This window comes from Budorcas taxicolor, chromosome 7 (assembly GCF_023091745.1).
Source record: "Budorcas taxicolor isolate Tak-1 chromosome 7, Takin1.1, whole genome shotgun sequence".
NCBI classification, from domain to species: Eukaryota; Metazoa; Chordata; class Mammalia; order Artiodactyla; family Bovidae; genus Budorcas; species Budorcas taxicolor.
Genome location: NC_068916.1, coordinates 18,147,106 through 18,281,888, shown reverse-complemented (window position 1 = coordinate 18,281,888; position 134,783 = coordinate 18,147,106). Strand labels below are relative to the sequence as shown.

General features: G+C 49.5%; 2 protein-coding genes across 3 annotated transcripts; both read right to left on the bottom strand.

Annotated features, from left to right (window-relative positions):
• Positions 1-19,286: 19,286 nt before the first annotated feature.
• Positions 19,287-87,296, bottom strand: MLLT1 (MLLT1 super elongation complex subunit). Of its 2 annotated transcripts, XM_052643298.1 has the most exons (12): positions 87,246-87,294; positions 77,655-77,835; positions 71,933-72,015; positions 38,005-38,148; positions 34,857-34,982; positions 30,717-31,271; positions 26,481-26,568; positions 24,935-25,043; positions 22,783-22,882; positions 22,481-22,552; positions 22,052-22,123; positions 19,287-21,878 (listed from the first exon to the last, which is right to left on the bottom strand). In XM_052643298.1, exons 1-12 carry the CDS (start codon positions 87,255-87,257, stop codon positions 21,750-21,752), a joined length of 1,671 nt encoding a protein of 556 aa, XP_052499258.1. In that variant the 5' UTR covers positions 87,258-87,294; the 3' UTR covers positions 19,287-21,749. The 2 variants fall into 2 exon arrangements, with proteins under 2 accessions (XP_052499258.1, XP_052499259.1); XM_052643299.1 differs by lacking the exon at positions 34,857-34,982 and having other exon boundaries at positions 87,246-87,296.
• Positions 87,297-99,961: 12,665 nt separating this feature from the next.
• Positions 99,962-122,416, bottom strand: ACER1 (alkaline ceramidase 1). The gene is made up of 6 exons (XM_052644284.1): positions 122,324-122,416; positions 104,933-105,047; positions 104,708-104,849; positions 103,633-103,770; positions 100,586-100,723; positions 99,962-100,130 (listed from the first exon to the last, which is right to left on the bottom strand). Exons 1-6 carry the CDS (start codon positions 122,414-122,416, stop codon positions 99,962-99,964), a joined length of 795 nt encoding a protein of 264 aa, XP_052500244.1.
• Positions 122,417-134,783: the final 12,367 nt, after the last annotated feature.

Below are 134,783 nucleotides of genomic sequence, written 5' to 3'. Positions count from 1 at the left end.
TCCCAGCAGTGCACGCAGGCCCAATTTTTGGGCTGCGCTGGGTGTTTGCTGGTGCCACGGCCCATCACAGCAGTCCACGCAGGCCCAATTTCTGGGCTGCGCTGGGTCTTTGCTGGTGCCGAGGGTTTTCCTAGTCGCAGTGCTCGGGCTTCTCTTGTTGCAGAGCGTGGGTTCTAGAGTGCGGGCTCAGCAGAGCGGGGGGACGGGCTTACTTGCTTGGCGGCATGTGGGATCTTCGGGGACAAGGGGTTGAACCTGTGTCCCTGGCATTGCAAGGTGGATTCGTAACCAGTGGACCACCAGGGAAGTGAGGGACAGAGATTTGAGCTTTTCCCACTACCCCCTGCACCATCCCTTTCCCCAAAGTCCTTCTCACAAGGAGCCTCCACGATGCCAGGAGTCACAGGTAGGGTTTTAGAAACCCAGCATGATGCACGGCGTGGGCAGAGAGGTGGACACATCTTCCGTTGTCCCAAGACCTACCTATAATTCTCTCGTGGTCAAACCCTTCTGCTCGGATGCCCTGTGCTGGTTTCCCAGGACTGCCACAGAAGACAGTTCTGCAGGCCCAGGGCTTAAACAAGAATCTTTCCTCAGGGTCCTGAATGCTGGAAGTCTCCCCACAGTCAAGGCTGGTTGGCTCGGTTGGTTCCTTCTGAAGCCCTTCTCCTTGGTTTGTGTGTGTGTGCTAAGTCGCTTCAGTGCAGGTCTAGAAATCAGCATACTATTGGAGGGCAGCCTAGACAGGTGAGGTAACTGTGACTCCCAGTGAGGGAAAGGACTCTGACAGCAGTGACTCAAGAAAAACAGCTATTATTCTTATGTTTTGACTTGTTCTGTAGAGTCTTTTGGAATTTTTTTTGTTTTGTTTTGTTTTTTTCCTACCCCCAGCCCGTTGCAGATGTTGACTTTATTGGCACTATGAAATCTAATTAAGCTTTTTTTTTTCAGTCACACTTTTTATTGTTGTTATGAACCTCTGCCTCTATGTTGGGCTTTTGCAGTTCTGTGGAGTTTTCTTTCTTCTTTTCTTTTTTCTTTAATTTTAATTTTTTATTTTAAAAAATCTATTATTATTTATTCCTTTGTTTGCTTTTCCTACTGTTCTTTCCCCCTTGCAGTTAATCTTTAATATATACAAATCTTTATCTACCTCTATTTAACCTTGCATATCTATTCTTTCTTTCCTTTCCTCTCGACATATTTGTTAGTTATGTTTTCATTGCTTCATTCCCCACTTGGCACCTTGCTTTAGTTTTGTTTTCCAGTTTGTGCTTTAGTTAGTTTTGTTCTTAACTGGTAAATGTAATTTTTGGTTTCTTTGTTTGCTGGATCAATCTATTGTACTTTATTTTTGTTGGGCTGTTTTGATTTTGCTAATGGGTATATAGGTATATGCATATATTCCACTATTTTAATTATTATTTGCCTGGTTTTGTAACTGCCATTTGTCTGGGTTTCATCTTTGGTTTCTCGTTTTGGGGTATTTGTTTTAATCTCACTTAATGCCATAACAAACCACTTGTGAAATCTTCATTCCTGACCAAAGATCAAGCTCTGAGCCTTTGGAGTGGGAGCAGTGACTCCAAGACCCTAGACTACCAGAGAACAAACCCTAGGGATTATCAAATAGTGAGAACTCACACAAAGGAAACCACTTGAATACAGACCTGGCATCACTCAACCACCAGTAGCATCCTGTGCAGGACACCTCATCTAAACAACAAACAAAACAAAAATACAAACCCAGTCATCAGCAGACAGGATCACCACCTCACTCAGCCTTGCCCATCAGAGGGAATACAAACAAACAAAAACTCAGCACAAATCTCACCCTATACTAAGCTTACACAAACCACTGGACCACCTTGGGAGGGCAGAAACCAAAAGGAAGAGAGAATTTAACCTTGAAGCCTGGGGAAAGGACACCTCAAACACAGTAAGTTAAAAAAAAAAAAGAAAAGACAGAGAAATACTACACAAATGAAGGAACAAACTAGAAACACAAATGTCCAAATAAATGAAGAGGAAATAGGCAAACTACCTGAAAAAGAATTCAGAATAATGATAGTAAAGATGATCAAAAACCTTGAAAACAGAACGGAGAAAATGCAAGAATCAATTAACAAAGACCTAGAAGAATTAACGAATAAACATACAGAGACAAACAGCACAATTACTGAAATTAAAAATACTCTGGAAGGAATAGCAGACTATCTGAAGCAGAAGAATGAATCGGTGAGCTGGAAGATAAAATGGTGGAAATAGCTTCTGAAGAGCAGAATAAAGTAAAAAGAATGAAAATAACTAAGGGTAGTCTCTGAAACCTCTGGAACAATATCAAACGCAACAACAATAGAATTATAGGGGTCCCAGAAGAAGAGAAAAAGAAAGGATATGAGAAAATATTTGAAGGGATTATAGCTGAAAATTTCCCCAACGTGGAAAAGGAAATAAAATCCAAGAGGCACAAAGAGTCCCATATAGGATAAACCCAAGGAGAACCATACCAAGACACATACCAATCAAACTAACAAAGACTAAAAGAAAGAATATTAAAAGCCACAAGGGAAAAGCAACAAGTAACATACAAGAGAAAGCCCATACGCTTAACAGCTGATCTTTCAGCAGAAACTCTGCAAGCCAGAAGGGACGGCAGGATATATTTAAAGTACTGAAAGGGAAAAATCTACAACCGGATTATTGTACCCGGAAAGGATCTCATTCAAAATTGATGGAGAAATCAAAAGCTTTTCAGACAAGCAAAAGTCAGGAGAATTCAGTACCATCAAACCAGTTTTACAACAAATGTTAAAGGGACTTACATAGTCAAGAAATACAAGAGAAAAAAAAGATCTACAAAATTAACCCCAAACAATTAAGAAAATGGCAATAGGAACATATATATCAATAATTACTCTAAATGTAAATGGATTTAATGCTCCAACCAAAAGGCAAAGACTAGCTGAATGGATTCAAAAACAAGACCCATATATATGCTGTGTACAAGAAACCCACTTCAGACCTGAAGACACATACAGACTGAAAGTGAGAGGATGGAAAAATACATTCCATGCAAATGGGAAGCAAAAGAAAGCTTGAGTAACAGTCCTCATATCAGACAAAACAGACCTTAAAATAAAGAAGATATAAGATATAAGGAAGAACACTACATAATGATCAAGGGATCAATCCAACTGGAAGACATAGCAATTGTAAATATCTATGCACCCAACATAGGATCACCTCAATACATAAGACAAACACCAACAGACACAAAAGGAGAAACTGACAGTAACACAATAATAGTAGGAGACTTTAACACCCCATTCACACCAATGGACTGATCATCAAAACAGAAAACTAATAAGGAAACACAAGTCTTAAATGATACATTAGAGGAGTTGGATCTCATTGATATCTTCAGGAGATTCCATCCAAATACAGAAGAATACACCTTCTTCTCAAGTGCACATGGAACATTCTCCAGGATAGAACACATCTTGAGTCACAAATCAAACCTCAGGAAATTTAAGAAAATTGAAATCATATCAAGCATCTTCTCTGACCACAACACTATGAGGTTAGATATCAATTATAAGAAATAAAAACTGTAAAAAACACAAACACATGGAGATTAAACAATACATTTCTAAATAACCAACAGGTTACTGAAGAAATAAAAAAATTTCTAGAAACAAATGACAATGAAAACATGACAACTCAAAAACCTATGGGATGCAGCAAAAGCAGTTCTAAGAGGGAAGCTTATAGCAATTCAATCCTACCTTAAGAAACAAGAAAAACGTAGAACAGACAACCTAGCTTTACACCTAAAACAACTGGAAAAAGAAGAACAAAAAAAGCCCAAAATTAGAAGGAAAGAAATAATAAAGATCAGAGCAAAAACAAATGAAAAAGAAATGAAAGAAACAATAGTAAAGATGAATAAAACTAAAAGCTGGTTCGTTGAGAAGATAAAATGGACACACCTTTAGCCAGACTCATCAAGAAAAAAAGAGAGAAGAATCAAATCAATAAAATTAGAAGTGAGAAAGGAGAGGTTACAACAGACAATGCAGAAATACACAGGATCATAAGAGACTATTATGGGAACAACTCTATGGCAATCAAATGGATAACCTGGAGGAATTGGACAGATTCTTAGAAAAGTTCAATCTTCCAAGACTGACCAGGAAGAAATAGAAATTATGAACAACCCAATTACAGCACTGAAATTGAAACTGTGGTCAAAAATCTCCCAAAAAACAAAAGCCCATGACCAGATGGCTTCATGGGAGAACTGTATCAAACATTTAGAGAAAAGCTAATGTCTATCCTTCTAAAACTTTTTCAAATAATTGCAGAAGAAGGAACACTTCCCAACTCATTCTACAAGGCCACCATCACCCTGATACCAAAACCAGACAAAGACAACACACACAAAAAAGAAAATTATAGGCCAATATCACTGATGAACATAGGTACAGAAATCCTCAACAAAATTTTAGCAAACAATTCAGCAACACATCAAAAAGCTCACACACCATGATCAAACTGGGTTTATTCCAGGGATGCAAGGATTCTTCAATATATGCAAATCAATCAATGTGATACATCATATTAACAAACTGAAAGATAAAAACCACATGATCATTTCAATAGATGCAGAAAAAGCCTTCGACAAAATTCAGCACCCATTTATGACTAAAATTCTTCAAAAACTGGGCATAGAAGGAACCTACCTTAACATAGTAAAGGCCATACATAATAAGCCCACAGAAAAAATTATTCTCAATGGTGAAAAACTGAAAGCATTCTCCCTAAGATCAGGAACAAGACAACCGTGTCCACGTTCACCACTGTTATTCAACATAGTTTTGGAAATCCTAGCTACATCAATCAGAGAAGAAAAAGAAATGAAAGGAATCCAGATCGGAAAAGAAGTAAAGGTCTCACTGTTTGCAGAGGAGATGATACTATACATAGAAAACCCTAAAGATAGTACCAGAAAATTATTAGAGCTAATCAGTGAATTTAGCAAAGTTGCAGGATACAAAGTCAACACACAGAAATCACTTGCATTTCTATATACTAACAGTGAAAAATCAGAAAGAGAAATTAAGGAATCAATCCCATTCACCATTGCAACAAAAGGAATAAAACACCTAGGAATAAACTTACCTAAGGAGACAAAAGAACTGTACACAGAAAATTATAAGACACTGATGAAAGAAATCAAAGATGACAAAAAGATGGAGAGATATTCCATGTTCCTGGGTAGGAAGAATCAATATTGTGAAAATGACTATACTACCAAACTCAATCTACAAATTCAGTGTGATCCCTATCAAATTACCAATGGCATTTTTCACAGAACTAGAACAAAAAATTTCACAATTCGTATGGAAACACAAAAGACCCTGAATAACCAAAGCAGTCTTGAGAAAGAATGGAGCTAGAGGAATCAACCTTCCTGACTTCAGGTTATACTGCAAAGCTACAGTCATCAAGACAGTATGGTTCTGGCACAAAAATAGAAATATAAACCAATGGAACAAGATAGAAAGCCCAGAAATAAACCCACGCCCCAGGTACCTTATTTTTGACAAAGGAGGCAAGAATATACAATAAGGCAAAGACAGCCTCTTCAATAAATGGTGCTGGGAAAACTGGACAGCTACATGTAAAAGAAAGAAATTAGAACACTTTATAACACCATACACAAAGATAAACTCAAAATGGATTAAAGACCTAAATTTAAGACCAGAAACTATAAAACTCTTTAGAGGAAAACAAAGGCAGAACATTCGATGACATAAATCAAAGCAGGATACTCTATGACCCACCTCCTAGAGTAAAGGAAATAAAAACAAAAGTAACAAGTGAGACCTGATTAAACTTAAAAGGTTTTGCACAGCAAAGGAAACTATCAGCAAGGTGAAAAGCCAACCCTCAGAATGGGAGAAAATAACAGCAAATGAAACAACCGACAAAGGATTAATTTCCAAAATATACAAGCAGCTCATGCAACTCAATACCAGAAAAACAAACAACCCAATCAAAAAGTGGGGGGAAAGACCTAAACAGACATTTCTCCAAAGAAGACATACAGATGGCTAACAAACACATGAAAGATGCTCAACGTCTCTCATTATTAGAGATGCAAATCAAAACTCAATGAGGTATAAGCTCACACTGGTCAGAATGGCCATCATCAAAAAGTCTACAAACAATAAATGCTTGAGAGGGTGTGGAGAAAAGGGAACACGCTTACACTGTTAGTGGGAATGTAAATTGATACAGCCACTATGGAAGACAGTATGGAGATTCCTGAAAGAACTAGGAATAAAACCACCACATGATCCAGCAATCCCACTCCAAGGCATATACCCTAAGGAAACCAAAATTGAAAGACACACGCATCCCATTGTTCATTGCAGCACTATTTACAATAGCTAGAACATGGAAGCAACCAAAATGTCCATCGACAGATGAATGGATAAAGAAGTTGTGGTACATATACACAGTGGAATATTACCCAGCCATACTGAGTTAGTTCTAATGAGGTGGATGAACCTAGAGTCTATCATACAGAGTGAAGTAAGTCAGAAAAAGAAAGATCAATATCATATTCTAACACATATATATGGTATCTAGGAAAATGGTACTGAAGAATTTATTTACAGGGCAGCAATGGAGAAACAGACATAGAGAATAGATTTATGGACTCGGGGAGAGGAGAGGAGAGGGTGAGATGTATGGAGAGAATAACATGAAAACTTATATTACCATATGTAAAACAGATAGCCAACGGGAATTTGCTGTATGTTTCAAGAAACTCAAACAGGGGCTCTGTATAAACCTAGAGGGGTGGGATGGGGAGGAAGATAGGAGGGAGTCTCAAAAGGGAGGGGATATATGTATACCTATGGCTGATTCATAGTGAGGTTTGACAGAAAACAAGAAAATTCTGTAAAGCAATTATCCTTCAATTAAAAAAATAAGTATTTTTTTTTAAAAAAGGTAAATATCAAGTTCAAGTCCACTGGAGAGGAATTCAGTTTTTTTCTTAATTTCTAAGCGGATGTGTTTACTCTGGAACAGCTCTATCTTACAGTCCCCGGGTGGAGGGGTGTCAGGGAATGAACACACATATACCAAGGGTCCCCATGTGAGAACTTATCTTTCTCCTCTCTCCAGCCTGCAAGAGGAAGACCCCATTACAGGGACTGGAGTCTCTTGTGTTATTAAGAAGCCACATTCCCTGGGCGTCAGTCTCTTTGTCATCTGCCTGTGGAAGAGGTAAACACTCTTGGGCTGGCCATACCTCTTGAAGCGACAAGGTCAGCATAGACCTTGGAATTCCTACAAGCCTTTGGGACGTGAGCCTGGGGAAACTGATGAGGGTGGCCCTGAAGAATTGCCTGTTCAGAAGAAAGATCTGACCTGGTAGGTTTCAACTGGTTTTTTTTTTTCCCCTCCCCAGAGGACTGGCAGAGACACCAGAGAAGAAAAGCCCGGTTTGAAGAAGAAACCGGGCCCCTAAACCCACTCATCTTCCTGGAAGCAACTTAGAAACCTGTCCGATGAGTTCTGACAATAAAGCTCTCTGGCGCCCCATGTCCTGATTTTTGGCCAGATGTGGACAGCTTGTCCTTTGTCACGGAGCTCAGATTCTGGGTTCAGATTCTGACTGGCTGTGTGAACTCACATGTCTGAGTCTTGGGAGAGGGTGAGTGCAGGCTAAGTCGCTTCAGTCGTGTCCGACTCTTTCCAACCCTATAGACTGTAGCCTCCCAGGCTCCTCTGTCCACAGGATTTTTCCAGGCCAGAAGACTGGATAATTTCCTCCTCCAGGGGATCTTCCCAACCTAGGGATCAAACCCGCACCTCTTGCACTGGCAGGCGAGTTCTTTACTGCTGAGCTACTAGGGAAGTCCCAATAACTGTGATTTTTTATGAATTCCATCTTCTGGGAAAGATGAGTCTGCTGTTGTCATAAGATGTGAGATAGCAGCAGCTTGAAAGAAAATAGAACCTTCTTCCTCCCTCATCCAACAGTCCATGTATGGACAAACCAAAACTGATAAGGCACACACACAGTATCAGTTCCTGAAAGGATATCAGTACAGGTGAGAGTGGGGAGGGGACATCTCCCAGCATATAGAGGGACCGAGCAAGAGGACAGGAAGAAAGAAACTTCCAGTGTCCCCTTCAGGTCCTAGATACCCAGAGGCACTCCTTTTCTTTCATTTGTTTCCTCTTTAAAATACCAAATGATAAATCGATCAGAAATGTATAGACATTCTCCTCACAAAAGAGCATCTGACAGAGATAAGGCTAAAGCCTTCCTCAGCAATTTGTATGTTTTTCTGCTTTTACTATGTAAGTATGGTCAATCCTCTTTATTTGCATGTTCCATATTTACAAGTTTGCCTGCTCACTGAGGACTTCCCATGTGGCTCAGACTGTAAAGATAAAAATATGCCTGCAATGCAGGAGACATGGGTTCGATCCCTGGGTTGGGAAGATTCCCTGGAAAAGGGAATGGCAATCCACTCCAGTATTCTTGCCCAGGAAATCCCATGGACAGAGGAGCCTGGTGGCCTATAGTCCATAGGGCTGCAAAGAGTCGGACACGACTGAGTGACTAACCCCCAAAATTAATGTATCTGGCATGTCTATAGCCATCTCTGGAAATGGGTGGAACAGTGGAAAAGTTTAACAACCCAATGTGCATCTTTGCAGCTTGCTGAAGGTCCAACAAGGTGCCTCCTGGCTTCAGCTGTGAACCTGTGTCTTTTGGGGGTCTATTTAGTACTATGTTTTCTGCATTTTTTTTTTGGTGGTTTCACTGTTGAAAACAGCCCCCAAGTGTAGTGCTTATGTGCTGACTAGCGGTCTTGAGTTCAAGAAAGCTATGAAGAGCCTTGTGGAAAAACATACACACGCAAAATAAGCTCCATTCAGGCATGGCTTACAGCGCCGCTGGCCATGAGCTCAATGCTAGCGAATCATCTGTGTCTATTAAGCTGTTGTCAAACATAAATACATATGATACAAGCATGTTCAGATCAGTTGATAAAAATATTGTGACCAGGGTGGTCCAGTGGTTAACAATCCACCTTGCAATGCAAGGGACATGGGTTTGATCCCTGGTCACGGAACTAAGATCCCACAGGCTGCTGAGCAACTAAAAGCCCGCATGCCGCAACCACTGAGCCCACACCCACTGAAACCTGCATGCCACAATTAGGGAGCGCATGTGCCTCCTCCAAAGATCCTTCATGACACGACAAAGATCTCGCACACCATGACTGAAACCCAATGCAGCTAAATAAACAAATACATTTTCATTTAACTTGTATTTTTTTAAACAATATTTTTATTTAGCTGCACTGGGTCTTACTTAGTTGAGGCATGTAGGATCTTAGTTCCCCAACCAGAGGCTTGAGCCTGGGCCCCCTGCATTTCGAACGAGTCTTAGCCACTGGACCACCAGGGAAGTCCCTGTTTTTTATTAAAAACTGTTGTGACCGGGGAAGGGGGATCAAGACAGTGGAGTAGGGGGATGGAGAGCTCACCTTCCCCACAGACACATGAAAAACACACCTACACATGGGAACAATTCTCACAAGAATCAGACAGGAAGAAGAAAACAGATACCCAGATACAAAAAGCCCAGAGGGTCCCAATGGTTTCACACTGCATGAATTTATTACAAGTTTGTGTACTGTTATGAGGAGTAAATTTTATGGTTTGTAAGTCATAGCTCAAAAAATCGGGTTGGGGGCAGGGTAGGAATCACTAGTGGGGCTGGAAGAGTATGTTCTAAGAACAGCTTCTAGCTCACCAGTCCAGGAGGCTCCATCACCTCTCCAGGAGCTGATGGTGGTGGTGGTTTAGTCACTAAGTCATGTCTGACTCTTTGAGACCTCATGAACTGCAGCACACCAGGCTTCTCTGTCCTTCCCTATCTCCTGGAGCTTGCTCAAACTCGTGCCCACTGAATCAGTGATGCCATGCAGCCATCTCATCCTCTGTAACCTGCTTCTCCTCCTGCCCTCAATCTTTCCCAGCATGAAAGTCTTTTCCTATGAGTTGGCTCTTCACATCAGATAGACAAGGTACTGGAGCTTCAGCTTCACCATCAGCCCTTCCAATGAATATTCAGGGTTGATTTCCTTTAGGACTGACTGAGCTGACAGTGGAACCACACCATCTCTGCTGTGGACCAGGAAAACTACTACTGCCCAAGAAGCTGCTGGGTCAGGAGACTTCTGGCCCAGGCAAGAAGGTGATGCCCCTGCTGCTGGCCCCAGAAGCACCCAGTTTCCGCTGGGAACATGACATGGGTCATGTCCAAATCAGTCCTAATTAGTGGAACACAAGTTATGTCCAGAACCCACCCGACATGAGATTCTGGGGGATACAGTTTTTAGCTTCCTGGCTTCTGCTTGTTGGAATGGGGTTGGGATTCATCACCTTCCAGGCCAGTAGTGGCTGTTCGAGTGGCTTTTCCCACGTAGCGTGAGTTCATTTCTGTGTATCAGTCATTTGTTTTTATGGCTGAGCCATATTCCATCATCTGGATGTATCACAAATATCCCTACCTGTATCTTCTTTGGACAACCGTCCAAATTCTTTGCCCATTTTTAAACTGAATTCTTTTGTCTTTTTATTGTTGGCTTACGAGAGTTCTTTGTATGTTCTGGTCACAAGTCCTTCGTGTTGCTTTCATGATGATAGTTTTACGTTTCGATTTTGGCAAGACAAAGCTTCCTTTGTTATTTCACTCTTGCACTTTACTATCTAGGAAGACCTTTTGTTGTACTTTATTTTTGGTGGTGCTGGGTCTTCGGTGCTGCGTGGGCGTTTCGCTAGTTGCAGTGCGTTGGCCTCTCACTGCAGCGGCCTCTCCCACTGCAGAGCAAGGGCCCTGGAGCACACAGGCTTCAGCAGTTGCAGCCCCCAGGCTCGGCTCTAGAGGACAGGCTTAATGGTTGTGGCGCACAGGCTCAGGTGCTCCGTGGCACATGGGATCTTCCTGGCCCAGGGATCAAACCTGTGTCTCCTGCATTGGCAGGTGGACTCTTCACCACTGAGCCACCAGGGAAGCCCTTTACGTAAACTTTAAAACAACCTAAGTTTCGTAAAAATTTCTGTGGGGATTTTGACTGAAATTGCTTTTATGCTGACTAATCTGCAGAAGAGTTAAACTTCTACAATGTTGATCCAGCCTTCTCATTCATTATATGATGTCTTTTTCAATTTACACATATTTTTTCTTTAGAAAACCTTAATAAATTCTGCGGGGCCATGTTCCAAGGCTTGTGGAATCTTAGGTCCCTGACCAGGCATTGAACTTGTGCCCCCTGAAGTGAAAGCACAGAGTCCTAATCATTGGACCAGCAGGGAGTTCCCTAAACCTTAATAATTTCATCAATTAACTACTTCATATAATGTCTGATCAACTTAATTCTAGTTTATAGCCTGTGTTTCCTTTGTGGATGTGGCCTCTCCCTTTTTCTAGATGGCTGATGTTAATATATCGGAAAGCTGGGGGAGGTGATCTGTGTTAATATTATATCTAGATACTTCACTGCCAATGTATTTCTCAAAACAATATAGGCCATTTTTTTATGCTGAACATATCTTTGTCAATATTTTTTTTTACTTTCTTTTCAATACTTACCCCTCATCAAAGAAATATAGCTGGCTATATTGTCAAGAAAATGTTCAAACTCAGTAAAGAAATATACGTATTTTCTCAACAGTTCTCAGTCTGGCCTCGCTGCTCTCTTAATAACTGTTCTCTGAGAAATGAAAAAGCTACTAAGTTTAAAAAGGCATTTTTAAAACTTATTTTTAAATTTGTGGCAAATACAAAATATACTATTTTATGTTAATTTATCATTTTAACCATTTAAAAATATAGAGTCCAATGGGGTTAAGTGCATTGAGTTGTACGTATTGCAAAACTGAAAATCTGGACACTTTAAACAACTCCCCACGCCCCCTCTCTCCTGGCAACCACCATTCTACTTCCTGTCTCTATGAAGCCCACTCATTTCAGTACCTAATATGAGTGGAATATTTATCTTTTTGTAATTGGATGATATCGCTGGAGAAGGCAATGGCAACCCACTCCAGTATTCTTGCCTGGAGAATCCCATGGACGGAGGAGCCTGGTAGGCTGCAGTCCATGGGGTCGCAAAGAGTCGGACACGACTGAGCGCCTTCACTTTCACTTTTCACTTTCATGCACTGGAGAAGGAAATGGCAACCCACTCCAGTGTTCTTGCCTGGAGAATCCCAGGGATGGGGGAGCCTGGTGGGCTGCCATCTATGGGGTCGCACAGAGTCGGACACGACTGAAACAGCTTAGCAGCAGCAGCAACAGCAGCACTAAGCATAAGATCCGCAAAGCATTCATCCATATTGTAGCCCATGTCAGAATTTCTCTCCTTTTGAAGGCTGCATAACATTCCATTGGGCCACATTTTGTTTTTCCATTCATCTGTCAGAGAGTGGGTCATTTTGGGCTACCGTGAATAATGCTGCTGGATGTGAATGTGGGTGTGCAAATCTCTCTTCTAATCCCTGCTTTCAATTCTCTAGGTTCCATACCCAGAAATAAGATCACTGGGTCATATGGTAATTCTATGTTTAATTTTTTGAGGAACTAGAGAGGCTTTTAAATGATTTCTCAGTTCATCAATCTCAACAGCATCCAACAATATTTGACAAGGTAGCTGCACACACACGGGAGACTCCAGGTCATGCCTGGTTGGTAAATGAACTCACAAGCTCCCTGGGCATAGCGACTCCAAGTCCTTGACGTTTTGGGGGCCCTGGGTCCTGCTATCGCTGCCCTGCTTTCTGAAACCTTCTGCCTCCATGGCCCCCATGACATCACCCCTTCTGCATCTGCCTCCTCCATCATCTCCCTCCTCCATCTCACTTCTCTTTTTCAGGCTCCCTTGTGAACGCTTTCTCTGAAAGCCAACCATGAATGCTGAGCTCTGACTCTGGAATCCTTTCCAGCTGTCAGACTTGAACCTAAGACCAGGTTTTCCCTGGTCAGCTCCTCCCTGGGATAGGGATGGGGGGCTTCCCAGGTGGTGCTAGTGAAAAGAACCTGCCTGCCAAAGCAGGAGACATAAAGAGACAGAGGTTCACCCCTGGGTCGGGAAGATCCCCTGGAGGAGGAGGTGACAACCCACCAAGTATTCTTGCCTGGGAAATCCCATGTTGTGACTTAGCGGCAGCAGCCTCCCTGGGGACTGTCACCTTGGGAACCATGTGCTGCAGAGGCACAGGGTAAGGGGCTCCTTGGGTGGACCTCTGCCCCCTCTGCCTCCCCAGGCGCAGGAGGCTGTGCTTCCAGGATGGATTCAGGCTGTGGAATCCACAGTGACGTTACAGGAGCTGGCCACAGGCAGGAATGTTCTGGACATTCATGCTGGAGACTGCTGCTCCCCCCCGCCGGTGGCTACAGCAGGGCACAGGAGGTGGGGAGGTGACCAAAAGAGATGAAAAGAAACTGGAAACAAGAGTAGGCACCGCCCTCCTGATGACAAGACAAGGTAAAAATGCCCGGTGAGTGGAAGGCAGAGATTTCAGCCTCTACCAGGGATGAAACGCTGCATGTGGGTGGGGGATGGGCACAGAAATACCAGAAAACAATTCTTTACTAACACGGCCAATAGGACCCTATGTGATCTGGCCCTTTTGTCTCATTTCCTTCCCCACCACCCACTTCTCCCCCAGTCCCAAGAGCCTACATCACATTGCTCTTTTCTCAGATGCTTCTCCTTCCCTTCTCTGCCTGGTCCACTCCTACCCACTGTTCAGAGAGGCCTTTCATGACCACCTTGTGCCTCCCCACTGCTGGTCACTCCCCACCTTCCACTTGGTTGCAACTGTGTCTCTGAGAATATCTGTCTGCCCAGTCCCTGGAGACCACAGGGTGAGAACAGACTTGTCAAAGTACCCTGGAAGCCATGTCATTGCCCAAGACAGTTCAATGAAGGAGAGACCTCACCCACCAGAAATGAAAGCCAGAGCCCAAACTGTGGTTGGCAGGGCTCCCAGACAGGCTAGTTTGAGGGTGGTGGTGGGGTCCCTTGGGGAGTCCAGTGAGAACTTTATTTTTGGAGAGGAGGTCACTGTCCCTCTGTCTGGATGCTGGGCTAGGAGTGTGTGTGTGTGCGTGTGCGTGTGCGTCTGTGTGTGTAGGGGGTTGGTAACCTGTTGTCAGCAGCACCTGGCCCTGGGAGGGAGGAGTCCAGAGGAGGAACAATAGGGCTGCATTGCCTACTTGCTGTGGGTCTGCTCTGCTCTCTCGTGCATCTGTCTGTCCACCCGGCCATCCTCTCTCCACCAGCAAGCCCTGGTCTTCTCACTCTCTCTTGAGGCTCTCTCCCAACCCCCATCCCATCCTCCCTCCACTTTCTCTGCCTGCATTGAGACATGCTGGGACTCGGGACATTGCTGCTGCGCCCGCACGTGGACCAACATCTCCTCCAGCGAGAAAACACAAAGAAACTATAAGAGACTAAAAACAGCTGTGTGCATAAGCAACGGGGGCAAATTATGAATAAGACACAAAAAGACAAAAACCCCAAACAGCACCACCCAAGCCACCTCTCCCGCCCAACCCCTGGACCCATCCCGTATATGGAACCAGTTCAGCTCCCCGCTCCCAGAGCGAGCAAGGATATGTCACTTGCTTTCTCTCTCCCCTGCTGCAGCAGGGACCCCAGTGAAGCCTTGCCTCAATTTCCCTCTGGCCTCATCAATTCTACTGATTAAGGAGGCCAAGAACCCTGGTTAGCCACACCATCGGTGCCACACCCCGTCTCTCTGCCCGCGTCCCTCTTTCTCGCCTACCTGAGGTCTCCGACGTGCCCACAGGCTACCGCTACTGGACCACGAAGCGGCATGGCGAGGTGTGCCTGCGGCACGAGCCCTCCTGCGTCAGAGAGGCGTCCATCACCGAGCACGACATGGTCCTGGGCAAGGCCATCAAGCAGGCCAACTATATTGGCTCAGCTCCAAGCACTGACCGCCCCCGGCTCAGCTACGTCGAGTACCACGAGGAGTGCCGCCTGGCTTTCCGCGGGACCCAGCGTGCCCCGCGCGGCGCCCGCTTCCCGCTCCTGCGCCTGCGCACCACTCCCCTGGGCGCCGCGCCTTCCCTCTTGCGCCTGCGCGCCATTTCTTCCCTCGGGCGGCTTTGCGGGTACCGTCGCTCCGTGTCTCTGGTTGGTTTGTCTGAAGCTGCCCAAGTTCACAGGTTCGAGTCTCAGCTCCCCCCATCACCCAGGGTGTTGTTGCTCAAATTACTTAACCTCACTCATCAACGTGTATACCTTAAATGCGTGCGACTTTTTTTTGTGTTAAAAAAAGTAAGCTACCCAGGTTCACTGTGCCTTAGTTTCCCCATCCGTAAGACGAGGGATATTGGCATTTTTACATAAATATAGAAAGTAAAATATAATAGCACCTAGCACAAAGATTTTCTACAAGGATTTCGTGCATTTACGCGTATCAAATAGCTCCTGGCACACTAAGCATTGCATCCACATTAGTCTTACGGTTGCTGTTACTGTGACTCTTCTCCAGTGAGCCCCATTTCCGTAGCCAGATCATTCTTGACCGCCCTCCCCACCTCCCCACCCCCGCCACTCCCACATCCTTTTAAAATTTTCCACTCTGCCCTACCGGCCACCTGTTACCATGGTTGTATCGTTTGCTTAGTTGGTCAGTTCTATGAGGGTGAGGAGCTGGACTGCCTTATTCCCTATGGGACCCCAGGATCTAGGAGAGCACTGTCTGCTCAGGTATGTGTTCAATGAATAAGTGCCCGATTTTCAGATTGAGACAGACGGTAAGAGACTTCAAGGGGCTTGTCCAGTCAACATAATAAAGTCTGCATTGAGTACACAGTGATCTAGAGAAAACTGAAGCATGAAGGGGGTGGACTAGCCAGGCTGGGGGCTTGGAATCTTAACATGGTGACCAAGGAGATGAGGCAGAAATTTCAACAGAGATTTAAAAGTGGTCGGGAGGGAGCTATGTGACTTTCTGGGGGAAGGTGTTGTAGGCAGAGGTTAAGGAGCAGTGCTAAGGCCCTAGGGTAGGACGTGGCTGGCCAGTTGGAGGAAAGGAGGCTGGAGCAAAATGAGAGGGTGGAGAGTGGGAGGTGAGGGCAGGAAGCGAGGACGCCGTCTTCTGGGCTGCGGGGTGGGGAGGACCTGGGGCTTTTAGCAGGAGGGAGCCCAGGCGGAGGGCAGGCGACACGGAACCAGATCTGACTCCGGAGCTCACAGGCGCCCTCTGGTGGCTGCAGAGAGAACAGTTGGTTAGAGAAAGGTAGATAATCCTGTAGGTTCCAACCTATGTTATAGGCCGCGCAGAAGCAGAAAACGTGAGAAGCAACATATAAAGACATTTGGCTGAGAGTTTTCCGGGACCCCCACCAAATGCTACCCAGTATCTTTTTTTAAAAATCAGAATTCAAAACAGAATGTTAATGTGAAACTTCAGAACAAGATAAATATTCGAAAACATAAGCTGATTAGTTTATGTGCGAAAACAAGCATGCAAGGACATTGGAGTGATTTCTTGAATACTGATGGGGCGGGGGGAAGGATGTATGGCTTGCCCTACCAGATATTAAAGAAATGACAAAGCAGAAGTAACTGAAAGCTCAGTGATGGGACATAAAAAGATATGCAGAAGAGAGAAGTCAGGGACTGAGAAATACATGCAGGAATTGAGTAATGTATCAGTGGGCTCTAACTCATGGCAAACTGGATTGGAAGATGACAAAGAAGAAAGGAGGGAGGGAAGAAACCAGGAGAGAACTTAAAAAAAAAAATCATCCTCAATAAAATGTTAACAACCCAAAAACCATTGAAAGAAAGGAATTCAGCATGGTGGAAATGTCATAAACAAAACCTACAGACAAGCTGGGGAAATAGAATACATTCCAAAGCCCCACATTACGTATTCCATAAGGAGCTCCTAAAAATACACAGACACATAAGCACACAGACACAAATACTAAGAAACCTGGTAGGAAATAGGCAGATCCACCAGAAAAGCTGTTGAGCATAGACGCTGTCACACACCTGAATGTGTGCAGTTACGTGTGGTCGTGGAAGTAAATGAAGAAGCTAAATGCCCACCAGCAGGGTGAGTTATGTAAATTATGGTGCCTTTACACAGCATGCTAATTTGGAATGAACTCTAAGATATAGGAAGAGAAAAGGATGCATGTATGGTACCACTGGTACAGTTTTGTCTTGTTCATGCACAGATGGCTTTTAAGACCTGTGTAAGAAAGTGGAGAAGGAAAAGAAGTAAGAATGAGGATCACCACTCACAGCACCTGTGTCCCTGGAAACTTTGGACTTGTGCCTGCATCACCAAAATACAAACTTAAAATCTGAAGGATTCCTTAGTGGTCCAATGGTTAAGACTCCATGCTTCCAATGCATGGGATGTGGGTTCCATCCCTGGTTGGGGAACTAAGACCCTACAGGCTGTGTGGCTTGGCCAAAAACGGGAAAAAAGATTGGAAAAAAATATTTGGAACAGTTCGAGGCAAAAGCATTTAAAAGGGATGGAGATGTCATATCAATAGAAGAAACAAATCATTAAAATATATGAAACTGTTTCCAACTAAAAGACAAAATCTTAAAGGCACCAGAGATCAAAGTCACATGATCCTCAAAAGGGCAACAAATGACACTGAAGGGCTGACTTTTCCACAGAAACAATGGAAGCCAAAAGATGACGGAGCAGCAAGCAGGAGGTGGGGACAGACCATACCTGCCAATTTAGAATTCTATACCTAATGAAAATATCTTCACAGAATAAAGATACAATGAAATAAAGATACAAAAGCTGAGGGAATTCATCACTGCAATAAATGAAATGCTAGTGAGACTTTTTTTAGGCTTAAGAAGATGATTCCAGATGGAAATTCAGAAAGCACACCCCAGGAGGTGATTATATGGGTAAATACAAAGAAATACTTACTGTAAGCAATGAAGTTAACACATACCTGACCTTGAGTGTCAGGAATGTGCTTCCTAGCTGCATGGATGCAGGAAGGTCAACTCTTGCAGAATGTTTCTTCACCAGTTGTGGGAATTCTGACAGCAGTGCCTACCCTAACCAAGTGTTTGTAGAATCTACGCAACAACTCTCAGCCCAACACCTGGTTTGTAGCAAACCCTACTATATTTTTATACATAGTCATCCTTTACTCTGTGTATGTGTGTGTCGGTGGGGGGAGGGGGGAGGCGGGGGCCGGGGGGCAGTGTCTGGGAATGGTGGGAACCATTCTAGACCCTCTTTTACTCTGTGTCCCTAATTCAGGAGCTCAGATGAGAAACTGTCCCAAAAAGGCCTGCAGAATCCCTGGTAGGAAAGAAGGCAGGAAGGCCACAGCCTGGATGCTGAAAATGGAAATTCTGGCTACTGATTAGAAAACAGACAAAATTATCTTGAGTACCCTGGTGTGGCCAGCTGTCTCCCCAAGTGTCTGCCAACTGACAGAAGTGATTTTAATTACCCGCTGTGGGCAGAGTGGCTGGATGGTACTGGCCAATACTGACCATTCTGGAATGAATCTTCCATCCCTCTGGTAGGACTGGAGCCCACAGGGTGGACAAGACTGCTTAGAGAGAGCCTGGGAGAGTTGTCTCCTTGGGATTCACTCAGCCTTTCCCCATAAGTCCAAAGCAAACCCCACCATGGACAAACTGGCTGACAACCACCCTGGGACCTCACAAAGGATGTTTTTGCCCACCTTTTCTGTCTGGTTTTCATCCATCCATCCATCAACTCACCCATTCCCATGATCTATCCACTCACTCATCCACTCACCCACCCATTCATCCATATTGTGAGGTCAGGCTTGCTCTTCAACCCAAAATTTGCTCCCTGCTTTCAAGGAAAGAACACACCATCAACATCCGGATGGTGGAGTTCATTCTCTGCCGTCTCGCACCTCGCCGGTTTCTGGTAGTGCCATCTGTATCCGCTGGGATGCCAGCCTTGCTCACACTCCCTGCACCCGCTCCTGGTGCCCACCTAGCTTGGCTCCAACTCCCTCTCCTCTTCCTGGTCATCCATCTGGAAACACTGAGACGGGGAGAGGAGAAAAGGGGCCCCATGGTACTTTGTGCCTCTACTCACCAACTCCACGACAGAGGGAACCAAGCAGACGCACAAAGCCCTACACGTGACTCTGCTTTCCCATCTGACTTTATTTCACTTTTTTTTTCTATAAAACTCCTCCATAATTTCACAATTTAACAAAAAGAAAGTTTAAAATCCAGGACAGAAACAATCCTGTGACTTATTACAAACACAATTCTCCTTTATTCCTTTTATCCAGGAGTTGGTCTCAGGTTGATGAGTGTCCTAGTTTCTAGTGAGACACATTCTTCGTAAAAAAAAAAAAAAAACAAAACAAACAAAAACAAAAAACCCTTGTGGGTAGGAAAGGTATTCGATACCTTTTGCTTTCAGGCGTCGGTTTACATTTTGTTCAGGAGAGAGCAAAACACGGGGATTTGCACTGGGGGCAAGGGGGTTAACACTAAACACGCGGCCATCACGAAGTGCCGGCCCTTCCTATGGAAGTGTTCCCCAGAGCCCTGGTGGACCCAGCTGCCAGGCAGCTGGGGCTGGGGTGGGGGAGCAGCTGGGAATGCCGTGGCCAGGGCCCTGGCTGCCTGGCACGTCCATCAGGTGGTTGCAGGGCCAGCACTGAGCCCAGAGTAGGTCCAGAGGACAGCACAGGGGCCTTCTGGCCAGAGGAGGTAACAGAAATGGGTTGGTGCTTCTGAAGGCCCTGGAAATCAGAGGCAGGGCCAGCTTCTGCTGCTGCTGCTGCTGCTGCTAAGGGTAGACCCACGAGCCCAGCCTTCCTCTAGCTGCCTCCGGCGCAGAGCCCGGCTCCTGAGCAGAGAGCTGCCCGAGTCACTGAGTCAGGAGCTCCTCGAGAAGGAAAAAGACTAGTGCCCTTGGACTGAGGCTCCCACCCGTGACCCCAGCAGCCTCTGTGCAGAGGGCCCGGCAGCTGCTGCCCTCAGGCCAGTCCCTTCTGGCCAATGTCTTAGTTTCCAGAGGAGAGGTGCCCCACTTCGGAGTACTGTTGGCCTGCCTGGGGAAACGGGTGGCGGCACGGAGCCTGCCACACAGGCCTGCCCTTTTCCTGATACCTCGAGGCAGTGGGGCTGGGAGAGATTCAGAGCAGATGGCGAGGAGTCACGGCGTTTTCCTTGGAAAGTTCTTGGGCCTCCCCAGGTCCTGGGGTCTCACCAGCAAGGCTGGCTTTTGGGGAAGCCTTGGAGGCGGGGCTCCTGAGGGAGTGTTGGGGGTCTGCCTGACAGACCAAACTGGAGCACTGACAATGCTTGGGGGCCACAGGGAAGGGGGGGCTTGGTGCACCCGACGTGAGTACTCACAAACTGGGAAGAGAAGGGGCCATCCAACGGTGGTGGGAGAGGAGGTGAGCCCAGCTCTGGTCCAGGCCTCCTCTCCTGGAGCCAGTGGGGGCCAGAGGAGCCTGGAGTCAAGGTCTGGGAGAGCAGAGGCTGCATAAACAGGCCCCCAGGCCCAGGAGTTTCCCCACAAGGACGTTCCGGCCGAGGGTGGGGAGGAGGAGCTGGCTTGGCCCTTGGAGAGTTTCAGGCGTGCGAGGCGTTGGGTCTCTGGCCCTGGACTGGCATGACTCACAGGGGTGGGAGGGCCTGCTGCCCACCAGGGCCCAGGCATGAGGGGTTGGCTCTGAGTCCTGACGCTCCGCAAAATACTCCACAAACTATCCCGTCTTATTTGGCAAAAGCTCTTTTTTTTTTTTTTTTTTTTCCAAAGTTTGAAGACTCGGTCAACAGAAGGAAGAGGATCCTATGGAAGGAGGAAGAGGACGAGCCCCGGGCCGGGGGCTGCTTCCGGAGATGGCGGCGCGTAGTGTTCACCAGCCGGGGAAGGGAGAGGCGTCCTCCCTACCCCTGGAGGGGCCGGCTGGCATCCGGCTCGGCCTCCAGCCCGACGACAACACGACCAGTGGAGACATCTTAACCTACAAGTCCCGCCTTACACACCCCCCACCCCCCCAACGTGCACTGCTGCCACGGAAACACACATCTGGAACCCGCTCTGGTACCTACAGTGCAGACATATATATATAATAGGGAGAGAACTATACAGCACGAGTCCCAGCACAGTGAGAGCCGACACGGAGCCGTGCCAGCTCACGGCGGGTGAGTGGGGCCCGTCCAGGCGCAGCGGGGCCCTCTGAGGTCCTGGAGCACGGCGTGCGTTCTGAACCGTTTGGAGAGGCTGGAGGCAGGGCCCCCGCTGCTCAGAGGGCCCGGGCAGTGAAGCTGTGCCACATGCCCCACCGTGGAGCCAGGCCCCCAACACAGGGCACGCTTCCTCCCCTTCAGGAGTGAGGCCTGGTGCCGCCTCCAATACAAGCCGCTTTCCCAGGGAGGCCCAGGTGACAGCCCTGGGTGTCGGGGAGCAGCAGCGCCAGCCTGGCCCCCCTCTGCCCCAGGGCTCCCAATGAGGAAAGTGCAGCTGGCCATGTGGGCCAAGGACAGGGCGGTCACTAAGGCAGTGCTGCGGGCGGGTGAGTCGAGAGAAGGGGGAAGGCGGGGCCCGGACGTGGCCTCCCAGGACCCCAGGGTCGCGGCCCGGCACCCGGCCCAGGGTCATGTGGCCACAGCCTCCAGGTAGCTCTGCAGCTTGCGCACGGTGGTCTCATCCAGGGAGAAGAGGTCAAAGTCGAAGGTGGTGTTGGTGACGTTGAAGTGACCGGTCTCCTCGATCAGGTTCACGATCTGAAAGGAGGGGGCAGGGAGGCTTCATGGGCAGGATGCTGGGCTGGGGTGGCCTCCGCCCCCAACCAGGCCCTCAAAGAAAAGCAGGCGGCTCCTGAGGGCTGCCTAAGGGGGTCCGCAGCCCGTGGGCCTGAAGGGCATCCCACCCAGGACTCCTGAGACCCATGCCTTACCTGCTGCAGCACGTTGCGCTCCCGCAGGGCCATCAGCCGCCGGTGCAGCTCCACCAGCTCATCAGTGTAGGCCTGGGGGCAGAGGGGCACTCAGGGGTGACCTGCCCCTCCCACCCTGAGCCACACCCAGGCAGCGCCAGGCTGATGCCCTCCACCACAACAGCCCCATCTTGTCGTAACCCCATCCCACCCCGGGTGCTGTGTCATAGGTGCCCAACGACCCCAGCCCCACCTGGTCACAGGCCCCCCACCGCCCCAGGCCCACCTGGTTGTAGGCCCCCCACCGCCCCAGCCCCACCTGGTCACAGGCTCCCCACCGCCCCAGCCCCACCTGGTTGTAGGCCCCTCACCGCCCCAGCCCCATCTGGTCACAGGCCCACCACCGCCCCAGCCCCAACTGGTCATAAGACCCCACCGCCCCAGCCCCACCTTGTCGTAGGTGCCCCTCTTGAGAATCTTCTCTGGCTTGCCGCAGGGCTCCGGGCTCCGGCGGCCTGAGGCCTGTGGGGTGAACCCCAGTCGGTGTGAGTGCCAGCCTGTGCCCCCTTCCCCAGCCCCCACTGGGCCCACCTGTTGTCCCTCCTCTGGCCCTGGACCCGGCTGTAAGAGCAGCCCATCCCACTGGGACCTAAGAGGTGAGCTGACCTTCTACTGTGCCCCCACCCTCACCCTCAGCCTCAGAGACTTGGCAAATGCCAGGCCCAACCCTCAGCTGGCCTCCAGGAGGTTACCTTGCTGTTGGGTGGAGGTGGCTTTTTGGGTGGAGGGGGCTCCCGGCTAGGCAGGCAGGAATCTCCACTATTGTCACTTTCGCTGTCACTGAAGCTCAACCTGAACGTGGAAATGACCCCATTAGGCCTCGGCCACCCAGAGCTCCGGGGAGGCAGTCCTGCCCAGCAGACCCCCAGTGAAGCTCTGGGACTGACTCAGCCCCTCCCTGGGGCCAGGCCAGCACCCAGCGTTCCCCCTACAGGTCTGAAGACCCCCTCACCCAGCTCTAGGCAGCCACTGCCAACTTAACAGTAAAAAAAAAAAAAAAAAGTCTCTGAGCTGCCGTCAAAGAGCAAGGAACCCAGAGATGAGCATTTGCCCAGAATTGGCCCTGTGAGGCTCTGAGGTCCCCTGGGTCTCCGGAGTCCCTGTGTGTCTCTGAGGTCAGAACCCCAAGTGGATGGGTTCCATGCTCACTGCTGTGTGGGTAGAGGAGCCTGCAGGAGAGACATGGCCAGCAGCGGATGGTTCCACCTCAGCCTGACACCCCAGGAGAAAAGCACACAGTGCCCTTTGTGCCCAAGTGGTGACCTCAGGTGCCCATCCCCTTCTGGGGGGCTCCAGTCTGCACCTCCTGGGGGGGGCACCCCCTCACGGAGGGAAGGGTGTGGCTGCCTGATGCCCCCAGCCAGCCCGCACCTGACAGCCGCTTCTCTCTGCTCACACCGCCCTCAGTCTGGACAGAAAGGCCTCGCCCATTACTCCAGCTTTCCCAGAAGCCCCTCCCCCTCAGCTCAGCAAGGGGTGCAGATGGAGCCCCTCTCCAGCCCCTCTCCTCCCACTGCTCCTGGGTGGCCACGCACAACACCCTTGGGCAGAATCCACTGGGTACACGGTCACTCCTGCCTGCCGCCTCTCTCCTGCTAAGCCGGGCTTTGGCATAAAGGCAGGGCCAGAACGCTGGCCACAGCCACAACGCTTAGGGGGTCCTGCCTCGTGCACCTCTAGGCCAGGCCTGCCTGTTCGCCTGGCTCTGGTCCTCCACTCTCCGCACCACCTCCCCGGAGGCAGAGCACCAGGGTGGAGCAGACAGTCCATCTCCGCGTTGCCTGAGAGCAACTGCTGGTGAGCGTGCCCAGGAGTGGCCTGACCGCCTTGTCTCTACCAGGCAGCGGCTGGGCACTGGTGTTAGGGCCCATGGGGCCCCTCTCCTGATGGATGCAGCGCCCCGAGCAGCCCCATCCCGGTTTCCACCTGCACCCCTTCAACCCAGCAGTGAGAGGTCTTCTGACGCTCGCTCAGCCCTGGCACTGCCACCTGAGCAGGCACACGTTCACCAGCCCCTGAGCCCCCTACACCCAGTTCCAGCAGGATCCACACTTGGGATCCATACTCAGGATCCACATTTGGAATCCACACTCAGAGTCACCAGCACCACACAGGCGGGGACCACTGCCACCAGTGCCATCTTGGGCGGGTCCCCATCCCCACTCCTCTGCCCAGCTGAGCGCCATCCCCTACCGCCCTGCCCAGTGAGCCCGGGCTCCTATAGCAGCCACTCCCACAGCCCCAGCCCCCAGGAGGGCAGCTCTCGTGAGCAACACCAGCACAGAAGAACAAGCACCTGCTGCTCACTGCCCTGCCTGCTGGGTGAGACCCGGTGACCAGCCCACCCCAGTAAGAGCCCCAGAGGCTAGAAGGGCTCGGCCTCATTGGAAGAAAGGGCTGGACCCAGGCTGAGCTGCTGACCCTGAGTCTGCACACCCCAAGGCCTGGGGCCAAGGCTGGCACGGACTGCAATCCTTGAGGTGGGCACCCTCCCAGGCCGAGGGGTGTCCACAGGAGGTGTCTCAGCTCACTCCACTTGGGTGGAAGGCCACATGGCCCTTCCTTAGGTTGGCAGGTGGCCACAGCTGCTCCCACCCAGGGTGTCTTTGGGTCCAAGAACAGTCCTCACTGTGTCCCAGCCCAGTGCCACACACCTGGGGAAGGACCCCTGCCTGGCCCAAGAGCAGAGAAACCAGGCCCCGCTGGCATACGCCTGGACCCAGGTCAGGCTGCTAGGCACCATCTTGGCCCCCTTCTCAGATGATGACGGGACTCCTCCCAGAGTGTCTGGCCCCACCTCCACTCTGCAGCCCCCACGCCCACTCCTCCCCACTGGCCGGGCACCTGGAGTCCCTCCCTGCGTTCGTCTTGCCGGCGGCTTCCTCGCCTGATGAAGAGTCATCCTCATCAGATTCCTCAGACTGCAGATCCTCCACCATGGAGCGCAGGGGTCCTGGGGAGAGCCACGAGGGGAAAAGGGAAAAAGAGGGGAAGGGAGGGAAGGTGAGAGAAGGGGGTTTGGGGCCCCACCTGTGCCCAAGAGCCGCCTCCACCCCCAGGCCCACACAGTTTCTTGATGCCATGACCCCTAGATGCACCCACACAAACCCACCTCGGAGGTTCCTCTGGCCAGGTGGGGACTGCCGTCCATCTCCAAGCACTGCCCCTATGGCCACCTCCTCCTTAAGGGACCCCTGCCTCCCCCTACCCCTACCTTCCTGGCCTTGCTCGCAGGCCTCCGGCCCCTGGCCTGAGACAGGTGTGTGGGGCCCCTCCATTGCCAAGGGAAGGACAGACCCCTCTGCTCCGGACGCTGGGATCAGAGCTCTGCCTGGAGGCAGCACAAACCAGCCCCGGCCAAGGAGGGCAAGATGGCCCGAGGTGTGGACCACACAACACCACCCCTGCCCACCTACCGTGCCCCTACTCGAGCCTGCCCAGCCCCCTGGCAGCCCCCTCAGCGGCTGGCAGCCCCCTCAAAGGCTCCCAGCCCACCGTCCTCCCCTTTCTCCACAGACACTCAGTTTCAGTCCCCTACAGACGGCATCTTGGTTTATATTCCTGTTACCAAGGCGACAGAGGGACACAAAGCCCTCAATTACCTTGGTCACATGACCCCGCGTGGCAGGTTCCCCCTCCCTTCCTCATAGATAAGAACCCTTGGAGAGAGTGTGGGCTTGGAGCACCCCATCCCCCAGCCCCCTCGGGACTGTGTCTTTATGTCAGCCCCCCACCCCAATACGCTCACCTCCCCCAGCACTCCCCCACCCTCAGAAAGGGCTCTAGGCCGTGGAGGAAATCCTCAGTGTGATCCATCAGAAGTGCTTCCGGTGTGAGGGTGGGCAGGGGTTGGCTGGGCCACCTCCCCACAAGCACCCCAGGAGGCCTGCAGGGACCAGGCTGCCAAGGGGGCCTGGGCTGGAGCCCTTGGCTGGCTGGGGCAACAGAGGCAAGGACCCTGAATCTGGTAGGACTGGAGAGGAGAGGCCTGGTAAGGGCAGGGCTCAGGTCAGAACAGAGCCCTTCACCACAGACCCAAAGCCCAGTTCAAAGCCCTGCTGTGCAGATGGACAAAGCTGAGGGCCCCGGAGAGGGACAGTCAGCAGGCGGGTGACCCAGGCCAGTTTGGGAGGCCCCGTGTGACACACTGCATCCTAAAAGGAAGCCCTGGGGGCAAGTTGAGCGCAGGCTGGAGCCACCCTACCCGAAGGTTCCTCCAGTTCCAGAGGCAGCTTTCAGACTGGGTGTGCATGAGCAAGCCCCCAGCAAGTCAACAGCTTTGGGAAATTCCTCGTGAACCTCTTGCCTCCATAACAGGTCCAGTGCTCTGCTGGCCCCTGGGGAGGTCAGGGAGCCTGTCACCCCCACTGACTCCTTGCCCAGCACGCACCTTGGCTGTGGTTCTGAGACGGCTCAAAATCCGAATCTGAACTGGAGTCAGAGCTGGAGCTGGAATTGGATGGACTCGACTGGGCGGACTTCACCACATGGCAGGGCAGGGTGGGGCAGACAGGAAGAGAGAGAGGACAATAGTCAGCTTTCAGACTGAGGAGAAGAGAAGGAATGGAATGTCTCTGGTGGCAGAGACAGCCAGGCAGAATGCCCTGATGTGCACTCAACAGGTTGCCAAGGTGCCAGCACCCTCCAGACGCGGCCCCACCTGCCTCCTCTTCAGCTGCAGGACACAGCTGTCTCCATTCAAAACATAACCAAAGGCTTTTCTTATCTCCCTGAAGGACATTAAGTCTCCAGCCCTTGCCTGGTCCTCCTGTCTGCCTGGGCAGGAGGTCAGGGCCAAGGCAGGGGCTGGGCAGCTTGTGTGGCTGCTCACTTGTGGGCCCTACCAACGCCGGTGGGAGCACAGCTGGAAGGCTGAACAGGAAAGGGGGGTAACTCCTCACCTCACAGCCCTGAGGCTGAGTAGTGACAAAAAGCTGTCTCCTTGCCAACTGAGTGCCCTTGAGGTGACAATGACCTACCATGTGAGTAGTGACATGGTGGACACGGTGAACTCGGGCGGCCCCACTGCACCCAGAGCCAGTCACAGCCTCTCCTCCACCTCCTGCAGCGGGCCACTCAGACTCAGCCACCAGGGGGCAGTAAAAGCCCACACGGGGACTCCAGGCCCTGGAGACCAGGCAGTGAGACACCTGGGGCTGCGGCATCTCCCACTGCAGAGGCCCGCATGGGGAAGGGACCTCTGAGCATGAGCCAGGACGGGGCGGGGTCTGCTCTGGGCCCTCAGGAGAGAGAAACCGACAGGCTATAGGGCAGCAGAATACAAGTTGGGCCTGGGGTGGGGCCAGTCTGGGCTCTGCTGGGCAGAAGGGCAGAGTCCACTGCTCAGAAAGTCCGCCGGCATGGAGTGCCCACATGCCATTGGGAGCTGTCTGGGGGAGCTGAGCAGCCTGGCACCTGGGAGGGGCCGGGAGGCAGGCGGAGGCGCCAGCAGTGTCTCCTTAATCCTGGCTGAACCCTGGGAGATAAGACCCCCAGAGGGGAGTCCCAGCTCCAGGAGACCCAGGAAGGCACAGGTTTCTCCTCTCAGCAGACCCAGAGAAGGAGCCGCTGCCCAGGGACGGACACTTACCGGCTTAAGAGTGAAGGGTCCCCTCCCCTGGGGTCTGCCCCAGCTAGCCTCCCAGAGCCATTGCCAACATTCCCCCCGGGAGCCTTCACGCTAGTTCCTGGTGACCCTCTCCGGGAAACCAGCCCGGATGGCCAGTGTCTGCTGCAGGGAGGCACCACAGGCCAGCGTGAGCCCCAGGCCCAACCACGGACCTCAAGCCACACAGGCCTCCTGTACACAGACTCCTGAGTTCTTATTCTGGCTCAGGATCCCCGTATTTGAGCCTGGCTTTTCACCAACTGATCAAGGCCCCACCTTTAAGCCTCAGCTTCCCCATCTACCGAAGAGCTGCCCCGCTGGCCCTGCTAAGCATATGGAAGTTGAGGCAGGCTGGGGAGGGTGCAGGCTGGGGCAGGCCAGGCAGGCCCTTCAGCCACACACAGCCCTTTTCCTTCCACATGAATACAAGGGGTAGGATGTGGAAAGGGGGCCCTGGAAATGGCTTCCGGCCCAAGAGCCTAATGGTTCCCAAGGGTCAGAGAGCCCTCAAGAGGCTGCTGTGAGCACTGCCAAGGCTCCGGGGCTCAGGACACACGGGGTGTCCAGAAGGAGAGCAGAGGGCCTACTGTGCTCCCCATACTCCGGGGCCTGTGACTGAAGGGACCCCATGGCCAAGGAGACCACAGAGGAGCAGCCAGAGGAGCTGGGGTCCTGGCCCAACATATAGATGAGGAGCTGTGGCCCCTCTGTAGGCCAAGGGGGAGACTTGCGTTCCATGCAGGGTCAGAGTTTTTCGGCAGTGACGCCATCAACCTCCAGAGTGGGATGGCCTGAGATAGGCAAAGGAGGCTGGGGGGTGGGCTGGATCTGAAGATCATCTTGCCTCCTTCACCGTGGACATTTGTGTCTCCCCAGGTCCCAGGTTAGGACGTGAGTCACCATCTAGCAGCCTCTGAGACCCCTGGGATCCTGCTGGAGGCCCAGGCCTCAGCTGCAGGATCTCAAACAGCCTGGACTTGTGGTTCACAAGTCTCTCAGTGCAGCAGACCTCTCTTCAGCCAGGAGAAAACCTCAGGCTTCCCAAGCAATGCCAGCCTCAGGGCCCAGGCAGCCAAGGCTAGAGACGCAGGTCTTCCACCCAGCCCACCTGAGCAGGTGGAGGGAACAGTCCACGGTGGCACAGGTGCTCAGGGCCACCACAGCAGGATGTCAGGGTGGACACCCGGGGCCAGGGAGCCAACCTTCAGCTTGGGGACAAGGAGAAGGAAGGCCTTCAGCTCTTCCCAGCATAGGTGCACCAGCCCTGGGAACAGAAGGCCTCGGTGGAAGCATTCGAGGTGGACAGGAGGGAATGATACCCTGCCCAGAGCTCCAGTCTGTGCAGACGGAGGAGAAAGATGCCAGATGGGGCAACTGAAGAACCTCCAGCAGATGGGGCAACTGAAGAACCTCCAGCAGCCAGTGGGTGAACAGCCATAGGCATCAGAGAGACATTCTGGGGTCTTGTGCCCTGGAGTTCACTGGCGGACAGTCTCCTGGGTGCAAGAAGGACTGGGTGTACATCATCATCAGCCCCGTGTGTGTCCTCATCAAGCAGGACGCACTGTTACCCCCGGGCCAAACTGCTACCCTCAGACACTTCCAACAAGGTGCCCCTGGAAGCCACACATGCATAACATCAGTGCTACTGACACAAACCACCTCTGCCTTCACCTCTGGGAACCACTTTCGAAGTCTCAGTGGGGCTCCGAGCAGCAATGCTGGAGGCAACGCTTCTGCCTTTGAGAGTGAATGAGATGCCGCGAACCGTAAAAGGTCACTAAGGGCTGGGGTTGGTGATATAACTGAGGGGCTCAATCACTCATTCATCCACCCATCCATCCATCCATCCAACCAACCAGCCATCCAACCATTATCCATCCAATTATACATTCATTCAACCATGCAACCAACCATGCATCCAACCAACCATGCATCCAACCAACCAACCATACATCCATGCAACTAACCCTCCATCCATCCATCCATCCAACCAACCAACCAACCAACCAACCAACCATCCAACCATCATCCATCCATCCATTCATTCACCCAACTATACATCCAACTATCATCCATCCAGCCAAGTTCTTCTCTAACTACCAGAAGCCAAATAGCACGCAGAGATGACATGGCCCGCCAAGGCCAAAGAGGTCCGCCTAACCAATCAACCAGAGAAGGCAATGGCACCCCACTCCAGTACTCTTGCCTGGAAAATCCCATGGACAGAGGAGCCTGGTGGGCTGCAGTACATGGGGTCGCTAAGAGTCGGGACGACTGAGCGACTTCACTTTTGCTTTTCACTTTCATGCACTGGAGAAGGAAATGGCAACCCACTCCAGTATTCTCGCCTGGAGAATCCCAGAGACAGAGGAGCCTAGTGGGCTGCCGTCTATGGGGTCGCACAGAGTCGGACACGACTGAAGCGACTTAGCAGCAGCAGCAGCAACCAATCAACACCTGTCTCCCGTCTCCTTTGTGGCTCAAACTGTGTCTGATGGTGACCTTCAGAGCTGTATGAAAATGCTGCCACAGGAGGAACCCAGGACTTCTGGTTCCCAGATCAGAAAGTGGGATGAAAACACACACGGATACCATACCATTAGTGACGGAAGGGGGTGCCCTGACCAACTGAGCCTGTGGCACCCTGGGAAGGAGTCGATGGTGGGACACAGTCACTCACTGGTCAGTCAGCCCCGCTCATGCAGGGGGCTGCCCAAAGGAGAGCCGTGAACCCAGGCACCAGGTGCCATGCTCCACCCGGACCCTGCGTCCCCAGAGAGTCCTCACGAGCCGGTTGCATCGCCCCCAATAGAAAAGGAAACTGAGGCTTGGCGCAACACGAAAGCTTGCCCAAAGCTCCATGGAGCAGGTGGGAGCCCAGGGCCCTGCATCCCAACCCCCTTGTCCCCTTCGAGCGGCTCAGAGCCAGCAGAGAGGACAAGAACGGGCTGGGTGACAGCAGAGGACAAGAGCAGGGCGGGTGAGGGGAGAAGGGCAGGGAAGGAGCTGCCTCACCTCAGTCTTGAAGGAGGCCTCGTCCTCCGAGTTGGACTCCTCCACTTCCGGGGGCTTTTTGATTTCCCTGGACTCGTTCTCGGCCTTGACCTTCTCCCCTTTGGCGCTGCCCTTGTCCTTGGCTGGCTTTTTGTCCGAGAAGGAGGAAGACGAGGTGCGGGGCGAGGTGCTGGGGGCGCTCCTCGACCCCTTGGAGCTGCTCTTCTTCTGCTTTTTGGCGCTGGGCTTGGGTGAGTCGGCAGTGGCCGGCCTCTTGCTGGAAGACTTGGGCGGGGGTGGTGGTGGGGGCCCACCCTTGGGGGACATGCCCTCCAGTTTGGTCTCCTTCAGGGCCATCTTGGGCTCCTTGAATGCAGCCTTGGGCGGCGGGGCCTTCTCCTCCTTGGGTGGCCGGCCCTCACCCAGCTTCCGCGCTGCGTCCTTGGCACCCCGGGCCTGCTCGCGCTCCGGCTCCTTGGAGGTGCCGCGGCTCTCTGAGTCCTTGCGCGGCCGCTCCCGGTGCTCCTTGGTTGCCTTGTGGGCCTTGCAGGCTTTGCTGCTCTCCTTGCTGGCGTCCTGCAAGGCCGGGCAGGAGGGGGACACGGTCACGCAGCATCTCAGGGCTGCCCTGCTCCGCCTCCCCCGACCGCTACAAAGTATAATCCACCTGATTCAGGCTCAGCTAGAGAAAATCTTCCACAAAGCTTTGAAAAAGTAAGGCAGCAGGTGAGAGTTCTAAATGGAGCTGTCCCTTAAAGCTACTAGGAAGCGTCAGCAGGTCATGGGCGGCTACAGGCTAAGACTCCCCTGAGGGATTCAAGAAGCGTGCAGGTGGGTCAGATTCACACAGGCCAGCCACACTGACCACGCCCTTCAGGCGCCTCGGGGAGTCAGAGGCTGCCAGGCACGGGGCTGGGGGCACCAGCAGGTGGGCCCCTTTCCTGTCCCCACCAGAGCCAGGTGCCTCCCCAGGTGGCCCCCACCCCGCCTGGACGGCCTGGTCCCAACGCACACCAAGGGGCTCTCTGGTCTCCCCTTGATCTCTACAGTCACATTTACTGAGTGCCTGCTGGGTTCCTGGGCGCTGTGCATGGAAACTGGCTTCTAGAACCCAAGCTGCCTGGGCAGCTCTTCGAAACCACGTGTAATTCCAGGATCCCCACCTCAGAAATCCAAGAGGGTTGAGGGTGGAGCCTGAACTCTGGCGTCGATAAGCCAGGTCGGGGGGCTCCCACTGGAAACAGAGGCGGCGAGCAGCCCTGAGTTGGGCCTCCAGGAAGGTCAGGCTGGGGGGCTCCAAGCATGTGCACCTGTGCTTCCTCTGAACAGGAGCGTGACCACCGACCTCACCAGGCGACGGTGCAGGACAGGCAGGGCAGTCAGGAAGCGTCCAGTCCCCCCACCCCCAGGCAGCCGGGAGCCACATCTGACACCAGCTGTGCCCACGCCCTGTCCACACCGCATCAGCACCTGCCGCAAGGCCAGGGTTGCAGGACAGGCACCTGGACTCGGCCCCGACCCCACGAACAAGCGCACGGCTGGACCAACGTTCTCAGGACCCAAACTCACCAGAAACCAAGAGCTACCAGAGCGGAGAAGCAGCCTCACTCTAGGAGCTCACCCCACGTGCTGAGGGATTTAGGTGAGCCAGGGGAAGGCCCAGCAGCTGGGCCTCTGCTTCCTGTGCTAACAGCCCCAGGAGCAGCCACAGAACCCTTTCCACAGAGAGCCCAGAGATGGCACAGCCTGGCCACCTACAATCTACTTGAGTCCCACACCAGCACTAGCGGCTCAGGGGCAGGCCCACGGGGCTATGGGGCCCCCGTGCCTCCTAGAGAGAAGTTGGTCCCTGTGCCCCTCACGTCACCATGGTAGTAGGAAGAGGTACTCATATCACAAGCCTCCCTTTAGAAGCCTGTCTGAAGGGGTACCCCTAGGGGGCTGGCTGTGGAATGGGGCCTGTCTCAGGGTTCCACTCCCAGCAAGCGGCTCCCCCAAGGAGGGAGGCGAGAAATAGAGAGCTCTGCACAACTCTGGCCTATTCCTGCAGCGTCCACATGCCTGCCTGGGCCCCCAGACCCCAGCCCTGAGACATGGAGTGGAGTCCCTCAAAGGGTAGGTCCACCAAAGGCCCCCCAGCCCCAGCCAGCAGAGCCTCCCCACCATCCAGGGTCTGCCCACCTAGCAAGGGCCTCAGAGCGTCGCCTCCTCGGCTGGAGCTCCATACAGACTCCTGAGAGGACAAGCTCTCTGAAGTCACACACTAAGTCTGGAGAGTGACGCAGAAGTTCCTGGGGTAAAACCCACCACAGTCGTCTCCTTAAAGCCAGCAAGGACCCCAAATGGCTAAAAGACTAGTGCTAGAGAAACAAAGGCCCACTGGACTGACTGGCCGACATTGGGCAAGGAGAAGCGGGGTGCCTGAAGCTACAGGTACCCTGTGGTGGGCTCTGTTCCTCTCCCAGGAGGCTCTAGGCTCCCCTTTGGGGGCTATACGCAGGAACAGGACCACCAGGGACCAATCTACCTGGGGCCACAACAGCTAGACTCCCCACCAGCCCCAGGGCACTACAAGGGCCCACGCCATGCCTCCCCACCCCAGCCTTTCGGCCAGTCAGCCCACAGGTCCGGACAGCAGACAGCCTGTCTGAGGGAAGTGCCAGGGCCTCCTTAGCTGCAGGAAGAGGATGATGACTCTGAGGGTAGGACTGAGGGTGTCTGTTGGGGAGCTATATGCAGCAACCTTCGCAGGGACCCCCTGAGCTGCAGCACCTGGTGCTGCAGGAAGACGCTGGACCAGGAGGGGTGCAGACACAGACCCCAGCCTGCAGGCCCCCTGAGCACGGCAGGTGCGACTACCGGTATAAGGGCCCCAGGGGTCTCAAAGACCTCGGCAAGAGATGCTGCCAGCAGCCCCTGCTTGGTAGGCCACTGTGGTGTCCTCAGTACCCAGAGGGCACTTCCTAGGGGACCTGCAAGTGACATGCCAGAAAGAGATGGCGATTCCTGCACTTCCCACTCTGCGCGGATCTCTGGACAACTGCGGGTGACTGAAACAGAAGCTGCCAAGATCATGAGTAAGAATTTTTTTTCCATATAAGTCCCACGAGGTTCAGGGGAGGACCACAGATGCCAGTATGGGGAAGACCCCAGACCCACACTCCACACTTGGAGATTCTGGCCTGACGTGTTCAGGGGGCTTAAGTCAGACAGATCTGAAGATTCAGAGACCTAGTGGCCTTGTGGAAAGTGCCAAGAAGACCTCGCCCAGCTGACAGGCCCTCCTCCAAGGCTGCTGATGAGCATCAGGCTGTAAGCTGGCCTGAGAGCTCGACCTGTCCTGCCTCGGGTGACCCAGGCCCCCGACACCCAAGCGTGAGTGGAGCAAGAAACCTGCCAAGATGAGAAGCGGATAAACTTTTGGGGTGGGTGGTAGTGAATGATCGGCAGCTGCCGTAAGAGCCAGGCGGAGCTCAGGCTTGGGAACACAGCTGTGCTAGGCGGCTGTGGGACAAGACGCACACTTGGGAACTTCTGCGTCCACTGCAATACCAGCCCGAGGGCTCAAGGCCATGCTGTTAGTTCAGAGAGGGAGGTGCTAGGAGGACACAGCACCCCCTGCCTGACTGGCTGAAAGAAGACGATGAAACATTTCTTCTTGGGCAAATAGCGTGCTTGCCCACGTGGTTCCACCTGGCCCTTCCCCCAAGTAAGCTCTCTGCAGAGAGCTGCTGCCAAAGCAGAAAGCGGAGCCTAGAGCAGCCGAGGGAGAGGCGCCCAGCCCCACGGACAGGGTGTCCGAGCTGCACTAGGGAGCAGCAATGGACGCACTTGGTCCACGGCCCCCAGCACACAAGCCTCACAGGGTCTGTTCCAGCGGTCCTAGGCCCTCTGACTCAGTGGCAGGAAGAATAGGGCAGGCTCTTTGGCCTCAAGAGGAACAGAGAGAAGCCTGCGATCACTTGGCTGTCCATGAGGTCAAGAGGGCCAGCCTCCTGACCAAGGGGCAGAGCAGCCAGGCGGGCACAGATGAGCTCCGAGAGGAGGCCAAGGGAGCGAGTCCGGGGATGGAAGGTCCAGCTCTGACACGGGGTGCCCTGAGCCGGGACTCGCCGCCGGGCCCCAGCACGCCCCCAGGACTGGGCCTGCCGCCTCACTAACCTTGGAGCCGTGGGACGGTTTGGTCTTCTTGGGGTCAGAGAAGGCAGAGAGTGGAATTGTGGGTAACATGGGGTAGTCGGGGCTGGGCCTGGACACCGTTTCTGCTCCTTCAGGAATTACCATCACCTAGTGATAAAGAAGAGACAGATGTTATCAATGGGCAAGGAGGCAGACTGGAAATCCCATCGGCAAGAGGAAGCCTGCTGTGGGAGCTTCCCTCTGGGAGGGGCTGGGTGCTGAGCACTGGAGCCAAGCGGGCTGGGCGGAGAGCGAAGAAGCCGGGTCCCAGGAAGGCTGAGTGTGGCAGGCCTGAGGGCCGGCTGGAAGACGCGGAGCGTGCAAAGGAGCACGAGGAGGAATCGAAGCCAAGCTGCCCCGCACAAGGCAGGGAAGACAAACGAGAAGCACGGCCCGGACAGGTGGAAAGCCAGCCAGACGCCCAGAGCAGGCAGCGTGGTGGAGGCAGCACCCAGATCCTGGGTGCCAACTCCCTCTCCAGTCTCAGGCGGGTGAGCTGGACAGACAGGGGGTGCACGGCCAGGCTGGAGGAGGGAGGGCCGGAGTGCTGCCAGGAGGGGCTCCAGCCACGCTCCTGTGGCCCCAGCTGCGGGCCAGTTCTCAAAATACTGACAAGAGCGAGCTCATACTACCAGCGGCCAGCACTCAGAGGGAGCCTTCCAGAGAGTGATGAGCCAGAACAGAAGAATAAAGTGCACAAGATGATGAAAAAGAAAGCATTCAGCTTGGTAGAACAGGCACCATGAACGACTCTGAGAACCTGGGGTTCCCCAACGAACCCCAGCTTTCATCTGAGGAGGCTGAGGTCACACCAGCCACAGCTGTAGGGACGCCGGGTTGAAAGGAGGGCGGTGGGGCCCGAGGTGGCGCTGCTCGTCGGAGCCTGTCTGACCACCGCACTCTGAAGCAGGCTCCCAGAACACGTCGGCCCCGCCAGGCGCCCAGGGATCATGCCCTCAGGGGCCCGCACACACGAAGGCCACTTAGACATGACTGAGTGGGCAGCCCAGGAGGATGGCAGGGCCATGGGGGCCCTCAGTTTGTCCGCTCACAGCCCTTCTCCTCCTTTCGTTACAACATCTCCTATCCCTTCAGAGGAAGGTCCTAGGCTGACCCGGTCCCAGGACACGCGTGACTGCCTCCCGTGTCCTTGCCTTGCAGTGAAAACCTGGGAGCACGTGGCTCCAAAGGAACCCATCTCACCACCTGCCGCTGAAGGAGCCTCTACTTCTGTGCAGCTCAACTGCTGACGGGGCCAAGGATGAGACACACCGCTGGAGGCCAGGCGACCACCCGGCCCGGCAGGAAGTGGCTCAGGTCACTGACGAGGCCGACTGAGCGTCAGGCGAGGAGTGACAGGGCTCACGGGACCCCGGGGAAAGGGCTGCACAGAGAGCAGTGCTCGTGGCTCACAGACAACTCACTCCTCCAATTCTTCCAGCGCCGATGTGGACATCCACACAGGCAGCCTCCGGGGCTACCTGCCACCAGAGAGGAAAGGTGGCCCACCTGGGACCCGGTGCCCCAACACAGCGAACAGGGACTGGGACTCAGGATTCGGGAGCCACGGTCCCCTGGAGGTCTCAGGTAGCTCCTAAGAACAGACAGCAGTGCTCTGCCATCAGCCTGGAGCCTGAAGCCCACAGCCCCAAAGGGCGAGAAATTCCTGGGCAGCCGGCTAGCTCTCCGGGCAGCACCCCCAGGGTGAGGACAGCACTGGGCGGTGCAGCGCGGCAGCCGCGGCCTCCCTCCCTGCTGGCACCTCCTCCCCCGCCTCCCGCCCTCTGGTTTTATGTGTTTGGATGCTGCTCACTGAGCCTTCATCTCCTCAGAGCAAACGCCCCCCCATGGGCAGCCAGGGGCTCAGTGCTGCGTCCTGGGCCCTGAGAGACCTGTGGACACTCTGTGCGGCTGCTTCCCAGAGAGCGGTGACCACGCAACCTTGGGGGGAGCACCCAGGAGCCGCTGGGGAAATACTCTGAAAGCATCTGGCAGCGACGCCAAAGTAGAGAGGCAGAGCTGGGGGAGGACTGCTGCGCCTGCCAGCTTCAGAGCCGACATCTGTGTAAGGCAACCCCCCATCCCTGCTCCGTGACTGGACTCCGTCAGCCGTCACGTGCAAGATTAGGGTCACACACTCATCTTTTATTAAGGACAGAGCAGACCTTAATCACACATCCTGGAATGAAAAAGTGATTCTTTCATATTGTTTAAAAAGTTTATAAAAAGACCCAACTGAATTAAGTGAACGGGAAAGAAGGACTGTTCCCAAGAGCCAAAGAAAGCCAAGCTAAAGGCACACACTGGGGAGGTGGACCTGCCCTCACCACACACACACACACACACACACACACACACACACACACACACACACACACACAGACACACACACACACACACACACAGACACACACACACACACAGACACACACAGACACACACACAGGCTGTCACACCCCCAGCCCAGCTCCTCCATCCCAGGCACAGCATGTCTGGTGTGCTCAGCCCACATCCCCCACCTGGCACAGTCCAGCCCCCAACCCCCACAAGTGGGCACCCCACGCTGCTCTCCAAGAGCCCTGACACGTGCTCCAGCCCCACCAGCATACCGGGACTGCTTGCACACAACTCCCTACAGAGAACTCCCCCTGCCACCACACTGGGATCGCTGGCACACAACTCCCTACAGAGACCTAAGTTCTGAGAGCCGACACTCTGACCAGGCCCGAGTCACAAGGACAAACCCCCAGAAGCCTGCATCAGCAGGGAACCCCCTAGATGACGCAGCCTCTGAGTGGCCTTGCCAATCCGGTTAAAAACTGGCTCCAGCTCCACGCCAGGCTGGGAGGCTGGCCTCACACCCACTCCTGCCTCCACCCACCTCTGTGGAGGAAGATGCTAATTACCCACAGAAACAAAAAGCTTCGGGATAACTAAAGACTAGTCAGTCATTTACAACAGACGACGCCCTGGTACAGGCTAGGGGTGCCTGGGTCCTCTCCAAAGCTGCCGGGTGCCGCCTGTACCACCTGCCCCTCAGGGTCTCGGGCCCGACTACACGGTGGGAAACCCCAGGTGCCCCCAGCACTATCAGGGGCCATGCCAGGACCACAGGGAGTGGCGCACTCACCCCGCCGGCCATCAGGAGCTTGTACCGGAACTCCACGGTGGGGTTGTTGAAGGTGAGCTTCTCGCAGCGCAGGTGGTTGACGGGCGGGTTGCCCTCCAGGTTCAGGAATAGATCGTAGGTGAAGCAAACCTTCCTCGGCTCCTCCTTGAACAGAGAAAACAAGGAAGTCCGTTTGGTGGGCCAGGAGGTGGGGACAGCCTGGGGCAGGTGGACACGCTCCCTGCCTTCTCTCCCCTCAGACCCTTGTCCGCTCGTCTGTATGTGTCTGCCCATCAACCTGCTTACCCAAAATAAATTAACAGACTGTTTGCAGAAAACCCGGCAAAGCAGGCTCCATGACAGAAGTAAAGATCTGGGTGATGGTCTCAGCTGGTTAGTGAAGCAGTCGATCCTGCCGACGGTGGCCACAGCCCCACACACACCGCCCTCAACCCTCACAGTGCTCGGCCCACCGACAGGGAAGGCACTCCGAGACGCACAGGCAGTAAGCAATGATGCCCAGCCTGGCCAGGATCCTATAGCCTCACCCGCAACCCCCTTTCCTGGAAGGGAAATTTCTCCAAAGACATAAAAGTGCCCAACAAGCACATGGGAGGCCACTTTACACCATTAGCCACCAGGGAAATACAGATCAAAACCACAGAATTCTGCTTCACCCCTACTAGGATGGCAATCATTTTAAAAAAGGAAAATAGGGACTTCCCTGGCGGTCCAGTGGTTGAGACTGTGTGCTTCCAATGCAGGGGATGCAGGTCTGATCCCTGAGTGGGGAAGTAAGATCCCACAGGCCACACCAAGATTTAAAAAACAATAATTTTTTTTAATTAAGGAAAATAACAAGTGTTGGCAAGGAAGTGGAGAAGCCAGCATCCTAGGGCACCGCCAGCAGGAATGTAACACAGTGGTTCTTTTGGAAAAGTGGACGAGAGTCCCTCAAAATGTTAAATAGAGAGTAACTACATGACCCACTGGTCTCCTCTGGATGTTTACCCCACAGAAATGAAAACACACATTCACATAAAACCTCGTAAGCTGATGTCCACGGCAGCATCACTTGCTATTGTCACGATGTGGACACAACCCCAGCGTCCACCAGCAGGTGGCTGGATGGACATACTGGGGTCCAGCCGCACAATGGGACAGCATCTGGCCACAGAAAGGAACCAAGCACTGACACATGTCGAGACAATACCGTGCTCCGGGGGGAAGGCCACGCCGGATATGGTTCCACATGCATGAAGCGTCCAGAACAGACAAGTGAGCCCAGAGACCAGAGTGGCAGCGGGGTGGGGGGATGTGGAAGCTGCCAGCCACTAGGAGAGGTTTCTTTCTGGTATGATGCAACTTCTCTAGAACTAGAAAACTGTTATGGCCACATAACACGGTGAATACACTCAGAACTACCAACTTTGTGTGCTTTAAAAGGTGAATTTTCTGGCATGTGAATCACACCCTGAATGTTTAAAGTACTGTCTGCGGGAGGGAAGCAAGCAGGAGTCTGAGGAACCAGTGGAGGCTTCTCAGCAGTTGAGAGGAGGTGAGCAAGGAGGGCAGGTGAGCAAGGAGGGCAGGTGGGTGAGGGTTGAGAGAGGAGGGCAGGGCAGCCAAGCCACCACACCAGCTTCCCTGGGCCCAGCATCTCCCGGGCCCGCCTCCTTTCACCCCTTCCTGCCGCCACAGCACACCAGGACTCCAGCCACCCTGCCATCCCTGGGCTGGCAGCGCGAGGTGAGCCTGCTGACCAGGTGATGCTGGGGTGGGGAGAGGCATGGCTGGCTATGTGGGGGCAGGCTTCTCAGCAAAGGGGGCTAGAATGAGGTCCCGCAATTGCACGTGGATGACTCTGCCCCCCAGTCCAGGCCACAAAGGTAGAAGGTGCACCTGCCACATGACAGAGCTGTGGGCCCTGCCCTCTGGGAGCTGCCAGTCTGGTGAGGAGACCAGCAGACAGGCCCTCTCAAGCCAACACCAGGGGACTGAGGTGACCCCGACCTGGCCTCTCCCTTGGCAGCCCTTCTCCCCTGACCTGGCCAGCTCCCCTGCAGGAAGAGTGGGTTCCTACCCCAACCACCTATACTAGACTTAGAAATCAGCCCCCTGCCCAAAGTGGACACGTGACCTAATCTGGGATGATGAGATAAGGGAGGTCCACCGAGGAGGGCTTCCCCCGAGGTGAGAAATGACACGGTGAAGAGAATGTCTCAGCGTGTCTCGACATCTCTCCTCTTCCTGACCACCTGAGATGGCACGCCTGAAGGCCAGCACCAGCCACAGGATGGGCATGGAGGGAAGTGAGAGCGTTGCAGACAGGCGCCCCGGCCCCACGGAGCCGCTTGCCCCTTCCTGGGTGAGGCTGCACTTCTGAGCCTTGACTTCCTCCCCAGCAACATGGGGAGGACGAGCTACAGCCACAGTGCTCACCCAGAAACGAAACCGCGGTCTTCCCAGGGAAAGGCTTGCTGAGGGCACATGGAGACACGGGATCTATAGCCACAGGATCCCCCGGGTGAGGTAAGGCTTCCAGGGGTGCTCCCCAGCTCCACCCACTGCCAAACTTGGCTCCCGAGGCTCAGCCCAGGCCTTCCCCTTGCCTCTGCCCTCTTTGGTGACCCCTATCACACACACACGGAGTTGCAGCCTGGTGGTATAGCTACAAGGTTAGTCCAGCTGCTCCCACACACACTCTGCCCCCTCAGTCGGCCCTTCCTCATCCTGTCGCCCCCTCCCACTCAGCAGCTTCTACTGCAGCGCCCCCCCCCCGACTCCATCCAGCCCTGGCCATCTCCAACCCCCTCCTTTAACACCCGCCAAGGGCTGCCCTCCAACAGCCTCCAAACACTATCCTCGATCGTAGTGTTCATCACAGTCTGCAGGATGCACATCTTGTCTTCTGTCCCCAAAGGGGAGCACTGAGCAAGCACTGGTGTCTGCTGGACATGCCCACATGCTCATCAGTCCTGCAGAAATGTGTCGGGGGCCTGCCATGTGCCCACAGCACCAACGGGGCTGACGAGGGTCTCCTCCCCCCGCCCCCGGGACATGGACACTACTCTGTAACATGACCCTGTGCAGCATCCCCCCAGCTGGGAGCTCTTACTGTCCCCATTTCACAGGTGAAGATGCTGAACCAGGGCCAGAGGACGTGCCTGGTACCCCAGGGTTGGTCGGCAGTGTGCCAGCACACACTCCAGGCACGCAGTGTTCTCTGAAACCCCTGGCTCCCAGAGCGGTTCCCACACCCACACAAACCCAGCAGGGCGACGACACACTGGCCCAAGCAGCACCCAGCGGTAGTTCCCTGGGATGCCCGAAGGTGAGTGGTGAGGAGTAGAGCTAGGGGTGGCATCTGGGCTGGGCAGAGGCCTCCCCCAGCACCCAGCGTGTGCCCTGCAGTGGACACGGGCCCCAATGCACCCTGATAACCGGAGCTCCCTCGGGACAGGACCTGGGGCCGGAGAAGCTTAGGAATTTCCAAGTGGATGGTGGACCACTTTCAGCCCAGTCACCAGGAAACCAGTCTCCTGAGAAAGTGGAGAGACAGGTGAGACCATGGCGCCTGGGAGCCAGCAGCATGTGAGGTGAGGAGAGGCCAAGCTCAAGTTGCACCGGGAGGCAATCCCAGGAGTAACTCCCTTAGTCATTCCCCTGGGAACCCCAGGGCCGGCCCCAAGTGTTCTCAGGCCAGGCCCCGCACTCCCTTAGGTCAGTATCTCTCTCTGGCCTTAGCAAACTAAGACGTGAAGGCACTGGCCCAACTGGGGCCACCGCCCAAAGCCAGGAGCACGCGCACCTGTCCACAGCACTGTCCAGCAAACAGCCCCCAGCCCTGGGCCAGCTGACCAGAGCTCTGGAGCGGCCCCTGTCTACCACCTCGGACCCCCAGGGCCCACTCCAAGGCCGCCTCCCTGCAGCTGGCAGGGCTGACCTGGAGGACACCCCACCACCCCCCTGCCCACCGCTGCCCTAGGTCGTACAGAAGACTCGTGCAGTGCAGCCTCACCAGCCAAGGAGGACACTTGGTTCCTAAGAACCCTGAGGCGGTTTCCTCTGCCCATGCTGGCCCCAGGGGCCTATTTGACATTCTCATAAGAGGCCCCAGGGTTCCCACATTCGCTGAGCTTAAAGGAAAACCAGGTAAACCCAAATCTGATCAGGGCCCAGCCTACTTGCTGGGCTGTAGTCAGAAATATCCCTACGGGTCTACAGCTTTTGAAAACACTTCACAAAGGAGAGAAAGGGAGAGAGAGATGGAGAGAAAGAAGATTTAAAGAAGCATTAGACAGCAATCAACAGCAATGAACTGGCTTTATCTGAATCCTGATTTGAACTAATTACTTCAAAACATGTATGTGAGATGATTCGGGCAACTTTGACATTATTGAGTATTTGACATTAAAGAATCATTGATTTACTGATTTACAGATTTGATGATATCTGTTAGGGTTTTCTGGTTAAGAGTCTTATCTTTTCCAGACACAGACTGCAATCAGAACCTGACTGAGATTCCGCACCCCGGTGTGGAGATGAACCCCGCGCCGCCTGCAGGTGAGCCCTGCTGCCGCTGGGGGCGGTAACCACACGCCGTCCGCAGGTGAGCCCTGCTGCCGCTGGGGGCGGTGCTGTGCGGTCTGCTCCGCTCCCCTCGCTGCTTCAGTAGTGTTTGTTGGTTCTCTATATTTAAACGTTTACCTGTCCACGGCTCGTCCCACCCCAAGCTTCCTTGCAGCTCTGCATCTGAGAATCTACCATCTAACCACCACCTGTGTGAGCCGACTCCATACTGCTACAGGGCACAAGGGCGAAGGCAGGCCCAGGGCCACCCTTCATGCCCCACACCTCCCCCAGCCCAGGATCTGTGGCAGGTGCATGTCTAACGCTCGGCCTTGTTGGCACTCCTGCCAGCCCTCCCCCACCCCAGGATCCTCTGTGGTCACAGGTGCACGTTTAACACTCAGCCCCGTCGTCAGCGCTCTGCCAGCCCTCGCCAGGAATGGGCAGTTAGTGGGAGGCTTTACATGGCACTTTCTTTCATCCTCCAAAAGCTCTGAGAGTTCGTTGCTTTTTTCACGGCCCCTCAGGAGAGGAAACTGAGGGTTGGTGGCATTTGATCATTTGCCAAGGTCACATGGAACCAATGAAGGTGGGCAGACACCAGGTGGGCATACCGCAGCCTTGGGCGTGTGCAGAGCCCCCTCTTCTGTGCTCCTCTGGGTCGGCCCACGGGTCTCCAAGCCCAGGCTGACCAGGATGGAGGCTTCCAGGCAGCGGGAGAGAACTGCTGATCACCGGGGAAAGAGAGGGAGGAAAGCAATCCCTGAAATCCCACTGCCAGGTAGGCAACTGTTTGGGGAGGTCCACGAAGGCAGCTTACAGGATGATGGTGGCCCGGGGCAGGGAGGCCAGGTCCATGACAGCTGCTGTGAGCGAAGGGCTGGCCGCGCTGGTGCACCAGAACCAGCAGGGCTGAGGGCACCAACACAGGACGGTCCACAGCCTCCAAGGTTGAAACTGCCTCTCCCTCCTCCCTGCACCCCCACACTCACACACACACCAAAGCTGTTTCTGGAAGGTTGGTTACAGTAGTTGATTCAAGCAAGCAGGCTGGAGAGAAGACTTCAAACCCTTGCAACCTACATCTATTACCTTTGCGGTCATAATAAGAGGAAAACTTTTCAAGTGTTAAGGAAAGCAGTGCATTGTAGGCTCCAAACCATGGACTTTGAGGTCTGAGGCTGCTCAGATGTCGAAACAGCTCTGCGGCTGCCTTGCTGTGTGACACTGGACCTGCCTCTCCACCTCTCTGAGCCTCAGTGAGAGGAGGGAAAAAACTCCCAGAGTTCTGGGTGCCCAAGGGCAGGTGGGAAGAGAGGCTGTGATGCTGGCCAGCACCGTGGTGTGGTGTGGTGTGGTATGGCAGCCATTGGACTGCCCAGGAGACCAGGAGGTCACCCGACAAGTGAACGTGGGGACCACCAGGGCTGGGCGCAGGGGACACGGTCACCTGCTGGAAACAAGTGCCCTCGTGCTGGAAGTTAGCTTCGGTTATCGGGAGTCCTAACAATCTAACACCAACAGGAGTGGGAGAGGAGCCAGCAACATGAGCACACAAGTAAAATGGTAACCTGATGAAGAAACGTGGACAAAAACAGATCAAAAAGAGGAAAGGATGAAGCACGGGGTAAGCCCAAGGGCGCTTGGAGCTCAAGGGGACCCAGTCAGGTGTCCTTGGTCTCCTCCCCGCCCCCATCTAAGACGCCTCCACCCTTGGTGGTGTTACTACAGAGACCCAAGAGTCAGATATGCAAAGATGCGAACAACCTCTCAACCTGGAACTGAGCCAGTCTGACCCCAGGAGAGCACCCAGGCTGATATGGACAAACCCCTCACCACTGCCTGCACTTTGGGGGGTGACCAGGCAGATGACTCAGTGACACCTCTTCTCTGGCTCATTCGTTCTTTGGAGGCATTTCTCTCCCGGCTCCACACCTGCCCTCAAGGAAACACAGATGCTTCTGGGGTCCCAAACAGAGGATGCTACAGGGAAAAACTGAGCACACAGCTGGCTGGCAGCCCCCTGACCTTCCTTGGCCTCCTCACACAACATGCCCTCTGTCCTAGCTCCTCGGTGATCCACCAGCTAGGCCAGGCCTCCTGGATCAACCAGCAAGGTCCTCAATGCAGAGCACAGGCTGCCCACCTCCTGAGCCCTACATGGCCACAGACAGCCAGGGAGTCAAGGGGCTGTGTTAGGCAGGCGGTCTCCCCACCAGCCCCTGGGGTCGAGGGCCTAATTACTCAAGACTCACTCTCATCTGCCGTCTCAGTTCAAACTGAAGGCAGGTGGGGAATGCCAGACAAGTCACCACCAGCAGCCTGGACACCCAGAGCCACATCCCCTCTGGGGGATGTGAAGGAGGACCTAGGGGCTCAGTACTGCCCACAACAGGCACTGGTCCCCCAGCACAAACCAGCAGGAATGTCAAAAACATGCCTCTGAGGGCTTCCAGCTCAGAAGCTGGCCTCGCTGTTTCATCTTACTTTAAAAAAAGAAAAAAAACCTCTTTCTGAAGAAAACCACGCAAGCTGCCTAATAAAATGTACCGAGACACCCTTTTCTGTGACTTCAGTTAACGGCACTGGAGAGAAGTCATGGAAAGTTAGTGATGGTTAGGGCTCAGTGTCCAAGAATAGCCTGTTGTGGGGGCGGGCTGGAGGGCAGGGAGGGTGTCTAATATTAGCAGAAAACAACTGGAATAAATGTCTTCGTGTTTTAAGTCTCTGAAAATTGGGCTGTCTCCTGAAGTCAGCATGCACTTTAAACAATGTTTTCCTGTGGTCTATTTTTTGGCTGCACTGGGCCCTTACTGCTTTGTGTGGGCTCTTCTCAAGTCGCAGTGCCCGTGCGTGGGCTTCCCTTGCTGCGGAGCATGGGCTCTAGGTGTGTAGGCCTCAGCAGCTCTGGTGCGCAGGCTTAGTTGCTCTGAGGCATGTGGGAATCTGGTTCCCTGACAGGGATTGAACCCATGTCCCCTGCACTGGGAGATGGATTCCTAACCACTGGACTGCCAGGGAAGTCCCCAGCACACACTCTTGATGTGTTTCTCTTTCTCCCCACCAAGTATGTTGTTAAGTTGACAGTACCTCTCACAGTGAAGGGAGGCAGAGACCAGAGGAAATGGGGTCAAAGTCAGCTTTGGGGAAGATTTCACACCCCAAACAGCCTGGCTAAGGGTTCAACACCCACATGTGCCAAGGTCAGCGTTCATTCCCTGACAGACATCGCAGGGCACAGGCAGGGGCCGCGGGGCATAGGCAGGGGCCACCGGCCAATGTGAGATGCAGCAAATGACAGAGCAGGCGTCTCTGAACTTAATCCCTTGTCCCCACCCTATCATTGACTCTCTTCTCCACCCCCTGGTTTCACCAATCACTCAGGACTAAGGGACAACCAGCTTTAATTTGAAAAAGAAAAAAAATAAGATCAGCTCCCCAACACCTGCTCACACCCGAGACCAAGCCCCCAGGAGCCCCTCTCATGTGACCCACAGACACTGACTCTGCTTCCCCAGGACACAGACAGGTACTTCCAATCTGGCAGCCGCTGAGTTCCTCCCAGGAGGCGCCGGGTCTGCCCTGTCACGTGACTGTGCTACCGCAGGACAACCTGGGACAGGAACATGAGAGGAACCTGGGCAAGGCCACAAGATCTCACGTCCAGAGAGGGAGATGGACCCAGAGGTCACAGGGATTAACGCCTCGCTGAGGGTCTAGAGCACACCCACCTACCACACACAGACCTCAGTGGCCATTTTTAAAGATTCATTTATTTTAAGCTGTGCTGGGGCTCCGATGCTGCTCATGGGCTTTTCTCTTGTGGTGCAAGGGCTTCGCAACACAGTGGCTTAACATGTTGCAGCTCTCAGGCTCTACAGCGCAGGTGCAGTAGCTGTGATGCACCGCCTTAGTTGCTCCGCGGCGTGCGGTATCTTCCCAGACCAGAGACCAAACCCCTGTCCCCTCTAGGTGTGTAGCAGGCGGACTCTTTACCACTGGACTTTTACTGGACCGCCAGGGAAGCCCCCTTGAAAGGCCTCTTACACGGCAAGTGTGATGACTTCAACACAGCCTGGGTGATGTCTCCGAAGCTCCCCAACATGTTCACCCCTCCCTTCTGAAACTGTGTCCCCCCACCTTCACCAGGAAGGGCGTCTTCCCATCGGCTCTGCCCCATTGACTCCACCATTCACAAGGCTCTCAGTGAGCCTGGTTTCCTAAGGGGAACTTTCCTGCATCCCCCCTTCTCAGCGGGTTCCTGTGAAGAGTAGACCTCGCCGCCCTCAGCCCTGCTCATCCAGCGCCTCTTGCCCTGTTGGTCCAGGAGCCCACCACACGTGGGTCTGGATCCACTTTGGTCCTTTCTGTGTCCCAGACTTGTAAATATCTGCTGCATGGGTAAAGCAAAGAAAATAAATCAGGGGGCAAAAAAAGAAGATGAAGCAATTTCCCCTCCTCCCAGTAAATAAACTTTTCTAAAACCTCCCAACTGCCAAGAATAAATGACCACGGCGCCCCCTGCCTCTGTGAACAGATGTTTCAGAGCAGGCTGCCAGTGGGTGGGCTGCAAAGACAACCTCGTGGGTTTTTAGATGCCCTATGCCAGACCCAGAGCATGACCATAAAAGAGAAAACAACGAGAAACTGGACTATTAAAACATAAAGCTTTTGTTGGGTAAGATATACTGTTCAGAGAATGAAAAGACAAACCACAGACCTGAAGAAAATACGTATAAATCACATATCGGATGAAGAATTTGTATCCAGAGTACTGTATATAAAGAACTACTCAAACTCGACAATAAGGAAAAAAACTAACCCAATTTTTTAAAGAAGGCAAAAATTCTGAACAGCCCACTTCATTTGTCCAAAGAAAATATATGAGTTTAGAATAAATACATGAAAAGATGCTCACAGTCATCAGCCATCAGGGAAATGCAAGTCAGAACCTAATGAGGCACCAATTATTATACTTCATGTCCACCAGGATGACGACAATCAGAGATATGGAAGGTGTGGGCCAGGATGTGGAGAAACTGGAACCTTGGACGTGGCTCGTAACATTGTAAAGTGGTTCGGTCCCCATGGAACACGATCTGGCAGCTACTCAAGTTATGGGCTTCCCTAGTGGAGCAGACAATAAAGAATCCACCTGCCATGCAGGATACCTGGGTTGAGAGAAGGGAATTCCTGCCTACAGAATCCCATGGACAGAGAAGCCTGGAGGGCTACAGTCTGTGGGGTCGCAAAGAGTCAGACATGACTGAGCAACTTACACACACACACACACAGAGTTAAACACACACACACACACACACACACACACACACAGAGTTAAACACACACACACACAGTTAAAAACAGGATTAACTGAAAGAATCAGAAATCCCAGCAATTCCGTCGCAAAGAGTCAGATATGACTGAGCGACTTACACACACACAGAGTTAAACACACACACACACAGTTAAAAACAGGATTAACCAAAAGAACCAGCAATCCCATTCTTAGGTACATGCCCAAGAAAAATGAAAGCATACGTGCACAGGAAAACTTGCATACAAAATACAACTGACAAACGGCTACACAATATATGGTCCATTCTGAGAGGACTAAATTCAGCTGTGAGAAGGAACGAAGCGCCGACACGTGCCACAGTGTGGATGAACCTTGAAAACACTACAGTGAGTAAAAGAAGCCAGTCACAAAAGGCCGTAAAGTGTAGGATTCCATTGATATGGAATGTCCAGAAGAGGAAAATCCAGAGACAGAGAGTGGATCGTGGCTGCCAGAGGCTGGGGGAGGAGTGAATGGTGAGTGACTGCTCATGAGGATGGGGTTTCTCTTGGGAGAGATGGAAATGTTCTGGAACTAGTGGTGATGGCTATGCAGTTCCGACTATGCTAAAAACCAATGAGGGGCTGCTCTGACAGTCCAATGGTTAAGACTCTGCACTTCCACTGCAGGGGGAATGGGTCTGATCCCTTGTCAGAGAACTAAGATCCCACGTGTCACACGGCATGACCAGAAACAAACAAAAACATCAGAAAAAAAAAGAAATGTACACATTAAATGGATGAATTACACTGCACATAAATCAGACCTCAATAAAGCTATTAATGGCTTCCCTGGTGGCTCAGCTGGTAAAGAATCCTCCTGCAATGCAGGAGACCCAGGTTCAATCCCTGGGTTGAGAAGATGCCCTGGAGAAGGGAAAGGCTACCCACTCCAGTATTCTGGCCTGAAGAATTCCATGGAGTGAATAGACAGGCTCACAAAGACTCGGACACAATTAAGCGACTTTCACTTTACTTTTAAAAAGAGCCATAAGGAGAGAGACTACTACATGCTCATTGGAAAGGCAAAGAGACAACTGACGTTACCAAGGGCTGAGTAGCAAGACCGCTCCTCCACTGCTGGTGAGGGTGCCAAGTGGCAACCACAAAGCCGAACACACCTGTGCTGTGTCAGCCCGCTACTGCCCTCCTGGGAATTTCCCAAAGGGGGCTCAAAATTTATGTCCACACAAAAACCTGTCTGCAAATGTTTAGGGCAACTTTGTTCTTAATCATCAAGACCTGGAAACAACCCACATGTCCCTCAACCAGCAAATGGATAAACAAATGCAGTATTATCCACACAATAAAGAGGAATGGACTATTCATTCATGTGACGCCATGGATGGATCTTAAGTGCATCTTGCTAAGTGAAAGAAACCAGACACAAAGGGCTACATATTGCATGTGTCTATTTATGTGACATTCTGGAAAAGGCAAAACGCAAGGATGGAAAACAGATGAGCAGTTTTGAGGGACCGAGGGTGGGGGGAGGAGCTGACTTCAAAGGGACAACAGGAGGGGGTCTGGGGAGGGGGGTCGGTTCTGTGCGGTGACGTCGTGGTGGATACATGACTACCATGTCAAAACCCAGAATGAACTTCACTGAAGACAAACTCAAATGATAATAATCATAACCAGATGGGTGGGGGAAGGGAACCCAAGACAGACACAGACGATGACTAATGAACCTAAGTGTACACAAGTGTGTGACACAACCACACCAACAGCACTGGAGGAAAAATGAGATGTCACAGAGAACTCTCAACGGATACTGTGGGTGGAAGACAGAACGGCACGCAGACCCCACACTCTTAACTTATCACAGCAATCTACTTCGAGATTCTCAAACAGCTTTCTAGACATACTAAGGTTAAACAAGCAAGCAACGACACTGCATGGAGGGAGAGCCAGGCGTCTCCCTTCAGAGAAACAAGTTAAAATAAGTAACAGGGTGGGGCGAGGGGGATGCTAGAGTGAACTCGGGGTGCTGGACTGGAGTGGAGGCATTGGTATGAACTGACGTAGATTGCGCAGAGATGAGCACAGGTGGGGCAGCTAGTGCACAGACATGCACTTCCCAGATCTGCCAGCTGAGGGACCTAAAAGCGCTGATGCCCCAGGAGCGATGAACACATTCTGCTCCCACATCTTCGTTTTGAGATACCTCCTCCAATAATAGGGACCAAGTCCTAGTGCTTAGTCGCTCAGTCATGTCCACCTCTTTACAGCCCCATGGAATGCAGCCTGCCAGGCTCCTCTGTCCATGAGATTTTCCGGACAAGAATACTGGAGTGGGTTTCCCTGATGGCTCCATGGGTTAAGAATGGGCCTGCACAAAAGTTGGTTCTTTGAAAGGATAAATAAAATTGACAAACCATTAGCCAGACTCATCAAGAAGCAGAGAGAGAAAAATCAAATCAATAAAATTAGAAATGAAAATGGAGAGATCACAACAGACAACACAGAAATACAAAGGATCATAAGAGACTACTATCAGCAATTATATGCCAATAAAATGGACAACGTGGAAGAAATGGACAAATTCTTAGAAAAGTACAATTTTCCAAAACTGAACCAGGAAGAAATAGAAAATCTTAACAGACCCATCACAAGCAGGGAAATTGAAACTGTAATCAGAAATCTTCCAGCAAACAAAAGCCCAGGTCCAGACGGCTTCACAGCTGAATTCTACCAAAAGTTTCGAGAAGAGCTAACACCTATCCTACTCAAACTCTTCCAGAAAATTGCAGAGGAAGGTAAACTTCCAAACTCATTCTATGAGGCCACCGTCACCCTAATACCAAAACCTGACAAAGATACTACAAAAAAGGAAAACTACAGGCCAATATCACTGATGAACATAGATGCAAAAATCCTCAATAAAATTCTAGCAATTAGAATCCAACAACACTTTAAAAAGATCATACATCATGACCAAGTGGGCTTTATCCCAGGGATGCAAGGATTCTTCAATATCTGCAAATCAATCAATGTAATTCACCACATTAACAAATTGAAAAATAAAAGCCATATGATTATCTCAATAGATGCAGAGAAGGCCTTTGACAAAATTCAACATCCATTTATGATAAAAACTCTCCAGAAAGCAGGAACAGAAGGAACATACCTCAACATAATAAAAGCTATATATGACAAACCCACAGCAAACATTATCCTCAATGGTGAAAAACTGAAAGCATTTCCCCTAAAGTCAGGAACAAGACAAGGGTGCCCACTTTTGCCGCTACTATTCAACATAGTTCTGGAAGTTTTGGCCATAGCAATCAGAACAGAAAAAGAAATAAAAGGAATCCAAATTGGAAAAGAAGAAGTAAAACTCTCATTATTTGCAGATAACACGATCCTCTACATAGAAAACCCTAAAGACTCCACCAGAAAATTACTAGAGCTAATCAATGAATATAGTAAAGTTGCAGGGTATAAAATCAACACACAGAAATCCCTTGCATTCCTATACACTAATAATGAGAAAGTAGAAAAAGAAATTAAGGAAACAATTCCATTCACCATTGCAACAAAAAGAATAAAATACTTAGGAATATATCTACCTAAAGAAACTAAAGACCTATATATAGAAAACTATAAAACACTGATGAAAGAAATCAAAGAGGACACTAATAGATGGAGAAATATACCATGTTCGTGGATTGGAAGAATCAATATAGTGAAAATGAGTATACTACCCAAAGCAATTTACAAATTCAATGCAATCCCTATCAAGCTACCAGTGATATTTTTCACAGAACTAGAACAAATCATTTCAAGATTTGTATGGAAATACAAAAAACCTCGAATAGCAAAGCAATCTTGAGAAAGAAGAATGGAACTGGAGGAATCAACTTGCCTGACTTCAGGCTCTACTACAAAGTCATCAAGACAGTATGGTACTTGGCACAAAGACAGAAATATAGATCAATGGAACAAAATAGAAAGCCCAGAGATAAATCCACACACCTATGAACAGCTTATCTTTGACAAAGGAGGCAAGAATATACAATGGAGTAAAGACAATCTCTTTAACAAGTGGTGCTGGGAAAACTGGTCAACCACTTGTAAAAGAATGAAACTAGATCACTTTCTAACACCACACACAAAAATAAACTCAAAATGGATTAAAGATCTAAACATAAGACCAGAAACTATAAAACTCTGAGAGGAGAACATAGGCAAAACACTCTCTGACATAAATCACAGCAGGATCCTCTATGATCCACCTCCCAGAATTCTGGAAATAAAAACAAAAATAAACAAATGGGATCTAATTAAAATTAAAAGCTTCTGCACAACAAAGGAAAATATAAGCAAGGTGAAAAGACAGCCTTCTGAATGGGAGAAAATAATAGCAAATGAAACAACTGACAAACAACTAATCTCAAAAATATACAAGCAACTTATGCAACTCAATTCCAGAAAAATAAACGACTCAATCAAAAAATGGGCCAAAGAACTAAATAGACATTTCTCCAAAGAAGACATACGGATGGCTAACAAACACATGAGAAGATGCTCAACATCACTCATTATTAGAGAAATGCAAATCAAAACCACAATGAGGTACCACTTCACACCAGTCAGAATGTCTGCGATCCAAAAATCTGCAAGCAATAAATGCTGGAGAGGGTGTGGAGAAAAGGGAACCCTCCTACACTGTTGGTGGAAATGCAAACTAGTGCAACCACTATGGAAAACAGTGTGGAGATTCCTTTAAAAATTGCAAATAGAACTGCCATATGACCCAGCAATCCCACTGCTGGGCATACACACCGAGGAAACCAGAATTGAAAGAGACACATGTACCCAAATGTTCGTTGCAGCACTGTTTATAATAGCCAGGACATGGAAACAACCTAGATGTCCATCAGCAGATGAATGGATAAGAAAGCTGTGGTACATATACACAATGGAGTATTACTCAGCCGTTAAAAAGAATACATTTGAATCAGTTCTGATGAGATGGATGAAACTGGAGTCGATTATACAGAGTGAAGTAAGCCAGAAAGAAAAACATCAATACAGTATACTAACACATATATATGGAATTTAGAAAGATGGCAATGATGACCCTGTATGCAAGACAGCAAAAAAGACACAGATGTGTATAGCGGACTTTGGGACTCAGAGGGAGAGGGAGAGGGTGGGATGATTTGGGAGAATGGCATTGAAACATGTATACTATCATGTAAGAATCGAATCACCAGTCTATGTCTGATACAGGATACAGCATGCTTGGGGCTGGTGCATGGGGATGACCCAGAGGGATGCTGTGGGGAGGGAGGTGGGAGGGGGGTTCATATTGGGATCGCATGTACACCCGTGGTGGATTCATGTCAATGTATGTCGAAACCAATACAGTATTGTAAAGTGAAAAAAAAAAAAAAAAAGAATGGGCCTGCAATGTAGGAAACACAGGAGATGCAGATTCAATCACTGGGTTGGGAAGATGCCCTGGAGGAGGAAAAGGGACCAAGGCTCCTTGGAGAAAGGGCTGATTCTAGGGCTGGGGCAGGGAAAAACCAAGATGAGCCAGGAGCATCTTTGTGGTGCCAGAAAGTGAGGAAGCACCCCCTAGACATGGGAAGGTGATGAAAAGGCACAGACAGGGGTCAGCTGGAGGGAGCTTCCACCTGCAGGGGGGCAAGAGTCTGAACCACAAACCCGAGTAATAACAGACTCGGATTATAACCCATCCCCCACACCCCACAAGCACTCAGGAATCCATACTGACATAAATAAATGGCTGAATAAATCAATGCACGTACAAGGCCCAACTACCTTACATAATAATTCCAGCTGATAAATGCAGAAGGAATGAGTGAGATGGGAATCACCATGGAACCCCATTAATGGAGGCTAAAGCTAGTGAATGGGTTCCCTGGTGGCTCAGTTGTAAAGAGTCTGCCTGCCAGTGTAGGAGACACAGTTCCATTCCTGGTCTGGGAAGATCTCACACACTGCAGGGGAACTAAGCTCATGCACCACAACTATTAAGGCCTGCGCTCTGGAGCCTGGGACCTGCAACCACGGAGTCCACGTGCCACAACTACTGAAATCCACATGCCCTAAAGCCTGTGCTCCACAACAAGAGAAGCCACCGCAATGAGAGGCTCATGCACCACAACTAGAGAGTAGGCTCAACTCGCCGCAACGAGAGAAAAAGCCTGGGCAGCAACAAAAACCCAGCACAACCAAAAATAAATAAATAATTTTTTTTTTAAAGAAGCAAGTAACCTGCATAGTTTTAAATGCAGGAAGTACCAACGTTAATTTTCTTTGTTCTGACCCTGTGCAGTGGTCTTGTAAGATGTTAACACAAGGGGGAGCCGGGTGTGGGTACACAGGAGCTCTCTGTATGATCTCTGCAACCCTTCTGTGTTCCTAAGGTTTCTAACATTATTTCAGAATTAAAAGTTGAAAACAACAGTCATGACTATGAGCCCGTCCATCCTGGTTGGGTTCTCAAAGATCTTTACGTATACTTGGAGCAACCTGAATCTGCAAATCTACCTCTTACTCTGACTGTGAATTTTATGGAACCAAAAGACTTACAAAGTCTTTCCGATAAAATCTCTTATCCAAACTGAGATGTGGAGTAAGTATAATACCAAACTTCAAAGACACAGTATTTTTAAAAGGGAGGTAAAGTAGCTTGCTGATTTTAAAACACTGATTACACATGCTGAACTGGTAATATTTTGGATATATGATATAGGGCTAAATCAGTTACAGTATTAAAATTAATGTCACTGATTCTCCACCTTTCTTAACGTGCCTACTAAAAAGCTTCTACCGCACACATGGCTTACATGTTTCACCAGACAGCCAGGACACAAGAAGAATTCACTTGTTGGAACAAGAAGGGCTTCAAGGACCTCAGGCCACTTCAGGGACAAGGAACAGATAATTAGAGGAGCACTCCAGCAAGACTGTTCCTTTCACTGGTCTTCGGAGACTTTACTCGTCCTGGACATGCTGCCTCGTCCAGGCATGTTCTCCCAGGCCACAAGCAACACCCCCGATCATTTTTCAAAGGAACAACTCAGCCACAGCCACGAGCTGTGGGTCGTAGGCTACCAGCTACAAGCCCCTGGACTGCAGCCCACCAGCTACGACTTTTCTGGGTCAACATGTGACTGGAGGGCAACCGTCTGGAACCCCCTGGATGAGCTCAAGCTCCCAACACAAAGAAGTTCACATAACACATTCATCCTGTCATAGCAAATTCTGTCAGCATTTAAAAACGGGCACCTGCAACTTCTCTGGTGGTTCAGCAGCTAAGACTCCACACTCCCAATGCAGGGGACCTGGATTCCATCCCTAGTCAGGGAACTAGATCCCACATGCCGCAACTAAGAAAGAACTCACACACTACAACGGAAAGATCCTGTATGCTACGATGAAGACTGATGATCTTTGTGCTGCAGCTAAGAGCCAGTACAGCGAAACAAATAAAGAAATTAAAAATAAATAAAAAATAAAAACAGCACCTATCGAGGATTCACAAAGAACTCTTACCTCTCAACAATAAAAATAAAATGGGCAAAGGACGTGAATAGACACACCTTCAAAGAAGACATACAAATGATCGACAGGCACATGAAAAGACGCTTTGCATCATTAGTCACCAGGGAAATGCAAATCAAAACCACAATGACATGCCACGCGATACACACAAGGACAGAGGTAATTCTAGAAGTTATTAACAGGGAATTCCCCGGTCCAGTGGTTCAGAGAACGCCACTGCAAGGGACATGGGTTCTATCCCTGGTCAGGGAATGAATCAAAGTTATTAAATAAAAACAGGACATAAGGGTTGGTGAGGATGTAGATAAACTGGAACCCTCAAACACTGCTGGCAGGAATGTAAAATGGTTCAGCCATTGTGGAGAACACTTTGGTGGTGTTTCAAAAAGTTAAATACAGAACACCATGACCCAGCAACTCCATTCCCAGGTATAAACCTAAATAAACTGAACACTGGTTTTCAAACAAGTACCTGTACACGTGTTCACAGCAATGCTGTATCAGAGCAGCAGGTGATTCTCAACAGCCAGCTTGATTCAGAAATAGCCCAAACGTCCTTCAACAGACGAAAGGAGACAAACTGTGGTACAGCCACAATTACTCAGCCATGTATGTACATGTGCTCACTCGTGTCCAACTCTCTGTGACCCCCTGGACTGTATTCCACCAGGCTCCTCTCCATGGGATTTCCCAGGCAAGAATACTAGAGTGGGTAGCCATTTCCTCCTTCAGGGAAACTTTATGACCCAGGGATGGAACCCACATCTCCTACACTGGCAGGCAGATTCTTTATCACTGAGCCATCAGGGAAACTCATTCAGCCATGAAATGAATGAAATTTTGATGCAGGACAATGTGGGTGAACTCACAGTTATACAGCCAGACATGCAAGGTCACATGGAGAAAACTGCTTAGTGGATATGGGTGAAGTCTTGGAACTAGACGCAGATGGCCGCTGCTCAACACTGTGAATGCCATTGACTTGCGCACTTAAAAACGGTTAATTTTATGTTATGTGAATTTCACCTCAATTTAAAAAAAAAAAGGTGTGTGGCAGTGGGTGAACTGACACACAGGCTGTACCACCAGGTTTCTTTGACAGACAACAGCTGCCCCTCCGGAATCAATCTGGCTCATTCTTTTAGGCACCCGCTCAACAAATATTTATCAAGTACAAGTGTTGTCTCTTTGCCAAAGGCTGGTAGACACACTGAACAAAATTGGCAGGGCCACGCCCCAGAGAACTGATCTTCCAGTAGTGGAGTCAGGCACTGGACAAGTAGACCTGTGTTTATTCCGGTACTGGGGCAGGGGGAGGGAGAGCACGCCAGGAGAAAAACCAAGGTCAGATCCGAAGGCCAGAGCAGACCCCTGGATTCTCCCACGTCATAACAATGTGACCCTGGGCAGGCTCATCATTCAAGCCTTCCATCTTCCCCCCTATGAAATGGGACCATGGAATCGACCCTTCTATGGGACTATGTGAGGGCTGGAGATTTCAGGGAAAATGCCTAACATAGCCATTGGCCTATTATCATCCATACTTTTCCCCAAAGTGTAAAATTATCTGAGGTGCCGCAACATTATAAGTAATACTGCTCAACATTTATAACATCTCAGTAAGTGCAGAAGAACCATATGACAAAATTCAACATCCGTCTGTTATTGAAAAAAAAAAAAATTCAACAAACTAGAAATAGAAGACATAAATGAAAAGCCCATAGTAAACATTATACTCAACAGCAAAAGACTGAAAACATTCCTGATCTTAGAGGATGCCCTTAAAGAAAGGATGCTCACTTTCACCACTTTTCTACAACACTTAGGAAGTCAGAGCCAGAGCATCAGGCAAGAAAAACAGAGAAAGGAAAGGAGGAAGGAAAACAGAACGAGAAGGGAGGGAGAGGACAGAGGAGGAAGGAAGGAAGAAAGAAAAATTGGAAACAAAGAAGTAAAACCATCTCTGATCACAGATGATATAATATTATATGTAAAATTCCTAGATTACACACACACCCACAAAACTGTTAGAACCAATAAACAAATCAGCCAAGTTATAAGATACAAAATCAACACACAAGAAATCAGCCACAGTTCTATATGCTAACGATGAACAACGTGAAAAGGAAATTAAGAAAACAATTCCACTTAAAATAGCATCAAAAAGAATAAAATACTTAGAGATTAACCAAGGAAGATTTGTACAATGAAAACTATAAAACACTGCTTAAAGAAATTAAAGACAAATGCAAAGATATCCCATGATCACGAATTCAGAAAAATTCATATTGTTAAAATGTCAATACTGCCTAAAGAGATCGAGGGAGTTAATGCAATCCCTAACAAAATCCCACAACTTTTTTTGTTTTTTTTGCAGAAATAGAAAACTCTATCCCCCAAATCACATGAAATCTCAAGGGACTTCAGTGAGTCAAAACAATCTTGAAAAACACTGGGAAAACTTACACTTACTGATTTCAAAACTTACTACAGAATGGAGAACCCAGAAATAAGCCCACACATTTACGGTAAATAAATCTACCACAAAGGAGGCAAGAATATACAATGGAGAGAAATCAGTCTCTTCAATGAAGTGATGCTGGGAAAATTGGACAGCTACATGTCAAAGAATGAAATTAGAACACTCTCTAACACCACATACAAAAATAAATTCAAAATGGATTAAAGACCTAAATGTCAGACCATAAGCCATAAAAGTCCTAGAGGAAAACACAAGCAGAACACTCTTCGACATAAATTGCAGCAATGTTTTTTTGATTTGACTCCTAAAACAAAGGAAATAAGAGCAAAAATAAACAAATGGAACCTAATTAAACTTAAAAGCTTTGCACAGCAAAGGAAACCATGAACAAAATGGAAAGACAACCCACTGAATGAGAGAAAATATCTGTAAATGATATGTGTGAGGAGTTAATATCCAAAACATATAAACAGCTCTCACAACTCAACATCAGAAAAACAAGTAACTCAACTATAAAATGGACAGAAGACCTGAACAGACATTTTTCCAAAGGGGACCTGCAGATAGCCAACAGGCACAAGCAAAGATGCTCAGCACATTAATCATTAGAAAAATGCAAATTAAAACCACAATGAGGGGCTTTCCTGGTGGTCCAGTGGTTAAGACTCCACCTTCCAATGCAGGGACACAGGTTAGATCTCTGGTTGGGAAACTAAGATCCCACCTGTCATGGAGCACCTAGGCTCACATGTCACAACTAGAGAAACCCTCACGCTGCAACTAGAGAAGCCTGCATACCAAAACTAGAGAAAGCCTGCGTGCCGCAACAGAGACCCAGCCCAGCCAAAAAAACACAGCCCTGCAATGAGATAGCACCTCACACCTGTCAGGATGGATATCATCAAAAAGAACACAAATAATGAACGCTGGTGACTATGTGGATAAAAGGGATGCCTTGTACACTGTTGGTGGGACTGTAAATTGGCACAACCACTGTGGAAAAGAGTATGGCAATTTCTCAAAAAACTAAAAACAGAACTACTATATGACCCAGCAATTCCACTCCTGGATATATATTAAAAAAAAAAAAAACTAATTCAAAAAGATACATGCACCCCAATGTTCACAGCAGCACTATTTTCAATTGCCAAGATGTGGAAGTAACCATTAACAAATGGATGGGTCCAGACGATGTGGCGTATACAGATGCATACTCAGACACACATACTTACACACATACAAACAGATACACACCAGGGACTGCTATTCAACCATTCAAATGAACAAAACTTTGCCATCTGCAACAGTACAGGTGGACTTGGGGGACATTATGCTAAGTGAAATAAGTCAGACAGAGAAAGAAACACTGTATGATCTCACTCATATGTGGAATCTGAAAAATAAACCTGTGAACACAACAAAAAGGCAACAGACTCAGAGATACAGAGAACAAACTAGTGGTTACCAGTGGGGAGAGTGAAGAGAGGAAGGGCAAGATAGGGATGGGAGTTAAAGAGGTGTACACCACTGCTACGAAGAGAGATGACACAAAACAGGGAATACAGCCAACATTTTATAATAGCTGCGAATGCAGTGTAACCTGTAAAAACTGTGAGTCATTATGCTGTACACTTGTAACTTATATAACATTGTCCTTTAGCTACACTTCAATTAAAATTTTTTTTAGAAAAATATTACAAAGCTATGGTAATTGAAACAGTGTAGTGCTGGGCATAAAGACAGATATACAGACCAATGGAATAGACCAGAAAGCCCAGAAATAAACTCTCATATATGTGGTCAAATGATTTTCAACAAGGGCATCAAGACTATTCAATAGGAAAAGGACAAGTCTTCTCAATGAATGGTGCTGGGAAAACTGGATATCCACATTCAAAAGAATGAAGTTCAGTGGGGTGGGATGGAGACTCGAGAGGGAGGGGGTATGGGTATCTTTATGGCTAATTCCCACTGGTATATGGCAGAAATGAACACAACATTGTAATTATGCTCCCATTAAAAAAAAAAAATGAAGTTCAACCTTTACCTAAAACCATATCCAAAAATTAACTCAAAATGGACCAAATATCTAAATGTAACAGGCAAAGCTATAGAATTCTTAGACAAAAACACAGGGCAAAAGTTTCACAATATTGGATTTGATATGATTTCCTTCCATATGGTTCGAAAGAAATCACTATGGTTTTTCCAGTAGTCACATATGGACGTGAAAGTTGGACCATAAAGAAGGCTGAGCACTAAAGAATTGATGCTTTTGAACTGTGGTGTTAGAGAAGACTCTTGAGAGTCCCTTGGACTGCAAAGAGATCCAACCAGTCAATCCTAAAGGAAATCAATCCTGAATATTCATTGGAAGGACTGATGCTGAAGCTGAAGCTCCAATACTTTGGCCACCTGATGGGAAGAACTGACTCATCAGAAAAGACCCTGATGCTGGGAAAGACTGAAGGCAGGAGGAGAAGGGGAGGACAGAGGATGAGATGGTTGTATGGCACCATTGACTCAATGGACATGGGTTTGAGCAAGCTCCAGGAGACGGTGAAGGACAGGGAAGCCTTGAGTGCTACAGTCCATGGGGTCACAAAGAGTAGGACACAACTGAGCGACTGACCAATAACAAATGATACCTTGGATATGACACCAAAGGTACAGGCAAAAACAGGAAAAATAGACAAACTGGACTTCATGAAAATTAAAACCTTTTTATGCAAAGTACACCACCCACAGAGTGAAAAGGTAATCCACAGAATGGAAAAAAATACTTACAAATCATACATACGATAATGGATTACTACCCTAGATAAACGGAGAATGCCTAAAAGTCAACAACAACAACAAAACAAACAAGGACTTCTCTGATGGTCCAGTGGTTAAGACTTCACACTCCCAATGCAGGAGGCACAAGTTCAATCCCTCGTCAGGGAACTAAGATCCCACACGCCATGTGGGGCAGCCAGGAAAAAAAAAACCCACTCCAATTCAAAAACAGGCAAACAGCTCAAATAGATATTTTTCCAAAGAAGATATACAGATGCCCAATAAGCAGATGGAAAGATGCTCAACATCACCAATCATCAGAGAAAGCACGTCAGAACCACAATGAGGGAACTGCCTGGCAGTCCAGTGGCTAGGCCTCAGTGCTTTCACTGCAGAGGGTCCAGGTTTGATCCCTGGTCAGGGAACTAAGATCCTACAAGCTGCATGGCATGCTCAGTAACAAAAACCCACAATGAAAAAAAAAAAACAAACCCACAATGAGATACCACCTCACACTCTTTATTAGGGATACTATCAGAAAAAGAGAGAAAGCAACAAGTGTTGACAAGGATGTGGAGAAACTGGAACCCTTGTGTACTGTTGATAAAATGTAAAATGGTGCAGTTGCTATGGAAAACAGCATGGTGGTTCCTCAAAAAATTAAAATAGATTTACTACATAATCCAGCAATTCCACTTCTGGGTGTGTACCCAAAAGAACCGAAAGCCCACAACACGGTAAATCAATTATACTTCAATTAAAAAGCTAAATTAAAACTTTAAAAAAGAATTGAAAGCAGGGTATCAAAGAGATATTTGTATACTTGTGTTCACAACAACGTTATTCTCAGTAGCTAAAACATGGAAGCAACCCAAATGTCCAAGATAGAGGAGTGGATATGCAAAATGTGCTCCGTCCATACAATGGCATATTGTTCAGGACTAAAAAGGAATGAAACACAGACACACACCACAGAGTGGATGAACCATGAAGTAAGCCAAACATGAAGGACACGTATTGTTACAATTCCACTTACATGAGGTGCCTATGATAGGCACATTCACAGGCACAGAAAGTAGAACACAGGTAACCAGGGGCTGGGGGTAGAAGTTATTATTTAATTGGCAGTTTTATTCAGGATGATTAGAAAGCTGTGGAAACAGCCATAGTGGCTACGAATCATCATGCTTTCTTTTTTTTTTGGATGAATTTTTTATTGTGGTAAAATATACATAAACCTTAACATTTTAAACATTTTCAGGTGTGCAATTTGGTGGCGTGCAGTATATTCATGATGCTGTGCAACCATCATCACTATCCATTTCCAGAGAGTTCTCATCATCTCAGACAAAAACTGTGTACCCATTAAAAAATAATTCCCTGGATAAAGAAAATGTGGTACCTATCTGCAATGGAATATTACTCAGCCATAAAAAAGAATGAAATAATACCATTTGCAGCAACATGAATGGACCTAGAGAGTGGCATGCTAAATGAAGTAAGTCAGATAGAGAAAGAAATAGCATATGACATGTCTTATACGTGGAATCTAAAAAGAGACAATAAAAATGAATGTACAAACAGAGACTCACAGACTTAGAGAAGGAACTTATGGTTGTGGGGGAGGGGAGGGATAGTGAGGGAGTTTGGAATGGACATGTACACACTGCTATATTTAAAATGGATAACCAGCACAGTCCCAAGATGGAGGGCCACCATGAAGAAGGCGGCTGCAGAAGATGTCAATGTCACTTTTGAGGATCAACAAAAGATAAACAAATTTGCACAGAATACAAGTAGAATCACAGAGCTGAAGGAATAAACAGAAGCAAAAAAGAAACAACTCCAACATTTAGAAGATGCCTGTGAGGACATCATGCTTGCAGATGACGACAGCTTAATGATACCTTATCAGATTGGCGATGTTTTCATTAGTCATTCTCAAGAAGAAACACAAGAAATGTTAGAAGAACCCAAGAAAAATTTGCAAGAAGAAACTGATGCCTTAGAATCCAGAGTGGAATCAATTCAATGGGTGTTAGCAGATTTGAAAGTTCAGTTATATACAAAATTTGGGAGTAACATAAACCTTGAAGCTGATGAAAGTTTAACATTTTATAAAATTTTTTTAATTTGTTTAATAAACTTGAAAAAAAAATAAAATAGATAACCAACAAGGATCTCCTATATAGCACATGGAACTCTGGTCAATGTTATATGGCAGCCTGGATGGGAAGGGAGTTTGGGGGAGAATGAATACATGTATATGTATGCCTGAGTCACTTTGCTATTCACCTGAAACTATCACAACAAATGTTAATCGGCTATTCTCCAATACAAAATTAAATAATAATAATAATTCCCCAAGTCCCTAGTAACCACTATTCTGCTTTCTGTCTCTGTGAATTCGCCTATTCTAGAAACTTTACACAAGCGGAAAAACATAGTATTTGTCCTTTTCTGTCTGGCTTACTTCACATCATGCACATTCTTAATGACACTGAATTACACTTTAAAATGGCTTCAGTGATAAATATTATGTTACAGATGGACTTCCCTGGAAGCTCAGCTTGGTAAAGAATCCACCTGCAATGTGGGAGACACCGGTTTGATTCTTGGGTTGGGAAGATCTCCTGGAGAAGTGATAGGCTACTCACTCCAGTATTCTTGGGCTTCTCTGGTGGCTCAGATGGTAAAGAATCCACCTGCAATGCAGGAGACCTGGGTTCAATCCCTGCGTTGGGAAGATCCCCTGGAGGAGGGCAAGGCAACACACTCCAGTATTCTTCTCTGGAGAATCTCCATGGACAGAGGAGCCTGGCGGGGTACAGTCCCTGGGGTCACAGAGAGTCAGACACAACTGAGTGACTAAGCAGCAGCAGCATGCTACAGATAAACATTATATTACAAACAACAAACTCAAGCCAAACTACGGCCAAATCAACAGCTTCTATCTATTTCTGCTTTACTGACTATGCCAAAGCCTTTGACTGTGTGGATCACAATAAACTGTGGAAATTCTGAAAGAGATGGGAATACCAGACCACCGGACCTGCCTCTTAAGAAACCTATATGCAGGTCAGGAAGCAACAGTTAGAACTGGACATGGAACAACAGACTGGTTCCAAATAGGAAAAGGAGTACGTCAAGGCTGTATATTGTCACCCTGCTTATTTAACTTATATGCAGAGTACATCATGAGACACGCTGGGCTGGAAGAAGCACAAGCTGGAATCAAGATTGCTGGGAGAAATATCAATAACCTCAGATATGCAGATGACACCACCCTTATGGCAGAAAGTGAAGAGGAACTAAAAGCCTCTTGATGAAAGTGAAAGAGGAGAGTGAAAAAGCTGGCTTAAAGCTCAACATTCAGAAAATGAAGATCATGGCATCTTGTCCCATCACTTCATGGCAAATAGATGCGGAAACAGTGGAAAGTGTCAGACTTTATTTTTTTGGGCTCCAAAATCACTGCAGATAGTGATTGCAGCCATGAAATTAAAAGACGCTTACTCCTTGGAAGAAAAGTTATGACCAACCTAGATAGCATATTCAAAAGCAGAGACATTACTTTGCCAACTAAGGTCCGTCTAGTCAAGGCTATGGTTTTTCCAGTAGTCATGTATGGATGTGAGAGTTGGACTGTGAAGAAAGCTGAGCACCAAAGAATTGATGCTTTTGATCTGTGGTGTTGGAGAAGACTCTTGAGAGTCCCTTGGACTGCAATGAGATCCAACCAGTCCATTCTGAAGGAGATCAGCCCTGGGTGTTCTTTGGAAGGAATGATGCTAAAGCTGAAACTCCAGTACTTTGGGCCACCTCATGCGAAGAGTTGACTCATTGGAAAAGACTCTGATGCTGGGAGAGATTGGGGCCAGGAGGAGAAGGGGATGACAGAGGATGAGATGGCTGGATGGCATCACTGACTAGATGGACATGAGTCTGAGTGAACTCCAGGAGTTGGTGATGGACAGGGAGGCCTGGCGTGCTGCGATTCATAGGGTCGCAAACAGTCAGACACGACTGAGTGACTGAACTGAACTGAAGAGATTAAGTGATTGAGAAGACATGCCATAGACCAAGAAAATATCTGTAAAATCAAAGTTTGACAAAGGAGTGATATCCAGAAACATAGAGAACTCTAACAAACTCAATAATAAGGAAGGAGACATCCCAAATTTTAGAAAATGGTCAGACACTTTGAACAGACACCTCCTCAAAGAAGTTAAAGGCAAATAAGCATATGAAAATATGCTCAATGCCATAAGTCATAAGGGAAAAGTCCAGAACCAGATGGTTTCACTGTTAAACACTACCAAACATTCAAAGAATTAAAACCAATTATACTCAAACTCTTCCAAAAGCAGAAGAGGAAGGAATACTCCCTAACACATTCTGTGAAGCCAGTACTACCCTCACACCAAAACCAGACAAAAATACCGCAAGAAAACTACAGATCAATATTCCTTGCGACTATAAAATTGTCAAAATAACAGCACACCAAATGCAACAGCACATTGAAAAAATTACACATATAATTAAGTGGAAATTTATCCCAGGAATGATACTCAATGTAATACACTACTGTACTAAAATAAAGAGGGAAAATTCACATGATTATCTCAACAGAGGTAGGAAAAAGCGCTTAAAAAATGTTATACCCTTTCATGAAAACACTCAGTAAACTGGGAATAAAAAGGGACTTTCTTAATCTGATAAAGGGCATTTATGAAAAATCCACTGCTAACATAATACTTGATTAAAAAAAAGACTGAATAGTTTCCCTCTAAGTCAGGAAAAAAATAAGAAAGACCATGTTTGACATTACTATTCAACAGTGTACAGAAGTCCTGGCCAGAGCAATGAGGCAAGAAAAAGAAAAAAGGTGTTCAAATACTAAAAGGTATCCTGTAACGCCAGAAAGCAAAGATGAACTAAGGAGCCTCCTGATGAGAGTGAAGAGGAGAATGAAAAAGCTGGCTTAAAACTCAACATTCAAAACACTAAAATCCTGGCATCCAGTCCCATCACTTCATGGCAAATATAAGAGGGAAAACTGAAAACAGTGACAGATTTTCTTTCCTTGAACTCCAAAATCACTGCAGATAGTGACTGTAGCCATGAAATTAAAAGATCCTTGCTCCTTGGAAGGAAAGCTATGACAAACCTAGACAGCACATTAAAAAGCAGAGACATCACTTTGCTGACAAAAGTTCCCATAGTCAAAGCTATGGGTTTTCCAGCAGTCATGTATGGATGTGAAAGTTGGACCATAAAGAAGGCTGAGTGCCAAAGAATTGATGTTTTCAAATGGTGGTGCTGAAGAAGACTCCTGAGAGTCCCTTGGAAAGCAAGGAGATCAAACCAGTCAATCCTAAAAGAAATCAACCCTGAATATTCATTGGAAGGACTGACACTAAAGCTAAAGCTCCAATACTTTGGCCACCAGATGGGAAGAGAGACACACAGGAAAAGACCCTGATGCTGGGAAAGACTGAAGGCAAAAGTGGCCACAGAAGATGAGATGGTTAAACAGTTATCACTGACTCAATGACATGAATCTGAGCAAACTCAGAGATAGTGAAAGACAGGGAAGCCTGGCATGCTGCAGTCCCGGGGGGTCACAAAGAGTTGGGCAAGACTTAGTGACTGAACAGATCCAAACTGACAGGAAAAAAGTTAAACTACCTCCGTTTGCAAATGATATCCTTTATGCAAAATATCCCAAAGAAGCCACGAAAAATTGCTAAAGATAATAAACAGATTCAGTGAAGTTGCAGAGGGCCAGATCAACATACACACAAATCAGCTATGTTTCTATATACCAGCAATGAACATCCCAGAAGGAAATTAAGGAAACAATTCCATTTTATAATGGCACACAGCAGACTAAAATATCTAGGAAAAAATGTAACCAAGAAAGTAAAATACTTGTACATGAAAACTACAAAACATTTTGGAAAAGAAATTAAAGAAGACCTGTAAATGAAAAGACATCCCTTATCCTTGGACTGGAAGACTTTAATATTGTTAAGATGGCAACGTCTCCAAAGTGTTTACAGATTCAATGCGATCCCTGTCAAAATTTCAGTGGCCTCTTCTGCAAAAATGGAAAAGTCCAATGTCAGATCCATACATAATGCCAAGAGGCCCACAACAACCAAAACCATATTAAAAAACAAACAAAAACCCCAGCAAAGTTGGAAGACCCACACATTCCGATTTCAAAACTTCTTACATAACTACAGTAATCAAAAGAGTATGGTACTAGTATAAAAGTGAAAGTGAAAGTCAGTCATGTCCAACTCTTTGAGGCCCCATGGACTATACAGTCCAAGGAATTCTCCAGGCCAGAATACTGGAGTGGGCAGCCTTTCCCTTCTCCAGGGGGTCTCCCCAACCCAGGGATCAGACCCAGGTCTCCTGCACTGCAGGCGGACTCTTTACCAGCTGAGCCACCAGGGAAGCCCTGGTCTGAGGACAAACATAAAGACCAATGGAACAGAACTGAGTCCAGAGAGAAAGCTAACCATATGCAACCAACTGATTTTTGACAATGATGCTATAGTCACTCCTCGGTGGGGGGGAGAACAGTCTCTTTAACAAACGGTGCTCAGACAACTGAAAGAGCATATGGAAAAGAATGAAGTTAGACCCTAACTCATCCCACACACAAAAATTAACTCAAAATGTGTCATCCCCAGCCACTGTTGAACAAGCCACACTTTGCCTTCCGATGCACTTCTCATACCAAATGAGTGTCCTTCTCTCGGTGAACCAGTGCCATCTTTCCCTCATTTCTGTACCCCTGCTATCTGAAATGGCCCCAGGCACAGTGCTAAAGTACTGTCCAGGGTTCCCAATCTCAAGAGAGCTAGCTGTGCGGTGTCTTCCAGAGGATATATGCCTGCCAGACAAGCTTAGTGCCAGCATGAATGATGCTGCTGTGAGTCCACTGTGAACAATCAACAGTGTACAATGAATAAGGAGCCTTCAAACAGAAGTGCCCAGAAAACAAGGCTATGTGTCCCTCTGCTGACAAAACTGCGACCAGAGGCTCACAGGAACTTAACCTCTAGGCCCCTTGCAGCAAAGGTTCAGTTTTCACTAACTCAGTGTTCCTGGTAACTTTATGTAGCTTTTTTGAGGAAGGAGAATTGACTGAATATGCGTGGCGGGGGGTGGGGGGTTAGTCGGGTCTAAACAATGGAATATTATTCAGCCATGAAAAGCAATGAAGCACTGACACACAGCACAACTTGGTGAACCCGGAGAACATGAAGCTCAGTGCAAGGAGCCACACACAAAAGGCTGCATGTTGTGATTCCTTTTGTATGAAATGTCCACAACAGGCAAATCCACAGACACAAAGCAGATCAGAGGCTGCCAGGAGATGAGAGTGGGGATGGGGAGACAAAACATTTGACATTAGAGAGGCTGCATAACATTACAAATGCACTACATGCTGCTGAATTATACACTTTAAAATGCTTAACTGCACAGGATGTGAATTTCACCTCAGTAAAAATTTTATTTTACAACTATCGTATCATAGGAAAACATTTGGCCTTTGACCCCAGTTCCTGATCTTGGAAATTGCTCAGTTGTGTCTGATTCTTTGCGACCCCATGGACTATACAGACCATGGAATTCTCTAGGCCAGAATACCAGTGGGTAGCCTTTCCCTTCTCCAGGGGATCTTCCCCACCCAGGGATCGAACCCAGGTTTCCCGCATTTCAGGCAGATTCTTTACCTGATCTTGGAATCTCCTGAGTGATGGGGTGACAGAAGCGTCCTATGCTCTAACGAGGTAGCTCCAGGTGGGCCCCTAGGTGGCTTAGGATGGGGCTGGTCCCCAGAAAGACCAAGTCTTGATGAGAAGCTCATCCCCTGTCCCGACCTCCAAGCTCCAGGGCGGGGGAGGGTGGAGAACAAGTTAGTCGGCAATGGCCAGTGACTGACTCATGCCTTGTTAACAAAGCTTCCATAAAACCCCTAAACATGGGGTTCAGAGCCCTCAGGGAGAGCAGCCGAGTACGCAGGTGCAGGTGTGGTGGCGGGGAAGGACCTGGAAGTTCCTCCCCTACCCACACCAGGCCCCGCCTCTCTCCCAGCTGGCTGCTTCTGACCTGCATCCCACATACTAAACCCAAAACAGGAAGTAAAATGTCGATCAGAATTCTGTGAGCTGTTTCACCAAACCCCAGAGTCTGAGGGGGCTGTGGGAAACCCTGATTTACAGCTGGTCCATCAGAAGCACAGAAGGCACCAGTCACAGGGTACACTACGGGGCTGAGCCCTGACCTGTGGGTCTGCGCTAATTTGATGGCTGCTGGCAGAGACAGCTAAGCTCCTGGACACCTGGACTGGATCTGGAGAACCAAAGCCAGAGGAGAGGTGCTGGGAAGGATGCTGCATTTGGCATTAAAAGCAAGTGAATAGAAACAGCTCAGCGACGCCCAGAAGAACTTTTAAGTCAGAAGAACCCAACCCCACCCCTCTTTTTTCCACCCGGGCTTTGGGGAAAGGAGTGGTTTATCTGTATAAGAACATCCTGCCAACAGGTCAAACAGAATGTGGCCTCAGATAAGTGCTAGGGCCAAACAGCACAGAACCCAGAATTCCACCATTCCACAGCAGGTGCCATGGCCAGGGGCAGATGCAGCCAGAACGCCTCAGGCTTACACAAGAAAATGTCCTGCGTCTGAGAGACAGCCCTTCCTGTTCTGGGTGCACATCCACCCCACCGCTCGGAGAGGCCACCGGTCACCTTCCTTCATCTCTGGGGCCTAAGGCCTCAGAGACTGCCTGCTCCATTCACTCTGCGTGCCCAGGCTGACCCTCCAGTGACATCAACGATGAAGCGCTCACTCCATGCTGGGACCAGACCACGTGCCCTCCCTTCCATCTCTCCTAATCTTCCCAACAGCCTGAGAAGCAGACACGACTGAAATCTATCTCGTAGACAGAGAAACGGGTCCAGAGAAGTGGCTTGTCCACAGCTGCTCCTCATTGCTTAGCACAGCAATGATCAGCTCACCTAACTGATGACTGAACGGTGAGGAGGGCTAAACTTCGACGGCAGCTCTTGCCTGCATGGGTGGGGTGGGGCAGTGGGGCGGAGGCGGGGGCGGGGGAGAAGCAACTAGCAAGTCCTCCCCAGATGGCCCTGCATCACACACATCCCACATCTGTAGCAGCTGCTTCTGCCGTAAACCCGCCCTTGCTTTTTCACACCTGTCTGAGCTTTACCAACCTCCAAAGGGACCCACATTTACACAACACTTGAAGAAGCAAGCAAACAGCAGAATTCACGGACAGCCATCATCCTGGGTCACGTCCGTTTTGGGTACACATACGCGAACACAAGCTCTGCGGGTCCAAGTAAGCCCCCATGATTGAGGTGAGCCCAGCCTGTGTGACTGGGTGTCTAGGCACTCCCGCACGCAGACTGGGGATGTGACCACCCTCTAGGGCCTGGCCAAGTACTCAGTAATAAGCATCACCCAGCAGAACATGAGGTGCACCCAATGGGACCTGTGACCCGCACCCCAGTCCCTGCCCAGGTAGTCTCACAGTGCAGGGCTGACCACTACAGCCCTGAGGGCAAAGCTGCCACTGGGAACAGAGGATTCTAGAAACGGGACACAGGGCACAGGAGAGCACGCAGCAGTCATCTCGAGGACGGGCTCATAGCTCCACACCAGCCCCAGTGCCCAGCGCTGCAGACACGGAGGTGTCCATGCACATCGCTTTCTCCAGATGCACTTGCCCTATCTCCCCAGCCACCCAGAGGGGCTCCAATCAGCATTCCATTTGCACAGCCTCCCCGTGGGGCAGGAAGGCTGGACACATACCTGCCAGGGACTCACCCCAGCCCTGGCCCTCCTCCACACTCCCCAAGCAGCAGGAGGCCTCCCGGGGTCTGGCTCCCTAGGCGACAGGGTGCCAATGCCCCCAGGGGCACAGTGCCCCTCCTGTGCCTGTGCAGACAGGTTGGGCTCTCCTCTCATCATTGGCCAGTCACCTTGACGCCCAGAAAATCAGGGTGACCTGCAGCCCCACCATCAAATCCCACACCCACTGAAATGTTCCTCGGTGCCCTCAAGCTCCACCCCTGACACCAGGGATTCTCAGAAGAAGCGGCTTGTCAAGTGAGTGGTGGCACCCATGGGCCCCCCAGGATGTCGTCCCCCTTGAGAGATGGCAGAGCTGCCCACAGCCAGGCCAGCTGCATGCATGGAGAAGCACCCAGCCAGCAAGCATTCAGAGTCAGGTAAAGTGCCAGCTGGCCACACCTGTGAGAAGCAACAGAGGCTTGCTGCCAGGCAGACAATGGTTAAATGCTGGGTACTGGGCTTCAAAAAAAAGCTCTGGTCTGAACTGTGTCCCCAGTTTCTAGGCTGCCTCCCACCCGCCACGTGATGGTGCTGGGAGGGGCTTGGGTCACGAGGATGGAGCCCTCAGAGGGGGATGGTCCTTCCACAGACTGCTCGTGCTTCCCCACAGAGGGCACAGCAAGAAGAGTACGTGACCTGGAGCGCGGCCCTTCCCTGACCATGCCGGTGCCCAGTCCAGGACCTCCAGCCGCCGGAACGCTAAGCAAACAACTTCTGCTGTTTCTGAGCCGCCCTGTCTGTGGTATTGTGTTATCACAGCCTGAACACTCTGAGACGATTTCTATTTTTTTCCACTGTAAGCACATAGAGAATACTACAGAGAGAACACCCTCCTGTGATCCTACCACCCAGATTACCTTTACCATCTTTCATACATATGATCCCTTTTTTCTATAAATACCATACACACAACTTGCTTTTCTCATTCAACAACTCTAAAAGCTCTCTCCCACAAGGCCGTCAGTGGTTCCGGTTCAGAACATGCAAGAAGGCCTCCAACCAACAGCCTAGGCTGAACGTCCAGGTACCTTCCAGATCTTCCCCTCTCCTCCCACGGTGACCGTCCAAGGACTCTGGCCCCACCCCAGCAGGTGACAGCTGAGCCAGGGACCCTGCCACTTCTAGCATGACTGACGGGGCCACGGCTTGCTGCTCCCCAACTTGCCAGCTCCCCAGCTGACCGCCATGGAGAGATGGCTGCGACACTCCACCCGCGGGCCTGACATGGAGTCTCCGTTACATGTGTCAGCATCCACCCTGCCGCGCAGGCACTGCTGGCCCCCTCACCTCGTGTGAGTTGTGTGGCCTCCTCACCACTCCCCAGGACCCTACCTTGTTCTTGAAGTACACCTCGATGGGCATGATGAAGCCAGCATACCCCGACTCCTCCACCTTGTAGGGGGGCTCCTTGCACACTGAAAAGAAACAGATGATGTGCCATCAGCTCCCGGCAGCAGGAAGCACATGCATTCTGCCTCCTCTCTGGGCTCAGTGGGCTCTGCAGGAGGCCGGCTCCCCAGGAGCGGAGATCCCAGGCCTGGTCCACATCAGAGGGGTCCCAGGGGAGAGAAGAAGCAGAACAGGAGAAAGAGTACCCCCGCCACCCTGGGGTGGGAGAGTGTGTGGGAAGGGGCCGGAGGCCAGCTAAGGCAGAGTAGCCGGCACTGGCCACTGGGCACATGGGTTCAACTGACTGAGAGCAGCAAGTGAGGCTTGGGCGAGATGCCAGGCCTGGGGAGCCCTGGTCTCCCTGGAGGGCAGTATTTTCTGCTGTGCCCACCTCCTGCCATCACCCACGTGAGCACGTGACTTGGGGCCCTGCTAGGGGCCAGGGACATAGACACCAGATGGAGGTAACCCAGTCTAAGATGGGGCTTGCTGCCTGGGTTCCACTGCAGCACCTAACCACAGCATCCCCACGGACCACAGCATCCCCAGGGACGGGGGCGTGGAGAGAGAGAGAGAACCCAGGAAGAACACAGAACAGAGGTAAAACGCTCTCGCACAGTCTCACTCTCCAGGATGCACTGTCAATGTTTTGACGTGCATGCTGTCACTACGCGAGTAATGGGAAAACACTGTTCTCCTGCTTGTAGGAAAAACAGGACAGTACAGGTCAACCCCTCATGTCCTCCACCCTACCTTCTCCCGTGGCGACCAAGAGGCAGGAAAAAACCCTGCCACCTGTTAACACCTTTACACACGTGTGTGGACTGTAACTCTTAAGTGGGCCACACATGGCTGGAACATAATGACAGGCCAGCATCTTGCACGTGGCCGGCACATGGGGTATGAGGCTTGCTCGGCTGGCCTGACTTCCTGCCAGGGGCGAGGGGGCAGTCACGACCCGGCCATAGGACCCACCGCAGCAGAGCCTCCTGGTGGCACCAGTGGCCAGCTCCTTAGCTGAGCACCAGCAGCGCTGTCACCTGACCTCAGGGCATGAATGTGAGTCATTACTGCCACCAAATGCTGCATTCATTCATTATCCACGTCTGAGGTGTTGGGTGCCCAGATGGTGACAGAGGCCAAGGGCATGCCTCTGGTCCCCAGGAGGGAGCAAGTCACCTTCAGTGGGACAGTCAGCCCACCCGGAAGTCAGGAGCAGCTCTGCTGAGGGGACCACAGGCAGGGAACTCTGTGGGGGTGACCTCAGCCCCAATCCCTATTCCAACAGGCCTCCTGCTCTGCGGTCACCCTCCGTGGGTGCTGACGGGGCACGCCACATGCAGCCCATACCACACCACTTTCTCATTCCCTCTGAAACCTGCACTGCCTGGCATCCCGCAGCTCAGGATCCAGGCTGTCCTGTGCTCCCTCAAGGCCACCTTAGCTTCTCCCAGAGAACTTGGGAGAAGGAAAGAAAAAAAACCAAAGTCAATGTCCTCAGAGGGAAGACAAGCTTGACAAATGAAAACAAGATATTTTCAAAAATGAAAACTAGAGAGTAAGAAAGGGCTCTTAGGCATTACAAATACAGTATTTACAGTGGTTTAATTCAACAGAAAGACCAGAAAATAAAGTCAACAGAATCTCCCAGAATGTAGGGATTAAAAAAAAATTTTTTTAAGAAAGGTAAGAGGTGCAAAAACAGCAGCTAATATTCATAAAGCACCTATTGTGTGCCAGGCAGTATTCCCAGAATCTTATACCATCAACTCCCAACAACACTGTGAGCCAAATGCACTTGTTCCCATTTTACAGATGAGAAAACTTAAACATAGAGAATTTACATAACAAGCATTCTAGAAAGAGAAAACAGAAATTAAACAGATGGAAAGAAATTGTCAGAGAAATAGGAGAGAACCTTCCAGAGCTAAAATGAAGGGCACCAAATGTCCAACATTATGAACAAATGAACCAAAAACGATTCAATATGATGAATAAACAAACCAAAAAAGTCCCCAGAAAGGTCATAAAAACCATCTTAAGTCCTTCTAGAGAAAAAACAAAAACACTAAAAAACACATCACCTGCAACAGAATGAGAAACCAGGAGCATCAGATTCCCCAGAAGATGACAAAGCAACACATTCAAAGCTCTGAATGATAGTCACTCTCCAACTGGAACATTATACCCAGCTCAACTACCGCTCAAGCGTGGGGCCAGAACAGGCCACTCTAGATACGCTAAGACTTTATTCCCTACACACCTTTCGACAGAAATTGCTTCAGTAATTAGTCTCTTGGGAAACTTCTTGATAAATTACTCCAGTAAAACAGGAAAATGAACCAAAACACAGGGTGTTAGGTGAATCCCTGAGGAGAAAAGTAAAGTAAGTCCCAGTGTGATGGCTAATGAGGTGGTCTGGAGAGGAGCCAGTTCTAATCAGAAGAGGAAGGGGCAGGAATGAAATACCCTGAGGAAGAGGGGAGTCTCCACTGAATAAATGAAATGATGGGGGTATGGAGAAAAACGCAAAGCACCTCTGATGAAAAAGACAAATGCAGGGATGGGGAGGAAGAAGCAAAAGGTGTTCACAAAGCCACAGGCCAAATATGAAGCCAAGTAAATGGGGCCAAATTTCTTTTTTCTTATTTTGGCTGAGCTGGGCCTTTACTGCAGCATGAGGGCTTTTCTCCAGCTGCGCACTCGGAGAGCCTCTCCAGTTGTGGCACATGGCCTCTCTAGTTGCTGCATGCGTGCTTAATTGCCTGATGGCATGTGGTATCTTAAGCTTCCCTGGTGGTTCAGCAGTAAAGAATTTGCCTGCAATGCAGGAGTCGTGAGAGACACGGGTTCGATCCCTGGGTTGGGAGGATCCCTGGGAGAAGGAACTGGCATCCCACTCCAGTATTCTTGCCTGGAGAATCCCCAGACAGAGGAGCCTGGCAGGCTACAGTCTATGGGGTTGCAAAGAGTCAGACAAGACTTAGCAAATCAATAAGAACAATGTGGGATCTTAGTTTCCAAATCAAGGATCAAACCCATGTCCCCTGTATTGGCAGGTGAATTCTTAACCCCTGGACCAGCAGGGAAGTTACAAAACTGGGCCAAGTTTTAAGCAAGGATGACAAAAAAGATCCTATCTGATTTTGGCATGACCTTGAGCATTCTCCTTGGAGCAAGTGGCCCAGAGTTCAAAGAGAACCATCCCGATGGTGGAGAGCATCAATATAGTCAGTGACCCTCACAGTTTCCAACTTCTAGACTTACTCTCTAACCTGGAGCTGAACAACCTTAACCAAGTTGAATGTAGCTCCCAGAAGGGGCATAAGGGTCAAGGAAGATGGGCTGCTCCTGCCCTTCTCTTCCTAAGTAGAAAGTCAGCAGACCCTGGCCAAAGCCAACAGCTTTGGAGAATCCATCCATTCTCTTGGCAAACATTTAGAAAGCACCTACTGGATCCTTTCAGCCCCAGGGATACAGCAGCAAACTGTGGCCAAATGCAAACCCCTCGCTTGGCAGGGATGTGAGGGGGCGAAGCTTAGGAAAGAGTCTGAGCTTTCATGTTAGAAAGTTAATAAATTTTTAAAGTGAAAAATCTGCAAATAAGAAGTGAATTCACTTCTACCACTTTAAAGTGGTAAGGAAGGGACACAACCCAGAAGGCTGCCCCTCGGGTGGGACCACCATTGATGAGTTGGGAGGTGGAGATGCCCACCAGGTACATTCCCGGTGGGTCTGTGCGGGGTGTATATTCTGATTTAAGACACTTTTTAAGCAAATAAAGTATAACTTCAGAGGCTGGAGTCCTGTAAGGAATTCACTGGCTGCTTCACCTTATCTGTTTTTCCCTGATCACTAAACAAATGGCAAACAGACATCTACCATCTAATTCACGTGATGCAGGGTGGCTCAGTAGTAAAGCATCCACCTGCCAATGCAGAAGACATGGGTTCGCTTCCTGGGTCGGAAAGATCCCCTGGAGAAGGAAGTGGCACCCCACTCCAGTATCCTTGCCCGGGAAATCCCATGGACAGAGGAGCCTGGGGGGCTACAGCCCATGGGGTCGCAAAGAGTCGGACACGACTGAGTGTCACAATCACCACCACCACATGAGGCAGCTGCCCTCTACACAGAGGCTGCACCCATAGGCTTTGCAAACAAGGACGGTTCAGCTACTCAACTCTGACTGCAAACTGCCTCTGCTAAACAGCATGCTTCACCCAAAACCCATTTTTCAGACACCGGGAGCTTGGAGGATGTGCCACTTCCACGTGACCACAAATAGGTGACCAGGCCTCTTGGGAGCTCAGTCTCCACACAGAGACATGGAAGGGGATCCTGGGCACCGCCACCCCCGCCAACACCACAGTCTCTGTGAGTGGCTGGGAATCACCACTGGGAGAGAAGGGGCCTGGCCAGGAGGAGGCAGCCCGGCTTCTGCAGCTCCATGGCAGTCAGTGACCGCGGAACGAACGGACTGACCAAGCACCGACCAAAACCGGCAGACCCGGCCCACGCCGCGTGGACCCCTGCTTTAAAGCTCGGGCAGCTTATCAAGACCCCTGAGCCTGCTTCCTCTTCTGTAAAAGAGGGTTGTGGGGCAAACAAAAAGAGCTTACGAGCAAAGCATGCCTGATAAGTGGCATGTAGTATTATTATTACTACTACTACTATTACTACCAGGTGCTTTCCAGGTATCTGCTATTATCAGGAACCCGATCTGCTCTCTCCAAGAGGCTCAGAGAGGAAAGAAGGAAGAGAACTGAAAAGTCGGGAAAGGAGAAATGAAGGAAAGGAAGAGCTGAAAGCCGATGGAAGAATCCAGAAGGAAGAACAATGGCCACTAACTATGCCACTAGGAATCTGGAGCTGCCGTCTCCCCCAAACCAGGAGTGTCTACTTCTGTGACACACGTCACCTCCTGGCTGGACAGTAAGACACTTGTTAGCCCTGGCCCAGGCCCCAGTGGGTCCCAGGAGGCTCCATACTCTCATCTCACCCAGTGCAGCCTCACCCCCAACCCTCTGGGCCCCCTGCAGCCCCGCAGCCGCTCTCCCTGCCCCGAAGCCCTTCTGGAGCACAGGGTCCTTTGTTCCTTTATCAGCACATCCATTCGAGGACTATTTATGGGACCCCTGTTACATGCTAGGCTTCACGCAGGGTACCAAATGGTGACATGACAGACAGGCCCCGACCCCACAGAGCTCCCCAATTCCCCATCAAATTCTCCAGGAAGCGGCCTCTGACCCGGCACCCTGGGCAAGTTCCTGTGACTCACAGGTGCAGGACAGCCTGAGGGGGAAACAGGGAGGAGGCAGGGGCGGTACGCCTCCCTTTTCTGGTCCAGCCCCACACGCCAGGGGCTCTGGAAAGGGCATCTCTCCTCTGCCGACATGGGCCCAGTGAGCAACTTCCTGCTTACTCACGGGGTGGCCATACACCACCCTGCCCACCCTCCAACCCGGGCCACATACTCTGGGTACTCCTCAGAGCCTGAGCCTCAATAATGACAACAAGACACCCGTCACCACCTCTGCTGGGCTATCCTGACAACCAAGTTCACAGCTGAGGGGGAAGGGGGAGTGGGGGGCACCCCCGTGCGGGGGCAGAGCAGTGCTGGCCAAGGAGTTCAGGCCAGCTTCTCCCCAGGGAGGGGGGCACTCACCCCGCTTGGGCTTGGGGAAGCTGTCGTGCAGCCGGAAGACCACCTTCTCCACGAAGTGCTGGATCTCGCACTGCTCGGGGCCGCGGACGAACACCATCCAGTCATGCGTGAACCCCTCCGTGGTGGGCTTCTTGCGCAGCTGGGCGCGATGTCCCAGCTCTAACTTGACCTGGACAGTGCACTGCAGGGAGAGAGGCAGCAGCAGGGTCAGCGCAGAGCCCAGGGCCGTGGGGTGTGGGCTGCCCCCTCCATCCATCCTCCACCCCACCCCAAGTGGCATACAGCGCCCGAAAGTGAAGGGACTCCGGGAGGCTCCAATCACAGGGGTGGGCAGCACGTGCTTGTTCTGCATGCTCTGTCTCCCCAGCGAGCCCACCCGGGGCCCTGCATCTCCACCCAGTCACCCCAGGACCCAGGCACCTGCGGCCCCCACTCCCCCAGGCTCTGCACAGCTCGCTGGCTCCTCTCATTGAGGTCTCAGCTTGACAGCTGCTTCCTCAGGGAAGCCTTCCCTGACCACCCAGTCTGAAAGCACCCACTCCCTGCCCCACAGCTCTTCACCACGTGGCCCTCTCAGCACCCTCCACCATCAGAAACCACCTGCTAGCAGCTTGCCTGGTCTGCTCTTAGGTTGGCAGCCTGTCCGGAGCTCTCCAAGATCTCCCGAAAAAAGAACAGTGTGACCTGTGAGGGAGGGGCTGGTGCCAGGACCGGAGGCTACCAAGATCCACTGATGCTCAAGCCCCTTGCATAAAAAGGCTTAGCACTTACACGTGACCTACGGATGTCCTCCGACAGACTTGACATCATCTCTGGGTTACTTATAATACCTCGTACAACACAGATGCTATGCAAACAGTTGTAAATACAGGTAAGTGCTATGTCAACAGTGCCAGGGCACAGCAAATTCAAGTTTTACTTTTCGGCACCTTCTGTAATTTTTTTTCCCAAATATTTTCGATCCACAACTGACTGAATATATGGATGCGGAACACATCAATCTGAAGAGCGGGCTGTACCTCACTCTACGAGTGAGGCAACCAAGGCTCTGAGACTGAGCTGCTGTGTGGCCATGAGAGATGGCTCTGCTGTATGGAGATTCAGGCCCGTGTGTGGGGGTCACCCAAGGGCCACTCTGCTGTCCTGGCCAACCCACGCAAGTCCTTGATTAAAGCCCTGTCATCATCCATCATCCCACAGAGTGCCTCCCGGAGAACAGAGACCCTGAGGGTCACCTGAGTCACCCACACCAATGATGGTTTGCGGTGAGAATGGGTTGGGGGGGGTCCAAGAAAGAAGCCACCTGGGGACGGGTGCAGGTGGGCCACGGCCTCAGCAGCCAGACTCCCCTCCTCTCACACACTTTGGCCTCTCCCCACTAAGAGAGCAGCCCCCACACTTCACAAACTCTGGAGCGCCAACAGGGACCCACTGCACACACCACTCTAGCCTGGAAAACCCTCTCTGAAGTTCCTTCACACAGAGCCTGACACCTAGTATCAAAACCAAGAACATTATAAAGAAGGCGGAGGCCAAGTGGACACTTGCTTCTAAGTGCCAAGATAACCAGGGGCACGTGGGCCGCCAGATCCCACACATCCTGGAGGAGACTCCCCCGCCAGGCTCAGCAGCCCAGGCCTGGACCAGAAGCCTCTCTCTGCATCCTCCGCCCTCTTTCTCACTACCAGACCCCAAGCATCCCCAGGGGCCACAGCCCCTCTGGTGCCTGCCTCTTTTACCCATTTAGACCCCGCCACCAGCATCCTTCTGCTCTTCCCCTCCTCCTCCTCCTGCTCGGTCACTGCCTGGGACACAGGGCTCACCCTTCTCGGTCTGAGTCAAGATGAAAAGCCTCAGCACACCTCCCACCTGTGTATCCCCAAGTCTGGGATCCTCCTGATTCACCACGTTTTCACCTGATTCAGACAGAGGATGCTGCAGAGCCGTGCACACACACACACGTGCACTCGCTCACAAGCAGCTGCTGCTAAGCTTCGGACACACCGTAGGGGCTGTGAACCAAGGATGCACGGGGAATGCACACACCCTGCTTCCCCGTTCTGTCAGGCACCAGCCATTCCCAAATGCAGGCATGCCTGCTCCTTCCCAGCTGTGAGCCCACAGCCAGGGAGCCCTCACTCACTTCTCTGCAGACTGAACTTCCACTCATCCCTGACGCCCTGGCTCAGGGCTGCTCTCTCCAGAGCCCTATCTGATCAGTCCCCACAGTGGAAACCAAACAGGCCCTGGTCTCCACAACCATCCGCAAACAGCCAGCTCCTTGGTATGCTTCAACCCAACCCTGCTCCTGAGCACCCTAGGCTGTCTCCAATTACCCTCTATCCTGGAACCACACTACTCGAGGTATCAACCACACAGGATTAAACTAGAGAGGCTTCCTAAATCAAGGAGTTCTAAGTGGCGCATTCTGGGGGGAAGGGCCGAGGTGACAGTTAAGTATAGGGTGGTCTCCTCATGTGGACTGGTGGAAGGCTGTGGGTGCTGAGTGAGCTGTAAAAACGGCAGGAGCCCCTCCCCTGCTGGCAGGACCACAGTCCCGGGAGACTGCTCAGAAGTGGAGCAGAGAGACCCCCCACCCCCCCAGGGCCGGCCCACTGGCAGGAGGGGTGGGGATCCAGATGGAGTATTTCGATTTAACACAAGAGAAGTGACTGCCAGCTACACGCAGGTGATGGAGTCGGGGAAACGGCACTGAGTGAGAAGTACCCCGGGCAACTGTGTATGGTCTGGGCTGAAGGCAAACTAGGACAGACAGACGGACCACAAGCCTGCTGGGAGGCAACTGGAGGGAGTGGCTAGAAAAGGAGCCTGAAACAAGGGAGCTGGGAGGACCTGTGGGCAGATGGAGGAAAGACAGGAGACCCTGGGCAGCTGGGAGACTGTGATGCCCATGGAGCCTGGCCAGGCAGAGCAGTGGCGGGGGGATGGGGACACTTGAAGGGAAATACCCCACCAAAAGCTGGAGGAAAGGATGGGACGTCTGGATAAACAAGTCAAGCTCAAATCAGCCACAAGCTTCTATTCGCAGAGCACTGCTTATGGGCAACGTTCTAAATAAACAAATCCCGATGATGTTTACATGGTCCCGAATAGGCCATAATCGCCCCCCACACCCTATACTGAGTGTGTAACACACTCTGCCTCACACACCCTATACACAAGTGTATAGCACACTCTGCCTTCTCTCCAACCTGTTCTAAGGCTGAGAAGTCAGGAGACGATCCCTGGACTGGGAGCAAGGTTCCAGGTGGGAAGCCAGATCATGATGACGAGACCCTGGGAACAGCTTCCGGTATTTAGAACTAAATCCCAGGTCTGCTGTTCACCTGGCCAGAGATCCACAACCCTGCTCCCACCTTGGCCACACGCCCGGCATGTCTCATCACATGGGGTTCCCACCCAGGGCACACCAGCAGGAAGCAGAGCCGTGACTGTGAAAGAAGGGAAGACCACAGCTCCATCTGAGGGGGAAGATGGGAGTGCCAAAAAGTCGCGCCACAGGCCAAAGTAAACAGGAAGGTTCTGAAGAGTGATGGGTAATCTTTGTTGCCGGCGGGCCATGCCCAAAGCCCCGCCTGGGCCCAGGCAGCATCTCTGCCCTCGGGGGCTGGCGCCAGCTCAGCCTCAACAACCCCAGACCCCAGGGGCCGAGGACCATGCTGTGCACCGCTGCACCCAGGAGAGGGGGTCTCCTTCAAGTGTTGGAATCTTCTGAGAAGTAAAGATGGTGGAATCACACAGATCTGGGGACACAATATGAGGAAAAAAATCACTGAATCAGTGAGACGCTCGAGCTACACTGAAGCAGAGGCAGGCAAAGCTGAGCCCCCGCCAGCTACTCCAGCTTGGCGAGTCTCGGTGATTTATTACCTGCTCTGCCCTTCCCTCCCCACTCCACCTGGACTCCCCCGTTCAGCAGAACCGAGCAACTGAAGCAGACCCTCAGCCGCTGCTCCAGGAAGGGTGTCCACTATCGCCAGGTTAACAAGCCTGTGCTGCCCCAACTGATACCTCTCACCTGCCACTTGGCTGCCAGGAGGTGGCAGAGCCTCTGGGGGCGAGGGTGGGCCTCGGTCACTGCCTTGGTTCAGCATTTCATCTGGGGGCTACTTCACCATCCCTTCCTCCAACAAAAGCCCAGAACAAAGGGGCACATTCCAACCCTGCCCTGGAAGGGGTTAACTATTCTACCTCTGGGAAAACCTCCCTAAAACCTGAGCAGAACGAGGGCTCCCAGGGCCATCTGGGGAGAGTTAAGCTTGGGCTGAGGGCCTCTACCAGGCGCTACCCTAGCTCCAGGCCAACTGGCAGTAGGCACTTGGAACCCCACGGCCAGAATCCTAAGTCCTGCAAAGCAGGCCAACGCCTTGGCTGGCCCAGATCCCTCCAGGTGTGGAGGCTTTGCCAGCCTGGGGCCCACAGCTCCTCTTACCTCACAGCCCTTGCTCCCTCAGATCCTTCCCGAAGCCCTCAAACCGAGAACCCAGCCAGCGCCCAGCCCCAAAAGGCAGGTCTTCTACACCGAGTGTCTGTAAGATTTCCCCAGCTCTGCTGGTGGGAATTCTCTTCAGCAGACACCCTTCCCTCTGGGAATTCGCACTTTACCAAGTGGCCTAGTTATGCCTGAAGTCTGGCGGCTGCTGTGAATTCCCTCAGATGCACAATCCCATCCCCTCCCAGGAGAAAGAATCACCGAGGGACCCCTCATTGGCCTGGGATGATTCTGCCAAGTCTGACGGGACCCAGCGGGGTCACTGGCCATGTGGTCCACACACAGCCACAAAGGGGGATGGGAGGGGGCAGGGGACTGGCCCCACGGAACCACAGCCACACAAACCCAAAGAAAATGCTCTTCACAGAACTTTCTCCCTGGCGGCCCTGCGGGGGCTCCCAGAGCAGCCACTGAATCAGAGCTGGCTCCAGCTGTCCCTCCCTGTGTCAATCCTTTCAAGCAGGGACCACCTGCCCAGAGGTGGGGACCTCTCACAAGAGCCACAGGAGGGCCTGGGCCTCTGACCCCTGGCCCACAGAGGGCTGGTGGCTGCCCCTGCACCCTCTTCTGGTTCTGACCAGCCTCAGTCCTGGGGCACAAGATTAATGACAAAATGACAAGGACTCAATGAATCCGTCTCTGGACACTAAGGATAAGCAAGCAGACCTAAGTGCGTGCTAAGTCCCTTCAGTTGTGTCCGACTCTTTTCGGTCCTATGGACCATAGCCCACCAGGACCCTCTGTCCAAAGGATTCCCCAGGAAAGAATACTGGAGTTGGCTGCCATGACTTCTCTAGGAGGATCTTCCCGGCCGACCAGGGATCACACCCGTATCTCTTACGTCGCCTGTCCTGGAGGCAGATACTTTACCACTAGGGCCACCTGTGCAGACCATGCGGATAAGCACATACACCCACGATCCTCAGGGCTGTCAGGGAGCTGGGCAGCCTGACCTCCAGCAGCCCAGCAGGGAGGCCTGGCACCAGAAATATTAATACTTTAAATCTGTAGGGAGCGCCCACCAACGTGTGGACAATATGCTGGCTGACCCCACAGCTCCCCAGGGAGCAGCCTCAGGAGATTCTGAACACACACAACCAGATGAAGGCATCTCTCCCAGAGCCAGTGGGCCTGGTGACAAAGGGAGCGGCTCCTAGCCCCTTTTATTAAACCGACAGTTGGTAAAGCTAAGTGCAAAACTTCACGTTACAAACTGTGGGGGACACGAAGGGGAGTTGTTAGGCTCTGGCCCCCGCTCTCAAGCACGTTACAACACAGCTTTAAAGCCTGGCAGACCGACCTGCTGGATGATAGCTTCAGAGCCGGGTTAGCCCGAGGTTCTCTGGAAAAGGTCTGGTGAAAGAGGGAGAGATCCTCAAGCATGCCCCCAGCCTCGACTCCACTGTGGGCCTTCCTCCACCGTGAGAAACACACCGCCCTTCCAGAGCAGCAGAGCATGGTCACAGAAAGCTGTTCCCAAGTCCAGGCTTAGCAGATGAAGCGTTATCGAGCGTCAGTTCAACCTGTGGTTCAACGGGTCGGCCGCCCACTTCAGCAGCCAGGCCCGACACTTCTGCAAAGGAGGAACCCCTGGGCCTTTGGGGAACAGGACCCCCAGACACTGACACCACTTCTAGCTCCCTAGGCAGCCCCCAGCCCCGCAGCAAACTTTCCCACCTTTTCAGCATCTGCTCAGTCTGTAGCCAGGCCCATTCCTTCACCACTGTCTTTGTAGATCATATGCCTGTCAGCCATGACCCCTAAATAAGTAAAGACCTGCCCCCCAAGATACATCGCCACGTTCCCTCTAAAAAATACAAATCCTGAGATTTCCCTGGTGGCCAGTGGTTAAGACTCTGCACTCCCACTGTAGGAGGCACAAGTCTGATCTCTGGTTGGGGAACTAAGATGGATTTCCCAGGTGATGAGGTGGTCAAGAATCCGCCTGCCAATGCAGGGGATGCAAGATACGGGTTTAATCCCTGTGTTGAGAAGATCCCCTAGAGGAGAAAATGGCTACCCACTCCAGTATTCTTGCCTGGACAACCCCAAGGACAGAGGAGCCTAACGGGTTGCACTCCACGGGGTCGTAAGAATCGGACATGACTTAGCCACTGAGCACACAGGCGTGGGGAACTGAGATCCCACCAGCTGCAGAGGCCAAAAAGAAAAACCCACCATCAAATCCCAAAGAAAATAGACGAGTAACTACAGACTAGAGGTTGGAGGGATCAGACAGGTGGGTGTATGGTCAGGGCAAAGGGAACCAGAATGACTTTTCCCTGGGAACCCAGAGACAAATGCAGAACTCCCTCTTTTCTCAGCTGGGCCAGAAAGTTCTAGAGAACACACCAGGAAGGCCAAGAGAACCAAAATCTCCCGAAGCAAGCAGGCCTGGGGGAAAGACCCACTGTACCTCATCACACTGAGGCCTTCACAGGTGTGAGGTGTCCGGGGGGAGGCAGAGAAGGCCGACTCTGCTGGATTCAAAGGGTCCCCACCCCCACCCCACAGCCAGATCCCGTACCAGAAGTCCTCCTGGACTGCTTACAGCTGGCTCACCCATTCAGATCGATAAGGGACACCATTCTCTCCTGCCCCTTCTCTCCGGCCTCCCCTGGGGCTGTGAGGAAGGGACAGGGCTCAGAGCTGGGGCCTCTCCCTCCCACATTTGCATGAGAACACAGCCCAGCCGAGAACTGGACTGGGGTGGCACGGGCCTTCCTCTGGAGCCGGTTTCACTTGCACTTGCATGCGCAAAGATTCAGAGCAGCGCTGTCCAGTGGAAACTCCTGCCATGGAGGAAAGGTCACCTCTTCACACTGCCCAACAAGGTGGCACCTCAGGAGTGGTGGTTCCTGAATACCTAAGACGTGGCTAGTACAACAGAGGAACCGACTTTTTCACTCTGGTTCAAGTCTGAATCACAACTGCCAGCAACTGTCACACCAGAAAATGGTGGGATGGTGCTCTTTGGTCCAGGGGGCTCACCTGCCCCCCGAGCAGGACTGTTGTCTCCCTGCATTGCCAGCCCAGAATGCTGCCCTGTCTCACTCAGAGACAACCACAGCCTGCCAGGGCCCCCACATCACAAGGTAAATGGATGTTCATGGGCCTGAAATGTCTCCCTGGGGGCCCAGTGGGTTAAGGGGCAGAAGTCCTGCTCTGCACCTGCACGGTGTCCAGCAAGACTTTCCCAGGGTCCAGCTGCCTTAAGAGTGGACACTGAAGGTCTATTTTGTTTCCTAACTCAATACAGATTGGAGGCCTCAAGCTTGGTCCCTTCAAGGAAAATGAACTCACCCCACACTGCAGAAATCCCCATTCAGCTATCATAAACTATGCCTCACCTCTTGAGAGAAAGGTACAGCACCAAGGATGAAGTGAAATTGTAGTAAGAGGGTGCCCTGAGCACAGGATTCAGTGATCCTGGGCCACTGGGCAGCCAGGATGGGCACGGGGATATGCCTCCTGCACCCCCACCCCTGAAACCCAACTGCCACACAGCGCCTCACCAGCCAGAGCCGCCTGAGTGGCGCCGACAGTCAGGGACGCCCCAACCTGCCCTCACTAAAAGCGGGGAATTCAGCTGCCACCCCCACAGCCCCACACCGCCTTTCCTGGCCTCACGCCCCGGGAAGCCAGGGGCAGCAGACGAGGGTGAAGAGAGACCTGATCCTATGTAGGGAGCTGCAACGGTCCCAGGCTTGATGAGTTTACCGAAACTGGCTCTGGGTTTCCAAACCAAAGGGAGAGGGTCCGTGGGGGGACTAGGGGGCGGGGAGGCTGGGGAACACTCTGGGTTTGCACCAAGTCTCTGGGTGGAGGCTCCAAGATGCTGGGGAAGGCAGGGAACATGGGGGTATACAGGAGCTGGGCGGAGGACAGCGGGTCAAAGTCACAGCACCAGACTAGGGGATGTTGGAAGGAAGTGGGCGACCATGAACATCAGGAAAGAGACATGGAGGTCTCTGCAGGGAGGATAGCTGTGGTTCCAGGAACCAGATCCAGCTCTGGATTGGGGGGCTGGGGAGCAATGTGGGGCAGCATCAGGGTCACAGGGGCAAAGAGGGCCCAAAGTGAGGGGAGTGAGGCATCTGGTGTGTGAAGGGCGTGGGGGCTCCAGATCAGAGCAGAAATGGTCCCTGGATCTGGTCAAAGAGGGTCTGAAGGTGAAAAGACAGCCCTTTGGGTCCCTGGAACCCAAAGGAGAGTGATCAGAGCAGAGGGGGCTGAGGAAGCCAGCCCAGGTCTGAAACGAAGGATGTTCAAGGGAGGCCGGGGTCCTGGTGGGAAAGGCCTGGGACCTCGCTGGCGTTTGAGGAGAGGGCTAGGGCGGAGCTGGGGCTGAGGCAGGGGCAGGATGAGAGGGGAGAGAGGTTAGGGTGGGCCTGGGTTCAAAGGAGGAGGCTGCAAACCAGGAGTTCTGGAGGGACTCAACCCCCAGCAAAGGTTTAATGTGGAGAACAGACAGAGTTTGAGAGGAAGCAGGGCCAAGGGGCCAGAGCGGGCAGGAGACACCAACTGCCCTGGATTCAGAGAGGAAAGGGGGTACAGGCCGGATCAAAGGACTCTAAAGGGACCCCGGGGATGGCTGTGGGGACTCATGATTGAGCCAGCGTCCGGAGGGATGTCCCGGGGGGGGGCTCTGGGTCGGTCTGGGGTCGCAAGAGGAGTCCCAAGGTAATCCAGGCGAGGCTGGGGTCCCGAGGAGGGTCCCAGAGGGTCTGGGTTGTACTGGGGTCACAAGAGGTGTCCCACGGGGATCTGGGCCGGACCGGGGTTGCGAAGGCCATTCCAGAGGGCTCTGGGCAGCCAGGGACCGAGATTCACAGGGGAGTCAGGCGTTGTAACCCGGCGGGGTCGCGGATGGGGGAGGGGCGCCCCCGCCCCACATAAAGGCCCGGGGGAGCGGTGGGCGCGCACAAAGCGGGGCGGGCGGGCGCCGAGCGGGAGCGGAGAGGCCGGGACCGAGGAGGGCTGGGCCGGGCGGGCGGGTAAGAGAGGGAAGAAGGGAGGGAGGGAGGGGGCCCGGCGGGCGGCGCGGGCTGCGCTGGGGCGCCGCGGCCGTTCCTCACCTGATTGTCCATGGCTGGCGCCCCGCCCCGCCCCCGGGCCCCGCGTTGCTCGCCGCCGCCGCCGCCGCTCAGCGCCGCCCCGCCGCCCTCATTGTCTGTCAGGCGCCGCCGCCGCCGCTCCCGGCCGCCCGCCCGCCCGCCAGCCCCGCGGAACCGGAAACCACCGCCAGCCCGGGTCGCGCACCGACTGCGGGCCCCCGCCGCAGACTCGGGCCAGCCGCCCGGACTGACAGAGGTCTGGGCCAATCGACGATACGGACAGCCACTCGTGGGGTGGGACTTCCTGCCTGGTGGGGGCCTGCCGGGCTGCGGTCGGAGGGACGAAGCCCGCAGCCAATGGGGTGCCCGGACCGGAGGGGCGGGAGGAGGGAGGGAGGGAGGCGCGAGGCGAGCCCAGCAGAAGGGAACGCGAGGTGTGCGCCGCACGTGGAGGGGGGCGGGGGCGGGACAAGTGCGCCGCGCCTGCGCACTGTGGTCCGCAGGGGGCGCTGCCCGGTGGCCCGAGCATCCCTGGGGCCCGAGCTGAGCGCGGCCCGAGCTGAGCTGGCGGTTGGAACGCTGGAGAGGCATCCCCAGGGACATTTTTGTTTCCTGGCCACGTGTTGCTACTGTGTGATGGAATGAGCCCTGGGCTCTGGCACTACAGATTAATTTTACAATCCTGGATCTCTCTCATGGTTCACTCCCTTCCTCCCCTGAGGGTCAGTTTGCATCAATAAAATGGGGACTATCACAGTACCTTTTGATGATAGTTCACGCTAGTCTGAATGATACAAATCTGATACCGGCTACACTAACATAACCAAGACCTCATTTTATTCCCGAAAATTATCATGCCAATCCCTCCAAAAACCGATTCTTAATTTACCCATGAATATATATCTTCACAGGTCAGGAAACAACAGTTAGAACTGGACATGGAACAACAGACTGGTTCCAAATAGGAAAAGGAGTACGTCAACGCTGCATATTGTCACCTTGCTTATTTAACTTCTATGCAAAGTACATCATGAGAAACGCTGGGCTGGAAGAAGCACAAGCTGGAATCAAGACTGCCAGGAGAAATATCAATAACCTCAGATCTGCAGATGACACCACCCTTACCGCAGAAAGTGAAGAGGAACTAAAAAGCCTCTTGATGAAAATGTGAAAGAGGAGAGTGAAAAAGTTGGCTTAAAGCTCAACATTCAGAAAATGAAGATCATGGCATCTGGTCCCATCACTTCATGGCAAATAGATGGGGAAACAGTGGAACAGTGGCTGACTTTATTTTGGGGGGCTCCAAAATCACTGCAGATAGTGATTGCAGCCATGAAATTAAAAGACGCTTACTCCTTGGAAGAAAAGTTATGACCAACCTAGATAGCATATTCAAAAGCAGAGACATTGCTTTGCCAACAAAGGGTCCACCTAGTCAAGGCTATGGTTTTTCCAGTGGTCATGTATGGATGTGAGAGTTGGACTGTGAAGAAAGCTGAGCACTGAAGAATTGATGCTTTTGAACTGTGGTGTTGGAGAAGACTCTTGAGAGTCCCTTGGACTGCAAGGAGATCCAACCAGTCCATTCTAAAGGAGATCAGCCCTGGGATTTCTTTGGAAGGAATGATGCTGAAGCTGAAACTCCAGTATTTTGGCCACCTCATGTGAAGAGTTGACTCATTGGGAAAGACTCTGATGCTGGGAGGGATTGGGGGCAGGAGGAAAAGGGGACAACAGAGGATGAGATGGGTGGATGGCATCACCGACTCAATGGACGTGAGTTTGAGTGAACTCTGGGAGTTGGTGATGGACAGGGAGGCCTGGCGTGCTGCAATTCATGGGGTCGCGAAGAGTTGGACACGACTGAGCGACTGAACTGACTGAACTGATATACCTTTACTGTGACTTGTAAACTGTGTTTAGATCAGATTAAATGTATCGCCCCATCTTTTTCATGATCTTGTAAGCCACTTTTCTTTTGGACATTAGGACTTCTACCTGCGATTTGGGGTCCCTTGTGCAATTATTTTAAATTCCTTCTATAAGATTAAAAATCAGGGGATTTTGGTTTATTTGGCTACCCCGCCCCCCCATTTCTCATTTAAGTGTCAGGCTCAGTGGTAAAAATGAAAAAAACCCGCCTGCTAATGCAAGGAGATGTGTTCCATCTCTGGGTCGGGAAGATCCCCTGGCAGAGGAAATGGCTACCTACTCCAGTATTCTTGGTTGAGGAATCCCATGGACAGAGGAGCCTGGCAGGCTTCAGTCCACAGGGTTGCAAAAAGTCAGAGGCGACTGAGCATGCTCGCAAAGTATATATTAGGTTGTGTGGCCGGTGCTTTGTGAGGAAGAACAATGTCGGAAAATCAGTTACTTTGGAATGAAAGGAAGCCCAGACAAGAACTGTGAAGAGAGCCCGTGTCATACATAGTACAGAGTAACACTATACTTTTAAATCTAGGGCAGGGCCACCTGGGTTTTTTTGGGGGAGGTGTGGGGGAGAGGTTGGAGGTCATATTGAGAAAAGAGGCAACAATAATGCTAAACAATGATGCCAACCAATAATAATGTTATTAATACAAGGATGACAGGAGAAAAAAAAACGACACTGTTTTGAAACCCCTAATGAGCTAATCATTGCAGACGAAAGTTGACCATGGATACTAAAATGATTAACTGAAAAGTCCATGGGAAACGGGAGAGTATAACATCATGTCCACCATGTCACAGATTGCCTGCTAGATGCAAAGAGGCGGGAAAATGATGTTCCCATGGAAGCATCATATTGTTGCCAGCTGAGTTCAGTGACCACTTTTAGCAGCAGAGCAGTGGGATAAACAGATGATGAACTCCTGCGAGGGTGCAGTGAGCGATGCACAGCACCAAAAAAAGAAGTGATTCTTGCCCCCAAATACTTAATTTGAATCATACCTTTAGTTCCAGTTCACAAAGGAAACACCGAGGGTAGGGGATCACAGGAGGTGACACATGAGAAGAAATCAGGCAAGGGATTTCCCTGGTGGTCCAGTGGTTAAGACTCTGGGCTTTCACTGCAGGGGGATGTGAGTTCAATCCCTGGTTGGGGGGACTAAGGTCCCCAGATGTCAGACAGGGTGCAGTGAAAAAAATAGAAAACAAAGGAAGAAGAAGAAGCAATCGAACAAATTCAGAAGATGAAACTCTCAACAGCCTGGGAGAAAAGACATGAGAACCATTCAGAGTTCAAAGAGATAGTGTCACAACCAAATGCAATGTAAGGTCCTTCCTTGAATCTTAGCTTTGAACAAACCAGCTGTGTCACTGGGGAAATTTGAACTTGAATTGAATTATATTTCAACATGTAATTGGTTAGGTGTGATCATGGAATTACAGTTGTGTAGAAAAATTCTTTACTTTTTAAAGCTGCACGGGGCTAAAATGCCACCAGGCTAATTGCCTTTAAAACACATTAATTTAAAAACTAGACGATGAAAATATGGCAAATGTTAAGAATTGTTCAATCTAACTGATGGGCATATGGGATTTCATCAAACTGAGCTCTATACTTTTCTGTATATGGGAAACTTCTATAATGAAAAGTAAACATATTGGGACCTCCCCGGTGGTCTAATGGTTAAGAGTCACCTGCCAATGTAGGGGACACAAGTCTGATCATTGGTTGGGGGAACTAAGATCCCATATGCTGAGGAGCAACTAAGCCCTTGTGCCACAAGTACTTAAGCCTGTGCCCTAAAGCCCATGCTCGGCAACAAAAGAAACCAGTGCAACAAGAACCCCATGCACTGCAATTAGAGAGTGGCCCCCACTCACCACAACTAGAGAAAGCCCACTCGAAGCAACAATGACCCAGAGCAGGCAAAAATTAATTAACTAATTCAAAGTTAGAATAGTAAAGTAATTTTAAAATGTAAATATGTTTAATTCCCTGGTGGTCCAGTGGTTAGAATTTCATGCTCTCACTGCCAAGGGCCTGGGTCCAATCCTTGGTACAGGAATTAGATCCCACAAGTTGAACAGCACAGTCAAGTGCAGTCAAAAAAAAGCATCCATTGCCTAAAACTGAACAACTGTTTTCCTTCCTCGAGGAGGTAAGCAGAACACTGTTCCATTTTCTCATTAGTATGGCCTTATCCTGGCCATACTAGCTGTATACAAGCTTCAGAGGATGAATTTTAAACTCATTTAATCATCACAATATGGAGAGGTAGGTGTCGTTGCCCCCATTTTACAGGTGACAAAACTGAAGCTCAGATGAGGTTATTGCATTGTCCAATGTCCAATGTCCCATGTTCAGTATATTCCAGAGCCAGGGACCCACGGAGAGTCCAGAGCTACATATCTACCACCTGCGTCTTAGTGCCTGCTTAGTAGGCGGGCACTATCAGCAGCCTCCCCCATGAGAGCATCTCTACATGTTTCCAGAGTAAGGAAATCAAAGAAGGCTTCCTGGTAGAGAGGGAGTAGGACTGAGGCTGACTTGAATGGCATTGAAGGTGAAACCTTAATTTCTTTCAGAGGAAGGTAGACTGTTTAGATGTTGTTAGAAGTTGCTGAAGCTGAACCTCCAATACTTTGGCCACCTAATGTGAAGAGCTGAAGCATTGGAAAAGACTCTGATGCTGGGAAAGATTGAAGGCAAAAGGAGAAGGGGACAGCAGAGAATGAGATGGTTAGATAGCATCACCAACTCAATGGACATGAATTTGAGCAAACTCCAGGAGATAGTGGAGGACATAGGAGCCTGGTGTGCTACAGTTCAAGTGGTCACAAAAAGTCAGACACAACTTAGCAAATTAGCAACAACAAAGTTAGAAGTTGGCATTGTGCACAAAGTTGCTCTGGTTGTCATCTGCCATATAAAAAACCACCCTAAACTGAGTGACTTGGAACAACACTAAAAATTTATTGTTGGGACCCAGTCACCTTCAGAGATTCAGGTTTCATTCAATAGAAGTAAGAAAGGGCCAGGTCACCCATCCCCCTTTTTGGAAATTCAGCTGGGGATTCTCTTGTGCAGACTGGGTTAAGAATTACTGAGCTGCAGTTAATAACACTTTTGTCGTTATTGTATCTAATTTTTGTGATTATTTTTGATCTGTTTGACAAAGGACTTCTGGAAGTGACACATTTTTTCCTATTTACACCAGTGTGAGTGAAGGGAGTAGATTTAAAGAAAAACTTAGAGCAAATAGTAATTTGAGCAGAATGCATGATTGATAACCCAATGGCTTAGTGAGTCAAGAATCCACTTGCAATGCAGGAGACACAGGAGACTCAGGTTCGATCCCTTGGTCGGGAAGATCCCCTGGAGGAGAAAAATGACAACCATTTCAGTATTCTTGCCTGAAAAATCCCCTGGCCAGAGGAGCCTGGTGGGCTACAGTCCATAGGGTCACAGAGATTCAGATACGACTGAGCAACTATGCATGCATGCATGATTGACGCACATTATTCAGATGTTACAAGCATCTGCAACTTGGACAAGGCTTGGCCGAAATGGCTTATCTCTGCCCTTCATGATGTGAACTCACTGAGCCTGAATGAAGAACCTCTCCAACACAACTCACTTCTCATGCTGGGAAGTTGGTGCCAGCTGTTGTTTCTTCTCCATGTGGGCTCCTGCACATGGTGGCTTGGGATTCCTCACAGCATGGTGGTGGCTGGGTTCCAAGAGTGGGTATTCCCCCCCCCCCCCCCGCAAAAAAATAACAGTTGCATTGCCTTGGATGAACTAGCCTCAGAAGTCACATGGGGGCAATTCCACCATACTCTAAGCCCACCCACATTCAAAGCCTCCTTCATGGAACTTCCCTGGTGGTCCAGTGGCTAAGGCTCCACGCTCCCAATGCAGGGGGCCCAGGTTCAATCCCCGGTCAGGAAACTAGATCCTACATGCTGCAACAAAAGAGTTTGCATGCCACAACTAAAGATCCCACATGCTGCAAAGAAGATCGAAAGTCCCATGTGCCGCAAGTAAGACCTGGTGTAGCCAAATAAATAAAAATAAGTGTTAAAAAAAAAAAAAAGTAAAAAGGGACTCTTTCATAGACGAGCGTAAAGGTTATGGCTATAGTCCACAGGGTTGGAAAAAGACATGACTGAAGTGACTTAGCACAGCACTCAGATAGTTGACTTACAATATTAGTTTCAGATGTATAACGTAGTGATTCAATATTTTTGTAGATTATACTCCATAGAAGATTATGATAAAATATTGGCTATATTCTCTGTGCTATATATTACATTCTTGTAACTTTTTTTTACATCTAGCAGCTTGTACCTCTTAATTCCCTTCACCTGTTTTGGCCCTCCTCACCTCCTTCTGGTAACCACCAATTTTTTACCTGTATCTCTGCCCTCTTCCAACATGTCTTTAAAATCAGCTGGGTAAACAACAAGCTCATATTGTATAGTAGAGAGAACTATATTCAATATCTTGCGATAAGCCATAATGGAAAACAAATTTTAAAAGAATGTGTATATATATGTATGTTTAGCTGAATCATTTTTATATAGCAGAAATTAACACAACATTATAAATCACCTATATTTTTATTAAAATTTAAAAAAATCAGCTGGAGATTCTCTGTGCAGACTGGGTTAAGAATCACTGAGCTGCAGTTAATAACTTTTTGTTGTTACTGTATCTAGTTTTATGGTTATTTTGTAACTGTTACAAGTGACTCTTGGAAGTGACACAATGTTTCCTGTTCAAATTCACCAGTGTGAGCAAAGGGAGTAGATCTAAAGAAACAAAAAGCAGAGAGCAATTTGAGCACTTGGCAGCATGCAAGACTGATATTATGTCATTCAGACTTGTTACAAAGAGTGAAACTGAAGCAGGAGTCCGGCGAGCAGAATGTGACGTTTTGGAAGTGGTGAGTTTAGCTCCGTCTGTAACTGAACTGTATATTAGGTCTCTATCGCCCTCTAGTGTTCCAGATCACTTGCACCCAAAGGGGGCGCTTGGTATGAATTACACTACCTTTCTTTCACCTTGTAGGCGGTTCAGCCCTCCCGGACTTTTTTTTTGGAAGCCTCTCTCTGGCCTCCAGAGACCGACTACTTCCGAATGCTTCCTGTGCCTTCCAGTTTCCTGCCAGCCACAGATGTACACACAGAGCCACTCAGCACTACAGAATAAGACCAAGCTGGAGCAGAGTCCAGTGGGGGTGCTGGAGACCTACCCTAGATTAATTTCAAATCAGAGCAGACGTTAAATGTCATACTGAGGCACTTGGCCCTTATCCCACAGGCAACGGGGAGCCATGAAAGGTTTTGTGTGTGTGCGCTAGTCACTTAGTCGTGTCCAACTCTTTGAGACCCCATGAACTCTAGCCTCTGTCCATGGGATTCTCCAGGCAAGAATACTGGAGCGGGTTGCCACTTCCTTCTCCAGGGGATCTTCCTGACCCGGGGATCAAACCCAGGCCTCCTGCATTGCAGGCAGATTCTTTACCATCTGAGCTATAGAGAAGTCCCATGAATGGTTCTGGAGCAGACCCAAACTATGTGCAACAAGGCATTTCCCCAGAAAAGGGTGCTACAGTGGACATCTGTAATTTTTTCTCTCTTAGCATCATTCTCCTTTAAAATATATATATTAATTTATTTATTGGCTACACTGGGTCTTCATTGCTGAGCACTGGCTTTCTCTAGTTGCAGTAAGTGGGGACTACTCTTCATTGCTTCTCATTGTGGTGGCTTCACTTCTTGCAGAGCTCAGGCTGCAGGTGCCTGGGCTTTGATAGTTGCAGCCCATGGGCTCAGCAGTTACAGCTCCCAGGTTCAAGAGCACAGGTTCAGCAGTTGTGGTGCACAGACTTAGTTGCTCCACGACATGTGGAGTCTTCCCAGACCAGGGATCGAACCCGTGTCCCCTACACTGGCAGACGAACTCAACCATTTGACCACCAGGGAAGCCCCTCTCCTTTTTATTTCTCCCTGGCAACAGTCCTCGATCGGAGGGCTCCCCCTGGGGGCCAATATGAATGTGTGTGTTTTTAAATGGCAGCCCCTCTGGAGGATGCCAGCTCATGACAGGCACGGGCTTAATACTGGATTTCACCTCCTACTTGTTCCCTCTTCCCCCCAGATCAGAGTAATAGATCGAGGCTCCCCTCCCTCTGCAGAGGAAGCACGTGCCCAAGTCTGGCTAATCAAACAGCTGCATCCTTCTGGCTACTGGAATTGACTGGGGGGAGCGGGGACATGACCTAACACCAGCCAAGACCTTAGTAAATTTTAACTGAGGCAAAATTCACCTAACCTAAAACTAATCATAAACTATACTCAAGTGTACAATTCAAAAGCAACTAGAGCTTACCAATGTTGTGTAACCATCAGCTCTGTCTAGTTTTCCAAGACATATTCTTCACCCCAAAGGAAACCCTACACCTATGAGTGCTCACGCCGCATTTCCTCCTCTCAGCCCCCGTGTACATGTGTGCTAAGTCACTTTAGTCGTGTCCGACTCTTTGTGACCTCAGACTGTAGCCTGCCAGGCTCCTCTGTCCATGGCATTCTCCAGGCAAGGATACTGGAGTGGGTTGCCACGGCTTCCTCTAGGGGACCTTCCCCACCCAGGGGTTGAATCCGAGTCTCTTATGTCTTCTGAATTGGCAGGCAGGTTCTTTACCACGAGTGTCACCTTGCCCCCTCTCAGCCCCTAGCAGTCACTAATCTGATTGATTTTTTCCCTTATGGATTTACCTGTTCTAGACATTTCACATACATGAAATCATAGAATATGTGCCCATTGGTGTCTGGCTTTTCACTGAGTGTAATATTTTCAAGCTTCATCCATATTGTACCCTGTGTCAGTGCTTCATTCGTTTTTAAGGCAGAATGATATTCCATTGTATGGATATACTACTTTTGTTTATTCGTTGATTAACATGTTGGTTATTTCCACCTTTGGGCTCTTATCAATAGTGCTGTAATTCTATTTACAATAGCTAGAACATGGAAGCGACCTAGATGTCTGTCAACAGATGAATGGATAAAGTTGTGGTACATGTATACACCAGAATATTACTCAGCCATAAAAAGGAATGAATTTTAGCCAGTTCTAGTGAGGTGAATGAACCTAGAGCCTGTTATACAGAGTGAAGTAAGTCAAAAGGAGAAATGCATACTGTATATTAATGCATATATATGGAATCTAGCAAGATAGTAAGCACTGATGAACCCATGTTCAGGGCAGAATAGAGACACAGACATAGAGAACAGACTTGTGGGCACAGTGGGGGAAGGGGAGGTGGACGAAACTGAGAGAGCAGAATGGAACACACACGTTACCATGTGTAAAATAGGCCACTGGTGGGAAGTTGCTGGATAACGCAGGGGCTAAACCGGATGCACTCTAACAACCTGGAAGGGTGAGACAGGTTTGGGGGTGGGAGGGTTCAAGAGGGACGGGACCTGGGTATACTTATGGCTGGTGCAAGTTGCTGTATGGCAGAAACCAGTACAACATGGTAAAGTAACTCTCTTCCAGTTAAAAATTTTAAAAGAGAATAATATATACAACTGAATTATTTGCTATACAGCAGAAATCAACAAAATATTGTAAATCAACTATACTTGAACAAAGTTAATTTTCTAAAAAGAAAAAATGGTGCTGCAATGAACATTTTTGTACAAATATTTCTTTGAATACCTGTTTTCAGTTCTTTGGTCTATATGCCTAGGAGTGGAATTGCTGGATCACATGGTGACTCTGTTTAACTTGTTAAGGAACTGGTAAATTCTTTTCCACTGCTGTGGTACCATTTTACATTCCTACAAGCAACCCACAAGGGTTCCAATTGCTCTACGTTCTCATCAGCACTTACCTCCTGGCTTAAGAAAAAATTATGGCCAACTTAGTGGATGTGAAATGATAATCATAGTTTTGATTGGCATTTTCCTACTAGACTAATGATGTTGAGCATCTTTTCATGTGTTCTTGGAGCTTCAGTGTATACTTCTCATCTTGGAAGGCAATAAACCTGGCGCTGCTTGCAGCCACTTCCCACCCATGAGGTGCTCCAGGATAGAGAAGCTCAGCCATGGTGACGTCATTTGAAGCCTGACAGTGAAAGTGTTAGTCACCCAGTCATGTCCCACTCTTTGTGTCCCCATGGACTGTCACCTGCCAGGCTCCTCTGTCCTTGGGATTCTCCAGGCAAGATTACTGGAGTGGGTTGCCACTCCCTTCTCCAGGGGAATCTTCCTGAACCCGAGATCAAATCTGGGTCTCCCTCATTGCAGGCAGATTCTTTACTGTCTGAGCCAACAGTAAAGCCTTCAGTTCAGTCACTCAGTCATAAAGCCTAGATCCAGCCATACCTGCAGTCTGATCTCTAACTTCAAAAGTATATGTGCTGATTATCATTTTGTCATTCCAGCCAGCTAGAGCTGAACATTTCGTCCTTTGCCACCATGAGTCCTCCATGATGGAGGTGGGGGCTTGCCAAGGCCCCACGGTGAGTTAAATTACAAACTGGATGATTCAGTGGACCTCCTTCCTACCTACTCACTGCCTCCATGCCCCAGGAGGAGGCTGTATGGAGTGGTCAGCAGGGGACAGATCGTGGCCATGCATTTATAGACAGAGACAAGGGGAGTGTGAAGTGGCTGCTTTTCTATGACACCTGTGATTCCCTCTGCCCAGAATGGTCTTGCCCAGCTCCAGGCATGGCTGCTTCCCTCCTCACTGAGGGCTCAGCTGGAAAGTGCACTTACCAACTGATCACCCATATGAAAGGGCATGGTCCTTGAGAACATCGCTGTGCTTTATCTTTTTCACCCATCCGTGACTGCAATTGCCTCTTTTATATTTATCTAATGTGTGCCTCCTCATTAGGGCAGGCACTTTGCATGTCTTTGTTGTCTTATATGAGGACTGGTGTCAAACATGTAGTAGGAATTCAGCATACAGTTGAAGAGATGAATGAGTGACTGAAGGAAGGAAGGAATGAACAGGTAGTGAAATAGATGAATGGAAGGGTGATTGAATGAATTGGATGGATAAGTGAAAAGATGGCTGAATATGGATGGATGGATGAAGGATGGTTAACAGTTGGATACAGAAATAGATGTAAGAATAATGGATGATGGAAGGATGAATAATATATGCATGGATGGATGAATAGATGGATGTGCGGATGGTTGAATGAATGGATGATACATTAATAAATAAATGGTAGATAAAAAGACAGATAATAAATAAAAGAGCAAAACAATGAATGAATGATCGGATGAGTAAATTAAAGGAGAGATAGACGGATGGTTCAATGGTGAGTTCAAAAGAATGAATGGATGGATGGATGAATGGACAGATAAAGGATGAGTAGATGGGTGGATGTTTGCCAGACACCATTCTGAGAACTTTACATATGTTATCTTGTTTTATCTACACAGAAATCTAAAGAAGGAAGGAGTGCTTTACAGACAAGGTCCTTGAACTTCAGAGGTAGAGGGGTAAAAAAATCACTTCCCTCAGAAAATACAAATAGGAAATAGTGGAGCAAGATTCAAATTTACATCTGCCTGACTCCAAGCCCTGAGCTCTTAACCACTGTGGAAACCACCCTCCTCCCTCTCTCCTCTCACTTTGAGAGCCTGTACCAGCCACCATGGGCTTGCCTGTTACCAACTGCTAAAGAATCTGCCTGCAATGCAGGAGACCCCAGTTCGATTCCTGGGTTGGGAGGATCCCCTAGAGAAGGGATAGGCTACCTACTCCAGTATTCATGGGCTTCCCTGGTTGCTCAGATGGTAAAAAAAATCCACCTGCAATGAGGGAGACCTGAGTTTGATCCCTGGGTTGGGAAGATCCCCTGGAGGAGGGCATGGCAACCCATTCCAGTGTTCTTGCCTGGAGACTCCCATGGACAGAGGGGCCTGGTGGGCTACAGTCCATGGTGTCACGAAGAGTCAGACATGACTGAGTGACTAAGCTCAGCACACAGCACCCATGTCACCCAGTCCAGGCCTCCATGAGGCTCCAACGCTACCAGCCCCATAAGTCCGTGGGAGCACGTGTGAGCATGTGAGGATCCCTGAGGTCTCTGCATGCACATGAAGTCACTTCGGTCATGTTCAAACTCTTTGAGACCCCATGGACTGTAGCGCCCAGGCTCCTCTTGTCCATGGGATTTCCTAGGCAAGAATACTGGAGTGGGTTGCCATTTCCTCCTCCAGGGGATCTTCCTGATGCAGGGGATCAAACCTGCGACTTTTATGTCTCCTGCATTGGCAGGCAGGTTCTTTATCACTAGCACACATGCTTGAGTGTAAGGTGACCAGAAAACATGTCCATTCTCTAGGATGCCTCCCAAGTATCAGTGACACTGCACAGCCAAAGACAGGTCTGAAGAGTCTCACAGTGACCACCACTGTTTATAAGATGCCCAGGGACCAAGCCCCAGCCTGAGGTCATTCCCAGTGGCTCCCACAGAAGCACAGCGCCTCAGAGATCCAGCCCCACAGGCCGTGTGAAACGGTAAACCTGGAAGAGGAAGTGAAAGAGGATGGAGGCGGGTCATGGAGGGCAGCTCCAGAGTCATCAGACTGCAGCACAGAGAGGTCATGAAGTCCATCCCCTGCCTCGGTACGGGGGCACGGAGGACCAGGATGATGAGGAGAGGGAGCCGGAGCGCAGAACTGCGAGCATCTCCCGGTCTCCCAATACAGGCTGCTGTCCTCGGTGGATGCGTAGGTGTCTGGTGATCAAGAAGCCCTGGTGGACCTCAGCAGCTCTTGTGGTCATCACCCATCTCCACATAGGGCAGCCCCATGGGCCAAGTGTCCCGAGGCCAGTAGCGGACTTTGATGGTTTTGTTCGGCATCTCGTATGTGGAATCCACCACAGCCAGGATGACTATGCCATAGGGGAAGGTGAAGCTGATGAGTACATGCCTGGGTGACAAGGTGGAGAGAGGGAAAAGATGCCCCAGCAGTCAGCTTGATGGCCCCAGCCCCACCTCTCCTGGATCCTGGCCATCAAAAGGGATCTCCTGACCACACATCCCCAAGACATACACACACATCCCAGGATCTGTGCCTGCCCCCGCTTCCCCCAGGCTCCTGCTCCAAGCTCTGGCATCTGAGATTTTCTGCTTCTAGGACCCAAGTGAAAGCATTAGTTGCTCAGTCATGTCTGACTCTGCAATGCCATGGATTGTAGCCTGCCAGGCTCCTCTGTCCATGGAATTCTCCAGGCAAGAATACTGGAGTGGGTTGCCAAGCACTTCTCTAGGGAATCTTCCTGACCCAGGGAGTGAACCCAGGTCTCCCACATTGCAGGTGGATTCTTTACTGTCTGAGCCACCAGGGAAGCCCCTAGAGCCCAAGACCACAGGGTAAATGCTTACCAGATGCTGTGCAGGTAGGAGAAATTAATCCATTGCCAGAAACTGCAAAGCAGGCGGTCACTGATCCAGCTAGTAAAGGCGAGAGCCCAGATAACCGTGGAGACCTCAATCAGATGCCGGAGCTCCTTATTATTGGTCCTAGGGAGGGAAGAAGGGAGATGAGAGCCTGACTCAGCTAGCAGAGCCCCAGGGGGCTGATGGGAAATTCCTCTATTCCAGGAGAGGAGGCTCAGAGGAGGGAAGGATCACGGGGCAAGGTGGGGGAGGGGCCAGACCCATGCTAACACGTGGGGACTGCTCACAGCAATGCTATTGTTCCCATTTTGTGGATGAGAAAACTGAGGCACGTGAGATTAAGTATGCCTCATACCCCACCCCAAGGTTACACAGCCAGTATGTGGGGTCTGAATCAGGTTTATCAGAATACAGAAGCCGCAGCCAACAAGCCCTTCTGTGTTTGTGCTTTGGGGTATAAGTGTATGTGCACCTGTGGGCTGGTGCATGGGAATTTATGTCCATGTGGCTCTGAGAATACATGTGTATGTGTGTGGGAGGGTGTCCCATGTCATGGGACAACTCAGGACTAGACTATGTATTTCCCCAACAGCAGAACTAACCCAATGTCTCTTGGGAAAGAGCTTATGAGATATTAATGAGGCAATAACTCCTTCATGGGTCAAAGTGCAAGCCCTGCCTGCTAGCCTAAAAGGGGACAGTCTGAACACCAAAACAAAACAAAACCACACACCTAAGAATTGGTAAAATTTGAGTACAGATGGTAAAGAATCTGCCTGCCAATGCAGGAGACACAGGTTCAATCCCTGGGTTGGGAAGATTGCCTGGAGAAGAAAATGGCAACCCACTTCAGTATTCTTGCCTGGAGAATTCCATTGAGAGAGGAATGTGGTGGGCTATAGCCCATGCGGTCGCAGAGAGTCGGACATGGCTGAGTGATTTAGCATGCACACACATGTAATTACACAAGATGCTGCCTCTGGTGGAGGTGGGGAGAATCTGGGTGAAGGGTACACAGGACTCTGTACTATTTTTGCAGCTTGCTCTGAGCCTGTAATTATTTCAGAATAAAAAGTTAAAAATACAGCATAGTGACTGCAATGGATTGAAACACTTCAGAGATAAATGTCCATGAGTTCATAATGCTTAAAAAAAAAAAACAAAAACTCTCATTGGTCCTTACCAGAAATGGCTAAGGCACCAACTCATTGCTCTGGAAATTAATTTTCAAAAGGGAAAGAATTAACTCCCAATCCTGTCTTTCCTGTCCAAACTGTATTTCAAGGTTGATGAGCAAACATTCTTCTGTCTGGATGGATGGAGTCCAGACAAGGAAGGCAGAAGGAATAATAGAATCTGAAAACCACCCTTTTGCGCCCTCTAAGGAGATCACGGGTGGAGACAGCATGAAATGGCTGCTGGAATCATTAGGGGAAAGGTCTGTAGAAAACTTTATAACGAAGGATCTGGATGACACCATCTGAATCCCCACAGAGCAAACATAATGGCACTGAAAGCAGGACGACCACTCGTTACGGGGTCTTAATGGGCTGGAACAGGCAGCACCCAGTGCCACACATGGAGTGGAAAAAAAAGTTAAAGCTAAAACTAGATCTATTAATTTGCAGAGAAAAAAAAAAAAAGGAAACAGGTTGGAAGACACCACAGGAACCAGTTGGCCAAATTCAAGATTCAGCATGTACTACAGGACAAATCTTTGAGCTTCTGTTATCAAACCAGAGGCACGAAGAAAGGGGGAAGGGGGAGAGGACTGCTATAAAAGAAGGAACACCTGAGGGACTGTGTTTGCCTTCTGATTTAAACAAGACCGAGCACAAGAAGACGTCTTTGGGAAACTGAGGAAAGGTCAGTGCAAACTGGTATTATTTATAGATGCTGTTCTAAGGAAGCATCTTCCATTCGTCTCTCTAGATCCTCCGCTACCTTTCCCCAGCCAGCCCTGAGCCTCAAGGGCTGGCAGGGTATGGGGTGGGGGAGCTGAGTTATGCGGACCTGGAAATAAATATTCCAATTGTACCCTCCCTCCACCATTTGATTCCTTGCTGGGGCTCCCCATTGGTCAACCCACCTGGAAACCATTGACCTACCCAACTGGAAACCATTGGCCAATCCAAATGAAAACCATTGGCCATCCCAACTGGAAACTGTTGGCCAACCCAACTGGAAATCATTGACTTACCCAATTGGGAGCCCAAGGATAAGGGCTTGGCCCTTATCCTGGATTTGGCCCACACAACCTCCCTCTGGGATTGGCTCAGGCTGACTGTAACCAACAACTGGAGGTCACAGCTCTGGCCAAGAAGACTCTCTGCTACCTCTCTCCTTCCAGATTCTTGCAATCACTCCTTGCCATCACTCCCCATCCCAGGTCTCCTGATGAGCATGGAGTCCCGTATTAACAGAGGGGTTCTAAATGATCTCTAGTGATGTTCCCACAGTCTGCCCTCTTCTTTGTAAACAACCCTTTTATACAACTCTCCTTAAATGGCCCCATTTGGGAGTTCCTTCTCTAGCCTGCCAAGACCTAGCATGGGTTAAAAATGATAATTTTTTATCAGGAAAGTGAAACCCTGAACAATTAATGGGTGACATTACATGAAATCTACGGGGATAGAGAATCCAGGTTGGGGACCTCCCTGGTGGTCCAGTGGTTAGGACTCTGAGCTTCCAATGCAAGGGGTGCAGGTTCCATTGTTGGTTGGGGAACTAAGATCCCACGTGCCATGTGGCCAAGAAAAAGAAAAAAAGGAATGCAGGTTGGCAACATGCTGTTGGGGCTGGTTCGTGGGCACATGGAGGTTTATGATACAATGCTCTCCACTTGTATGTGTGTTTGGAGGTTTTCAGAGAAGAAGGACAAACTCTGCCTTAGATTTCAAATCCTGGTCCTGGCCCTAGCTGGTGAATGGTCCTGGGGAAGGGAACATGGTGAGGCTTTTCTTCGGGGGGTGGGTGCGGTTCCTGGAAGAGAAAGGGGTGCCACCTCTCGGGGCACCTGCAGTCACACCCACTTCTTGTACTCCTGGACCACGATGTAGACAATGTGCAAGCCAATGGCGTTTAGGGCATATGCGTTGAGCGTGGGCCTCAGGAAGGACAGGAAGGTACTGACCAGGGTGATGATGACGATCAATGAGATGTACCGGGACCTGAAGGGAGAGAAGGTCTCAGCTGTGGCGGGGCCAGGCAGGGGCAGGGTGGTTGAGGGGTATTCCTGTGGGGTTTGGGTAGTCACATGGAAATCTCATGGCTGAGATGGATAAGAAAAGGGAAGGGGTTCTGAGAAGCCCAACTGAGCTCAGAAAAAGGTCTTAAGACTCTCAAGAGGGCTCAGTAAAAAAGGTCAGATGAGGGTCCCAAAGCCCAGGTAAATTCAGGCAAGAGTCTCAGGTGAGCCAGGTGGGATTAAGGAAGGAGCACCAGGGGTCCCAGAAACTATTAGGAGAGAGGTCCTGAAGGCTTGGATTTCCCCAGTGGCTCAGTGGTAAAGAACCCACCTGCCAATGCAGGAGACCCGGGTTCCACCCCTGGATCAGGAATATCTCCTGGAGAAGGAAATGGCAACCCACTCCAGTACCCTTGCCTGGAGAATCCCATGGACGGAGGAGCCTGGTGGGCTCCAGTACATAGCGTCACAAAGAGTCGGACACGACTGAGCACGCACACGCCTGGAACCCCAAAGCAGGCTCAGAAAGGCCCTGGAGAAGCTCTCAACTCTCCAGGTGGGATAAAAGGAAGAATAAGCAGGTGGGTAAGGGGACAACAGAGGACGAGATGGTTGGATGGCATCACCAACTCAAAGGACGTGAGTTTGAGCAAACCCCGGGAGATGGTGAAAGTCGAGGAAGCCTGGGGGGCTGCCGTCCATGGGGTCACAAAGAGTCAGAAATGACTGAGTGACGGAACAACAACCAGGGGAGGATTCCAGGGCTCCCAAGTATGCTCAGAAGAGGGGTGCCTGGAAGTCCGGCTAGGTCAGGCAGGGTCAGGAAAAGGTCCTGGGGTGTTGAGGGGAGGGACTCCAAAGAGGGTCTGAAGGATAGGTGGGCTCTGGTAGGATTGACAGAGGGCCGGCCCCTGCCCCACCTGTTCTCCCCTAGGAAGGCAGGGAAATAGCAGCGGGGCAACCATAAGCTGTAGCCGCTGGCCAGCAGCCACAGGATAGTGATCTCATCCAGCATCTGGCCCAGGAAGCTGAGCGTCATGTGAAAGTACATGGAGAACAGTCCTGGAGGGAGAGACAAAGGCAGGTGGTCAAGGGTGTTGTCCCTCTGCCCCCCACCCCCGCACTGTCCCCATGTCCCCACCTACCTGTGATTGTGAAGAGAATGAACAACACGTAAATGTAGCGCGAGCGTTTCTGGATATATGGGCGCATCAGAAATGTCATGAGGGGCCCAAAGATGAAGAAGGTGACATTGCTGAACTGGAGAAGGAAGCGGAAAGCATAGTGAGGGGCTGTCAAGACAGAGGAGGCCGAGCACGGTCGCCCTCAGTCATTGCCCAGCTGGTCAGCAGCCATCTTTCAGGCAGTGAACTGGCCCAGGGTCTATCCATCTTTCAGCTGACCAGTCAACCACTCATTGGTAGATCCATTTCTCCATCCATTACTCCGTGGGCTCATTAACTCATGCAATGCACGTGGTGAAAACTATCTACTAACATTCTCCTTTCAGCAACAGTGTCCCCCAAGTTTGAGCTGGGCATTCAACTACTCAGCCAAAGACTACATCCCCCAGCCTTCCTTGCAGCTCACTGTGGCCTTGGGATCTGCTCTAGCCCATGGGACAGGACTGTAAATGAATCATCACTATAACTTCCAGGTCAGTTCTCAAGAAGCTGCTTGAGGCTTGCTCTCTACTTCCTATGGACTGAAATGCAAACACAGTGGTCATGAACTGGCCTTGGCCTTGTAGACAAGGAAAGAGAGTGCAATACCCTAGTGACTCACTTCTAAAAAATAGCCTGTGGGGACTTCCCTGGCAGTCCAGTGGTTAAGAATCCACGTTGCAATGCAGGGGGTTTCCCTGGTAAAGAATCTGTCTGCAATACAGGAGACCTGGGTTCAATCCCTGGGTCGGGAAGATCCCCTGGAGAAGGGAATGGCTACCCACTCCAGTATTCTTGCCTGGAGAATTCCATGGACAGAGGAACCTGTCAGGCTACAGCTCCTGTCAGGCTACCTGTCAGGAGTTGTGAAAGAATCAGAGAGGACTGAGCAATTAACACTTTTACTTGCAGTGTGGGGGACATGGGTTCAATTCCTGGCCAAGGAACTCAAATCCCGTGTGCAATTAAGCCCCCACATCTACTGAGCCTGTACACCACAACTAGAGAGTCCATGTGCTTCAACAAAAGATCCTGCATGCCAGAACTAAGACTGTGACTAAGACTAAACTCTGCCAAATAAATAAGTACTAAAAAAGAAAAGAAATACAGGGAGCAGGGACTTCTCTAGTGGTCCAGTGGCTAAGACTCTGAGTTCCCAATGCAGGGGGTCTGAGTTCTATCCTTGGTCAGGGAACTAGATTCCACTTGCCACAACTAAAGATTCCCCATGCTATAACTAAGACATGAAGCAGCCAAATTAAAAAAAAAAAATTACAGAGCACAGTGGTGGGTATGGGGAAAATCATTCACCTGACACAAGGTCAGCATCTACTAGCCTAGGTCCTGGTCACCTGTACAGTTTCCCAAGACAGGAGCCCTCCTGATTCCAAAGCTCTCCTGGGACAATGATGGAATCAGCTCAAAGGTCACCATTTAAGAACCTAGCCTTGGCAAACTGGTTTCCAAGCCCATGGTCCCACCTATGTACTTGTTTTCCATGCCCAAGTCTCTGATGTTTATCAATGGACAAGGTCAAACACAACTCCTGGAGGGCCACCCAGTTCACAGCAGCTATCCTAGAACACAGAGATGCCCCTCCTTCCCAACTTGCCCTGTCTATATCACAAAACCCTACCCCACTGGAATAGATACTCATGCCAAAGCAGGATACCAGGCTTTCTCTTTTAGGAGTTTGAAACTTGGAACAGGCACAAAGCCTGGGAGTCACCAAGATCGAGTTGCATCATTGACAGCTCTCTACAGAGGCCCTGGGATATTGTTGTGATATTTAAGTTGTGACAACCATTTTGCAACCCATGAGAAGACAAGGCTGAGGGAAAAAAAAGCGAATGCTTGAGGACGGTATCTGCACATCTGCTGAATCCTGCAGACCTACTGCAGGTCCCAGCCTTCCTAAAACAACTCATCTTTCCATTTTTTAATGCATCTCACTATCTTTCCAATATTCTCTCTTTCCCCTTCTTGTTTGTTTCTTTGTCTTGGTTTTTGGTTAGTTTTTTTTTTTTTTTTCCTAATTGAAGTACAACTTATTTACAATGTTGTGTTAAATTCAGGTATACAGCAAAGTAATTCAGTTACACATATATTTGTTCTTTTTCAGATTCTTTTCTATTATAGGTAATTACAAAATTCTGAATATGATTTCCTATGCTATACAGTAGGTCCTTGTTTATCTATTTTATATATATATATAGTTTGTATCTGTTAATCCCAAGCTCCTGGTGTATCCATCCTCTTTGATAACCGTAGGTTTGTTTTCTTTGTGAGTGTTTTGTAAATAAATTCACTTGCGTTGTTTTTAGATTCCACGTGTAAGTGACATCATGATATTTGTCTCCGTCTGACTTACCTCACTTAGTATGCTAATCTCTAGGTCCATCCATGTTGCTGCAATGGGCAAAGTTTCATTCTTTTTTTTAAATTGTATTCATTTATGGCTGTGCTGGGTCTCCAATGCTGTGCGCAATGGGGGCTAGTTGCGGTGAATAGGGGCTACTCTTCAATACAGTGTACAAGCTTCTCGTGGCAGTGGCTTCTCTCGTTGCTGAGCACAGGCTCTGGGTGTGTGGAGACTTCAGTAGTTGCAGCACATGGGCTTAGCTGTGCCATGGCATGAGGGATCTTAGTTCCCTGATCAGGGGTCGAACCCACATCCCCTGCACTGGCGGGCAGACTCTTAACCACTGGACCACCAGGGAAGTCCTGTTACATTTGGTTTTATGGCTGAGTAGTACTCTGGAGAAGGAAATGGCAACCCACTCCAGTACTCTTGCCTTGAAAATCCCATGGATGGAGGAGCTTGGTGCAGGCTACTATCCATGGTATCGCAGAGTCAGGCACGACTGAGTGACTTCACTTTTCACTTTCGGTACTTCACTGAGTGTAGGTCCCACATCTTCTTTACGCATTCATCTGCCAAAGGACATTTAGGCTGTCTTCATGTCTTGGCTATTGTAACAATGCTGCTATGAACACAGAGGCGCATGCATCTTAAATTCGTGTTTTTGTCTTTTCCAGATGTATGCCCAGGAGCGGTAAGGTAGCTCTCTACAGGCTGAGCCCCATGAATCCATCAGCAGTGGTATATTAGCTAGGGTTCTTTCGTAGCAAGCAACAGAAAATGATTCTGATGAACTTAAACTATAAATATAAATTGTGTGTGTGTGCACGTGTGTGGGTACTTATTTAATTGACCAAATTATTTATTCATGTATTTGTTCATTCATTCATTCATTTATTACAATGAGCTCAATAATTAAAGGAATTGCAGAGGACAAGAAAACCGGAAACCAGAATAGCTTTGGCCCTTTAATAGACAATCTCTCCAGGGGACAATTTTGGGTATGAATGAAAACAACTGTATTCAGTCTTTACTGTGCAAGCCCAAACTTCAAATTCTGGAGAGTGGGGATGTCCCTAGTGGTCCAGTGGTTAAGAATCCACCTTGCAGTGCAGGGGAAGCAGGTTCAGTTCCTGATTGGGAAACTAAGATCCCACATGCCACACAGCAACTAAGCCCACACACCACAACTGTTGAGCCCATGCATCACAACCATAGAGTCCATGAGCTGCATGGAAGATCCCACACACTACCACTAAGACCTGACACAGCCAAATTAATTTAAAAAAAAAGTCTGAAGAGTGTAGCCTGGGCCACATCTGATCCTTGGAGGAGACTACTTTGAGTGACCATCCCACCGAGACCATAACCAGGTGGCTGATGAAGGGGAAATGGAGCCATGGATACTGAATGGGCAAAAACCCCACACAAATCTGGTGTCCCCTCCATCTCCAGCCACATGCCAGCCCTTGGGGAAACCAAGCATGCCTGAAGATGCTGAGCCATCCAGCCTCCCAAACTCTTAAGCCTCCACTTAGAACACATTTGTGACTCCCATGCATCAAATCCAGATTCTTTAACTTGGCGTACACATTCCCTCCATAGCTAACTTTCCCCACCTTCAACTGTACAATCTGGGTGGAAAGAATAACTCAGCTCCTCCAGAGGAGTCTTCCTTTACTTCTTACCTCCTGGAGTTTTCACAGACTCTTCCCACTGCCTGTAAGGCTCTCATTCCCATGTAGCCCTCTTTGCCAGCCCAACTACTCTGTATTTAGCCTGGGGATTGCTTTCTTCCTAAAGCCTTCCTAAGCCCACAAGGCAGGGTCAGGGTGGTCTTCCTTTGTGTCCCATGCAGTCCCATGTTCCTGACCCTGGTCTTGCTGTTCTAGAACTATCTGGGTCTCCTGCTACATCTAGTCTTGAGAATAGGGATTGTGGCTTCTGCCTTCTCCATTATAACCTCAGGAGCCAGAATACAGTACAAAAAAGTCTTACTGAATGACCCAGATAGCCACGATGGTGTGGAGTCAAACATCCTACAGTGTGAAGCAAGTGGGCCTTAGGAAGCATTACTATGAACGAAGCTAGTAGAGGTGATGGAACTCCAGGTGAGCTATTTTAAACCCTAAAATATGCTGGTGTTAAAGTGCTGCACTCAGTATGTCAGCAAATTTGGAAAACTCAGCAGTGGCCACAGGACTGGAAAAGGTCAATTTTCATTCCAATCCCAAAGAAGGGCAATGCCAAAGAATGTTCAAACAACTGTACAACTGCACTCATTTCACACGCTAGCAAGGTTATGCCCAAAATCCTTTGAGCTAGGTTTCAGCAATACATGAACCTAGAACTTCCGCATGTACAAGTTAGGTTTAGAAGAGGCAGAGGAATCAGAGATCAGATTGCCAACATCTGTTGGATCATAGAGAAAGCAAGGGAATACCAAAAAAATCTACTTCTGCTTCACTGACTATGCAAAAGCCTTTGTGTGGATCACAACAAACGCAAAATTCTTAAAGAGATGGAAATACCAGACCACTTAACCCTCTCCTGAGAAACCTGTATGTGGGTCAAGAAGCAACAGTCACAACCTTACATGGAACAACTGACTGGTTCAAAATTGGGAAAGGAGTATGACAAGACTGTATATACTGTCACCCTGCTTATTTCACCTCTATGCAGATTTCACCATGCAAAATGCAGGGCTGGATGAATCACGAGCTGGAATCAAGACTGACGGGAGAAGCAGCAACAACCTCAGACATGCACATAATACCATTCCAATGCCAAACACTGAAGAGGAACTAAATAGCTTGCTTTTTATAAAATATTTATTTATGGCTGTGCTGGATCTTTGTTGCTGCTTCTGGGCTCTTTCTCTAGTTGTGGTGCACGGGCTTCTCATCGCAGTGGCTTCTCATTGCAAAGCAAGGGCTCCAAGCACGGGCTTCAGTAGTTGTGGCGTGAAGGCTTCCAGGGTTTAGAGCACAGGCTCAATAGTTGTGGCGCACTGGCTCAACTGCTCCCAGGCGTGTGGGATCTTCCCAGCTCAGGGATTGAACCTGTGTCTCCTGCACTGGCAAGGGAATTCTTCACCACTGAGCCACCAGGGAATCCCTAAACAGTTTCTTAATGAAGCTGAAAGGGGAGAGTGATCTCCTATTGACTGTCTCTCAAAACAGTTCAAATGGATTTACCTGTCACACACGGGAAAACACTTGGCAAGGACATCCCTGGTGGGCCAGTGCGGTGGACATGGGTTCAATCCCTGGTCCTTGAAGATCCCACATGCTGAGGGGCAACTAATTTGAGTGGCACCAAGTTAACTGAGCCCATGTACCTAGAGCCCATGCTCCCCAACAAGAGATGCCCACACATGCCACACCTAGAGAAGGCCTGGGCACCGCAACAAAGACCAGCTCAGTCAAAAAAAGTAGTGAATTTAAAAAAAATACTTGGCAGAGGGTCCTGCATCTAGAAAGTTCTGAATAGAAGGCGCTATAACTGTTACTTTCTAATCTTTTGAGCACGTGGCTTTACAGGTTGTTCTTAATCCTCACACACCCGTCAAGGCCAGGCTTTCTAGTTCCTGTCTGGCAATGTGGAACCTAAGTCTCAGAGAGGTGGAGTGATTCCTCCGAGGTTGCACAGCTCTGAAGTCTGCTTTTACCCCATGCTTTGAAAGATAGGATGGGAGTTCCCTGGTGGTCCAGTGGCTAAGAGTCTGTGCTCCCAATGCTGGGGGCCCAGGTTCCACCCTTGGTCAGGGAACTCGATCCCACATGCCACAGCCAAAGATATCACAAGACGCAACTAAGACCCAAACGAATAAATAATTTGTTTGCAGCTAAACAAATAAATAAAATTTTTTTAAAAAATTTAAAGAAAAACAAGAGGACTAGATGTGTGGTGATGATTAAAGGGGGGTTCCCCTGTTTCCTGGATGTGTTGTCTAATTTCTGTGAGTCCCCCTTTCATGCACTAGTGAAATTCATGCACCAGTGAAATTCATGCACCATCAATGCTGTCTAGGTTTTGATGATCCTCTCCTGTTTTACTGTAAACCTAGATAGTGTATTAAAAAAGCAGAGACATTACTTTGCTGACAAAGGTCCGAATAGTCAAAGCTATGGTTTTTCCAGTAGTCATGTACAGATGTGAGGGTTGGACCATAAAGAAGGCTGAGTGCTGAAGAACGGATGCTTTTGAACTGTGGTGTTGGAGAAAACTCTTGAGAGTCTGTTGACAGCAAGGAGATCCTTTAGGACAAGTCAATCCTAAAGGAAACCAACCCTGCATATTTATTGGAAGGACTTCTATGGAAGCTGAAGCTCCAGTACTTTAGCCACCTGATGCAAAGAGCTGACTCATTGGAAAAAACCCTGATGCTGGGAAAGACTGAAGGCAGGAAGAGAAGGGGACTACAGAGGATGAGATGGTTGGACGGCATCACTGACTCAATGGACATGTGTTTGAGCAAGCTCCAGGAGATGATGAAGGACAGAGGAGCCTGGTGTGCTGCAGTCCATGGGATCACAAAATTTGAACACAATGAGTGACTGGACGAGAACAACAGCAATGCTACCATGAAGGCTGTTGGCAAGGGATGAGGGGTGCATGAGGCCAGGCATTGAAAAGCTACCTTGCTGGGGGCATGGTTTCAGCTCAAGAAATAGTAAAGGCTGCTGCTGCTCTTGTTATTGTTGAAGGAGATATTAATAGCAGGCTTATTATGCTCCAAGCTCAGCTGCCTGCAGAATGAAGGTAGGGATTCTGAACGTCCTTGATTGTGTAGAATGAGGACACAGTGACGGGCGGTGCCTGTGACTAACAAGCTCCAAGTGGCTCTGGAGTCTCTGATAGAATCAGAGCCCAAGTTTCCCAATCACTGGCCCCACCCAGACTCCAAGAGTTGGGTGAGGCACCCGCCTGAGATTATGGCCAGTCCCGAGCTCTTACGCACGTGAGCTGGACTGCTTGGGTCCCGGCCCCAGAAGGTGACTTCACCTCAGTTCAGTCATTCATTCACTCATTCATTCGCTCAACAATCATCCACCCCTTCAGCACCGTCTGTGTGCTCAAGGACGTTGTTGTTGTTGTTGTTCAGTCACTAAGTTGGGTCTTTCTTCGACTCCATGGACTGCAGCATGCCAGGCTCCCCTGTCCTTCACTATCTCCCAGAATTTGCTCTAACTCATGTCAATTGAGTTGGTAATGCCATCCAAGCATCTCATCCTCTGTCAACCCCCTTCTCCTTTTGCCTTCACTCCTTCCCAACATCAGGGTCTTTCCAATGAGTTGGCTCTTCTCATCAGGTGCCCAAATTATTGCAGCTTCAGCATCAGTCCTTCCAGTGAATATTCAAGGTTGATTTCCTTTAGGATTGACTGGTTTGATCCTGCAGTCCAAGGGACTCTCAAGAGTCTTCTCCAGTCTCCTGCATTAGCAGGCAGATTTTTTTTTTTTTTTTTCACCATCTGAGCCATCTGGGAACCCTCCCTTCAAGAATATTACCAGTGTCTGAAACAAAGTCCCTGGGACTTCCCTAGTGGTCCAGTGGTTAAAACACTACACTTCCACTGTAAGGGGCATGGGTTTGATTCCTGGGCAGAGAACTAAGATTCTGCATTCCACTTGGCATGGCCAAAAAAAGGAAATAAAAAACCCTCAAAGACCCTCCCTTTACCAGGTATCCAGTCAGAGTTTGGGGGTTATTCTGTGCCTCATTTTCCTCCCCTATAAAATGTAGGCCTTGGGACTTCCCTGGTAGTCCAGTGGTTAAGAATCTGGCTATCAGTACAGGGGTTCACTCCCTGGTCCCGGAAGATCCCACATGCTGAGGAGCAACTCAGCTCGTGGGCCACAGCTACTGAACCCACACAGCCTGGAGCCGGTTGCTCCGCAGTAAGAACGGCCACTGCAATGAGATGCCTGCACACTGCGACGAGAGAGTAGCCCCCACTTGTCACAACAGGACAAAGCCGGAGCAGCAACGCAGACTCTGTGCAGCCAAAAATAAACAAGTAAGTATTAAGAAAAACCGCCACAGGCCCTATCTCTGAGCACCACGGTGAGGATTAGAGAACTGAGTGCTGCCAGCCCAGGGCGTTTTGGCAGTTTTGTTCACTGCTGCCAGGCCCCCAGTGCCTGGCATGCAGTAGGTGCCCAGCAAAGTTTTGTAGAGAATAGTACATGCAAAGAATATGTGTCAGGGGAATTCCCTGGTGGTCCTGTGGCTAAGACTCTGCACTCCCAATGCAGGGGGCCCAGGTATGATCCCTGGTCAGGGAAGGAGATCCCACATGTGGCAGATAAGAGTTCACAACTAACAGATCCTGGATGCTACAACTAGGACCTGATGCAGCCGAATAAATTAAGATTTCTTTAAAAAAAGAATATGTGTCAACAGTGCATACATACGCCTGGTGCTTGCACAGTGTGCCATGGGGCAGCTATTATTCTAGAATGCTTTGCTGTTTGGATCATCAAAATCGGGCAGGGCATCTGGTAAGTGGATGTGGCTGGATTCCTTAGGGCTGGAAGGAGGAAAGGGAGCGAGATGGGGGAAGGGAAGAAGGAGAGGGAGGAAGGAAGGAGACTGACTTGAATTAACGCCTCATCTCATCTCAGCCTTTCTCATTTACCCACCATCCTGGGCTAAAACCACAGCCCCTGGACTTCCCTGGTGGTTCAGTGGCTAAGAGTCTACACTCCCAGTGCAGGGGGCACAGGTCTGGGAGGATTCCACATGCTGCTGGGCAATTAAGTCTGAGTCCCAATCACTGAGCCCAGAGCCGCAACTACTGAAGTCCACGCGATAGAATCTGCGCTCCGTAACAAGAGGAGCCACTGCAGTGAGAAGCCTGTGCACCACAATGAAGAGCAGCCCCCAGCTCATCACCACCAAAGAAAGCTCATGCACACCAGCGAAGACCAGAGCAGCCTAATAAATACTTTTTAAAAACATGCTTCTTTCCAAGACGCGACTTCACCTTCTGTGGCTTCCATGAAGACAGAAAACACCTGTTTTATCCTCAGCTGTGTCACCAATGCCTTTAAAGTTGGGCACCCAGTAGGCACTCCAGAAGAATTTGTTAAATCAATCAAATCAAGAAACATGTCTGGGGGGGCGGGGTGGGCAGGAGGGATAAATTATAGTGTAAGATTAATAGATACATACTACCGAATATAAAATAAATAATGTGGTGCTACTTTTCAGCACAGGGATCCATACTCAATACCCTATAATAAACCATAATGGGAAAGAACATGGAAAAGGATTTCCCTGGTGATCCAGTGGTTAGGACTCTGCATTCTCACTGCTGGGGCCCCGGGTTTGATCCCTAGCGGGGTAGCTAAGATGCCACAAGTAGTGAGGCATATATACTTTATATATATTATTTGTGTGTGTGTGTGTATATATACATACACTGCAGGCAGATTCCTTACCCACCGAGCCACCTGGGAAGTCCCAGCGCCCCACAGAAACCCCCTTGTTGCATAGGAACTCAGTCCTCTGAAGTAGGAAATGGCAACTCACTCCAGTCTTCTTGCCTGGAAAAGTCCACAGACAGAGGAACCTGGCGGGCTACAGTCCACGGGGTCCAAAAAGTCAGACATGACTGAGCACCATGGTCAATATCTGCTGAATAGGAGGAAGGAAGGAATGCGTTTTTCTTCCCTAGCAGATACCACAACCTGGCATCCTATACCGTTGACTCTCATTTAGTGCTTCCATCTCCCAGGACACCAACCCCACCTCCCGTGCATGCACACTCAGTCGTGTCCAACTCTCTGTGACCCCATGGACTGGAGCCCACCAGGCTCGTCTGTCCAAGGGATTCTCCAGGCAAGAGTACTGGAATGGGTTGCCATTTCCTCCTCCAGGAGGTCTTCCCCACCCAGAGGCTGAACCCATACCTCCTCTGTCTCCTGCATTGCAGGCTGGTTCTTTACCTGCTGAGCCACTGGGGAGGACCCATTCCAGCCCCGTGACGGCAGGCATTTCTGTCTGCTTTCATCACCGCTGTGTCCCTGGAGCTGGAGTAGTGCCTGGTTCCAGCAGTTCCCGATGAATGAAGAGGGAAATAAAGAGGTCATTTCAATCTACCCCAGCGTCAGCTCTAGGAGGCCAGCAGGGTGGGGGTCACAGAGGCCTGTTTCTCCGAAGGGGAAGAGAGAGCCAGAGGGACCTACTGAGTCTGGGCCCGGGATGTAGCAAGGGCATTCTCATCAGTTTCAGCTGTGCCATTATTCTATTCATGGCATCTGCTCTCCCTGAGAGAGCAGGAACCATGCCCTCCTCGGTTTCTGCTGGGCCTGGCATACCAGAGGTGCTCTGGAATTCATGGCTGTTGCTGTGGGAATTCCCTGGCCGTCCAGTGCTTAGGACCCGGCACTTTCACTGCCGGGCACAGGTTCAATCCCTGGTCCCTGAAACTATTAATATGATCCTGCAAGATGTGCAATGAAGCAAAAAAAAGAAAAGAAATTGCTGTTGCTGTGAATGTTGAGGAGAAGAAAGGCAGAAGAGGGAGGGGTGGTTTTGAGCTCATGGGACCTGTCAGTCACAGCCAGGTGCTCAGAGAGGGGCGGGCCTTGTGCCTGGGTCACATATCCAGGGAAGAGAGAGACAGGAGTTATTAGCACACTGCAGAGGCTAGCCATGCCAAGGTTGTCCAAAGAGGAGGTGAGGAAGCTGATGGAGGTGTGGGTACTGCAGCTGGCAACCTCCTGGCTCTTATCTCCCCACCAGTTCGATACCTGCCCCCCACCAGACTCGCCCTACTCATTCCCACCTGCCCATGCAGCTCCCCACAGCAGGCACGCCATCCCACTGCTCTGGATCTGAGCATCTGGGAGGGAGTTTTCTAGGGAGGATGGGATGCAGAGCTTCTGAAACTTTGGCAGGATCCCAGGGAAGAAATTTCAGCAGCACAGCTGCCTCTGGAGGTTAAAGTGGGGGGCGTGGGGAGCCTTGAAACATCTCCCTACACCACTTGAAACTCTCCCAACTTAACAGCAGCCCAGCAGGAGGCCACCAAGCCAGAGCAAACAGGCACCCACTGGGGTGGCCCACGCACCACGCACCATGCACCATGCTCATCCTATCCCAACCCTCCCACACCCCCACCACACTCTGTCCCAGCTGGACCACACTTCCAGACTCCTGGCCAGACTGTTAAATGCAATCAGGTGTCCCAGCCACCCTCACAGTGTGGAGTCCCCCATGTTCCCAAGTCTGCCATGATTCCCCACTGCCCGCACGATGGCGTGTGGACTCTTCTGCCTGGCAGCCTTGTCTTGGCCTCTGGAAACCTCACCAGCCCTTTTTCTCACCTTCCGTCCCGCCCCCTCCGGCAGGCAGCCTAGGTGCTGGCTTCCAGCTACCAGTTCTCGTCTCTCACCTCAAGACCTTGGCATATGCTGTTTCCTTTGACCCATCCACCTTAGAGAACATTAATTTATTCCTTAAGCTTCGAGGTTCCCTCCCCCACCCACCAAACGGAGGTGTCAGACCCCACCCCATAGTTCCCCACCATTACTTCGGGAGCCCTCTTTCTCCCTTAGTCATGAGCTAACCATGGGGTTGGGAGGAGTCCATTCCTAATTCTGAACCACCCCCTCCACAGCCTGGGGACCCTAAGCCTCTCTGGGACCTGGAATCACCCAACACAAGTTGGTTTATAGCATTTTTGCTGAATGCATAATGAGTCAGTCAGTGAATACAGGATAAATTTCAAACACTCCAACTCAATATTGAAAACTTCATCTATGCATTCCCCTGGTGGCTCAGTGGGTAAGAATCCACCTGTCAATGCAGGGGACCCGGGTTAGATCCCTGGTCCGCAAAGACTCCACACGCCGCAGGGCAACTAAGCCCCATGGGCCGCAACTGCTGAAGCCTGAGTGCCCTAGAGCCCGTGCCCAGCAAGAAGAGCAACCACAACAAGAAGCCTGCACGTGCACACAGCAGTGAACGAGGAGCCTCCGCTTGCTGCAACTAGAGAAAGACCCTGAGCAGCAACGAAGACCCAGCACAGCCAAGGATAAAATTTGTTCATTAATTTTTTAAAAAACCTTCATCTTTATCTCGCCCCATATTTTGGGCACAGAGACACACTTTCCCAAACTGGTTGTCTCTCTTTTACTTCCAGGACTTAGCACATCATTTTCTTCTCTTCTGCTCCCTTTCCCAGACTCCTACCAGCCTTGGTGAGCTCCTATTCTTCCTTCAAAACCCAACTCCTAGGTGCCCTCCTCCACGAAGCCTCCAGAAACCTGAGCCAAGTCCTCCAGCACGTCCTTCTTCTGTACCCTGACAGTGTTGGGCTGGGCCTTGCATCTACCAACTCCAGGCTCACAGCTCCTTTCCAGCAGATCAGCAAGAAAGCAAAAGATTCTTCAGAGAGCACTGTTTTCCAATTACAGGTTATGACTCCTAAATGGATTGTGATGAAATCCATGTGAATGAGTTAAAAATGTTCTTTCATGGGCTTTTCCTGGTAGTCCAGTGGTTAAGAATCCACCTTCCAATGCAGGGGACATAGGTTCAATCCCTGGTTGGGGAACTAAGATCTCACATACTAAGGGCAACTAAGACCAAGTGCTGCAATGACTGAGCTGTGAGCCTATGGGCACAACTAAGATCTGATGCAACCAGAAATAAATAAATATTAAAAAATTTTTTTTTCTACATCATCTTTCATTTACATACCTAGATCAAAAGCATGCTTTTAAATAGCTGCCTAGTATTCTGACATGTATTTAGCACTACACAGATTGGTGAAAATGTTATGCTTCTTTTTATTTTTTGGCTGTGCAGTTTACAGGATCTTAGTTCTCCAACCAGGCATTAAACCCAAGTCCTCTTCCCTGATGACTCAGATGGTAAAGAATCTGCCTGCAATGCAGGAGACCCGGGTTCCATCCCTGGGTCAGGAAGGTCCTCTGGAGAAGGGAATGGCTACCCACTCCAGTATTCTTGCTTGGGAAATCCCGTGAACAGAGGAGCCTGGCAGGCTACAGTCTGTGGAGTCGCAAAGAGTCTGACACAACTGAGCAACTAACACTTTCCCTTCACTCTTCCGTGAACGCGCAGAGTCCTAACCACCAAACTACCAGGAATTTTCTATGGCTTCTTTTTCAGTCACTTATTTATTGCCATTGCAAATGTCCCAGAGGTGACATTATACACAAACTTTGCCAGCCATAGGGATTATCTCTTTGGTGAAAGTTCCTAGAGGTACAATGGCAGGGTCAGGGGTAAAGTTTATTTGTAAATTGATGTCTTTTAAAATATTCTTAAATATTTCTTTATTTGGCTGCACCGGGTCTTAGTTGCAGCATCTGAAATTTTAGTTGTGCCATGTGGGATCTAGTTCCTGGACCAGGAATCAAACCTGGGCCCCCTGCATTGGGAGCACAGAGTCTTAGTTACTGAACCACCAGAGAAGTCCCTGTAAATTGATATCTTGACACAAGTTGTCAACTTGCTCGAAGGAGGCCGCAGAATGTGAGTGTGACCACATTCATTAAAAAAAAAAAACCAACTCATTTTTAACTCCTGATTTGAGAGGCCGAAAAGAAATATATATATTGTTTTCTATTTAGGCTTTAAAAAAGAAAAACTTCTTATATGAACAGGAAGCAGACTACAGCCCCCTGAGTCAAATCCAGCCCACTGTCTTTTGTATGGCCCATGTGCTAAGAATGATGTTTACAATTTTAAAAGGTCACAAAAAGGGAATTCTCTGGTGGTCCAGTGGTTAGGACTCAGATTCCATTGCAGGCGGCAAGGGTTCCATTCTTGGTCGGGGAACATCCCAGAAGAGGGAAAAAAAAAAAAGGTTTCAAAATTAAAACAAGGACAATATTGTGACACTTGACAGTTACTTGAAATTCACATTTTGGTGTCCACGAATAAAGTTTTATTGGCATTCAGCCATGTTCTTCTGTTTACATATCATCTTGGCTGATTTCTAGCTACAAGGGCAGAATTGAGTAGTTTTGAAAGAGATCATGTGGCTCCCCAAAATCCAAAACTACTGTCTATTTGGGCTTTCTAGGGAGCTCAGATAGTAAAGAATCTGCCTGCCAATGCAGAAGACATGGGTTTGATCCCTGGGTTTGATCCCTGGGTCAGGAAGATCCCCAGGAGGAGGGCATGGCAACCCACTGTAGTGCTCTTGCCTGGAGAATCCCATGGACAGAAGAAGTCTGGCAGGCTATAGTCCATGGGGTCGCCAAAGAGTTGGACATGACTTAGCTAAACAACACTGTCTATCTGGTTTTCACAAAAAGAGTTTGTGGGGGCTTCCCTGCTGGCTCAGGGGTTAAGAATCCGCCTGCCAATACGGGAGACACGGGTTGGATCCTTGATCTGGGAAGACCCCACATGCTGCAGAACAACTACGCCTGTGCACCACAACTACTGAGCCCACATGCCACAACTACGCAAGCCTGGGTGCCCTAGAGTCCGCACTCCACCACAAGAGAAGCCACTGCAACGAGAAGCTCGAGTACCGCAACTAGAAAGTAGTCCTTGCTCATCGCAACTAAAGAAAAGCCTCCACAGCCCAAAATAAATACATAAATTATATATATGTGTGTGTGTATATATATATATATATATAAAGGGAGTTTGTGGATCCCCAAAGTATATGCCTTATTAGCTATAGTGATGGGGTTAGGGAACTCGGAAGTGTGTTGGAGGAGAAAGTCTCTTCTATAACAACTCAGATTTGATTTCCCCATGCCCTGATCTATTTGCCAAAGCCTTTTGAGTAGAATAAAAGACATCCTAAGGAATTCCCTAGTGGTCCAGTGGTTAGGACTTGGCACTTTCACTGCCAGGGCCCGCTTTCGATCCCTGGGTCGGGGAGCTAGGATCCCACAAGCTGCACAGCCAAAAAAGAAAAAAAAAACAAACAAAAAAGATGTCCAAGGCAAATACTGTCTGGTGAAACTTCTGTTTCTGTCTGATAAGTATCTGGAAAGGCAGGTATTGGATGCTGATGATGTAGAAATCTGTCTGAATATGTGTCATGACCAGAATCGGTTTTTAGACCTACAGCCTTGGCAAGTTATCTACAGGCTATTCAATTTTCCACATTTAGAGACAGGCTGAGGGCTTCCCCGGCAGCCCAGTGGTTAGGACTGTGCTTCCACTGCAAATAGGCACGGTTCAATCTCTGGGACTTCCCTGGTGGCTTAGACGGTAAAGCATCTGTCTACAATGCGGGAGACCTGGGTTCGATCCCTAGATCGGGAAGATCCCCTGGAGAAGGAAATGGCAATCCACTCCAGTACTATTGCTTGGAAAATCCCATGGACAGAGGAGCCTGGTAGGCTACAGTCCATGGGGTCACAAAGAGTCGGACACGACTGAGCGACTTCACTTTCACTTTCAATCTCTGGTCCAGGATCTAAGATCCTGCAAGCCCCAAGGCACAGCGGAAAAAAAAAAAAAGACAGGTTGAAGAAGGATAGCATGGAGGGGAATTTTGCACAAGAGCACACGGATCCGGATGCAGCCCACACCTGAGCCAGCCCTTTCTCCACGCCTTCTGTGGGGTGGGTCTGGAGATGGAACTTTCTGGACTGCTGGGGAATGCAGAGAGGAGGGTTCCAGAATCCTCAGCCCTCTTCTCTGCCTCTAGGCCTTGGCATATTCAGCCCCCTCCCATTTTATAAGGCCACTGAGGGCCAGGAAGGGTCAGTACCTCAAAAGCTGGGGCAACCTCAGGGACGCCTCGGTTCTCAAACTCTCATGCTCCAGCTCTGGAAAGTGGTGAGGTCAAAGGTAACAGAGTCAGAGCAACTTGGGTATTGTGGCACTGAGCTTCCCCCTCCCCAAGAAAAAAACCTCTCCTGGATGTGTCAAGTTCAAATCCCACCTCTGAGTACGAGGGTGACCCTGGGCATATCCTTCAGTCTCCCTGGATGCCTGTTTCATCACCTGGAAAATGGGATTAACTAACTCCATACACTATGCATGTGTGCTAATTTGCTTCAGTTGTGTCCGACTCTTTGCAACCCCATGGACTAGAGCCCATCAGGATCTTCTGTCCATGGGATTTTTCAGGCAAGAATACTGGAGTGGGTTGCCATGCCCTCCTCTTGGGGATCTTTATATGTGGTGCCTAATTCCGAGGGAAGATTAAATGGGGTTTTTCAGGCAAAATATTTAGGACGATGCCTGGCACACAGTAAGTGCTCGATAAAGGCCATTACGTGCAAGACTGCATGCTCATCACTTATTGAGCATGTACTGTGTGCAGGGCACAGAGTAAAGGATGTTTCCTCATTACCCACCATCCTGGGGGCTCCAGGAAATGTCCCCAGCAGCCCGCACAGGATAGCATAGCTGCACGTGTCTTTGGTCACTCACAGATCTCAACCTTCAGTTAAATGCCACTGCCACTGACACAGGATTTTTGCGCTCTTTTGCTGTGCCCCCATAGCAAGAGCTGGGGAAAGGATGACCAGTCATCCTGTTATACCTGAAACTGAAGGGTCTCCTGACACAAGACTTATGGTGCTGAAGCCAAGACAGTCCCAGTAAACCGAGATGATTTAGTCACCCTGGGCTGAGAGTATAGCTGAGAATGAAGTAGACATAACCGCCTGCTCCAGGAAGTCCTCTCGGACCCACCCCTCCACCACTGGCTCAGAAGCCACCTCTCGGCTTCTCTGAAGCCGCCTTTGCACCCCCCTTTACAGCACCATCACCCTGGCTTATGAATGCCCGGAGCAGCCTCTGTATCCTCCACTCCAGCAGGGCAGAGAGGGCTCTTTCTCAGGTCACTATGGCGAGGCTCATGTCAAACAGAGACAGTCTAGTGAATGATAGCCAGCAAGGCAAGCCTTGCCTAACAGATGAGCAAACCGAGGCCCAGAGAGACGGGCCACTGGAGCAGGATTTCCCAGCAAGGAGGTGGAGGAGCTGGGGCTTGAACCCCTGTCAGCTGAGACTCTGTCCTGCCAGCCCTCCCCACCCGGCCCCTCACCGTGTTGTAGAACTCGGCCACCAGCTGTGAGTACTGGAAGTTGGGCTCACACCAGTCCACCTCGGAGCTCTGGTAGGCGAAGATGCTGGGCATCTCGACACCTCACCTGCCGCCCGCTGGCTGCGTCTGGCAGAGTGCAGCATCTGTGCCTACAGAGGGACAGGCCCAGCCAAGGCGGGGAGAGGATGGCGGGGTGCCCTGCGGCAGACAGGTCGAGAGGAGGAAAAACCTGCTGGACGGCTCCCTGGTTACACCAGGGACAGCCTGCCTGTAAGGTGGTGGCAGCTGCCCTGGGCATAAGCAGAGGGGCTGGCATCATCCAGGGAGGGCAAGGGGGAGTGAGAAAGGGGCCTCCCTTCCCTGCTCCCTAGGAGTGGGAGTTAGGGAGACTGTTCCTTGGAACAGTAATTTTAAATACTGGTGATGTTAGATCACCATCCTCACTTTACAGATGGGCAAAGTGAGGCATATGGCAAAGTCCTTTGGATAGAGCATGCAAGGTGAGGACACCAAGATGTGCACATACGCAGGCTCCCGACTCCAAGCTTCTAACCACTACCCAGACGCTGCCAAAGCTACACACCGCAGCCTCCCAGATCCAGGCCAAGAGCTGCACACCTGCCCCAACTGACTCCACTCAGCTCCCTTGGGGGCCTTTGGTGATATGACCTCCTTTGAGGGGCCCAGTCTTCCTGTCTGGGCTATGGGAGACTGGGCTGTATTGAAACCATTTCTCTTGGGCAGACGAGACTGCAGATACCTGGAGGGTCTGAGTTTTGGGAGGGACTGTGGACTTCCAGGCCTGGGGTTCCCAGTCCTGACTTCCCAGGGCTGCAGAAACCTCTGGTTTGAGAGTCAGACAGACTTGAGTTTGAATTCTGAGTTCCTCCCATTCCTAAGCAGTGTGACCATGGGCAAGTGAATTCACTACTTCAAGCCTCAGTTTTCTCACCTGTGAGATGAGAAATAATAGAACTTCCCTCTTAGGGATTCTGTGAAGATTTAATAAGCTGATATAGCATTTCCTTAGGGAGAACATTTTTTGGTGAGGTGGACCTGCATTCACTTAGCTGTGTAGCGAGAAATCTATTTACTCTTTTCAATTCTCAATAGTTCTAGAAGAGGGGCTCAGTTGGTGCTAATATATGTTTATGCCTCAACATTTAATCCCTTTGTTTGATAAACACAAACAAAGTACTGTTTGCCTGCCTTCAGCAGGCAACAGTATCCAGCTAGACCATCTAGACATTATTTACTTATACTGTATTTATTTTAAAGTAAGTTTGTCTTCTAGCTGCTCATAGCCACTTTCCATTCATGGCAGAGTTCTTCCAAAGTTTCTTTTTAAAAATAAACTGACTGAAGCCTTCTAATTCTTGTGGTGGTTACAAAAATCTATACAGGTGAAAAAGACTGCATAGACAGATATGATAGACACACAGATGTGAATAATGACAAACTTGAAATCTGAATAAGATCTATAAATCACACTGACTTGGTTTTGAAATTGTATCATTATATAATACGTAACCCAGGTAAGAGAAATCAGAGAAATATGATAGAAGGATACAGATCTGTCTGTACACTTTTTGCAACTTCTTGTGAGTGTACAATTATTCCAATATAAAGAGTTTTTTAAGTAACTGGTTTGGGGTTTTCATTGGTGGATGAATGGCTCAACAAAATGTGGTCTATCCAAGCAAAGGGATATTATTCAATGTTAAAAACGGAAGAAGATTCTGACACCTGCTACAATATGGATGAACTCTGGGGATATGATGCTCAGTGAGAGAAGCCTGTCACAAAAGGACAAATACTGCCCGATCCTAGTCACAGGAGGTCCCTAGAGGACCTCAAACCATAGAGACAGGAAGTGGGGGCCAGGGGCTGAGGGGTGGGGTGGGGAGTGGGTATTTAATGAGCATGGAGTTTCAGTTTGGGAAGATAAAGTTCTGGAGATGAATGGTGGGGATGGTTGCACAACATGTGAAGCTACCTAATGCCACTGAGCCTAGGCTCAAAAACGGTTAAGACAGGGACTTTCCTCGTGGTCCAGCGGTTAAGAGTCTGCACTCCCAATACAGAGAGCACAGTTTCCATCCCTGGTTGGGGAACTAAGATCCTGCATGCTGCAAGGTGTGGCTAAAAAAAATTAAGATGGTACACTCCATGTTATGTATTCAGTTCAGTTCAGTTCAGTCGCTCAGCTGTGTCTGACTCTTTGAGACCCCATGAATCGCAGCACGCCAGTCCTCCCTGTCCATCACCAACTCCCGGAGTTCACTCAAACTCACGTCCATCGAGTCGGTAATGCCATCCAGCCATCTCATCCTCTGTCGTCCCCTTTTCCTCCTGCCCCCAATCCCTCCCAGCATCAGAGTCTTTTCCAATGAGTCAACTCTTTGCATGAGGTGGCCAAAGTATTGGAGTTTCAGCTTTAGCATCAGTCCTTCCAAAGAACACCCAGGGCTGATCTCCTTTAGAATGCACTGGTTGGATCTCCTTGCAGTCCAAGGGACTCTCAAGAGTCTTCTCTAACACCACAGTTCAAAAGCATCAATTCTTCGGTGCTCAGCCTTCTTCACAGTCCAACTCTCACATCCATACATGACCACTGGAAAAACCATAGCTTTGACTAGACGGACCTTTGTTGGCAAAGTAATGTCTCTGCTTTTGAATATGCTATCTAGGTTGGTCATAACTTTTCTTCCAAGGAGTAAGCGTCTTTTAATCCCAATTTTAAAGTAATTGATCTAGGTTTTTAAAGGGGTGTTATTTGACAAAATACCTTAAGTAAATAAGAGTTTAGGGAGGGGTGGATATAGGAAACTCTTGAGGGTCATCTGTAAAATCAGAAACTTGGGAACTATTGAGTTGTGTATGTATGTTTATGGTTCAGCCCAGAGCTGGCACTGAACTAAAAGAGGCTATTATACCACCATCACCACAATCACCATCACATCACCATTATCACCTGTTTTTGCTGTTCAATCACTCAGTAGTGTCCGGCTCCCTGCGACCCCATGGACTGAAGCACGCCAGGCTTCCCTGTCCTTCACTATCTCCCAGAGTTTGTTCAAATTCATGTCCATTGAGTCAGTGAGGCCATCCAACCATCTCATCCTCTGTCATCCCCTCCTCTTGCCTTCAATCTTTCCCAACATCAGGGTCTTTTCCAATGAGTCAGCTCTTTGCACCAGGTGGCCAAAGGATTAGAGCTTCAGCTTCAACATCAGTCGTTCCAGTGATTATTCAGGGTTAATTTCCTTTAGGATTGCCTGGTTTGATCTCCTTGCTTTCCAAAGGACTTTCAAGAGGCCTCTCCAGCACCACAGTTCAAAAGCATCAATTCTTTGGCACTCAGCCTTCCTTATGGTCCAACTCTCACATCCATACATGACTACTGGGAAAAAACACAGTTTTAACCATATGGGCCTTTGTCAGCAAAGTGACATCTCTGCTTTTTAACATGCTGTTTAGGTTTGTCATAGTTTTTCATCCAAGGAGTAAGCATCTTTTAATTTCATGGCTGCAGTCACCATCCACAGTGATTTTGGAGCCCAAGAAAATAAAATCTGTCACTGTTTCCACTTTTTCCCTATCTATTTGCCATGAAGTAATGGGACTGGATACTATAATCTTAGTTTTTAATGCTGAGTTTTAAGTCAGCGGTTTCACTCCCCTCTTTCACCCTCATCAAGAGGCTCTTTAGGGACTTCCCTGGTGGTCCAGTGGTTAAGACTCCATTCTCTTAACGTAGGAGGCCTGGGTTCAATCTCTGGTCAGGGAACTATATCCCAAGTGCTGCAACTAAGGGCTTCCCTGGTAGCTCAGATGGTAAAGAATCCCACTGCAATGTGGGAGACCTGGATTCGATCCCTGGGTTGGGAAGATCCTGGGTAGGGAGAAGGGACCGGCTACCCACTCCAGTATTCTTGTCTGGACAATTCCAGGGACAGAGAAGCCTGGCAGCCTATAGTCTATGGAGTTGCAAAGAGTCAGACACAACTGAACGACTTTCACACTCACACTTTACATAAGCAAAGACCCAGCATGGCCAAATAAATTTTAAAAGGAAAAAAAAAAAAGAGGCTCTTTAGTTCCTCTTCACTTTCTGTCATTAGAGTGGCATCATCTACATATCGGAGGTTGTTGATATTTCTTCCAGCTTGTGAGTGATCTAGCCCAGCATTCCACATGATGTACTCTGCATATAACTTAAACAGGGTGACAATATGCAGCCTTGCCATACTCCTTTCCCAGTTTTGAACCAGTCAGTTGTTTCATGCAAGGTTCTAACTGTTGCTTCTTGTCCTGCATACAGGTTTCTCAGGAGATAGATAAGGTGGTCTGATAGTCTCATCTCTTTAAGAATTTTCCACACATCACCATTAGCACCATTACCATCACCATCTCCATCATCACCATCACCGATAAGATGTCAAAGACTTCCATGGTCACACTCTGCCAGGAATGCCGCCACCTTCAAGATCCTCTGAAGGGATGGAAAAGATGTCACATTCAGAGGTGACAAAAGTTTCCAGAGCCTGGATTCAAAGCTCGGCTTGGCTCTCTACTAGATCAGCAACAACCTCACCTGTCGTCGAGCCCAGTTGGAAGCAGGTAGCCTCCCGTGTCCCTCCCTAGTCAAATCTGGGCCAGGAATAGTTGTCAGGATCTGGTTCTCCTGGATCTCGCTCAAGGTTTAACAGCCAGAAGCAAGGTGATGAGAGGTGCCTACACCCAGCCCAGCACAGGGTTTGGGAAATTGCTTGCACACGTGGACTGGGGCAACAGGATGGTGAAACAGCTGTGTGGGTGCTGAAGGGGTGGTGCTCGCCTTCTGCCAGATGGCAGCCGTGTGAAGCGCCGGAGCCTGGGTGGAGAGGTGACAGGTCTCCATGGGCATGCCATAAAGTAGCACAACCGGCAGCTTGAGACAATGCACCTTTACTATCCTACGGTGCTAGAGAGGAGGAACTCAAAAGGAGTCTTATGGGGCGAAAATCCAGCTGCTGGCAGAGCTGCCTCCTTCCGGAGGCTCCACGGGAGAGTCCAAACTCCAGACTGTCCTAGTTTCTAGGGGCCACCTGCATCCCTGGCTCGTGGCCCCTTCTTCCATCTTCAAAGCACATCATCCCCTCTTTGGATGTCATCTTACCCCCTCCATCTTACCCCCTTTTCTCTGATTTGGAATTTCTTATAAAGACTCTTGTGAAGACTGGATCCACTATGTAACACAATCTTCTCTCAACCTTAATTCAACCCTTGAATAAAGGATCTTTAATTCAATGACACCTTTGCCATGGAAGGGCTTCCTTGGTGGCTCAGAAGGTAAAGAATCTGCCTGCAATGCAGGAGACCCAGGTCCAATCCCAGGGATGGGAAGATTCCTTGGAGGAGGGCATGGCAACACACTCCAGTACTCTTGCCTGGATAATCCCATGGACAGAGGAGGCTGGCGGGCTACAATCCATGGGGTTGCGAAAGAGTCAAACAGGACTGAGTGACTAACACTTTGCCATGGAAGGTAACATATTGCCAAGTTTCAGTAACAAGGATGTGGACATTTGAAGGGAACTAATCATTTACTTGGACTTCCCAGGTGGCTCAGAGGTAAAGAATCCACCTGCACTGCAGGAGACTCAGGCTCCATCTCTGGGCTGAGAAGAACCCCCGGAGAAAGAAATGGCAACCCACTCTGGTACTCTTACCTGGGAAATCCCACAGACAGAGGACCCTACAGTCCTACAGGTGGGTGACAGGCCATGGGGTCACAAAAGAGTCAGACAGGGCTGAGCAACTACATGACAACAAGCCACCTACTCACCACAGAGGGATCTCAGAACTGGGGGCCTGGGGTTGAACTAAACTGGGGTTGAGATGGGTGTGAGGATGGAATTGGGGGTGAGAATGGATATAGGGTGGGGAACTGGCCTGGGGATAAATATGGAGTGAGGCTGAAGGCTGAGTTGGGATTGGAGACGAGGCTAAAGGCAGGGCTGGAGATGGAAGGCACTGGGATGGACATACAGGGAAGGACAGGAAGAGTGTTGGGGGTGAGTTTGAGGACAATTTGGGATAGGTTTGGGGATGAGGGTGGACTTGAGATCATGGTGGGGGGATCGAACCCAGGCCCCTGGCATTGGGAGCTCGGAGTCTCAGCCACTGGACCACCAGGGAAGCCAGTCGTTTTACTTTTAACCATGGGAAAATACACAGAACATAAAACTTGCCAACTTAACCATTTTCAGGTGCAGAGTTCAGTGGCATTAAGTACATTCACACTGTTGGACAACCATCCCCACCATCCATCTCCAGGGGAAGGTGGGAGGAAGGAAAAACTAGGAGGCTGGGATTAACAGATACACATTACTACATAGAAAATGAATAAACAACAAGGTCCTACTCTATAGCACAAGGAACTCTACTCAATATTTTGTAGTATTTTGAATTTTTTCAGATTTTTTATATGCATATATATCTGAGTCGTTGTGCTATACATCTAAAATTAACACATTTTAAATCAACTATACTTCAGTTTTTTGAAAAACAGCTTGATTGAAGTATAATTGAATATGATAAACTGCATGCATTTAAAATACATAACTGGGTATTGTCTTGACATATGTACACATTTGTGAAACCAACACCATCACTTAGATAATTAGCATGCCTATCTTAGTATAAGCTTTTTTGTTGTTGTTTTCAGGTCCTTCATTTAATAATGTTTCTTTTTAAAAATATGACACATATAAGGCTTGACCAAGAGCTCACAATGAAGAAAACTGAAATCAGTGCAGTTTATTTTTCTGATTTTCATCAATGACTTTATTTAATTAAAACTAAGTTTCAGGTGTTCATTTTCTGAACAAGGAAGTTACTTTGTTTCATATTTTAAACAATAGCTGTGCCATGTATTTTTATTGTGTGTTTTTAAAAAACTTTTAATTTTGTATTGTGGTATAGCTCATCAACAATGTTGTGACAGTTTCAGCTAAACAGCAAAGGGACTCAGCCATATGTATACATGTATCCATTCTACCCCCAGACTCCTCTCCTATCCAGGCTGCCATATAACACTGAGCAGAGTTCCCTGTGCTATACAGCAAGTCCTTGTTGGTTATTCATTTTAAATATTAGCAGTGTGTACATGTCTATCCCAAACTCCCTAACTATCCCTTCCCACCATCCTTCCCCCATCACCCCTGCAACCATAAGTTCTTTCTCCAAGCCTATGAGTCTGTTTATGTTTTGTAAGTAAGTTCATTTGTATCATTTCTTTTTAGATTCCACATATAAGGGATGTCATGTGATATTTCTCCTTTTCTGTCTGACTTACTTCACTCAATATGACAATCTCTAGGTCCATCCATGTTGCTACAAATGGCATTATTTCATTCTTTTTAATCAAGATTGCTGGGAGAAATATCAATAACCTCAGATATGCAGATGACACCACCCTTATGGCAGAAAGTGAAGAGGAACTAAAAAGCCTCTTCATGAAAGTGAAAGAGGAGAGTGAAAAAGTTGGCTTAAAGCTCAACATTCAGAAAACTAAGATCATAGCATCTGGTCCCATCACTTCATGGGAAATAGATGGGCAAACAGTTGAAACAGTGTCAGACTTCATTTTGGGGGGCTCCAAAATCACTGCAGATGGTGACTGCAGCCATGAAATTAAAAGACGCTGACTCCTTGGAAGGAAAGTTATGACCAACCTAGATAGCATATTCAAAAGCAGAGACATTACTTTGCCAACAAAGGGCCCGTCTAGTCAAGACTATGGTTTTTCCAGTGGTCATGTATGGATGTGAGAGTTGGACTGTGAAGAAAGCTGAGCACTGAAGAATTGATGCTTTTGAACTGTGGTGTTAGAGAAGACTCTTGAAAGTCCCTTGGACTGCAAGGAGATCCAACCAGTCCATTCTAAAGGAGATCAGCCCTGGGTGTTCTTTGGAAAGAAGGATGCTAAAGCTGAAACTCCAATACTTTGGCCACCTCATGTGAAGAGTTGACTCATTGGAAAAGACCCTGATGCTGGGAGGGATTGGGGGCAGGAGGAGAAGGGGACGACAGAGAGTGAGATGGCTGGATGGCATCACTGACTCGATGGATGTGAGTCTGAGTGAACTCCGGGAGTTGGTGATGGACAGGGAGGCCTGGCGTGCTGCGATTCATGGGGTCGCAAAGAGTCGGACACGACTGAGCAACTGAACTGAACTGAACTGAACTGAATGGCTGAGTAATATTCCACTGTGTGTACCACATCTTTATGTATTCATCTATAAAGTTTGCTTCCATGTCCTGGCTATTGTCAACAGTGCTGCGATGAATATTGCAGTGCCTGTATCTTTCAAATTATGTTTTTCTCCAGATATATGACCAGGAGTGGGATTGTGGCAGCTCTGTTTTTGGAAGAGCATCATACTGTTCTCCATAGTGGCTGCACCTATTGACATTCCCACCAACAGTGTAGGAAGTTGCCCTTTTCTCTATACCCTCTCTGGCATTTACTGTTTGTGAACTTTATGATGATAGCCATTCTGGTTGGTGTGAGGTGATATTGTAGTTTTGACTTGAGTTTCTCTAATAACTAATGGAAATCGGTGCATTTTAAATTGCTAAGACAGAGTTCAACAGTACAGATTTTTAAAAGAAAAGCCACTTCCTATTAAAAATTTAAAAATAGAAGAAAATATGGGGAATCTTCCACCCAGATATACTCTCAGTATTATTAGCATTTTGACCTTTAACTTCCCTTTCTTGAGGTATGTGTGTGTGTGTGTGTGTGTGTGTGTGTGTGTGTGTCTGTGTATACGTGCATATACACCAGTATAAGCTTTTAGAGCTGCTTTCTTTTCTTTTCTTTCTTTCTCTATTTTCGGCTGTGCTGGGTCTTCGCCACCACATGGGCTTTCTCTAGCTGTGGCAAGTGGCTCTAGTTGTGGTGCACAGGTTTCTCATTGTGGCGGTTTCTCTTGCTGGGCTCAGTACTTGTGGCACATGGACTTAGCTGTCCCATGGCTTGTGGAATCTTCCCAGACCAGGGATGGAACCCCTGCAGTGGCAGGTGGATTCTTTTTTTTTTTTTTTAAATTATGAAAGTACAATAACACATTTACAGGAGGCTTGGAAAATACAGAACAAGATTACATATAGTTCCACTATATCTTATAATTTTTTTTAAGTAGATAAATTAAGACTTCTGGTTGGAGTTCCAATATCACACCCTCAAAAATGAATAGAATGAATATACAGAGAACTAGAAGGATATAGTAATGGCAGGTAGATTCTTAACTACAGGACCACCAGGGAAGTCCTAGAGTTGCTTTCTACTTGCTTACCTTTCTGGCTTTCTATTTAGGGGTGCAATGTACTACTGCCTCCTGAAATAAATGTATGGGATCATGTTTTTGAAAAGTGAGTTTAATTTAAAGATGATGCTTAAGTAAATCATGGTTACAGGCACAGAAGGGCAAAAATTTTAAATCTGAAAATATCCAAGGCTCTGAAAGACATGACTGGGCAACTGGTGAACTTTAAAACTGTTGCTCACTCTGTCATGTCCAAATCTTTGCAACCCCATGGACTGTAGCCCACCAGGCTTCCCTGTCATTCACTGTCTCCTGGCATTTGCTCAAACTCACGTCCATTGAGTCAGTGATGCCATCCAACCATCTCATCCTCTGTCACCCTCTTCTCCTCCTGCCCTCAATCTTTCCCAGATTTCCCAGGTCTTTGAATATGGACTGATTATTAGACAATAATATTAAATAGATAGAAATTTTTGGAATTTGATAGATGAATCACGGTTACCTAAGAGAGCATCCTGGGCTTCCTAGGTGAAACTAGTGGTAAAGAACCCACATGCCAATGCAGGAGACCTAAGAGACGCGGGTTCAGTCCCTGGGTCAGGAAGGGAAGAAGGCACAGCAACCCACTCTTGTACTCTTGCCTGAGAATTCCCATGGACAAAGGAGCCTGACAGGCTGCAGTCCATGAGGTCACACAGAGTCGGACACTGGCAGGCGATATGACAAAATATTAGTGACTGGTAAATTTGGGTAAAACATACATGGCAGCTCATGGCATTGTTTCATCATGAAAAGCATTTTAAGTTGACAAATTAGGGCATTCCTTGGTAGTCCAGTGGTTCGGACTCCGCTCTTCCACTGCTGAAGGCCGGGGTTCAATCCCTGGTTGGAGAACTAAGATCCCACAAGCCTCAGGGCAACTGAGCCATCGTACCAGAACTAGAGAGTCCATACACCACAACGAAAGAGTTGAAATGTCAATGAAGACCCCAGGGACCATAACCAAGACCCGTCAAAAGAAACTGACCATCAGATCTGGCCATTTGAAAGTCACTGGTGACCTCACCCATTCGTGTCTCAGTGGAGTTGTGGGGGGGAAGTCCGGTTAGAGTGGGTTCAAGAGACACTAAAAAGGGAAGGAGTGAAAATATTGCTGCCTGCCGCAGCAACATGGATCGAACTAGAGATGATCAAAGACAAACAGACTACAATATCATTGTCGTCACAAAAGACTGCTTATTATATGGTTCCATCTACATGAAATTCTAATAAAGGGAAATCTAATCTTCAGTGACAGAAAATCGGATAAATGGTCATTTGTAGATGAGGATGGGATGGGGTTACTGCAAAGGGACCCAGGGCAATCTTTCTTGGGTGATGGAAAGGTTCTCCGTGTCGACTGGGGAAGTGGAGACACTGTGGGTTTGTCAACACTCATCAAACTGTACACTTAAAGTGTGCTCAGTTGTATCTGATTCTCTGCGACTCCATGGACTGTAGCTGGCCAGGCTCCTCCATCCATGGGATTTTTTCCCAGGCAAGATACTGGACCATGTTGCCATTTCCTATTCCAGGGGATCTTTCCAGCCCAGGGATCTAACCCATGTCTCTTGCATCTCCTGCACTGGCAGGCGAATTCTTTACCACTAAGCCACCTGGGGCCTCCCTGATAGCTCAGCAGTAAAGAATCCCCCTGAGAGGCAGGAGACCCAGGAGACGCTGGTTCCAGCCCTGGGTGGTGAAAATCCCCTGGAGGAGGAAATGGCAACATGCTCCAGTGTTCTTGCCTGGGAAAAAAATCCCATGGACAGAGGAGCCTGGTGGGCTACAGTTCATGGGGTCTCAAAGAGTCAGAGATGACTGAGCCCAAGGCATTAAAATGGATACATTTTATGAACTGGACATTACATGTCAATAGAGTTGATATTAAACCAAGTTGAACAAGGAAGAAAGAAGATTAAAAACAAGTAGGGGTGTACACTGTTGTGGTCTTTGGGTGATGGAGTCCTGGGTTCATAGCAGAAATGGGTCAGGTGGGACTTCCCTGGTGGTCCAATGGCTAAGACCCTGCATTCCCACACTCCCAATGCAGGCGGTCTGAGTTTGATCCCTGGTCAGGGAACTAGATCCCACATGCCACAACTAAGAGTTCACATCCACAACTAACAGATCCTGCATACCACAACTAAGACCCAGCACAGCCAAATAAATAAAAATTTTTTTTAATGGGTCAGGGTATAGTGGGCTTAGCTGATGGTTCCACTGGTAGTTTGAGGCATTTGTGCTGTGAATTTCCAAGACAGCTTACCAGGAACATATGGAGAATACAGTCTCCTCTCTCTCCACCTAAAAACAGTGTTTTGCTTTCACTGTATGTTTTTAAATTCAGTTTCCATCTATTTCTGGTATGTCATTCCATTTTTCCATGTATGGCAGTCATTTAAAGTTTCTATTTTAAAACTAAATGTATATTTGAATGTCTTAAACGAGGGGATTTACAGTAAAATTATTCATGATTGGATAGCTGGCACACACTTGAATGACTGAAGTTTAGAAAACCTCATGGTTTCCCACCACTTTTTGCTGTGTTCTTTTCATGTATATTGAAATTTATAGGCTTGGTCTACCAGATGGATTGCATGTCTTGAGGGTTTGTATGTGTATGTGTGTACGTGCATGTGTGTGTGTGTGTGTGTGTGTGTGTGTGTGTGTGTGTGTAGGCAGTGAAGTAATAGAGAGACTTTTATGAAGTGCCAATACCTAATTACTTGCCTCCAGAAGAAGATTCTCCCCATTTGTCAGGTGAGGAGAATGCACTTATGAAACTTTCAGATCCTCATCCAAGGTCTTAGGAAATAAGTAGTGGGGTAGAGGCTGAACCCAGCACTTCCTCCCCTACTGTACCACCCCTTACCTGTCAGTAATTATCACTGAACAATGATGGGAGACTTCGCTCGTGGTCCAGTGTTTAGACCCCACACTGCCAATGCAGGGTGCACGAGTTCAATCCCTGGTTGGGCAACTAAGATCCCACATGTCACAGGCCAAAAATAATAATAATAACTGAATACTTTCCAGTTTAAAAATTGAAGCCAATTGAAGAAAAACGGATTTCGAAAAGATACATGTGCCTCAATGTTCAC

What these genes read in the sequence shown, in the direction of transcription:
- MLLT1 (XM_052643298.1), bottom strand. An exon ending in AACCGTCCCACGGCTCCAAG is followed by an intron (nt 31,272 to 34,856) that starts GTTAGTGAGGCG and finishes CCGGCCTTGCAG; the next exon opens with GACGCCAGCAAGGAGAGCAG. An exon ending in AGCGCAACGTGCTGCAGCAG is followed by an intron (nt 21,879 to 22,051) that starts GTAAGGCATGGG and finishes CCCTCCTTTCAG; the next exon opens with ATCGTGAACCTGATCGAGGA.
- ACER1 (XM_052644284.1), bottom strand. Translation starts at nt 122,416, where the DNA reads ATGCCCAGCATCTTCGCCTACCAGAGCTCCGAGGTGGACTGGTGTGAG. An exon ending in TGGCCGAGTTCTACAACACG is followed by an intron (nt 105,048 to 122,323) that starts GTGAGGGGCCGG and finishes TTCCTTCTCCAG; the next exon opens with TTCAGCAATGTCACCTTCTT. An exon ending in GCCTTCCTAGGGGAGAACAG is followed by an intron (nt 103,771 to 104,707) that starts GTGGGGCAGGGG and finishes CTCTCCCTTCAG; the next exon opens with GTCCCGGTACATCTCATTGA.